We start from the raw sequence: 144,179 nt of genomic DNA on the forward strand, positions 1-144,179 counted from the left end.
GCCCTCTTTGACCTCCTTCACCTCCATCTGGTGCATCGTCACTGGCCGCTTCATCGACCGGAGCAGCATCCTGACCTCCCGTCGGACCCTCGTCATGGCGTTCTTAGACAGCCGGCAGGTCTTCGGAGGGGTCTCGGCCAGGAAGTCCAAGAACTGGGCCACGTTCTTTAGGTAGTGGTTTACCGTCGTGGTCGTGATCTTGGACCTCCCCAGGTTGCCGACCCACCTGCGAACACACACAAAGAACTGGTTAATGGCGACACGCTCACATCGTACCGACGGCAGAGAGAGTGAGCGCGACGTACCTCCGGATCCTTTCGGGGTCGTCTAAGAACGCCAGAGTCTGGAGCCTTCCCTGGCCCTCCGCCATGTGGGCCACGAAGGATCGGATTCGGAACACCTTCCCGCTCACGTTCTCCTTCAACTTGCGTGACGGAGCCGGTCCCTCCTGGTGCCATCTGTAGGACTCCAGGAGCTCGTCTGGAGAGAGACAGAAAAAAAGAGACAAAGGTTAGCGTGACAGACGATCGACAGGAAGACGCCGGCTAAAGGCGAGACCTCTGAACTCACTCAGAACCGCCACGTGGTCCGGAAAGTGAGCGGGGCTTCTCTCTCCCAGTTGTTCCGCCTCCGTGGCCGGCGAGGTTGACGGCCTGGACTCGGGCGAGCGCGGCGGCGAGGTGACGGCCGGAGTTGCGGCGTCTTTCTCCGCCGGATCCTCCAGTGCCTTCAGAAGCTTCGTGGTGACGTCCTTCACCTGCTGGGTCTGATGGGCACTGGGCCGGCGGATGAGGCGCTTGCACCTCCGGGTCACCTCCTGCAAGGCAGAAGACAAGGCGTCGACCTGTTTGTTTAGGTCGCTGACCAGACCCTTCAGCCTCGTCTTCTGCCTCGTGCACCTCTCCGTGCAGTCGTGCTCGTCCTCCTCCCGTTCTTCCTCTCTCTCGGGGGTGGCCGCCCCTTCGTCCTCGAGATCAAAGGCAGACACCATAGGCACCACCGGGTTGCTGGCTCGCAGGACGGCCAGGTCCCGAATGACCTTTGCCTTCTTGCAGCCGGCAAAGGCCACGCGGCGAGCCTTGGCCGTCAGCTCGCTGTGCCCCCGGAGATGCCTATCCAGTCTGGAGGTTTCCTTGTTGCAGCCGGCGACAGGGCAACGTCCCTTACGGACGTTGACCCTGCCCGACTCTAAGGCCAGGAGTAGCCTCCGCTCGTCTACGTTCCTCACCTTGTGAGAGACCTTGAGATGCTGTGAAAGCTGTCTGTAAGACCTATTACATAAAGGGCACTGGCAAGACATTGTTGTTATTCTTAGCTGAAAGTTGAAACAGAAAGAATGGGGAGGGCTAAAGAGCAGGGGTTATATACCTGTGACAGATGGGGCGGAGCTCCGGCTGTCCGATTTAGACCAGAAAGCCAAGCCGCTTCACTTTCTGGTCTATTTTTGTTCACTTTAGACCGGAAAGTCAAGCGCTTCACTTTCGGGTCTATTTCTAAAGTTTTAGACCAGAAAGCCAAGCCGCTTCGCTTTCGGGTCTATTTTGGCCTTTTTAGACAGGAAAGTCAAACGGCTTCCGTTCTCGGTCCGGGAAGGTCGCGCGCACCGGAGCCTCGGCTCATCGGAACGCGCTCACCGCGCCCGTTAAGGCGATCCTACCCGCGAGCCGACCGGACCTTCCCTGGCCGTTATTGGCCAAGGAAGGTCGGAGGGCCTCGAGCTCGGGCTCGTCGTAAAGGTCTGGAATAGACCTTTCCGACGAACCCACGCACGACTCTCTCCGACCTTCCCAGGTCGAGAAAACGAGCTCCGAATACAAGCCTTTTTCATTAATTTTCAAAAAAGGAACGACAATATCTCGACATAGGAAAGCCCTCTCCGCTGCCTTCAAAACGACGCCACCCTCGTGTCTCTAGGACCTTCCCTGCCGGAGATATAAAAAACGAGCTTTTAAATTCGAAAGCCCTAGCTCCGCCCTAAAGAGTGCCACGCCCTCGACCTTGGGCTCGTTGGAAAGGCCTGGTCCGGGCCTTTCCAACGAACCCTCACTCGAGTCTCTACGTTCTTCCTGGGCCGAGAAACAGAGCCCTAAACTTGAGCTTTTTCACACTTTTCTGATTTTTAAATGCCTCTAGCTCCGCCCTTGAATGGGCCACACCCTCGACTCTGGGCTCTTTGTAAAGGTCGTGTCCGGGCGTTTCCAGCGAACCCTCATTCGAGTCCCTAAGACCTTCTTGGGCTGAGCAATGAAGCCCCAAATTGAGCTTTTTTCACCCTTTTTCACACAAAAAACACACAAGTCCAAACTCAAAAATCCTTCTCACAGAAATTTTACCAGGTTAATCAGCGTCGTCTGAAACACCGCAAAGGGCGACCGCCGCGCGAGATACGGCCCTACAACTCCTCTTCCAAATGTCGCTCGAGTCTGCGCTACAGGGTTCCGTCGTTTGGGACCCCGGAGTGCGCGCGTGCCGAGTTTCGGCACGAACGGAAGCCGACACGAACCCGCGTGCCGAAACGCGGGAAACTGTCGGGTCTCCCGCGAGGACGGGAAAAGTCGTAAGCTCACCAAATGTTACGACGGGCGTATCGGGGGTCGCGACACTTTTCCATTAAACCAATGTTATTTTCCGTAATGGGTTTGCGGACGCGCTCCTCGTGACCCCGCGCGGTGTCATATGACCTCTGGGGGGCCCCCGATCAACATATCCGAATCTGGAGAACGTAGCTCCAAAATAAGACAAGGTTGTCCGAATGTTCTCAAAATCACTCATCATGATCCTCTTGATGGCCTAGACCACCACACCATGTTGTTTGCCATTCGAGCTCCGTTTCGCTAATTTTGTTTCTGAAGGTCCCAGGGGTCTGCGCACGCGGGTGCCGAATTTCGACCCGATCGGACACCGTCCGCGAACCCGCAGTTTTAGCGGGAAACTGTCAGTGCTCCCGCGAGGCCGGGAAAAGGACTAGGTGCCCGAAATTCGGCGTGCGGTCCAGCAGAGGGCCCGCGCACGACGTCTCCGAAGCACGCGCGCATTCAGCGTACGCCCTGCCCACAGCGCCCTCGCTGTGCCTCCCGGTGCGATCGCAAAACGCCTAGGGCTAGGGTTGGCAAGTAGGGTCAAGAAAGGTTCTCGGGGGGCAAGCCGCCGGATTCCTCAGCTGGGCCGTCGTCAATGGGATACCACGTGCGTTTCGAAGCCGCGCGCCCTTACGAGGCAGCGTGACGGCACTGACACGTCTCCATTAAAGCAATGTTATTTTTCGTACCTGGTTCGTGTCACTACGTCCCCAGGACCCCGAGACGGGCCGGATCTCGAAACGGACAACTGGCAAGCTTACAGCCAATGGAGGAGGAGGGGGTAGGGGTGGTTATGGTAGAGCTAGGGTCCAAATTGAGCAAAAACGGACAGGAACGACATTTTCGCGTCGAACTCTGCGCTACAGGGCGCGTGAGGGGACGTAAGCCGGGTCCGTGACGTCCGTTTGGGGTTTGGACCGTTTCCCAAAAAAGTAGTCTGCAAATGTACAAATAGTGGGTCTGTGTCATGGGGGGGGTCGGGGGTGCGGTCCGGTGGAGTCAGTTGGTCAACTCGCGCAACTAACAGGCAAATGGACAAATAGTGGGTCCGTGTCATGGGGGGGTCGGGGGGGTGGTTAGGAGGGGTCAGGGGGGGTCTGGGGGCGTGCCGGAGCGTCGAAAGGGGTGGTACATGACATCCGGACAAATAGTGGTCCCGTGGACGGGGGGGTCGTGGGGGGCACCCCCGTGACTCAAGGGCGCCCCTGGAGGTGTCCGTACGGCCATGTCCCCCTCTGACCCCCATTACTGCCGGAAAAACGGGATCATCCATTTGCCTGTTATCTAAATGGGCTGGGGCGTCCAATAGAGGCGTACGGTCCCTCGCCCATACTATGTGTACGATGGCAAATTATTTGAATGGACTTTTGTCCACGAACCCTCTAATAGTGCTTACTAAAAACATTACCTGTGTGCATTTTGAGGCAAAACAAAGGGCACTGATGTATTTTAAGTTATGTCAGTTCAAGTTGTTTTCAGTTTGGACAGCTCTAAAAAATGTTTTAGTCTAGAACTAGTCTAATCCCTTTCCGAGAAACCGTCCCAATATTTATCCCCAAAGGGGCAATTCACAGAGCCACATAGAGTCACGCAAACAATACAAACTACATAAAAAACATCATACATCAATAAATAACACAATATACATGGAATACCTATGAATCATAGTCCACTAAGAGTGGAAGCCTAAAAAAACAACGACAAGTCCATACCATAGATAAGAATAAATATTTAAATAGTTGAGAATTTTATCTTACAGATTTTATTAGGAAAGAGGTAGAAAAGGGGAATTATTGTGGCATGGTGTTAATAGACCTTCAAAAGGCGTTTGATACAGTTCAGTATGACGTCCTTTTAAATAAACTAAAAGCCCTAGGATTTTCTCCTGCATCTCTGCAGTGGGTAGGGTCATACCTGGTGAATAGAGAACCGGTGGTAGATGTGGAAGGGTCTTTGTCCTCACCACTCAAATCCCCAGGGGAGTATTTTGGGTCCTCTCTTTTTTTATTATATGTCAACGATATGTCATCAGCTATAAATTGTAATTTGTTTTTATTTGCAGATGACTCCGCTATCTTAGTCTCTCATAAAGACAAATCAGAGGTGGAAAGGCTGCTTAGTTCAGAACTCCTTAACCTCAGTGTTTGGCTAGCAGACAACACGTTATCTATCCACCTTGGCAAAACGGATTCAATTCTTTTTGGGTCCAGAGACAAATTGAAAAAGGCTATGGAGTGTAAGGTAGTTGTAGGTAATGTTGAAATTATAGCCAGGGAAGCTGCTACTTACTTGGGCTGTATATTAGATAATAAACTATCAGGGGAGCTTAAGGTTCGAAAAATAATCTCAAAAGTAAGCCAAAGGACTAAGTTCCTGGCAAGAATATCCAGCATCCTAGACAGTAAAACCTGGCTGATGTCAATGTCATTTTGACTATGCCTGTACATCTTGGTATACAGGCACTGCTAAAGGTCTTAAAGACAAGCTACAGATCTGTCAAAATAAACTAATCAGAGTGATTCTTAAATTACATCCTAGAATTCATCTTCTTCCTGACCATTTCTTAAGTCTTGGATGGCTCAGAGTGGAGGAGAGGGATTCTCAACTTAAACTGTGTTTAGTCTATAAGATAAGAAATAATCTGGCATCAAAGTATTTATGTGATTACTTTTTAAAAATTAGTGATATGCACAATTACGACACCAGGGGGAGTTCCACAGACTACAGGCTTTATCGTTTTAAGAGCTGTGTGGGAAAGTATTCTTTCCTATACTCCGCAGCTGTCTTGGGGAATGGTTTACCTTTAAACCTTAAACTGTTGAGGTCTTCCTATTATCACTTTAATTTTTTAATAAAAATATTGTTATTAAACTTATAACTATAAAACGTATTACTTTAAATTTTTTATAAAAAAAATGGTTATTAAACTTATAAATAGAAAAAGGAAAAAGTAAGGAAAAAAAATCCTTGAAGTAGTAGGAATACTGTATTGTCTGCTGGTGTGTTTGCTTGTCTTTTAGGATTTGTTTTGTATGTGTTTTATGGTGTTCTTTTGTTTATTTATCTTTATTTTTATTAGGGGTGTGCAAAAAAATCGATTCACATTTGAATCGCGATTCAAGCTTTGCCGATTCAGAATCGATTCATAGCATTCAAAAAATAGATTCATAATATTTTTTTTTATGCCGTGTTACTATTGTCCTGAAATGAGTTTATCTCAGTATTCCCATAGATGGCGCTGCGTCGTATTCACTCTGACGCCTGCACACTCTTGTCACAGTGTTTCCCACACATTGACTTTACTTGAGCGCGCTGCCCAGTTATATTAACAAGTGCCCAAGTATATCTGACATCAAATTTTGTCTTTTTTGTCTTTCCGTGATGATGACACTCTTTAATAATGACATTTTGTGTGCGACATGATGAGTTCGGTATGCGTTCACGTGCTCTCTGTTTCTCAATGAATTGGGATGCGACGCGAACAAGCTCGTGTCACATTGTATCCTTCATGTTTCTAAACTTGAGCAGAGTTTTAACATTAGAGGACTTCACGGAGCACCCCGGGCTGTATGGTTCCGGGTTTGTATTTGAAATGGTCAGTCGGGTCCGGGTCAGTCATAGTTAAATAACTTCGGGTCCCAAAGTCTGATTAATATTGTGTGTAAAACCTGAGTCGAACGGAGAATGGCCGTGAGCGCTACCGCGCTAAAGCTCGCGTGCAGTTTCAGCGTGCCTGCGGTTTCCATGGCGATAACAACTGGCTCTTTTCTATTATTATTAATAAACCATATATTTTCTAAAATCTATTGCACTGAATGAGCAAAGCTCAAGCTGACTCAAGATTTACAAAACGCAAAGCTGTAATGTAAAGTCCCCTGTCACTGGGACAGCAAGTAGACTTTTGAATCTGAAATAATGAGTGGATTTAGCTTTTTTTTGTCGACAAGAGAGAAATAGAAAGAGAGGCACTTTTCCTGCTTCTGCTCTATCTAATAGAAATAATAACCATTATAACACCAGTCACATTTATAATCTATAGACCTGCACTGTCTATCATTAATATACTATTGTATTTAATAGAGTTTGATAAAAGGGATCATCTAATTGCTTCATAACAGTTTTTATTTTTGCATAAAGACATAAAATAATATCAAACTACATTTAATTTGTTGTGTTTCTTTTCTTTAAAATTGTATATCTACTACAATCAGTCACATAGGAAAAGTAAACTATATATACATTTTATACATACGTTTTATACATTTACATACTGTGAATCGTTTTTTTTTTTTTTTAAATCGAGAATCGTTTTTGAATCATAAATCGATTTTGAATCGAATCTTGAGCCAAAAAATCGGAACCGAATCGAATTGTGAAATTTTCTGAATCGTGCAACCCTAATTTTTATGCTCTCTTCCTTTATTGTTCTTAGTACATGTCTTGTTAGTCGTCTTCCATCTAAAGGACCACAATGGAAATAAGCCTATGGGCTTTTTTGTGTTTTTATCCTTTTGAACTTGTTGTTGTTCAATAAAGTATTCATTCAATCAATCAATCAATCAATCAATCAATCAATCAATGGTCATGCCTTTGGTGGCTGGAGAGCCTAAATCTTGCACTGGAAGCATTTCATCCTGCAGCTGAATTACCTTTATGGTGCCACGATGTTGTATTTCAGAAATGGCAGTTACATCAACAAATTTACCAAAATCAGCATCCAAGTACTGCAGCCTTATGTTTCCTCTCAAATTAAAGCTCGTCTTCACTTTCTCAACCATATCATCTAGGGATGCAGGCAAGCCATTATGAGGGAACATCATCTTTTCCCAAAAGTACTCTAAGCCCCATGTTCTTTGTGCAAGCCATGGTGACTGTCTAAAGAGAGAAAAGACATAACATTCATAGTAGTGTGGCATGTGAGAGTGTTAAACCAATACCAAATATGGCAGTAAATTGACTACGCCACCCTGGAAATGGCCAGAGACCCACAAGTACTAAAAGCAAATACGTATAGTGGCCGAGACAGTGGCTGAGACAGATATCAGACAACGTGAAATCACACAATTTATTCAGAACACATTGAAAACACATGATTCCTTTTTTATATGCAAAATTTAAAAGAGTACAATAAATCACAACATCACTCATCCATCCACACTCTTCTTGTACCACTTCAGAACTGGGGAATTCGTCCTGCCTTTTCAACTAAACACAGCAAGCACTCGTGTTCTCTCACAACACCACACCACAAACCCAATTGTGATCACTGAAACCCTTACGAAAAAGAAGTATACTTCAAGTTCATTTTATTAGGTATACTTAAGTAATGTTGGAGTATAGTTTTAAGTATACTTTATGTAATAAGTGTACTAACATTTATGTTCTAGTAGTATACTTGTAACTGTACTGATTGAATACCGCTTGGGACTAAATTGGCCCACTTTTAGTATATAAAAGTATACTTCTAAGTGTACTATAAGCAGGGCTTAAAGTGAAAAAAAATCCTGAGCCTGAACTTTCTGTGGCTCAACCAGGACTTTTACCAAGCCCATTTTTTCTATAAACTAATTCTATGAGCAACAGCACAGTCATATTTTCAACACATTAACAACTTATTATGCCAAAAAAACTATGCAAAAACAAGCCTCAGGTTTCGGAAGTTTACTGCACCAAGTGCCTAAAGCAGGGGGCTCAAACTGGCTTTGGGCCATTTCTGAGATGGACATCTTGTTGGAGGGACATAGAGCTATTTTAACATAAAAACACAATATTTCTGTGTATGTACTGCATTTAAATTCTATTATTTAACATATAATAATACATACAAATATAAACAGTGCTTTCAATCTATTTTATAATTTATTTTTAAGAGTAAGTAAATCTTTTCTAAACCTTATCTTAAATTAATAATAATAATAATAAATACAAACTTTTTCTATTAAAACCTTGCACTAAATTAACAAATTAAATTCCTGAATACATTTATGAACTATTTTAGCATATGCATTTATTTTGGACTTGAATATGTTCGATCTCTGTAAAAATTAATATTAATGCTTCATGTGTAACTGCATAGCAAGCAACATAATGATACATATACTTTATTATTCACTTATATTGAGTTGAGTCAGCTGCATACATAGACTACTGTAGTCTACTTTTATCTTTTGCACGTTTCTCCTAATCTTTCCTCTTTTCAAAACCTGGGCACTTGGCTTTTTCCGCATCCGTAGTTTAATATGCGTTGCATTACATCTCCCGCTTGCACTGCTTATGACGTGTCGCCAATGAAAGCTGTGACTTGAACAAACAAACCCCATGCAGCTTTTCTCTGAGTACAGTTGGGTAACCCCGAGTTACAGTACAGCTCTTCTCTGGATGAACACTCCAAAGTCCCGACCAGATTAACTGATCGCATGGAGACAATGATATGATTAACGTGAGGTTCAGATGAGCAATAAAATCTGATCACGTATTCTGTTATGCTCGCTGAAGTGAGAGCCGCTCATGGTTGCGTAGCAACGGAGGACGCCCAGCCTCTCACGTGCTTAGGAATGAAAAAAAATCGCATTGACCTCGCGTTTAACACGCGTTTTAGACGCGACATGTGAACGGCCCCTAAAAAGTTTACATCAATAATTTAAAAAATATAAAACGAAGTAAATGAAAATCTTTCTGCGGGGCAGATTATATTATATTTTTTAAAGCAGAACCGGCCCGCATAGAGGGGGAGAGACGGCCGCGGGCCGGGAGTTTGAGACCACTGGCCTAAAGCCTTACCGTGTGTTGTCCTCTTTATTCAAGGCATGCCAAGCGTCACTTGTTTTTTACTTTCTCCTCCGAAGCAGATGTGTTTTCTTCTGGCTTGATAAACTTCATTCTCCACAGCGTGTGTAGCCTGCAAGCTAACTGCGAACTGGTTCACTTTCTGCACAAGACCCACCCTCCTCTCTAGCAATTGGCTAAGACAACCTAATATCATGCTCCCATTGGCTGTGACCGCTGACTCGTGAATCAAGGTGGTAGGTTGAAGGGGACCGGTTATTATTGCCAGTTCGTTCATTCAAATTTAGCCGCGTGGTATGCGCGCTCATAATTAAAGTGACACGCTCGTTTTTTCCAAGCGCGTCCGTGCCGAAAGTGACTCATTTGCATTTTTTGCCTGCGCCGGAGTCCGGACCTGCCCTCAAGCCGGAAATCCGGCCCCCGGCCGGAGTACTTTAAGCCCTGTATAAGTGTAAGAGTAGTCAACTTTAAGTGCACAACTAGTGCACAATTAGTTTTTTATTTGTACTACAAGTGAACTCATGAGTATACTAGTAGTTTGCTAGACTTAGGCAAGGCAAGGCAAGTTTATTTGTATAGCACATTTCATACACAGAGGTCATTCAAAGTGCTTTACACAGAAATGAGAAAACAATATATAAAAAAGAAAATGTAAAAATAAGAGATACACGATAAAATCACAATAAAAACAAAGATATATGAGAATTTAAAATAACAATTAAAGAAGATAAATGTGATTTTAATAAAAACAGTTTAAAATGTTTAAAAGAATAAAACAGGAGTAAAAGTGACTTGAGTTAAAGATAATTCACTTCAAAATGAAAAACCATCCACCCATCCCCACGCTGCTCCAAACCTGCACACACACACCCCCCTCCGACGAACACAAAAGAAGATACCCCGAGAAATGATGGCAAACACACAGCAGCAAGCAATCATAGACCTCCATAGTAGGAAAAAAAATATTTTGTAAGTATTTGGATAAATGACTAAGAAAATATTTTGTTAAATGATGGTAAAAAGTTCCATCATATTTTTTTTATTCCCACCATGGAAGCCCACGGCCACCCACCGCTGCGTGCCCACCACCACCCCCCAAAATATCCTCCCCCATGCCCACCAGAAAAAAAAGAAACCCACACAGGTCCAGAACAACACGAGGACGAGAAAACGATGACAGAGCCCCCGTTCCAAAGTGAACCATCCCTTCAAAGTGCAGTCAGTGTGAAGCAGCACAGTGCTCATTCAGTAAATGCAGAGTTAAACAGATGTGTTTTTAATCTAGATTTAAAAGTGTTTACGGTTGAAGCACATCTGATCTCTTCTGGAAGCTGATTGCAGCTAGAGGTGGCATAATAACTAAAGGCTGACGCACCTTGTTTTGAGTGAACCCTTGGTATTTCTAACTGACCGGATCCTAATGATCTGAGTAATCTTTTAGGTTTATATTCAGTTAGCATATATGTCATGTATTTGGGTCCTAAGCCATGAAGTGATTTATAAACGAGTAACAATACTTTAAAATCTATTCTAAATGTGACAGGAAGCCAGTGTAAAGACCTGAGGACTGGAGTGATGTGCTCAGATTTTTTGGTTCTGGTCAGAATTCTGGCAGCAGCGTTCTGTATGAGCTGCAGCTGTCTAATGGTCTTTTTGGGGATCCCAGTACGGAGTCCATTGCAGTAATCCACCCTGCTTGTGATGAAAGCATGAACAAGTTTCTCTAAGTCCTGTCTTGAGACAAAACAACTAATTCTGGCAATATTTCTGAGATGATAGTAAGCTGATTTGCTTATCGCTTTCACGTGACTACTGAAATTGAGGTCAGACTCTAAAATTACACCAACATTTCTGACTTTATTTTGTGTCTTTAGACCCCTAGAGTCAAGGTAAGTATTAACCTTGAGAGTTTCATCTTTATTTCCAAATACAATGACTTCAGTTTTGTCTTTGTTTAACTGGAGGAAGTTTTGACGCATCCAACAGTTAATTTCCTCAATGCATTTACATAGAGAGTCAATGGGGCTGTAGTCATTGGGTGACAGGGCTAAGTATATCCAGTGTTCGAATTGAAGGGGCTCTGGGGGGGTCCCGGACCTCCTATAAGCCTTAAGGGACCCCCCATAAAGCACAAAAATATAAATTAGGGGGGTCCCCTGGTTTTTATTAAAATTAAAATACAACAACATAAATTTAAAATCCTCATTTTGCGTGTCACAAAGCGATACTGTCCGTTATTTGTCCCAATTTCGCAATAAAATAATTCAAATGACTTCTGTCTGAAATATAGAAACTCGCAAGTGCGCCTCATGCTGTTTTCTGGAGGAATTGACAGACAAGTTAATGTCTCTATCTGCGTGTGGAGTATTTTTTACCTCAGTTGCGGTAAGAATCTTTAGTAATCTTTAGGTTTAAGGTTTTTTTTTAAAATCTTCTCAAACAATTATTTCATAACAGTGGCAAAGCTATCCACTCAGACTGACGGCTGGTCAACCCAGTCACACAAAATATTTTATTGGGAAAGCAGAAGAAATCACGCTTAAATGATAATAAATGATAGTCTCTTTAATACTTAGCCTATCGCTCAACTACGCATCTTTCAGAAATAAATAATTATTTGTAGAAAGTATCTTTTGCATGTGTTTTTTTAAACCTTTGAAAAATGTCACATGCATGGCCGAAGTGGGACTCATTTTCAGCCCTGGAGTTTCATGTCTTAGACCGGCCCACTTTAGTTCACCACTGACTATATTAAAATAATATAATTAAATCCTCAGTGCACTATTCTTTGCAGCCTTGCAATTAATATATTTTCCAAAAATATAATTTCCAATTCAATGCAAATAGTCTAAAACAGTTATGATTTTGCCATAATCGTGCAGCCCTACCATAAGGTATTTTAATATTATTCAATTAACCTTATTCAAAAACTGCTGAAAGGGAACAAATGTTTTCCCCTATATTTTTTCCCCTAGAGTTTTGCATGAAATAGATGAAGAATAACTATTAATAGATTAATCATTGTTACATATATAACTTCCCGGTAGATATAAAAAATACGACATTTACCTTTTAGAGGCCGTTCGTATCAAGTTGCGCTCAAGTTTATTTTAAATCTAAACGTGCGGCAAGTGCACTCAAATATAGACGCGTCTAAAACAAAACTTGTGTTCACAGGCGACCGCTTTGAAAAGCAGAAGGCGGCGGCGCGTCATGCGTTGTCCATGGGTTTTAAATGAATAAACCCTAATTATGATTATTAACGCAAAAATTACTCCGTGGTCGGAAGTTGGGGCACAATCAACTTGGTCATAAAGCGGTGGGGACGTATACCACCCGCAAATTACGCGAATGGGGCTGCTGTGAGTGCTGGGGACAGCAACCTTGAACCTGGTGGCATGATAACTATCTTTAAAATTATGTATCTTTAAAATTAATTATATTTAATTTATACAGTGAAGAAAACAGTGTTATTATTCATTTGATTCTATTTATGTACCTAAATACTACTGTTAGATCTTGCTTTATTTGTAACATTGTTCTTCCTATTTTTATATGCTCATAATTTCCAGTTTTGCTGATCCGAAAATTATTCAATCTATGACTCAAAAAACGCAATGTAATCATCCATTTAACCACTACTATATAGTAAAATTATGTAATTTAAGATTGAGTCCACCCTATTTCACCCCTATTCTGTTTAAAAGTTCTTCCCTTGCCAGTGTTTCACACTAATTTGAGGGGTAAACTTTTTTTAGAGTTTGAGTTAAGGGTAATTTGGGGTTTCTTTGATTAAAACCAGGATCAGATGATTGTTGATCAAGGACGATCACATCTTACGTTGTGAAATCACAGCGACCCTATAATGAGGGGGGTGGAGCTTGGCCGGGGGGTGGGGCTTAGCTAGGGGACCCCCCATAAGCTTTACATAATTCGAACACTGAGTATATCTGGGTGTCATCTGCATAGCTGTGGTAAGCAATTTGGTTCTTTTTCATTATATGACCAAGTGGGAGCATATACAAATTAAACAGAAGCGGTGCAAGAATTGAACCCTGTGGGACTCCACATGTCATGGATGTCCACTCAGATTTATGGTTACCCATGTTCACATAGTAACCTCTCCCTTTTAGGTATGATTTAAACCATTTGAGGACCATCCCAGAGAGCCCTACCCAGTTTTCCAGTCTATGTATGAGTATGGTGTGATCTACTGTGTCAAAGGCAGCACTAAGATCTAGTAGCACCAGCACTGATATTTTACCTGAATCAGAGTTTAAGCGAATATCATTTATTAGCTTTATGAGCACTGTCTCTGTGCTGTGATGCTGACGGAAACCAGATTGAAAATTGTCCAGATAGCCATTTGAGTTTAAGAATTTGTTCAGCTGATTGAAAACAACCTTTTCAATGATCTTGCTTATAAACGGAAGATTTGAGATTGGTCTGTAGTTGCTAAGTATGGTTTTGTCTAGGTTACTCTTTTTTAGGAGAGGGTTAACAACTGCTGTTTTTAATGACTCTGGAAAAGTGCCTGTGATCAGAGAGGTATTTACTATTTTTAAGAGGTCAGTTTCTAAACAGTTAAATACCTTTTTGAGAAAAGATGTGGGGAGCGTGTCAAGGCTGCAAGTTGATACTTATACTTCAAGTGTCCATGCAAGTGTTCAGTTAGTGTACTCTTAGTAAACTAGTAAGTTACTAATTGTGTGCTGCAGGTATACTTGCAAGTGTTCTTTTACTATACTTTTAGTCAACTAGTACTTTACTAGTCATATATTGAAAGTGAACATGCTAGTGTTCTGTTAGTGTACTCTAAGAAAACTAGTAAGTTACTAATTGTGTGCTGCAGTTATACTTGCAAGTGTTCTTTTAAAACACTCTCAGTAAACTACTTTTATACTACAACTTTAAGTGACCTTAACATCATACTAATAATAGTTTCCAATAAGTTGCACGTAAATATCTGTGCTGCCACCAGTACTCCGTCCGAGCGCGTCTTCAGCACCGCAGCCAGAACTCCAATGCGCAGCTTATTAATACCAAACAAAGTGAACAAGTTGGTATTTCTGTGCAGAAACATTTAAATTTAAACATGGTCTGTGTAACATTATGTAAATTCCGCATCTCTGTCTGATTGTTGTTTCCGTTTTTATGTTCTTGACGTTCGCTGAATTCTGGGTTTATATTTTAAACTGCCGCTTCAGTGCAGTATAGCCACAGAGCTATTTAACAAGCACGATCTTCCGAGATACTATGCTAAGATACAATTAATACAAAACGAAATTCACTTCAAACGGAGTAGGTAGACATGATTTTGACCAATTTATTAACTTTGTTTTCGTAGAAACCTTTCTCTAAAGTGAATTTCGTTTTGTATTAATTGTATCTTAATTTCAATCAATGTTTTATCAACCAATTGCTTGAATTTAATAAATAAGAAATAAATAAAAGAAAACGATTTAGTTTTATATTAATGTTTAAAAAAATTATTTCATTTAAACATAAATATGAAGCTGTATCGTTTTCTTTAATTTATTTCTTATTTATTAAAATCAGGCAATTGGTTGATAAAACATTGATTAAAATTAAGATGCCTCCATCCCTCAAAAGTTAGCGTCAGCTGCTTCTTGCTTGCCATGATTTCTTTGCAGACTGATACGAGCCTCTGTCATGTGTGTGGACCTTGTGACTATTGCGCAAGCGCGCAGATGGCAGTGTCGCTGTCAAATCTAACCAAAAGTAACGTTGCGCTGAATTGGAAAATGAACTACGTTACGTTACCAAATTTTCAGTAGTAACGCGTTACACTCAGAGCCGGCGCCAGACCATAACTAACAGGGGGGCACTTGGCTTCCAACAGGGGGGCACGCAATAGAAACAATAACTTGCAAAAACAAGACATTAAAGCAACAAATACACACTCATACAACTGGTACAGACTGTCAGCTCATTTCCCGTATAAAGTGCAAAAGACCACAAACTATGCGCAAAACTACTGAACTTCGACCGCGGCGTGAGCGCAAGCTGAGCTCCGCTGCGCTCGCTCTTTGCTTGACGCAACAAACCGCCCTCGCGCGGCGCAAGCCATTGAAATGAATGGGTTTCATAGCACAGCGCAATGAGCGCATCCTAGCTTTAAAAAAGCCGCTTTACCATAATCACGTCGTAATGATGTTAACGGTCTATAGCCACACTTCACATTTAAGCTTATGTAATTTAAAACAACGCTAACTTACCTTTAAAATAGCTAAAGACAGCATGTACAAACATTAAACTTCCTTAAAACAGTGTCCTGTAGATTTGTAAATTCCACCTCGACCTCTAATGTCTGAGTTTGAGCCAGTCTGTGTTTGCATGAAGATGAAGCAGGCGGTGCTGGTTCGTTCTAAATGTTCTAATATCCTTATTTTACACGATCCATAAAATGCCGCGAAAAAACACGTTGCTAGTATCAAGTCACAAATATGCTTAAGCCTGATGATGCATGAGACCCGGCAATACAACCAATCAGAGAAACTGGTCTATTTTAATAAAAGAAAACCTATATCAACTATTTTTTCCTCATTTGATTACATTAAAAGTCATGAAACATTCAATGTTTAATTTATTTTAATTATTCTTGATATGTATTAAATTTATAAAAAACTTTGTAGGGGGGGCACAACAACCTGTTTGGCCCCCTTGACGCCGGCCCTGGTTACACTACTTTTTTCACTACTTTGTAACGCGTTACACACAACACTGCTAATAAGGTGTGTTACAAAACAACCGATTGCAAAATAAAATTGACTTACCAAAATGTGTCTAGAGAGCAACAAAATATGTAAAACAGGATTAAGGGGGAAAAGAAAAGAGTAGAAATTAGCAATTCGTCAGGAACCATGTACAGTCTAATCACAATAACTTATAAGGTTGATTCATATGTGTTATTATTTGTTCATTTCACTAAAACACTAAATTCCATTGCAGTTCAATTGTCTCCTTGTAGTCTGTGTATGACTCAACAGTGAATATCTACATATATTTTAATATTTGGTGCGGATCATTACACTGTTTATCTTATATCGTGTCGATCCAAAACTTGCTCTGATCTGATGATGTGAACTCACTGCACACCGTACTGGACGCACCAGGAACAACAGAAACAGGGGCGTAAAGCTGCCTGGGCCGTATATCTGCCTTGCTCCAGGTCTGCAGCCTCCCCCTACTCGTACTTGTCAGTTTTCGTACATTTTGCAAGTGGTCATGGTTAAAGTATATAGTTTTCGTTTACTTTTAAACTTTTATTTGTTTTATTTCAGTTAACAACGGATTTTTAACTAACATCAATGGTGTCAGTTCTCAGTCGTGATAGCTTTCGTTTACGATAATAACCCTGGAATCACAATTAAACTAAAACTCATATTAACAGCATAAATGGACGTTACTACAATTTATTAAGCAGGTTTCAACTTAAAATTACCTCACAAAACAACGGCAATGTCATTGACCAAACGTACGGTAAAGAGCTCAGTCTGCCATTAAACAATATCAATAAAACACTTAACTTATATTAGGAAAAAATACCGTCGGAATACACTATTTATATGGAAAATTACCCCAGATAAACCTCCGAAAATTACCTCACAAAACAACGGCAATGTCATTGAACGAAAGTATGGCAAAGAGCCCAGTCTGCCGTTAATCAATATCAATAAAACACTTAACTTATATTAGGAAAAAATACCATTGGAATATACTATTTATATTGAAAATTACCCCAGATAAACCTCCGATAAAGTTTTAAGGCACCTTACCTGAGGGAATACCAGTTCAATCCGGATTTTAGTATTAGTTTTTTATCCGCTTATTAAGTCTGACGTCACGAACCGCTTCCGGCTCACATATGCCACAGGGAAGAAATAACAAAATATGTAAAACTATTTCAAACTCCCGATCTTAATTTTTATCCTTATAACAATGAACCATGAACTCATGAACATTGTTTTTTTTATACCAATTATTAATATACGTTAATGATTAATATAAATTAATATATTGCTGTCTGCGATTCCGTGAGCCTGACTGATGCGTACTGCGTAAACTGTGAGTTTATGAAAATTTAAGACATTTGACAGTTAGGTGTGTGTTTTACAGAAAAATAATCAACGCCAATGGAACATTTCTCAACCAATCAGAATAAAGCATTCAACAGCCCTGTGGTATTAGGCATGACTTCATGCAGCGCTGAAAGAACCGACAGGCGGATGTCGTCAACGTACCACGAGAGTGAGTCGAGAAATTACACGTAGAAGTCTAATTTTGAATAGCTCTCGCGGTACATTGACGTAATTATTGTGTCCGTTCTTGCAGCGCCACAAAAAGTCGAACACACCTAATAGCTGTGTCCCAATTCAAGGGCTGCAACCTTATAAGCATAAGACCTTAAAAGGTAAGCACTCAGTCTTTCAAGGTGGAAGCCTCAGAAGTTCGCGAAGAGAACTGAATTGAGACGGTCTAACCTTCGGAGGACCCATAATTAGCGTCACCTGCTGCACGCGCCCACCTGCACGTTACTGACTTATTAAAATAAATATGACATCAGAAAAAGTATTAATTTATTTTAGAAATATGACACGTTGATGTATATTAAACTATTCAACAGTATACCAAATTAATCAACCTTATAAATATACGCAACATAAAAAGAATATTATTAACACAAAACATTAACTTATAATACTAAAACAGTGACAAGAAATTTTTTTTCTGATAAATACACTTTTATTTAATAAAGGTTTTAATTGTTAATTTTAGAATATCCACCCATTATATGCAGCCGTTGCAGACGCGCAATGACTCTTGGGATATCCTCGGCTGTTAACACTCTGGGGTCGACGGTGGCGCGGGCGCCGCAAACTCTTTGTTTTTCAATCACTCCGCAAAGAGACTTAAATTACTCTGCTGATTTTTGACATACAGATATGATTTATACATCATTTAAAACGTTAAAGTGTCTAGTTTTTTTTCTGTCCACTCCCAATAAAAACAGAATGTTGTGCTTTTCGCAAAATTAAGAAAATAAACATGATGCGCATTTTGTTCTCTCTCCCTCAGTGAAGTCATTTCAGAAACGCGTCAGAAAAATAAACTGTAACTTAACGAATACTTGTCGTAGAAACAAAAGATAAATGTCTTCATAATGCTTGGAATGTCTCCTTTTAAATGATGTAAGTGAAATTGAAAACAGATATTGTCATTCGGTGTAAACTGTATGAGAAGGAGGAGAAGTACCGTATTTCACCAGTTACCTCATTATCTGTAATGAGATCGGATCGCCACACCCCCGCGCCATTGAAGTGAACGAGCAGAAACATCCATATGCATGACTCGTGCCTCCTGCAGTCAATGGATATGCAATCCACAATCCAGTCTCTCCATTCCTTGTTGTTCCATCCGATTGCACCAGACATGACATCTAAATCCTTATTTACTTGCGTATGTGTGTCAGTATCTCCAGACGCGAGTGTTTTCTTTGTCTTCCGTCAAACAGTTCACGCGATTGGAACGCACATACACAAACACGCGAGTCAGGAAACTCAACGCGCTTTTTGGTATTCTTATAAAATACCCGATTGCAAACAGTACAATCCTTTAAAAGTTAAAAGTTAAAAGTTGCGTCTAAGCGCATATCTCCGCACAGCAAGTTTATTAAACACAGTATCACTCGGGTGTGCACACATTCACTGCTTTCATGATCAACACGTGAGGTAATGGCGGCGGCTGTAAACAAACATTGATAGGTTTATCACGCGTGTCCCTTGTTGTGTTTCTACTATAATGATTACAAAAACACAAATAAGAGTCCAGACAACAATAGGCAGTTGTGTTTCTACTATAATGATTACAAAAACACAAATAAGAGTCCAGACAACAATAGGCAGTTGTTCTTTTGAGCTTTTTACTGCACAAAAGTAAACATCTCGCTGGCCAACCAAAAACTAACCCTGTGTTGAAGTGTGTTCATTTTACGATGGCCAAACAGTATGTTTACCATGATTAGGCTACTATGGTTTTTAAAAGGTAACTTATACTTGTGAAATTAATAGAAAATATTTCAATAGAAATATATATAAAGATATATAATGTGTGTGTGTATTTACATTATATTGAAAAGTAAACCTTATCATGGTTTTACTACAGAGAAAGTTACATATCTGTTGAACATCCCCACAAGGCTCATTATGTGGCTCATTATTCAACTCTTTTGTCTCTCAGCTGTCAATCACTGATTATTCAGGAGCTTTCCCGCCTCCACGCATACAGCCTTTCCCAAGCAAAAGTGTCTTAGAAATTGTAAATCAATATCTTGCTTTATGTGATTGAGTAGGCCATATGATTTTCACATCATTTTGAAGAAAAAACTCTAGACTACTAGATCCAGTTTGGAAAGTCTTGGGAAAACATGTTTAGAATGAGTTTTGTGGAGTTATATCAGTGACTTAAAAATTTAGCTTTTTCAAAAACCACGCATAAACATTTTTCTCTCAAAAATACAAACATGTACATACATGTTGATTATATGATATTGTAGCCCAGTTTGTAATGAATACAGTGTTATGAGACTTTTGCCATTAATATGTTTTTAAGCAACTGAAAAAAGCACAAATGTCAGTGCATGTCAAAACTTCCCCAGGCCCCTAAAAACCCCTTAGACCCCAGAGGGTTAAGGATCCATTCGTTCTATCCTTAACAGCGCGGAGAAATGAGGACGCATTTTTAGGCTTCATTGTTAGCGTCCTTTGAATTGGGACAGCCTTACTGGCCTTAAGTCGCGCTGCTGTGACGCAATCGGTCTTAAAATATGTCCTTAGAAGGTCGCAGCCTTTGAATTGGGACACAGCTAATGTAACATCCGTCAGATGGAGTGCCATCATTCTTCATCAGAGGGCACCCCCTCCTGGAAATTCTACCCATTCAACAAAACATCTCCCATAAACCTTTGCATGGACTCCTTTACTCTGATCATTCACACCTGTTACTCATTTACCTTATTAGCTCTGCCATCATTCTACCATTGCTCGCTATTCCCTGGAGTCTGTCTGGTTTTTGTTTTTGTAACTACCCAAGGATACAAGGTTATTTCTTTTTTCTTGTTTATGGATGGATTACGTGTTTTGACCTTCACCTATAATATGGTTTATGGATTACCTCAGATTTTGTAGATTATACCTTCGACATTGCGTTTTGGATCCGCCATCGTGTCTTGACTGCCTCACGGTAACAGGAAAAAATAAATAATTTATTTTTATCTATTTTATTTAATAAGCAGATACTTTTATCTAATACCATTTGCATATTAAATCAACATTACTAGCATTGTAAGGTTTATTTCTACGAGAGAGATATTAGGGAGACAATGATGAAAATATTCAGTACATTAATTTAATAGAGCAGGTTACGAATAGTCATATGGTGTGTGCATGTGTGTGTGTGTGTGTGTTTTATTAACATAGGGAACAGCATTAAACAAATGTCAAAATGCATTAATAACTTTTTGGATAGAACAAATTATAATCAAAGCATTTCATAAAATGTAAGTATAATGATGTTTTAAAAAAATTAAAAATAATTCATTCAACTATTTACAATCATTCAGGCGGGGAACTCCTCTGTGCTGATTATGTTGCGCACGTGCTGTATCTGCAACTTAAAAGGAGCCATTTCGGACAAGGTGTCACATTCACATGTGCGGACCTCTGATGGGAGAAAAAACTCCTGGAAATCCTCCGCTACCAACTGGAGGCCATCCTGCACCTCAGAGACACCAATGACCTGGATCTCTTCAGAGACTGGTTTGGCATCAAGAACCTATATTTAATGGAACAACATAAATGGAATAGATTACACTAACTGTTACAAACATCCAAAAATAAAATTACAGTTGATCTTGTTTCATTGGCTTATTAATTAAATTCTAGAGAAAACTGAGTGATGCATGATAATTATCATGAATATAAATAGTAGTGTGCCCTATAAAATGTGTACATGTATACCTTTATAGTTGTGTAGGTCGACAAATTTAGTTTCTCCTCCCCTTTTTTGGCAGGTCTGAGGTGTGTGATGGTCACATCCGTTTCTATTTGAAGATCGGCTAAAGCCTCGTCCCGCCACAAGGACATGGGAATGCTCTTGCTACCACATTTGAGGGTAAGGTCAAGGACAGGAGCGTTTCCGGAAAGCATTCTCACCACGTGCAACTGTAAGAAAATAAATACATTTTGATTACCTGTATAGTATTGCAACAGTAACAATGTTATGCTTCATTGTGTTCTATAAAGATTAAGTGTCTTTGCTAGCCAAGGCACACACTCAATTTACTTTACAAGTGGTGCTTGTAGGTAGGTAGGTAGGTACTAAACAAAAAACACCATACTAGTAATTCAACTTGTGTGCTACAATTCAATTCTTCTGAGTAAAAAAACCGCATGAAATTTCATTGTATGGATACATTTTGGTGTACACTTTTGCTAAGTGTTCTTACCTTTTCAATAACCCCTGTCAAGGTTACGTATTCTCCAGATGAATACATCTTTGGTTCGGTCCCAGTGAAAACCTTTGATGGTGGAACCAGGGCTTCATCACCGAGCTTTTGGAGCTCTTCAAAAAATGTTTTGGATGACCCCTTGAATAATTTGGTGTTTGTATTTTACAAACAGACGTTTTCGGCCAGGAATGGAAGAGATGGCGTGGTTTTTCAAAACGTAATGACAGCCCTCCTGAAACTCGTACTTGTTTGCACTTTGGGGGCTTTACATGCTACTGCCATCCCAAACTGCATACATGGTGGTAATGGTTTCTGCTGAAACTTTAATTATTCCGTCTGCCACTTCAAAAGCAGTGCCCCGGCGAGATGTTCTCGTGGAGATGCACTGAACTCTAATTCCTTGAGGTGTGTGTGTGTGTGTGTGTGTGTGTGTGTGTGTGTGTGTGCGTGTGTGCGTGTGTGTGTGTGAACACAATATATGCGAAGATTATGAATATGATTCTATCATGGCGGCTTTGTCTGTCCCAAAGTGGATGAAGGGGGAGTACATCTCCATACGTTCCTTTGGGTTGTAAACCCTTATCTTGATGCACTGCAATTGATTGCTATGGTAAGCAGAGCCCTGATTTGGCATCTGGTTGCTAATTGCAGTTTCAAGTAGTTTCACGGCTATCCTGGTACCTGGCTTTCTTATTTGTAGTTATAAAAAAATGAAATGTAGTCATGTGTTTGATCTGTGTTAGTCACGTCACTAGTTTAACCCCTTAGTCATCATAAATTAGTGTCATAAGTAAGTAATTGATTATTGTGATCATCCAGGTGGTAGCAAAGCTAATTGGTCTCTTGTTGTGTTTTACAGTACATTGAACACCTATGCAAGCCGATGCATCATTATGAATTTTATTTCTACCTCTTTTTTTTTGCAAGTTCAGTTAATTAATGTTCATAAGGTGAACTTGGAAAAAGTGCCTAAAGTGATATTTCTTTCCCCCACACCTGCTTAATGCATTTTTGCATGGATGTTTTGCACTTATGAGCTTTGTTGAAAGTTTTCTGGAAAATTTCCAGCAGCTTTTTGTCACAATCATAAATGTATAGAATTGTCAGTTTAAAAAAAGGTTGTGCTTATCATTTTGCTTGTGATTTTTATTTTAGCAACACAAAATCTCTCAAACTGGATTAAGATACAGTAATAGATGATCAAAACATATAAAAGAAATATATATATATATATATATATATATATATATATATATATATATATATATATATATATATACGCACGCACACACACACACACACACACACACATACAGGTTAACCTGAATTATAAGGACAGTTTCTTCAAACCAGAAAAATAGGTGGTTTAGGGGTACTATGGTTTTCCTTAATGCTAGAGCTTTCAAATTAAAATGTAAATGCTTAAAAAAATCATGGCTTTAAAACTCAAAATAAATTTTTTATTTATCATTTATAAAACCGGATACATGGCATCCTGATTTTTTGCCTAATTACAAGGACATATGTCCTGAAGGACAGAAACCAGGATTATGAGGACAAATGGTTTACAAAGACTGAGTGATGTCACAATGACATCACAGTTAATTATAATATACAAAAAAATATGATTACACGCTGCACTGCAAAGACATTTGATTTACTAGGACTAGAAGATGTCTCCGATGTTAAAGTTCATCATCACTGGACAAAAAGGTTTATTAGTGGAGATCTCTCCACCATAAAGCTTTTAGTTTAAACAAAACGGGCTTTATGAAAATTCTTTGAATAGTTTAGTGCTACACTTAAACTACTGGTTGGGAATGAATAAAAGTGAGTATTTCACTTCATACTTACATTTAACCCAAATATTGTGTACCAATTTTATTGTGTAGTACGGAAGCCGAGAGAGGCCATGCACTATTATTTTTGCTTGCTTTCTCATGATCACGACTTAATTTCTCGTTATCTCGAGATAAAAGTTGTTTCTCAATGTCAACATTAAGTTGTATTCTTGAGATGTGATTAAAGCTTACGTGTACTCGATAGAACGTGCTGTATTGTTTGTAAACAGCAAAAGCATAATTTACTAAATTAGCATGGATAAACAAATTAGATTTTACTTTGATCAGAAATTTGCTCAAGCTAAAATAGATGTCGTCAATATTTACAATTTTACAGTGGTGAATTTAGGGACAGTCTTCAAGTTACTCAATAATATACACGTTTCTACTTTTAACAGCATTTAAATGGAATGACTTGGTCAACAAACAGTCACACAACCAACATGTTTATATGGTTGTCAGCTAGAATGCACATTTTTTTTTAGATTTTTGTTATTTATTTAAATAAACTTAACGAGAAAACAACTTTTGTTATTTTAAGATTGAGAACACAAACAAGCAAAAATAATAATAGTGCATGTCCTCTCTTGGCCTCTGTAGTGTAGTGATTTTTCAGGAGTAACTTTTACTGCTCACACAGTACTTTGGATTAAGAACTGGATCGCAAGAACACAGATGGTTGGGCACAAGAACTATTGATTATAAAATTAATATAAAACAGATAATTTTGTAAAGGGAAGATTTCTAGTTTTTGTTAAGTTCAACTTGAAGTACCAAAGTAAGAAGAAAATCACACAGAACGTGTTTATGGCAGCGCTTGAGTGCACTTTCTGTGCCTCTCAAGTTCTCAAGCTCGTGAACGAGTCTGTGAATCCCAATTGCAAGTGATTAACCCCATGGCATAATCCCTTCAAAAATAAGAGCTCCTGGATGTAAACTTTCGAGGGAGTAGCACAATATTACAGTTGTCCACAAAATGTGATACTGTAGCTGTTACAACCAAAATGACAAAGAATATGCAGGTTTACCATATTGATTTAGAGGAGTACACAATTTGATGCTCTTCGCAGCCAAAGTCTGTTCTGATTACACACACCAATGCAAAATTTTGAAGTCGAATAAATATGCAGACTTTACCAAGACAACACTTTGGTATTTTTAAGACATGACAAATAATTGGCAAGATTAGTCTTAACGCCTGAAAACTGTCAATCAAAAGGGAATCAAAAAGAATCCGAATAAGCAGAATTGTAATGATAATCTGAACTGATACAATTAAAGTGATACCCAACACTATATTGGACAATTACCGGTTTCACGATAAACCATGATAAAATGTCCTGACGGTTAGTATTATCGTTTTAAATTAAATTATCATCACAACCGTGTTTGATTACTGCGATTTTAAAAAAGGCGCCGTAAATCCTGTCAGAATCAGCTTGACGCAGGCACGCACATGTAACATTGTTTTTTGCACAAGGCGGCATGGCGGAAGGCAGTAACAGGTGCACTGTGTTTTAATGCAATGTTTGTGTGTGCATTTGATGTTCTTATTTAAGGTACTGTTCATTAAAACAGGTGCATACATCTCAGGGCTCCATGTTAATGTTCATTTTATGCAGGGGTGTCCAATATGACGATTGCGATCGAGGCAATGCCGGTAGATCGCACATAAGTTAATAACCGTTTATGCTGCTCCACGCCTCCACAAGCTTCGGAAAACAAAGGGCGAAATTGGCATTATGGTCTTAGAAATGAGAGCAAGAGAGCGAGAGCTGCTTCTGATACCGTTATCATTTTCTAGTTTGTTTCATCAAAACCGCCTCTCTGCTATTTTAAGGAGTACTCGGCATGTACTTAAGGATTTTTTTTAATTCCTCAAAAAGAATGGAGTAATGATGACAGCCCTAAATTCAATGTAGAGATATATGCAGTATAGTCCTAACAAACATTTAAAGTGTTATAAAAAGTAGGGATGCACCGAAATGAAAATTCTTGGCCGAAACCGAAAACCCAAAAAAAGGAAACCAAGGCCAAAAACCAAATTGCATTTATGGCTATCACTGTGTACTAACTTTACTAGGCGTGTGTGACTGATCACAAATCTCACAGTTCGGATCACATTACAGTTTTTGAGGCAAAGATCAGATTATTTTTCAGATCAGCAAAAAGCGGGTGGCAAAAATCTAATAACAAATAAAGAGGGTGAATCCCAAACAGCGCAACAGTCGCTCCACATAAAAACGTTACTTTGTTTTTCATTGCTTTATTCGCCAAATTTATGTTAATGGATTACAGTATGAGACACATTAGTGCAACTCTCTCTTAAAGTTTAGTAACTGTGACTGTGTTTTTAAGCAGGTAGGTCTTGTCTGCTTTATCCTTTTAAAAGTAGATTGCCACACAAAAAAGTCTGGACACCCCGGATTTAATGTTTCTGCTCAAAAAAAGTGCATATAGCTGCTAATTATATTTGTTGTTTGATGATTTTCAAAATAAAACTTGTTCAAATGTTTTCAGTGTTGTGTATCAGTTCTTTTTGAACACTTCCATCTCATTTTATGAAAACAGTGATAATAATGATATCTATGATAACTTTGGTCACTAAAATCATGATATGAAATTTTCACACCATCCCATACCTACCCAACCCTATACAGTAGTAGTACAAGTTATTAATTGGATTAAAACTAGTCTCAGAAGCATGTAACCAACTCCTCATCTTCTTTAAAAGTTTACTATACTAGGAATTGAAAACTTGCAATGAAACACAATCTTTGGTAATAAAGAAACAATACCTCCCTTTTATTAAAGAGGCAAAACATCTCAGTCAGAGATGGCAACAACAGTTGACTAAATATAGTCACAAGTGTTAAACTTGGTTATTTTTCAAATTAACAACAGCAGCGTTAAAACAGTCATTGTGAACGTCAATACATTTGTTTATATTTAATCAATTACTATAGTAGGGCTGGGCGATACATTGGATGAGAATGTTATGCGCATCTCATCAGTAGTAGTGAATCATAATTACCTGCTTTCAGATGGAGCTGCATTTACTACACAGAGCTGTAGTTCACGGACAAGCTAGGCAATATCGCAGTCATTATCGCAGGAGTTTTGTCCACAATAATGAATGCAACATTGCAGAGTTTGTCTGTGAATTAAGGCTCTGTGCAGTAAATGCGGCTCCATCTGAAAGCAGGTGATTATGATAAGATACTGATAAGATGTGCATAACAATCTCATCCGATATATCGCCCAGCCCTACTATAGTTCAAGTATGTCAGACATGAACACTTCACTGCAGACAAGACACAATCAAAAATATTCAATAAGGTAGTCAATCAGTTAAAAACTATTTTCTTAATTTCATGACCATCATCTCATTTGAAACCAGTCACTTAAAAGTGTATATAAACCAGTTAACAGCAAGAGGCAACATTTACTTGCAACATTATAAAAAACAGTTAACGGCCATCAATCTTCAAAAATCTTTACAACAACAGTTGTAAAATCGTCATATAAACTCCAACATTCTTCAGAAAAGTAGGCTGGAAAGAAACCAACACCAATTCAAAATGTATAGAACTACATTTCATGAACACTGAAGGCTTGGTGATTAGGGGCTAACAGCACTTTCATACTGACTTCTCCTTTTGGCAGTTATACCTCTGTTTCTCACAAAGTCTCGTATGTTTTGTACTGACCGGTTTTGAAGCACAGGCTCTTCAGCGGATTTGCACTGAAGACATTCAGATTTTGTGGCTAAATTTCCTTTTACTATGTGGACTTTAAAATGTCTCATCACGGCAGCAACTTCTGCTTTTGACCACATTCTTTTCTTCTTATCAGCAGTCCCACGATGTTCAACACTTCCAATTACTAAAAAGAAAGCAGCATTGCATTGTGAAATGTTTAATACTGTAAAAAAATTGACAAGCATAAACAAGCACAAATTTGACAATTCTTGTAACTACTACTGAGCATTTCTATGACATTTAATGAAACGAACATAATCTTGTTGATTATTAAATTTATCATTTTAGGATTTTCCCTAAAAAGAGACAAATCTGAAAGTTTAATGAAGTCCAAGGTTAAGTGACACAGAAGGATTATCAAGTAGAAAAGTGGTTACTAAAATAATTACCTGCTTCAGCCGCATAAACGTTTTGGTCACTAATGAACATAAATCAACAACACTGCCTTCAAATTGTTCTCGCAGCACACTAAGGCTATAAGCTGATCAACTATGTGCAGCGCACATGTAGTAGAACGTAACAAATCCCTGTTTGTAACAACTTGATTCTGATTGGCCAGTGCGCTGTGCACAAGCAATGTGTTCGAGAGTGAGTAAGTGAAATTTATGGATCACATAATCCTTTTTTATTTTAGGGTCGCTCTTTAAAAGGTTAAAAAACCACTGAAGTAGAGGGATGCGTTAATGGTTTCCGAGTGAAGTAAAGCACTGTGGTTATTTACACACCTGCAGCTCATGATAGAGCGTCTCAAGGGGCCGTTTACTCTTTGTATTAAAGGGACACAAGGCAGCATTTTTATGATAATAAATCATCTTCGTAAGTCGGTATATGGTTAAATGACTCATTACCGGACGAATGAAGTCGCTCTCGCCCGCCCCTACCGTCTGTAGGAAGAATATCCCACTTGCAAGTTCGCTGTATCCGACCCGGTGTCCTTCAGTCTCGCAAAGTCTCAGATATCGCGAGAAGCAGGATCACTTTACGGCAAACAACACAGATGCAGGCGAGCCAAACACAGCTAGCGATGGTTGCAAATGGCAGAGCCGGGAAAGAAGCATTGAAAACCCTTGACGGAAGGAAAACATAACTGGATTGGAAATAAGCTGATAAACTTGGTTCCGATGGGCGAGGGACAACAGTTTGTTTTTACGACAGTGTGTTTGAAAGCGTTTACTTTCAGACACTAGGGGGAGCTTGTAGAGAAATATTACGCAGACTTGCATGGTTTCCCTTTAATTTGAGACACACATTCTGTTTACACCTGGTATTTAAATCCGTCTCTTTCCCCACTTTCCACTGCTTCTGTCCCGATTACTCTTAGGTGATGGTCTGTGGAGACTGTGGGCAAGTCTCTCTGCTGTCATTTAAACTAGGGATGCACCGAATCCAGATTTTTTAGGTTCGGCCGAATCCCGAATCCACCGTTTAAGATTCGGCCGAATCCGAAACCGAATACCGAATCCTACTCGCATCCTTATTCCATTAACACAGTAAAACACATTAATGAAGTAAACAACGTCCACAGCAGTGTATTTTTCATTTTATTTAATTTTAACTGTACATTATGCCAGGATGCCAAGTTGGAAAAACTATTTTGACAATTACCATAAGCCTATGCATAATGAAAGCGATGCGTTGCGACACGCTCGTTTTTACAATAAGCAAGCAGCTCCGCGCTGAAATCTATATTTAACTTTGAGTGAGAAGCTCCGCTCGTCAATGTCAGGTTTCACACGGCGTCCAATTACAGTGGAGGAGGGGCGGGAGATTACCACAGCAACCAACCGGCTCACAGCTGAAGCATCACAGCTACCAAGCGCTCGGCTGAAAAACAGCTGGAATTTGGCGTCCTCAAGGCGTTTTCAGCCGTGTTTAAAAGTTTTGGTGTGTCCAGCCCCTAAGGCTCACCGAAAGAAAAAGCTCATCTCCACGTCAGCACCCGATGTGTGTAATCAACGGCCGCGTTACGTCGACCAGCGTAGCGCAAGCGTAGGGTTCGGTTCGGTGGAAAAAAAATCTAGGATTCGGCCGAATCCGAACACCGTCAAAAAGCCCAGTATTCGGCCGAATCCGAATCCTGGATTCGGTGCATCCCTAATTTAAACACGAGGGGGAGTAATGATGGGTTTAAATGGACACAAACTAATATTATGTCAGAGTCCACTGCTTGTGTTGCAAGTAAACATGCTGCACAGTATTTTGTACATGAATATGTAAGAGCTTTCTCTGATATTTCAGCACAATTGATAAAATAAGCTAGTGCAACTTTCACATGTTCGCAAAATGAAACAAATGAAAGACGCAGAGATCAGCTGTTTTAGTTTTATCAATGAAAGCCTAAAGATAGCGCTGTACACCGTGTGCTCGTGCTAGAAGTCAGTAAAGACGTAAAACATTGATCTCAGTACCTCAGATTACCTGCGCGTCTACATCACGAAAGCAATCCGATCAAAAGTGTTTTCGACTACCTCTGAATGTGGTCGAAAGTGGACAAGCTCAAAAAGTTTTGAACACAGTTTACAAGTGTCTTTAGCGTTGTCCACTTGTGATCAGTTCGACGAAAACCCATCTTAAACGTTATTTTGTGTATTTGGTATTATACAATGTGTTTGTTTGGTTTATGGTTAAAACACATTTTCCACATACCGTACATTTTTATAGCTCCAGATTAGGGGTGGGCGATATCTCGATATTCAACCTATATCGATATAGTTTTGAAACTCGAATATATATATATATATATATATATATATATATATATATATATATATATATCTCAATATAATGTTTATATTAAATTCTGATTTCACCACTTTGCTTCTTTGCCTTCTCTGTGTGCTGTGCTCGCCTCAGCCTCCTCACTTTTGTTCCCCCTCCCCTTGCATGTTGCTTATTTAACATGGCGGCGCTCGTCGCGGAATCAACACTGGCCACCACGAATAGATCTTCCATGATTCCCGTTTACATGTATATTTTACGGTTTAAAATGGCTTAAATTCATTGTTGCGAGCGCTCAGCGCTCTCTCTCGTTGCGCGAAGCACTTCAACAGCGCGCGTCTCTCTCTGGTGACAGTGAAAAGGTGGCAAGTGCTTTAATGTCCGTTTCTCTGTATACTTTCTTTTCCGCGCAAATGTCATCAGTCACAGATGTTACTGACAGAGAAGATGACTGATCTAGTTTATCATGACTAGGGCTGTCAATCTTCCTCTATTATCCCATTCGAATTTCAGTCATTATTTTTTTAATATTCGATTTATAATCGATTATTTAATTCTCAAATTTGACTCATTAATATTTACTATGTATCTATCTACACACGTTGTAAAAACGGGCTTATGGATTGCCAATGCCACTATGAGCTCGTATAGTTGACTTGTTTTAAGTTATGTCCACTAGAAGACATTGCAGTATTACTAATAAGCATGTAATTATTTAATAACAGGTGATAGCTTTCTTGCTAATTAATGATTAAGCTTAGACACAAAGTTGTCAACTTTAATGAAAAATTTCATTATCAACGCAGTTCTCTTTGTTCACGTATTAGGGCTGCGTAGATCGCATCATTAGTTATACAATACTTACACACAGCACACACATCCCCTGGCCTCCAATTTTACTATTCTTTTTTCATTTAAACACACCTTAGAGGAAGTGTGATCTTGAACAAGTATTTTGTCACTGGTCGAAAAGACAAACTTATCCAAACAAATTAGCATAAAAGACATTCCCCAAACGGTCGTCCATAGAACTGAGAGCGGTTTTCTCCTGACAATGTCCTCTTCACCTTGGCTGCTCCGTTCTCGTCTTCCTCATAACCTTTCTCCGCAATCGCTATCAGCTCCGCTTTCTCTTTCTCACGTACCTCCTGCTGCTGGTCTTGTTTCAAATTAATTAGCCGATGGAAATGCGGGTCGAGATAGTTAGCGGTATTTAACAGCATAAATGCGTTAGATAGTGAACACATAAAAAAATATTTTTAAATCTATTTTTTTAAATCCCATTCGAATAGTAGTTTTAACATTCGATTAGTATTATTCTTTTTAATATTCGAATTATATTCGATTACTGAAATTCGTTTCAACAGCCCTAATCATGACTAAACAAAGGTTATTAGTAGTGCTTCACACACACAGACACACACACGTTTTCTTGATGTGAGAGCTTTCTCTCTCCCTATGATGCGGACATGCGGTGTGCAAGCGCACGTGTTCTGTAGTTTTCTGTGTAACAACAACAGTGTTTTCTCTCATATTTAACCCATTTACTCCTAAAACACCTAAAACCTATGTTATTCCAGGATAAATACCCTTATCTCCTGAGGGTTTTCAGAAAAAAAATACTAAGAATTGTCAACATCTACCAAAAACTTAATATCTGAAGTTGAGACAATTTATTTTTGAATAAAAAGAAAACAATATGCAGGGCTCGAAATTAAAGCTTGTCCGCTTGTCCGGGACAAGTGGATTTTTTGTAGGACAAGTGTAAGAAAAAATTAGTTGTCCGACTGGACAAGTTAAATTTCAAACAATGTTACTTAACGATATGTGCCGCTAACGACAGAGTAGAACGCGCAGCGCAAACACAGAGCGGAATATTGAACAGAGTGTAGCGCGCCGACACCCACACACACGTTTACATGTTACTGTTATTGTTACTAAACAAGCTGCGCGCGCATTAAACCTGATCAATGAACACGGAGGGGCGGGACGCATGGAGTGGAGAGTGATGTTTCTTCTAGCTCCGGCGTGACCTTATGACAGGCACTTCAACTGCATTTTCATCACTGTGTGTCAAAAAAGCAGATTTAAGTTTTTTCTCTTCTAAAGTTCGGTAAAAACACATAATGGGCTTAAAATCTTGTTTAAGAATCCGTTTTATAATGAGAATCTCTCTTCAGCTATGTGTGTGTGTGTGTGTGTGCGCCACGCGACAGCCGATTTGAATCTGACACAAACATTACAGCGTAAATGCTAGTATTAAGATTGATTTTATATATAACAAATAATCTATATACATTTATCCTGATACGTTTTTTTTTAAAACATGTTAATGTTTTTATGTTTTGCTTTAGTGTTTTAATGTCAGACAATTATTGAAATGTGGGGAAAATAAAGAGAAAAGCAGCAGATATAGCATCCTTCTTTAGAAAGAGTAGCAAGAAGCAGCTAAATGAATCTTAGTAAAATACATTTCAGTGGCCTACATGATTTTCTGGTCTCTATAGTTTTTTTCAGCAATGGGAGATATAAATCCTGGTTTCAAAGTACATTTCAAAAGTTTTATTTGATTAAATAGTTTAAAAAAACATGAGGTTGAATTATGACTATAAATTGTATGTTAATCTCAATTCATTTTAATTAAAATTCAAGTATTTTAGCAATTGTATGTTATACATTATTCTGATTAAACCACCTATAATACTTAAAAGTATTTTAAGGTTGGATGATAGAGATTTTATATGCCACCCCAGAGTTACTGCTGGCCCCTGCCTGGTCACCCCTATGAAAAATCCCTGGCTCCGCCACTGATTAGCAAAACACAAAAATACATTATATTATAAATCTTTACCCGGAAAAGTGACTTGTGCATGGACAACAGAAACCAGGGCTTAAAGTGAAAAAAAATCCTGAGCCTGAACTTTCTGTGGCTCAATCAGGACTTTTACCAAGCCCATTTTTTCTATAAACTAATTCTATGAGCAACAGCACAGTCATATTTTCAACTCATTAACAACTTATTATGCCAAAAAAACTATGCAAAAACAAGCCTCAGGTTTCGGAAGTTTACTGCACCAAGTGCCTAAAGCAGGGGGCTCAAACTGGCTTTGGGCCATTTCTGAGATGGACATCTTGTTGGAGGGACATAGAGCTATTTTAACATAAAAACACAATATTTCTGTATATGTACTGCATTTAAATTCTATTATTTAACATATAATAATACATACAAATATAAACAGTGCTTTCAATCTATTTTATAATTTATTTTTAAGAGTAAGTAAATCTTTTCTAAACCTTATCTTAAATTAATAATAATAATAATAATAATAATAATAAATACAAACTTTTTCTATTAAAACCTTGCACTAAATTAACAAATTAAATTCCTGAATACATTTATGAACTATTTTAGCATATGCATTTATTTTGGACTTGAATATGTTCGATCTCTGTAAAAATTAATATTAATGCTTCATGTGTGACTGCATAGCAAGCAACATAATGATACATATACTTTATTATTCACTTTTATTGAGTTGAGTGAGCTGCATACATAGACTACTGTAGTCTACTTTTATCTTTTGCACGTTTCTCATAATCTTTCCTCTTTTCAAAACCTGGGCACTTGGCTTTTTCCGCATCCGTAGTTTAATATGTGTTGCATTACAGCTCTCGCTTGCACTGCTTATGACGTGTCGCCAATGAAAGCTGTGACTTGAACAAACAAACCCCATGCAGCTTTTCTCTGAGTACAGTTGGGTAACCCCGAGTTACAGTATAGCTCTTCTCTGGACGAACACTCCAAAGTCCCGACCAGATGAACTGATCGCATGGAGATAATGATATGATTAACGTGAGGTTCAGATGAGCAATAAAATCTGATCACGTATTCTGTTATGCTCGCTGGAGTGAGAGCCGCTCATGGTTGCGTAGCAACGGAGGACGCCCAGCCTCTCACGCGCTTAGGAATGAAAAAAAAATCGCATTGACTCGCGTTTTAGATGCGACATGTGAACGGCCCCAAAAAGTTTACTTCAATCATTTAAAAAATATAAAACAAAGTAAATGAAAATCTTTCTGCGGGGCAGATTATATTATATTTTTGAAAGCAGAACCGGCCCGCATAGAGGGGGAGAGACGGCCGCGGGCCGGGAGTTTGAGACCACTGGCCTAAAGCCTTACCGTGTCTTGTCCTCTTTATTCAAGGCATGCCAAGCGTCACTTGTTTTTTACTTTCTACTCCGAAGCAGATGTATTTTCTTCTGGTTTGATAAACTTCATTCTCCACAGCGTGTGTAGCCTGCAAGCTAACTGCGAACTGGTTCACTTTCTGCACAAGACCCACCCTCCTCTCTAGCAATTGGCTAAGACAACCTAATATCATGCTCCCATTGGCTGTGACCGCTGACTCGTGAATCAAGGTGGTAGGTTGAAGGGGACCGGTTATTATTGCCAGTTCGTTAATTCAAATTTACCCGCGTGGTATGCGTGCTCATAATTAAAGTGACACGCTCTTTTTTCCAAGCGCGTCCGTGCCGAAAGTGACTCATTTGCATGTTTTGCCTCCCCTGATATGTATTTTCTTATTTTATAGTTAAAGTATAATTTTTGTATATATTTTTTAAATGTTGCAGAAGCACTTTGTTCCTACGTGAACTACCTCTTTGCACTTCAATAAAAAAGCCCTTGTGGATTTTGACATTTGTTTTGCAGTAGTTTTTTGGGGAGGGTATTTTCCTCACAAAGCCATCGAGATATATCGGCAACCGATATAGCAAAATATACCGAGATATAATTTTCGCTGCATATCGCACAGCCCTTCTCCAGATTTCACTCTTCCTGAAACTCATCGATTTGAAAAGCTCTGTGTCCCTGATTGGCCAGCTAATCTGTACATTGTGATTGGTCTGAATACCTCTGAAGTCAGCAGGAAATGTGACGCTCCTTACCATGTTTGAGAGATTCGGTCACAATGCAATGCTAACAGGAGTTAACTTACAGGCTGAGTCTGAAGCGGGAGGAATTATGATAATGTCGTTATTTACTAAATCACCAATCCCAGGAAGTAAACTGTTGCCTACAATCTGTGTGTTTATTGAAATCCAAGAAAATAGATTTATGTTTGAGATAACTCGCGCCATCATTTACTTTGGGGTTTGTAAACAGCCCCTTATAACAGGTACATTTTCTGTGAATCCAGCTATTCTGATATACCGAAAAAACCTTCCCTCATGAAAAACAATAGACATGCACAGAGCTGTAGTTCAGTGACAATCGGGGCAATTTGCATTAATGATCGCGGACGTATCGCCTGCGATATATATATACGATATGACCCAGCTTGTCAGGGAACTACGGCTCTGTGCAGTTAATGCCACTCCATCTGAAAGCAGCTGATGGCGATTTAATACTAATCAAGGAACCGGCATTACTGACGAGATGCGCATGATATCGAATGTGATTTATTGTGCAGCCCTAATATTCAAAGTAGTGGTCAACCAATATGGGTTTTTAAATGGCCCATGCCGATATTTAAAATGTAACATAGTGAGAATATATGAATTAAGTGAGAAACATACAAACATTATTTAAAGACGGAGTGCACAATGTTTGAAAGCCAGTGTTGACATTTGAAATCACCCAAACACGCCCCTACCCCAATAGAATCTGGACCTTTTTTTGATTGACCTGCCCCACACATACACTACCCCAGCAAGGATGTCGGTTAGAAGACATGCCCCTTGGTGCTGATTGGCTACTTTACAAGGTTACTTTAAAAAAGAAAAAACAACCTTGTACTGAGTAAAGTTAAAAATATATGTCTAGACCCCAAAAGATTTGTCTGTTTTACAGTTTTGTCTCTGTAAAAACATTACATTACAACAACACCACAAAATGAAACTCAAGCGAAAATTTTGCATGACACTAAGTTAAATCCCGCCAGTAATCTAGAGCGAGTAAACGCGACGTCCCCGTGTTTGGTGTGTACGTTATATATTTGCACACACGACACTAGTGTCACTGGATGACCAGCGTGAAAGTAGTTATTGAGTGTGGTGGGAAACAGCGTCTTGTAAGTTACTAACAGCAATGTACATATCTGAGGAAAAGCCGGTCGTGGGATTTGTCACTGTTTGTGAAGTAATATATCAGTCCACCACTTATCAAGACATTTTTTCTCCACAGGCATTTAATGCACAAAGCCGTAGTTCACTGACAAGCTGGGCCATATTGCATTAATTATCGAGGACGTATTGCTTGCGATAATTAATGCGATATGGCCCAGCTTTTCAGTCAACTACGGCTCTGTGTAGTAAATGCCGCTCCATCTGAAAGCAGCTGATGGCGATTCAGATATTCTACTTTGATGGATCATTGTGTTGCTTATGTAGTTTGTGTTTAGGCCTGGAGCAGTAACCGGATTACTGCCATACCGCAGTCACGTGACCCATGCCGCGGGTCTAAGCTCCTCACCGTCATGACCGCAAAAAAAAAAAACACTTACAACATTGACCTGCACTTGTGTATATGTGGGGACCCCAAAACAGTGGGAATTTGATGATTACCGACCGCGGTAAAAAAAAACCAAACTGGCCCAGTACTATTTGTGTTCCTTTATGAATTAGCGTGACAACATTTATGTTTTCAAAATTTAAAGCAAACTACTATGTTCTTGCAACCGAAAATGTACTGCATCTAATTCAGATTTAAAACAGTTGTATATGTTGGTTATTTTGGTAATGTTATTCACTTTGTAGTGCAAAGTTTTCTCACTGGAGAATGAGACATGAATGGGCTTCTGGTCTGTCCGTGTTCATGTGTTTTGGAGGCGTGGCATTGGATGGCGATTTGAATGGAAGGTGGGATTGTGATTTCAGTGCTAGTAGGCTAAAGGTAGCATTTTTCAAAATCAGATACCCTACTTTTCAAAGTCACAAGAAAATTGCCCCAACCCTACTGAAACAAGCCACAACACAAGTTACTGTACATCTTGAATGAGTGTGGACCCAGTTGCTTTCATACTCTTGCCAACCATGCCTAGTTCCAGAGAAATCAAACTTGCACATGTAGTCCAAACACAGCTTATTTTAGTCCGAACACAGTAGTCCGAACACAGCTTATTTTAGGGCTAAAAGAAAACCCAATACATTACCTTCATTCTGGCAGGCCTCTTGTGGTGATGTTGATACTTCTTTGTCTAATGAACTGGTGCCAGCCGGTTCGTCTCCTGCATCATCTTCAGTATCAGTCAACTGGATTTGATCTGAAACCATAAAATGCTTATTTAAGTGCAGTACTTTTATATGGACATTTTGAGACTGGAATTGGAAGAACAGAGCACATACACATTTTCCACTAAATATGCAAAATACCTTCAATTTGAATCTCATCAAGTGACTTTCCCTGGATGCTTCCAAGACAACCTTTGTCCATTGCTAATAGCAGTTTGGAGATTTTTGCAAGCTGAATTGTCGCCTCAGGCAGTCTGTAGTGTTCACGGTGGACACGTATATCGTGTCCTAGAAAGTCAGCGACCTGGTCCAACTCATTCTCTTTGAGGTTTAAAATTTGGGAAAGGGTCGCAACATGTTTCCTGAGCTGAGTTGAGCGCAGGTATTCGGGTTTTTTTGCTCCACACTTTTCTGCATGAAGTCTCAAGCAGTCTTGACCTCTGTAGTAAGTTGAACATTGTGGTCTAGCAAAGAGAAAGATATTGGTATCAGGCACACCACATTCCATTCTTTTGCTGACCAAGAGATTTAGGGATTCCACCATGAATGGTGTTAGGAGGACTGCAACTTTTCGTCCACGTTTGCCCCTGATTTCCACCCGGCTAAAGTGCTCACAGAGCTTCTTTTCAAACTTGGTTAATCCCAAGGATACATCAGCATGGAGGGGGCTTTTGTCTCTTTCAATGAAGTTTTTCAAGCGCATTTTGGACACCTCCCCAGCACGCCTTCGATTAAAAATTATAATCTGAGCAAGAGTGGATTTTGCAAGGTCAGCATAACTTTGGGGAGATACTGTTTTCTTTAATTTGTCAAAGGCAGACTCTGAAGTCTTTTCTAGGTGAGTGTGAAGAAGTTGCACATCCTGGGTAAAAGGTAAGGTCGATGGTTTGTTGAATTTCTTCTCACTGAGTGTGTTCAGGGCAGAGTGTGATACAAGCTCACACCATTTTGCAGCATACAGTGACTTGAAAGCTTCAGTTGATTTGATTAAATTGTCATTTTCCGTCATCAAAGCCCTACTGTAAATGATGTCGGCTATTTTCTGCAGAGAATGCCCTATTTTTAGAGCAAGACTTGGTGCCGTGTAGGTGTGGTTTTCCTCATCAAAACCAGATACTTTTTTCACAGCGTTGACAACTTTGTAAAAATTTCCAGGTTTGACAGCATCTTCGATGGTGTATATCGAATCACCACGCAAAACCAACAAGACACGTGCAAGTTCCCTTAACTTCTGACGAACATACTCATGTTTCGTAGGGTCATTGCCATGCTTGTTGTACAGGGTTTGAGCCAGCTGCAAAATGCCAAAGTCATTGCGAACAACTGCTGTTATATCATCTTGCCTCATAGGGTCCAGAAGCTTCCAGACCCCTTTGGAGATACTTTCAGAGAACACCGACTGAGCTGTTGTTGCCAAGCCCAAAACTTTGGCCTTTGTAGACTCATGAGAAGCCCGCTCTGGCATGAAGTGGCATCTGCGAGTGTGTCGCCACAATTCTTTGCGGGAAAACATTCCTTTGCAATAGAGACAGTGAATGAATTTAGACTGCTTCGAAAATCTTTTTAATTTGATTTGTCCAGTTCCATTTTTGAGAACTTCTAAATTGTGCTGGAAGTTGCCCCGATTACGTAGCTTCTCCAGAAGTCTTCGTCTGTTTACCGAACGTTTTGGATAACTAAGAGCTTCCATTACTTCTGCTTCGGTCTTGTGCATCTCTAGATGTCTGGCAAGTTTAGACTGAGGTTTTTGACAAACGTAACAGTAGTTTATACCATTAACACGTGCTTCTGTTGCTTCATCTGTTGTTTCATCAGTATTTTCACATGTATTTTTTGTTGTAGTATGAAATTCTTCAATATTCCTTGAAAGGGGAACCTGAGACACACTAGAGCCAACCACAGTACTTGTATCCGAATCAGATTCCGAGTCAGTATCTGGTACATAATCATCATCTTTATGCATGTCATCTTCATGCATGTCCTCATCTGATTGATTATCTTCTGAGCTAAAATCATGTTTATCCTAAAAATATAAAACATACTTAATTTTAGTACCATTTCAATTGTTAATATACAGATTACTAGGGTATATCTGACAAACCTCAGGCACTGTTTTCTGGAGACAATCCTTATGCCATACACCAGAACAAACTGCAAGACATAAATCATTATACATCTAAAGTAAAACACCTTTTGCCTATTTACAGTACCAGACAAATTAAATGTACAGCCAAACTAAATTATTCAGACACCAGATATAATTTTTGCAATTTCTTTTACAAATGGGTGCAGGACACTAATCAATTGAGGATAGCAAAATAAAATAAACTGTGACATTACACCCAAAATTCTTCAGACAGTGGACTACCAGTAAAAATGTAATAATTCTTGGTTCCAAATTTTTAGACAGTTTTACCTGGCCAAGTTTTGCAGGTAAAAAATAAGTGTTTTTCCTTAGTGGCTAATTCAAACTTTTTACACCACAAAATGCACTAAAATGAGCATTGTTTGGTAATTGGTTCATCCGAATTGGTATTATCTAATGGCGCTTTTCCATTGCAGAGTACACCACGGTTTGGTTTAGTCTGGGTCAGCTTACTTTTGGGAGCTTTTCCATTGGGTGCAGTACGTAGTACCCAATACTTTTTTAGTACCACCTCGGTTGGGGTTCCAAGTGACCCGAGCTGATACCAAACGTGACGCGAAAACACAGTAGATCACTAATTGGTCTGAGAAAATCGTCACTACAGCGTCATCGCTATAATGTAGATTAGCTTTACCTGTGCTAGCTCGCGCTCGAGCAAACATGTTGTCATTTGTGCTCTGCTATAAGTTCCCAAACTCCCTTTTAGCGGTGAAAAACATCCACAGGTTGAGAATCAGGAACACCATAACAGTTTTTTCCAGTTTTTTTGCAGTTTGTGGATGAACATTCGCGACGAGCACGTCAGTATTATATGCTTAAATGCAACTTCAATGAGGCTCAGCGGAGTGCGTCAACTACTAACGCCAAGGGTGTTTAAACCAAAACAGTCAAGAGAGATAGAGGTAACCTTAGTGATAAGGTGTGGTGGCCAATTTTAATTTTGTGGCAGACTGATAAATAAATAAATGGGAATGTACAAGGACGCTCTCACTTGTATGATGTCACAGCAATAGGCAGTGCAAATATAACGACACGCCTATAATCCCTCCCACGACGAAGTGATACCAAACTCGATGGAAAATCTAACCACGCCAAAGTGAGATCTGGAAACACTTTTGCCACGGTCATCTCGGTTTCACGCCACACACGTGAGCAATGTGTAGGCGTAGGGCAAGCGGTGTGTGAGTAGGGCTGTGCAAAAATATTGATACAGCTAACTATCGTAAGAGTTAGCTGTATTGATAGTGTATCGATATTTCGATCTCTACTATCGATATTTAAAAAAACCATCAAATCCCTCTGTGTGCGTCAAACGACCTCCTCCGCCGCTGCTGTAGTTGTCATTGTCCAGTTGTCTGCCATATACGCCCATTCGCCCAATGTCTCAGAAGTTAGAGGAAGGGAGAAAATGGCAGAAAATGTAAAAACACCTGCAGCTTTCAAAGAGCTGCAGGCGTTCAGATAAATGTTTTTACATTTTTGAAAAATTATTGCAATGTATCACAACATGCAACGTATTGTGTTGTATCGTGATCCATTGTATCATGACACATGTATCGTGATACGTATCGGGAGGCCCTTGCCAATACCCAGCTCTAGTGAGGAGAGCGTTTGCCGCACACGGCCATTGTGCTTTCACATTGACTGCATTTGCAGTGTATGCTGTGCAGTTTACCCACAGTACAAAAATCTCAAGTTCACATTACTTTATTTTACATACATTTGAGCAAAACCTCTTTAAGATGCTTTTTGACTATTAGTGTAATTTAACTGTGATTTGTTTAATCCACAGTAAAAAAAAGTTAGTCTGGAACCCTGTAAATTGATTCACTGACCTTTACAACTGAAACCAATCCACTTGAAAGCAGACAGCCCTGATCCCAAGCATATTTTGCATTTGTCCAGGGATGACACGGTAGCATGAACAAAGTCATGTTTGTGACACTGTTTAGTAGCAAAAAAAGAGAAGTTGGGATAGCACTAATTTAGCAACAACAGATTTCTTACAAGAGCATGTACAAATAAGAAACATTATATCAAAATTACTAGGCATTTTCAATGTAGCAGATTTATACTAACTGCTTCCCAGATAGCAAGAAATATTTGTGCAACTATTTAACCCTCAAAAACACATTAAGCTATTTTGTATTGATGGCAACAGTTGCTACTAGTGTGTTTCCACTAGTGTCCTGGCAAACCATTCTGTCCTTACAATGCAGTGTGTTGTCAGTTGAACACAATGCTTGACTCTACATCTAGACTCAACTAGATTGAACATACATTTATAAACACTAATGTATCTTGGGTGTTTCCTTTTAAAATGCCTTAATTGTTCATCTCTGCAAGAGGTACATGACAAGAATGTTGTTCTACGCAAGTTTTGATTCCTGCTCACAATAATGAAGTAATAACCAGGGATGCACATAACTTTTTTGTACTGGTTTTCAAAGGAGCACCTGGAGATGTTGCTTGGTACTCACACTATTCATAGCACCGACATCCTACATGCTGTAATCACCAATCTCGTGTCTACTCTCTACGTCATCTCTCTTTGGTTTAAACATGGTAGACCATGTTAAATATAAAATATGCCTTATTGTTTTTAACCCATATAACCTTTATAAATAACTACTAGCCTAACTCATACATTTCAAATGTTGTTAAAGACAAGTAAACAGTCAGAAATAAAAAATTATGAGCAATAGCACAAATAAATATAGTGCTGTTCATGTTTTCAGGTTGGTAGTTTTAAGGTAGAGAACAGAAACTGAATAAAGTAATCAAATAATACTGCATAATCTTTAACTTTTGTAACTTTAACAAGGATTAACCCTTGTGCATTGTTCAAATTTACTACCCTTTCGTGTTGTTAGTGGATGAAAACATCCACTAAATTCAACGGCTATAAAAATGTATCGGATGAATATTTTTTCCAAATTTTTTTACATAAATCTGTTAATCAACCTCAGTACTGATCAAAACTACCAAATCTTCACAAAAATTCAATGATTTTAACTCTTTAATTGCCAAGTTTATAAGTGGTGTCACTGATTTGGTGAAAAAACACACACAAAATGACCGATTTTCAATATAAAATGTGATTGTAAACTGGATTTTCTTAAACCTTTTTCACAGTCTTGGGCATGCCAAAGATTGGTAAAAACATTGGCTTTGAAGCATTTTTAGTTTTTGTGTAGCATCAGTTTAAAAAATTTTCTCCCTCATTTATTGTTATTGGCTGTTTTTGCCCCATTGACTTCCATTATAACCACATTTTTTGATTGCAGAGCTATGACACCTTTTTATCATGCATTTTTGAATGTTGGTGTTTTTTCCTTTTGCTAAGAGGTCAAATTAGTCATTTTTACTGTTGATCACCATGTGGCACTATTAACCCTTTAGTAGCCCTGTGCAAAAACAAAGCTTAATTTCTGGCTTGTACATTGTGTTTTATGGAGTATAACTCCATAATAAAAGCATATTTGTGTGTGTGTGTGTGTGTGTGCGCGCGTATGTGTGCGTGTGTGCGTGCGTGCGCGTGTGCGTGCGCGTGTGTGTGTGTGTGCGTGCGTGCGTGCGTATGTGTGTGTATGTGCATGAAAAAAAGATATTCTATATAAAAATCTTCTCTGCATTAGACATTAGATTTATGAACATCATTATTATGAACACATAAGTGTTTAGTCATTCCAACAGGACTTGCAGCATATCACTTGGTGATCTCTGCAAGTTTGTCTGGAGGGACAGCAACTCATGCACGAGGGAGGTGAAAAGCTGTTTAGGAGAAGGCTTTCCTAGAAGACCTGGGAAAATCTCTGCAGCAATATTGAGGAGAGAGCATCACCCTCGCACACCAGTTGCTACTGCACTGGTGAGAGAGATTCAGTCTCCTGCAGCTGTCTCTCCAGAGTCCAGACACAAATCCACAGACACCAGCAGCTCAGGAGTGAAGAGGGGAACATGCAATTGGTGCAAAGAACAAACATGTCAGCACTTGCATCTGTTGTGGTGGACACACTTGCAGAGAGCACCAAGTGAAATGCTGCAAGTCCTGCTGGAAATACTGAACACACCCCCGGCACACATACACACTAAAAGTTAGTTTGATTGTTTAGTTCTCCATCCATCCTCTACTCTTGCTTCATTGTTCAATTTATTTGAAGTTGTTTTTGTGTTCATAATAAATGATGTTCATAAATCCGATGCAGAGAAGATTTTTACAGAAAATTTCCCTAACCCCAACCATCACAAAAACCCTTCTCCTACTTCACATTTTCAGGAAACATCATTTTGTTTGATTTATAAACTTGTTTCCTCATGGGGACCTCAAAATGTCCCCACAAGGTCACAAAGACACTGGTATTCCTATCTTTGTGGGGACAATTGGTCCCCACAACGTGATAATTACCAGGTACACACACACACACACACACACACACACAATAATATGCTTTTATTATGGAGTTATACTCCATATAACTCAATGTACAAGTCAGAAATTAAGCTTTGTTTTTGCACAGGGCTACTAAAGGGTTAATAGTGCCACATGGTGATAAACTGTAAAAATTACAAATTTGACCTCTTAGCAAAAGGAAAAAACACCAACATTCAAAAATGCATGATAAAAAGGTGTCATAGCTCTGCAATCAAAAAATGTGGTTATAATGGAAGTCAATGGGGCAAAAACAGCCAATAACAATAAATGAGGGAGAAAAAAATTAAAACTGATGCTACACAAAAACTAAAAATGTTTCAAAGCCAATGTTTTTACCAATCTTAGACATGTTCAAGACTCTGAAAAAGGTAAACAAAAATCCAGTTTACAATCACTTTTTATATTGAAAATCTGTCATTTTGTGTGTGTTTTTTCCCCAAATCAGTGACACACCTTATAAACTTGGCAATTAAAGGGTTAAAATCATGGAATTTTTGTGAAGATTTGGTAGTTTTGATCAGTACTGAGGTTGATTAACAGATTTATGAAAAAAAATTGGAAAAAATATTCATCTGATAAATTTTTACAGTGGTTGAATTTAGTGGATGTTTTCATCCACTAACAACACGAAAGGGTAGTAAATTTGCCCACGGTATATCGTTGAGTTTTTAAAAAATTTCAAAGCATTTTCTTAAAATATATGTAAATATAAGATTTGTCACCAAAAATCATTCAATTTGCTAAAACAGAGAGAAAGTTACGGCCAAATTAAGAGTAAAAAAAACTCTGTAGTGGATGAAAACATCCCCAACAACACATGAGGGTTAATCCAAATTACACAGTATTCATTCAAGACAAGGAAACTATGATCTATGACTATAAACCTCTGTTTGTGGTTTGATTAACATAAAAAAGCATCAGGTTTATACGCTCTAATGCTGGATTGTTTTTAACCCATGGCTGGGTCAGTACTGGACAGAGCAAACGGTAAGGTAACAAGAACCCAGCAATTTTTAGAGTGTACCGTTAATTTAAGTGCACACATCTAATATATTGTTACACACACATTTTTTCCTCAAACTGTTAAAATTCATTTAATGTGTAAAAGTCTGTGTACCACATCACGGGATTTTGAGATCATTTTGTGTTAAAATGTCCGCTCAAGTGCAAGAAAACAAACTCAGTTGGCATTTGTGTGCAGTCTTTTCTATTTGCTTGTACTTGTGTGCTGTCTGAAGCCTTGAGGTGCAGATCACGCTCATGCTTAGGAGGTGCATGCAAACAAAACTTATCAAACAAGTTAAAGGGCGTGTTGCAGATTACATTTTTCAACGAATTTGTGCAATGCTTGTTGATAATAGACATTTAAACTGTTATTCATTGTATTTTATGTTGTTGGGTATCATAAAACGGAATATAATACGAAAAAGTACAGCGGTTTGCAATGATTCTCCTTTCCCCCACAACGCACTGCTGGGGAGAGAATTTACCAAAGCCGCCTTGAGAGCATTGAAAGTGACGACGACCGACCGACCGACAGCCTGAAACGGGTGTATGCGATCTTCAGCACAAACGGATTTAGGCAGCATGTCTCAAATCCTAGAAGCTGAGTGAAGCACGTCACATCTGTTCGCGGGGAAAGCTTCTCGACCAGTGACCAAAACGCACTCACTTCCAGCCAGTAGTGGAGTGGCAATCGGGAGAGTCGGGACTTTCCCGGTGGGCTGGTCTTATAATAGTTATACATCGAGTTATATTAGCAACACCGTCTGGCGGCGTGATGTACGGCCGGTTCCCGCAGCCTGCAGGTCAAACTGTGCAGCCTCTCTGATCAGCAAAGTATATAGTGCTCAACCCATTCGGCAGGTCCAATCATGTACAGGATTTATAAAAAAAAACAGTGATTAATGAGCGGTCCCTCCTCAAATGGCATAGCCTGTCGTGATGTAAAAAGCCGCCGAACGCCTGTTTATTACAGTGTATGCGGTCGGATCGGAGTGTGCTGCAGCTGCTGACTGCTGCTTCTGCGTATAAAATGATCGTGTGATTCTTTATGATCGCATAAACAATATAACAAAGCGTCCTTTTATTTCACAAACCAATATATTTTAGATATTATTCAATAGACTAGAAGTGTGGATTAAGGATGTTTAAAAATCTCTAGCCTGGTGGTCAGGACATGAATGGATCAAATCAGCAGATTTGCGAAGTTTTATTTATCTCCACATATATCATAAATAATAATTAGCATGGTAACTTTGCAGTATACCACATTATATATTTCCTACGATGTATATATGATTTCCAAATGATATATGCAAGTATTAAACGGCAATAAATGTCTCATCTCTCTCTATGGTTTTGGCTGAGGCTTTCTCCACTTCTCCCCAATGTGACGTCATCGCCGAATTGCGTAAAAAAACGTTAATACCAAAACGTTAAAAAAGTGGTCTTTAAGACCATTTTTGAGACATTTTAAAAATGATATACATATCTTGAGTGATTTATGTACCCATTAACCGACAGTGGTGGTTAACCTGCAACACGCCCTTTAAGTATTAAGACCTCTTTAAGCTTGATCTTAAGGTCTTTTTGAGCTTGAATATTTAAATTGGCCAATCAGGCCAGTGATTGTTGCATCGCTGCTAACAAATTCATTTTAACAGGTTTTTAATAATTTAACTTACCAATGATGCACAAAGGAATGCATTATATTGCAGTTAATTAAGTAATTATGTAACAAAATTCCAGCAACATTGGTACTATGGATGTCCGATCAGTATCGGCCGATAATGGCATTAAATGACTCGATCGTTGCTCGCTAAATCTGCCAATCTCATAAGCCGATCTTTTTGTTTACTTTTGTCATCATAGGGATCCTGAATGCGACTGCAATTAGAGACATTTTTTTACGTAGCGCAATAATTTTTACAACCCGTTGCTCATGTGCGACGTACAGATTTGTATTTCTCTCTCTGCCTTTACAGAGATATGTGCATTTTCTATAAGGACGTGATCCAGTTAAGAGCGCGACGCATCTTCACATCCCCATCAAACGGTGTATACAACACATCTATTGCAGACAATTGCATCCTCATGCCAAAAGTTTATTATTTGCATGCGTTTTAAAGTTTTGAGTGTTTAAACATCATTTTCCTCACAGCTGCTCTTGTCTGCAATCAGTTGCCGCACGCACACACACACAGCAGCCAGTTATCAGTGCACGTGAACAGAGCGATCTCCCTCACGTCTTAAAGCGGCAGTATCCCAATTCATCTTTCAATAAAATCACTCTCTGCTCTTGACTAAGGAACTGTTATACTTCATACGAATGCGTGTATATTTAATTCATACAGTAAAGATTGTGAAGTGTTTTTTATTACTTTTAGGAGACAAACCTTTTTAAAAACATTAAATATCTCTTTGCAGAAGAAAAATTTGTTGTGCTTATTTATTTGAGTCTCTATTAAAACAGTTATATACCTTATTACTGCAAGTAATATAACAAAGGCTGTGGCGTTACTTTATCTAGAAAAGATGTTAACAGTTAGAGTCATCAAAGAGCTTGCATATCAGCTTAAAAAAATATTGGAATCGGCCAATCTCGAAGATCACAAACCGGTAATCGGTATCGTCTGCAAAAATCCTGATCGGAGCATCCCTAGTTGGTACGCATAAACTCATTTTAGAGTGTGTCTGGTGCACATTTTATTTTAATTGCGCATGCACACCAGTTATGTGCACCCCTGAATATAACAGCAGTTACCAACAAAGCACGCAATAATCTTGTAAAGCTGCTGTCTATCCATCCTGAGGACAACTTTGAGTGGAATCATGGAAAATAAACAGATGCACTCTGGCCAATTAAAGGAGAGTTTACTCGCATATGACTTGTATTCACAAAGTCTGGTCCATTTGGAAATACTGTCTATAAATGCAAATCTAACCTAGATGAAATTGCAACATTGTAGCCATTTAACCCCCAGTTTCAGCAATCAATCTACAGCAGTGGTTCTCAAACTTTTTCGGATTGCAGCCCCCCTTGTGTACAGTGACCCCCACTTGTGCCCTTCGAGGCCCCCCAAAGAAAATATATGACAAAACATAAAATTTGAATTAACCAAAACGTATTAAAATATACAATATAGTGCTGTTAGTTACTAGCCTTATTTTTCTGAAGTTTCATTACACAGAATTCCTGATAACTTAATGCATTTTATAAAATGTCATAAAACTGGGGCCCCCCTGGCACCATCTCAGGGCCCCCAGTTTGAGAACCACTGATCTACAGGTCTGAAAACACCCTTACAAAAGTAGGTAATACCTGTTGTGAACTTGCTTCAGGCACACAAGGTGTAAATGTCTCAGTGGTGGCAACATCTGTAATCATCTGTAAAAACAATAAAAATAAACACTACTGTAAGAAGTTTACTGAAGATAAAGGTGCAAAATAAGAAAAGGGCTAGACATATATTAACAGCTTGCATCAGCGCAAAACTAATGTCAGGATTTACAAGACACACAGTGAAAAAAATGTAATGAAAATGTGTGGACAGTTATCTTTGCAGTTGACCTTACTGCATATGTTGGAGTTTCAAATGCAAAATATACAAGAGAAGAGTATTTAAATGAATCACACAACAGGATTTATTGAGGTATTAAACACTAGCTGGCCTTTACATTGATGTATTTTACAAAACTATGTAATACCTGATGTGAACTTGCTTCAGGGACACACGGTGTAAATGTCTCAGTGGTGGCAACATCTGTAATCATCTGTAAAAACAATGAAAATAAAATCTACTGTAAAACATTTACTAAAGGTAAAGGTTCAAAATAATAAAAAAGGACCAGACATGTATTAAAAGCTTGCATCAGCACAAAAACCCTTTCTGTTTTAAATCTACTATCAGGATTTACTAAAGACACAGTGGAAAAAATAGCCCATTGAAATTTGCCTTAAAAAATGGCCATGTTTTATTTTGTGCCACCATACTTACTGGTGTAACCACTCATGTTACAGTCTTTAAATAGGGAAAACATGGAAGTGTTTGGTGGCTTCTCAATTCATCCCTATTTGGATCCTAAGGAATGAATGGGGCTAGGCTAAATGCTAACACATTCACAAACCGCTGTGCAAAGATGAAGTGCATGCAGGGAACTACACCAACCTTTTCCACTGGTGGCACTTGCGCTACCAACTTTTTCAGTTACTGGCGCAAAATATGATTTGGTCGCACATATTTTTTTCAAGTTATATTAAGGCGCTCTGGATAATAATGAACAATAATGAAACTGTATTGCATACAGATATGCTTTTTATTTTACTTGCCATCTTTTAAACCACATGCCGCCTTGTTTTCTTAAACGTTGCAGTGTTTCCCACAGATCTGAAATTTACTTGGTGGTGGTAGCCGGTGAAAAGGGCAATTATTACCCACTGACAAATAATGGTCTACTATACATGTGACGTAAAACTAATAATGTGTGACACAACACAACACTTTGATTTATTGAAAATTAATATTAATTTCACATTATATTTCATTAATCTAACCACCCCAAACATTCTTTGCCATTAACAAAGCTGACACTGTTTGTCAAAGCACCACGAAAACACTTACTGTTTTTGCACTGATATATGAAGCAATTAGACCCCTTTTATCAAACTCAATATAATACAATACTATGTATAGTATATTAATAGACAGTGCAGGTCTATAGATTATAAATGTGACTGATGTTATGACTGATGTTATAATGGTAATAATTTCTATTATTATTATTATGGCGTAATAGCACTTTTGGGAGTACTTCGACTCGCCCAAAAAGTCCGCTCCCCTTCTCCCTCTCATAATGGGAGAGGGAGGGTGTTACTGCGCCGAGTCGAAGTACTCCAAAAAGTGCTATTACGCCATAAAATATAGTTCCTCTTTTAAATCCGCTTAGAAAAGCGCTACGTTCTATTTTGTACCATCAAACTTACTCGTATAACTACTCGTCTTAAATAGGAAAAACGTTGATGTGTTTGGTCACTTCTAACTTTATCTCTAAATGGTACCATTGAATGAATGGGGCTAAGCTAAATGCTATCGAAGCGTCGCAGCGCGCTCCAGCGCTTACCTGCACGCACACAGATGATAGAGGGATGTATCAACTCTTCTTAGTTAAGGTAATAACATTTTAATATTGAAAATGAGTAGACTATTCCTTTAAATTCTTGTGAAAAATGTCCCTTTTAAGAAAGTGGAGTAATCTTAATAAAGCAGACTCTCTGTAATAATGTAGAGGACGTACTGAAACAGTTTGAGTCGGCACATGATCATCGTGTTTATGTTTTTCCCAGATTTTGTTGATAAGGAGCTAGCATATCTAAATGCCTGGGTGAAATCAAGCGTTCAGTCTGTTAACAATACTGCCACCGCCATTACATTGGCTGCAACTCGCTCATTTGTGATGCCAAAGCTGCAGATAGGCTATACAAAAATAAAACATTTAAAGTTTTTTTTTATCAAAAAGCGGTTTAAATGTTGCCAAACAATCAATTACATTAGGGTGCTTTGTAGTGTTGATCAATTTGATTAAATGCAGTTTAAAAGTTTAAAATAGGCCTAATTAAGATGTAAGTGAAGCTAATTGTCATCTCAGTTTTACTTTGCGTGCTTAAGGCTTTTCACATATTCATTGCGTGATTTAACATTATGAATAGCCTGGTATTTTTTTACATTATAATAATTTACGAAAAACAAGTTACTCTTAACGCTCGATTTCATTGACAATCTATTTGGCCTTTATTATACATGTATAAAGTGTAAAACTAGAAGGGCATAGTTTCATCAATTAAACATGAACATCGCGTTTGTTGTGGTTGCTTGTAATCCTATGCGGTTGGCTTGTTAGTAGAACACCAAAACGAGATTGAGGTTACATCAACAGCCATACTCGAAAGCAACAGTTGCTGCTAGCGTTTTCAGCAACAAAATTCACAAGTGACGCAGACCACTGTTTAACTACAGTGTCCTGACAAACCATTCTGTCCTCATAGTGCAGTGTGTTATGAAATTGTTATTGACACCCACAGTTTGCAGAAGTGGTGTAGACTAATGTCCCACTACAGCATCCTGCCAAATTGTTGTCCTTACAATGCAGTGTGTTGTCAGATTCACAAATGTGTAGACTAACATCCCCCTACAGTGTCCTGACAAACCATTCTGTCCTTATAGTGCAGTGTGTTGTCAGGTTAACACAGTGCTTGAATATTCACTTGTTAAGTCTGACGTCAACTTCCAGGTCAAAATGCTCCATCAAGAGCTGGTTGCACCAGCTGGATGTAAAAAGTTGGGTGAAAGAAGCCCTACATCGGAATTAGCTACTTCCAGCTTTGTGAAAAATATTTAAGCTTGAGCACAATCTGAAACTACGACCAGGAATAGCTATGGTGTGCATAGACCCTTTTACTGTTGGTACACATTGATGATGTGGAAACATATGCGCGCACAGTTTTGCAAAGGAAGTATGGCAAGAATCAGCAGTAAAGCAACACTGACAGAGAAAGTTATTTTAAAAAGTTAACTTATCAACTTTTTCAACACAGCTACCAGATCCGTGTACTATGGCGGAGTAGATAAAAGGCGTTAGCAGATGGCCAAAAATGATGTGGCCATATACATATATACGTATATTATATTTGTGCAACCAAATGCAACAACCAGACATTTTGATGCTGGGAAACCGTTATAATAAACTTTGAGTTGCTAACACGTTAGAACCAATGGGGAATAACAACAATTCAGTTGCCTAAATGGGCGCACAGGCTATTTGATCACGTGGGCTGTAAAAGGGTCTATAGACGATGCACGTCCCCACGTAGGCATTTAACCACAGTGATAGCAGAAACGCCATTAATGTTACTATGGTTCCAAACTAACATTTAATGTCACCAGCTAATAGATGACAAATGAGAGCTTTCCCTTCTCTCACACCTTTGCCTGCATCTTAAGGGAGACCGCACTGGTAATGTGTAAAAAAACAATATCATTCAGGCTCTAGCTTAAATGTGTGATATGAAGAAATAGCGCTCATAAACAGCTGTTGAGAATGTACACTCATATGAAGCGAGTAGAGGCTTGGACCTGGAAATGGTATTCTTTAGTCAGGCCTCAACAAGAGTATATAAAGTCTTTACATCAACTTTCTACTTTGCAGATATAAAATAAACCAACATGCATTCAAATTAAAACTCCATCTTGTATAAAGAATAATGCACCTATGCACTACCTGTTGTGAACTTGCTTCAGGCCCACACGGTGTAAATGTCTCAGTGGTGGCAACATCTGTAATCATCTGTAAAGAAGACAATGAAAATAAACACTACTGTAAGAATTTTACTGAAGATGAAGGTGCAAAATAAGAAAAGGGCTAGACATATATTTACAGCTTGCATCAGCGCAAAACTAATGTCAGGATTTACAAGACACACAGTGAAAAAAATGTAATGAAAATGTGTGGACAGTTATCTTTGCAGTTGACCTTACTGCATATGTTGGAGTTTCAGATGCAAAATATACAAGAGAAGAGTATTTAAATGAATCACACAACAGGATTTATTGAGGTATTAAACACTAGCTGGCCTTTACATTGATGTATTTTACAAAACTATGTAATACCTGATGTGAACTTGCTTCAGGGACACACGGTGTAAATGTCTCGGTGGTCACAACATCTGTAATCATCTGTAAAAACAATGAAAATAAAATCTACTGTAAAGCATTTACTAAAGATAAAGGTTCAAAATAATAAAAAAGGACCAGACATATATTAAAAGCTTGCATCAGCGCAAAAACCCTTTCCGTTTTAAATCTACTATCAGGATTTACTAAAGACACAGTGGACAAAAGTAATGAAAATGTGTGTACAGTTAACTTTGCAGATGACCTTACTGCATGAATTTTGTTTCAAAGTTTGATTTAATCACTTTACAGGTATTTGTGCAATAATTCACTACTCACCTGCCTAATAAAACATGTTTTAAGCCATTTTGTACTTCACAGTAGGGCTGTCGTATTGAAGGAATTCCCTTGTGATAATTAAATTTTGCGTGGCTCAGTAGCGCTGTATGCGGTTTTACCGCCTTCATTTTACCGAATTGATGAGGAGAGGCCATTTAATTATTCGAACATAATGCACACTTGCAGCATGCCGCAATAGCACCTTGGGTGTCAATTATTCACAAATAATGCACAGGTCTATCTCCAATTATTACACTTATACCACAGATATTGCTAAGACGTTCTAGTGGTTATTTTAAGACATTTAACAGGTTAAGTGTGCGTTTATCAAAAAATAATGCATACTCATGGAACATTTCTCAAACAATGAGAATAAAGCGTTTAACAGCCCGTTGAATAAGACAGGCTATACAGCAGCTAAATATAATTTTGAATGAAAATTATTTGAAGAACATTGTTTAGGCCTTTTAAGTGTAATTTTATTGAGCCTCGGACGTTACAGTGGTGTCTTAATGAAATGATAATGATGCAATATTTGTGCACCTGTAAATGTACGAAACAAAAATGCAATACAGAAGGCAATGCATTTTATTATAGGGCATTTAAAAAAAAATTGTAGATAAATTAAAGGTTCTCTAAGCGAATCTGCGAGACGTTAGTTATTGTTGACTTTCGAAACTGTTTTCAAACAGACGGAGCGTAGCTAACTCCTCCCCCTCCCCCTCCCCCTCCCTTCCGTGGTTTCATGAACGCGCCCAACCCCCACCCCCAAATCTTTTTTGTCGTTTATTGGCTGGAATACTTTGTTTTGATTTGTGATGCTAGGTTTGGCCATTTGTTGATATTGCCGTTTGTGAAGCCTGGGCTGTCTACAAAGATCGCGTTTTTTTACAGTTTGATCAGCGGACAGGCAGCAAGCAGATAGTGAGGAGATGTTTCCGGTATGTAACAAAAAATGTTTTATGGTCTAAAACGCTTCAATTCGCTTAGAGCACCTTTAACATACATCTATAAAAATATAGTAAGAAAATAAATAAATGTTCTAAAATGACAAACTCTAAATAAAAAATATCTACAAGCTTAAAGGCCATCCATAACTTGAATTAATGCTATATTCATAACTTACAATATTCTGTGTTCCTTGATAGAAAATATGTAGGCAAGAGAGTATGTAGAGCGAAAGTCTGTTAAATGATTACTCCACTATCTAAAGAATCCAAATAATTTACTCACCCCTATGTCATCCAAAATGTTGTCTTCCTTTGTTTAGTCGAGAAGAAATTACATTTTTTGTGGAAAACATTCAATTTTTCTTGCTAAAAATGACAATCGTACTGGGGTCCAATAAAGTCTATTAAATGAAGAAAAATCATGGAATGTTTCGAAAAACAATTGAATTTCTTCTGAACTGAACAAAGACAGACATAAACATTTTGGGGGTGATTAAATTATTGGGATTTTTTTTAAAGGGGACATATCATGAAAATCGGACTTTTCCATTTTAAGTGCTATAATTGGGTTCCCGGTGCTTCCATAAACCTAGAAAATGTGAAAAAGATGAACCCTGGATTTTAGTTTTTATAATTCTTGCAAGCATGTAAAACAATAGCTCATTGAAAATTGCCTTAAAAAAATGGCCATGTTTTATATTGTGCCACCATACTTACTCGTGTAACTACTCATGTAACAGTCTTTAAATAGGGAAAACATGGAAGTGTTTGGTGGCTTCTAAATTCATCCCGGTTTGGATCCTAAGAAATGAATGGGGGTAGGCTAAATGCTAACATATTCATGACGCGCTGGACAAAGATGAAGTGCACTCATTGAAAAAAGATAGGGATGTATTAATTCATGCAAGTTGAAGTAAGAACATTTAAATATTGAAAAGCAGTGGTGTTAATAAATTATGTATATAGTATTTTGAGCTAAAACTTCACATACGTACTCTGGGGCCACCAAAGATTTATTTTACATCTTAAAAAAATTTCGTGAAATGTCCCCTTTAAGAAAGTGGCGTAATCCTTTAATAGAGCAGACTCTAATAATGAAGAGCAGTGGTTCTCAACTCCGTTCCTGGAGGTCCACTGCTCTACACATTTTGTATGTCTCTCTTATCTGACAGACTTAGTTCAGTTCATAGAGATCTCTACTAATGAGCTGATGATTTGAATCAGGTGTTAAATAAGGGAGACATACAAAATGTGCAGAGGAGTGGACCTCCAGGAATAACGTTGAGGACCACTGATGTAGAGGACATACTGAAACAGTTGAGTCGGCACATGATCATCGCGTTTATAATGTTTTTCGCAGATTTTGTTAATAAAAGCTAGTATATGTAAATGCCCAGGTGAAATTAAGCGTTCAGTCTGTTAACAATACTGCCACCGCCATTACATTAGCCTATCTGCAGCGTCGGCACCACGGATGAGCAAGTTGCAGCCATTTTCAGTAACAAAATTCACAAGTGATGCAGACCACTGTTTAACTACAGTGTCCTGACAAACCATTCTGTCCTCATAGTGCAGTGTGTTATGAAATTGTTATTGATGCCCACAGTTTGCAAAAGTGGTGTAGACTAATGTCATACTACAGCATCCTGCCAAATTGTTGTCCTTACAATGCAGTGTGTTGTCAGATTCACAAATGGTGTAGACTACCATCCCCCTACAATGTCCTGACAAACCATTCTGTCCTTATAGTGCAGAGTGTTATGAAATTGTTAATGAAGCCTACAGTTTGCAAAATTCACAAGTGGTGTAGACTACCATCCCCCTACAATGTCCTGACAAACCATTCTGTCCTTACAGTGCAGTGTGTTATGAAATTGTTAATGAAGCCTACAGTTTGCAAAATTCACAAGTGGTGTAGACTACCATCCCCCTACAGTGTCCTGACAAACCATTCTGTCCTTATAGTGCAGTGTGTTGTCAGGTTAACACAGTGCTTGAATATTCACTTATGTTGACGTCAGACATAAGTGAATATTCAAGCACTGTGTTAACCTGAGGTATTAAACACTAGCTGGCATTTACATTGATGTATTTTACAAAACTATGTAATACCTGTTGTGAACTTGCTTCAGGGACACACGGTGTAAATGTCTCAGTGGTGGCAACATCTGTAATCATCTGTAAAAACAAAGAAAATAAAAAATACTGTAAAACATTTACAGGGGATAAAAAGTGCTGGATAAAAACATTACCAAATTGAAATGTTTTAAGGAAATATAAATATTGTACAAATAATAATATTACTAGCTCAACGCAAATCATTTTTATACAGGTTTTCACTTGCCCTGCCAAAGTTTCACTGGCCCCAATAAAAAAATGTCAGTGTCACATATTTTAAAATAATAATTAAAAACTCAAATATAATTGTATACATATACAACAGACATGTTTCCAAGGCTCCAAACTTTTCTGCTTTACCTGTAAACTGACAGCAAACTGTGCAAAATATTGCATTGTTTCTTTAGTCGTGTTTTAACCAGGTAAATGTCTGCTTCAAAGATGTTAAATTTTATACATTGATGAAAATATATTTTAGTGACTGAGGGTGACGCACTGGCCCGATCGGACAAGGGACAAAACTTTCTAATTGCCCAAACGTCTCTCACGCTTGCCCCGGGACACCGGGCAGTCCTTTATGTTGAGCCCTGTAGTAGTAGTAATAAAACTTTTGATTAATTGATTGATCCGAAGCAGCAATACCTCTTCTGAACTTTTGTGTAAACGCGATTCTGACGTCTGAGATGTGACAGTAATGATCCTCTGTAATGAATATAAAAACAGAATAGAACAATAATTTATCATAAAATTTTACAGAAACTGTAAAATACTCTGTTTCATTGTATTAGAGGAGAAAATCTTTACCTGGGGTCTCCATGGCCAGTCTGATGGTCCATAATCATATGTCAATTCTCCTCCAGGTAAAATTTCATCAATTGAGAAAAGGCACAAGTGGGGGCGATTATTAACAGCAATGACCTTCATTTTGCAATTGGGTTTTCTGTGATCGTCATTGACTAGTCTGCCCAGCCTGCCGTCCTCCTCGGATGCATCCATGCTGCATTAAAACGTTCATTTCATTATAAATATGACGACAAATGGATTAACATGACAGTGGGTCTCAGTCACTATGCGAATGAGTGTGAATGTGCATGCTAATGCTGTTAAAAACAAATACTGAAACCCTTTCAAACTAAATGTTTTAATTTACAAAACACTCTGTGAACTGAATCCACACATACAAAAAAGGCATTTACTAACTTATAAAAGTGTTAATATGTTAAGTTGTAATTTTTTTCAATAATACTAATTATGTTATATTAAATAACACTAATTTACATTGTAGCATTTTGTTAATCTTAAAAACATTTCATCATGTATACAGTAAAACCATTTACAACATTTACATTTTCTTGCTTCTGTAAAGCTCAAAGTTTTTCTAAATAACGCATATATATGAATATCTACATCTCAGTATAATGGGTGTGTGTAAAAAGTGTTTGTGTTTGAATTAGTTCTGAGACTGCCACAGTTGGGATTGTTTAAATAATCAACAATTATTAGTGGATGAGACCCAATGATGAGGAAACAAAAAAGTGCCCTAAATATGTTGACATAAAATGCATGTTTTGGCATTATTCTATACATGTATTAGAATATACTGCAAATGTATTACAATCAAGGATAAAAAGTAATTACCACCACATTTGTCCTCTCCACTCGAAATCAAAAAGAAAGACTCTGGATTCTGCACACTGTTTTCCTTTCAGATCTCCCTGTTCCTGTGTAAGCAGCTTCCCATTATATTCTACCACAAAATCCCCTTTCCAAATAAATTCTTTAGTGAACACTCCACGTCCTGACAAAAGAAAAAAAAAAATATGGTATTTAAAACTATCCATATTTTGATAAAAATAAATGCAGCCATATAAGAGTATCTATGAACCCAGTGTCTAATACTGTATACTGACATGTATGCAAACTGTTATGCACTTAAGTGTGATGGATCAAAAATTACAGTTTTTGAGGCATGGATTGGATCAGTAAAAAAAGAGGTGGAAAATCTAATAAGAGCAAATAAAGAAATTACAAAGATTTATAAAAAAATCCCAAATGGCACAGCATAAACAGTCACTCCACATAAAAACGTTACGTTGTTTTTTATTGCTCTATTCGCCAAATGTATTTTAATAGACTACAGTATGAGACACAGTAGCGCATCTCATCCTAGTTTATACATCAAGAGTTCTGATCTTTGAAGGGCATAGGGATGATCATGTCTGACTTGAGCTGGACTGGAAACGTTTAACCGCATGCCCGTCTGTGCAAACAGAAAACCGCTCACTTGAAAACATTTTTGAGTTTAATTGTTTAAAATAGTGGTAACAATAGCAAGCCTTTGAAACATGTGCAAATGATAAACTTCACCCATTTCAATTTGCATACTAATCCGCAAATCGCATGCAAGCCGAACCATGGGGTGTGATCCGTATGGATCAACTGCGATCCACCACACCACTAGTCTGATGTCAGATCAGAATAAATAAGTATAAAGTTTATTCGGCAGTGCTTAAAAAACCCAAGTATTCACGATGGTTACAATTTGCAATGTTACGTGGGGCACTTATGCAATTTTGGATACAATTTAATCATTCATAATCTAAAATTGTGATATCACACACCTCCTTCAGCAGTTAATCACTGAACATTCTAATCACAACAGTGTGATCACACATGTCTTCAAACGTAATGTTATATTGTACTCTGCAAAGCAGTACAACGCTTACGCTGGGTTCACACCGCAAGCGTGAGCAGCGCGTATGCTGCGCATGTCCATTTTGCTTTCACACCAGCTGTGTTTGCAGCGCATACTGTGCAGTTTAATAACAGTATAAAAATCTCAAGTTCACATTATTTTGTTTTACATGCATTAATGAGCAAAACCTCTTCAAGATGCTTTTTGACGGTCAGTGCAGGGCTCGAAAATTGCGACCATTTTGTTCGCATATGCGACCGAAATTTAATCTGTGCGACCTTAAAATATATTTGGGAGCATTTGTGCGACTGCCCATTTTGTTGTGACGCGAGTTGATTGTGATCCTGCATGCTGGCGCTGTCCCAGGTTCAGTGTTCTCTCCAACGATACATAACCAATCAAATTTCACCATTAAGTTCTTGCGTTTAATGAAGACCGCAGATAATGGCTAATATGAGCGTCAGTCATTCCTTGTTGCCGTGAAGCGCGTAAATGTGAAAAGACGAACGCGTAGCGAGCATGACGAGAGCGAGCCGATTACAGCCAAGGTTATTACTGTATTTTTTGACGACGATCCGGATTCAAATGTAACTCCACCACCGGAAAATACGAGTTGACGTTAAACCTTTCAGAGAGAGTGGCTTAAAGATTTCGAGTGTCTCCGCTATGAAAATGTAACTTACTGTGTTTACTGTAAATCCTGTAAAACGGCGTTAATGGCGGAATCAAAATATTTTAAGCGCCAGACGTACCTTGCTTAAACATGGCGAAAGTGCCAAAAACACAAGACGTGTCATGACAAATGTGTCTATTATTGATGGAGACACCGACCTGTCTGTCAAAGTGTGTTTGATGGTGTATGTGCGCATGCGCTGGTGAATGGACATTCGACAAACACCCTTGTGGTCCATGTTGCTGTGAAATACGACAATGCTGATGGTATGTTTTTGTTGTATTTTTTTAAAACATTGCCTATTTAGTAGTAAAAGCATCCTGGTAATGCAGTTATCAATACCAATATATATTAGCCTTCTATATTAGAGTCACTTTTGTAATGTCACAATTAATCAGTGTTTTACGTGTTTGCTAGATTTTCTATGTAATTTTAATCATGTTACCTGTAATTGTTAAATTATTATTGCTGCTATACTATTTCAACAGCTTTGGGTATTAATTTAGGAATATATGCAGCAAAAAAAATAAAATAAAATAGAAGACCAACTTTTAAATGCTGGCCATAGGATGTGTAAAGCCCGGTGGTGGTGTTTTATTTCTAATAAAATAAATCTATTAACATTTACATTGTGGTTGTGGTGCTTTTTAATTTTTGGATGGATGCGCCTAAATTTTTGCTGGTGCTCCTAACTCTTTAAAGTTGGGAGCACCAGTGCTACCAAATAAAAAAAGTTAATTTTGAGCCCTGCAGTGTAATTTATATAACTGATTTGTTTAACCCACATTGTTTTCGTGCTTTTCTGGTCAGTGTTATGACAGATATAGACACAATTATTAACATAAAAAGCCAATGGCACATTATTAAATCTGTTTCTCTAAAGTTTTACAATGAAATAAAAAAAATCACTCAGTGATTGACAGCATGAAGCAGTCGATCATGTTTCCCTTCAACAGTTTAAGCATAGATTTATAGATGTATCTATTTCTCTGAAGATAATAGATGACGACTCATTTAGTGCTGGACAAACAGTGAATGACAGCGCAGTCATCTGGTGTTTTTAAATATTCCGATGCTTGCTTTTAAATTGCTCAAAGTCAGGACTGTTTTAAACACACTTGGCGTCACATTTATGATTTTATGGTAAAATTACACTTTTTTCGAGCGCGAGCAGCACAGCAAAATAGAGCCGACGCAAAACGATCGCAGCACTGCTGCTTCAGCGACGCTCCTGCCACGCGAGCCTGCATTGCTCACGCGTGCGGTGTACATGCTTTAACTTGTTAACATGGGTGCCGAAAAAAACATGCACCGCGCGCTTACGCGTGCTACTTGCGATGTGAATCCGGCATTACACTGGCTACACACACCAAATATAAGCAGAATAGCAGAAGTAGTGCTGAAGCAGCAGTGCCGCAATCGTTTTGAAAGAGCAGCATGAAAACGATGTAGATTAAACAAATCAATTATGTAAATGACAGTGACGGTCAAATTTAGCATTTGAAGAGGTTTTGCTCATAAATGTATGTAAAAAGAAATGTGAACTTGAGATTTTTGTACTGGTGGTAAGCCGCACAGTGTGCTGTGCAAACGTAGCCAGTGTGAAAGCACAATAGCAACGCGTGGCAAACGCTCTTCTCACGTGTTGCTTAGGCGTGCAGTGTGCAACTGGTGTTAAGAGTATTTGGAATAGTATACCTTTAAATCTGTTAATATACTGCTGCTGAAGGTATGGCTTGTCAGTTCTCGAGTTGATGTGGTATTCTGCATCTCGAAGAGGCTTAAGTCTGCGGCGCCTTGAAGTTATGTCCATCATGTCATCTAGCTGCAGAATTAAAGGTATAACATATATAAACAAAACAAAAACACAGCAAATGCATTCATGTTAAAATGAGCAAATACATAAATGTTAAAAATTTAAACAATACCCATCCACCTTACTTTGCAATTCATTAGCACAACTGAGTAAAATATAATCCCATTTTCCATATTACTGTATTGTAAAGTAATGCTAACTGGAGATTAAAATACAATTAATTTTATGATGTTTCACATTACAAAATAATTTTACACAAACTTCTTCTGAACACTACATATAATGCCATAACAGCTTGAAGGTTTCATTTTAATCCTTATTTACTAAGCTTAGAACACAAAATATGTAAAGATACGATTCTTTTATTCCATTTCGTTTCTTTTTAATTCAGGTATTCAAGCAGTACACGGTTTTAATTAATATGTTAATCTAATATGCTAAATTATACAGCTCTATTGTATTGTAATTGTCATTATATTAATAATTAGCATTACCAATTCCAGGTTAAGTTACTGTTTAATCGACGTGTATAAAAGTCTGACATTAAAAGTTTAAAATACTACACGGTTTTACAATGCTGTTCAAAGATTGTTTTAGGGAGGATTTATATTACAACATCTAAACTCAATTTCATCAAAAGATGTCAAATTAACATTTGAAGACATTCAGAATACTTTACCTACGACTAACTCTGGAAATTTCTCGACGCACTGAATGCAATTTAAAACGTGCCAATGGAGCCGGATCGTGAGCAAACTATACCATACTTTAAAACCCAGTCATTATCATCACGTGTATCACATTCGATTACTTTCGTTTGGTTTTTACAAAATGCATCGTATTTTTTGATAGGGCTGCACGATTAAATGATCTCAATTATCATGCGCATCTTGTCAGTAAAGCCGCGTCGTGATAAGTAGTAACGTAAATCGCCATTAACTGCATTCAGACTTTACTAACTTAAACAGAACCGTAGTTCATTAACAAAATAGGTTATTGCGTTCATGATTGCGGACTAATCGCAGTCAATCGAAGTCGTAGTTGTTAATACATATGCCGTTTAATAATCCTAACTTTTCATTAACGTACATGCATTTTAGTTGAACACAATGTCTCGTACTTGACTGCATGTTTCTTTTAACTGCTGCCAACCGAAACTAAAGTGCAGAAATAAACATAAATATGACTAATTTCTATGAATCAATACATTAAACTTGTAATTATTTACTTACCTAATTGGGAGCTGCATCACATGGCCGCCATTCTGCTGCTGCTCAAACTCCAGCCAAATCTCTCTACTGCGCTTGAGCATGATTAACCAATCAAACAAAAGCGCGCGATTTCCGAACCGCCCACGCCCATTTGTGTGGAAATGTGTATAAATCGGCAGTGGCAAATCCTGCCAATAGGTGGCAGTAGCGGGATACACTCAAAACACTATAAAACTGGTTTACCTACTTAAAAGGACATTTAAAAAAAAAGCAGTAGTTTGCTCTTTAGCTTCAGACAGATGATTCTACAATGTTTGAATTACAAGGACATGTCCTTTGTCCTTATAATCCCAAATGTCCTTATAGTGTTGGTATGTAAACTGGTGGAAAGACCTTGTAATCCACCAAAACCAACACACACACACACACACACACACACAAAAACTACAACAGTGTGAGTTTAATTAAACTGTGTGTCAGCCTATAGATGTTTACAATTTTTTGCATAAATATTTTCTCAAAAGCTGATAAAGAGCTTCATGGTATTCAAAGCAATTGAACTTTGAAGCATTAAGGCCTTCATGTTTTCTTGCATGATTCTCTCACAGGTGATTTTGTTGCTGGGATTGAAGATTGGTTCATTTCTGAAAACACATAAAAATATATTATTTTATGTCCCATTACTATAGTGTAGTATATAAGTGTAGTCAGGGGTTAAATTGGGATTTGTTATGTGTGGGGGGGGGGGCTCTGCGGGAAGGGGTACTTCAAGGGGTAACATGTTTAATACTGATGATAGCAAAGCCACTGGTGTGTTTCAATGACATTCTGGACCTCTGATAGGATTCGATAAGTTTCAGAGAGCTTCTGAATTTTAAATGATGCAAATCTATGAGTTTGACACCCTATATCCATTTGTTGCATATGTCATTATGCACAACTGATCAAACTTTAAAGGAAGTTAAAAGAATCACCCTCCTTGAATAATTCTAGGCATAAGATAGGCTACCCCAAAAGACTAAATTAACAAGAAAAGAAAGGTACAACACACAGAAATGTATCAACAACATATAAATTAGCCATAGAGAGTCTTATAAATTAGCCATAGAGATTCCCTATGCTGGTCAGCATACAATCATATAGTTAGGTTTCATTTGTGTAATCAAAATACATTATTTTATTAAACTATACAATAGTTAAATCCAATGTTATCCTTAACATAATGTACTTAGATGAGTGACATACATACTTTAATCCTTTACACGTTTCTAGTCTTCTATGAAGTTTTCTCAACATGGGCACCATTCTTACCTCTCTCTCTCTCTCTCTCTCTCGTCAAATGATCCTGCGTGAGAGCGCGTTCTTGAAGTTCTGAGTTTTTTCTCTTGAGTTGCATAACTTGCGCGAAGATGCATTTAAAGGGAAAAGCGCGTGTTTTCGCTGCAATTGCGGTGCCCAATTCGTGTCATTTTCATCGCCCCGTGCGAGGACGCGCCTGGTTGCATCTTTGCATTGACTTTGTATGTAATCTGCTCGCGCAAATCGTTGAACTTGCGTTGGTGAGTATGCCCCATAATGAATGAGAACGCATTATTCCCTTCGCGTCAGTGCACATGCACCAGCGCAGCAAGTACACACGCACAAGCGCAGCGGGTACACTGGCAAGAGCAGAGCGCGACCTTTGGCCTATGTGCCGGGGCTTAGCCCCGGATGGCCCCGGCCCAATTTAAACCCTGAGTGTAGTACAAATGTGATCCTGGACCACAAAACCAGTCATAAGTTGCATGGTTATATTTGTAGAAAGTCAAAAATACATTGCATGGGTCAAAATGATTTTTCTTTTATGTCAAAATTACTATATTATGCAAAGATCATGTTTCATGAAGATGTTTTCTAAATCTCTTAACTGTAAAAATATTAAAACTTCAATTTTGTGAGTGCATGGAGCAGGAGCAAAATCACAATCACAATTGGCCAGAAACTTTCCTACAAAACTATCGTAGGCCTACCCATTCCGAGGGGATTTTCCATTTAAGTTGTGCTTCATACTATTTCCATTGTAACGGTGGCCACCCTTTGTTTAAATAATGTGTCTCAAATTACCGCCGGAGGCGAGTATCGAACCCGGGTCTCCCAGACAACAACGTTGTGTCCTAACCACTGAGCTATGGCGTCACGTATTTAAATGAGACTTTTACTCTTATTTCAAAGTATATAATAGTTTTAAGTTGGGCGCCAGGCAGATAACTATCTACCAATGTGAAATATTTAAAAAACTAGCTCATGCCACCAGTTACACAGATATGTGAAAATGAAAAAATAAACAGGTTCAATAGTAAATTTCACAGTTTACTCTTAGCTTGCCAGTATCACATAATACATGTTTACATATTTACGTAATTTTGTAACAATTAAACAAACACATCATGGCATCACATGTTGTAACTCAGGTTTCACATTTCATATCGTTTAAATCATAATTAAACCATGCAAACGTTTTAGAAGTCCAACACAGAACGAAATATCAACCCAAAATGCCACATCATAATCAAACACTTCACAGTAGCATCACATAACAAAGGTAATATAGCCGTTTGGCACACATATGCATATGAGAGAGTGTTTATGTATGTCTGTGGGTGTGTGTGACTGTGACTGTGTGTGCGTTCATGTATTCGGGTAGAGAGGCCTTTTAGGTTCTGGGGAGGCAAGTACTCACAAACTGGTCACAAACTGAGCTTTACCGGCTGCACCATGCTAGGGAAAGCAACTGTTGTCTCCGTTTATACATTGTCCGCCAGTGCATTTCTCGACCCCACACGACTTCATACACCACTTGGAACTTGGAAGATCCACGCCGGGAAACAATAACAGTACTCTCGCTCTCTCCGTTTGTGGAAACACTCCTTCAGGGTATCTCTTTCTCTCAACTCTTCAGGTAAGATAAGTTACTCTCTGTTGCTTATACTCATAATTGTTCACACTCATGTCCATAGCAGTCCTAAAGCTGTGACTCTCGCTACCATGTCCTGTTTGCCACCATTGTCAAGTCAACACCTGCAGACTCACGCACACAATGGTTTTACGCACACACTAATCTCGCGCACCTGCCGATGCTCTCACTCTAATTTTAAGTTCACCAGTGACGTACTAAAAATAGGTGGCGTTTACCGCTTTCGTCACATTCCCCCCCCCAGAGAAAAACAACCCCATGGTTGGAAGGTATTTAAACTTCTCAGAAGCCCAAAAACGCTTAGGTTACTCACGTAACCCCGGTTCCCTGAAATAACGGGAACGAAGCATTGCGTCAGTTAGCTGACGCTATGGGGGAAACTCCTGTTTACTCCGTGACTGAAGCCTATTGGTTAACGTCTGTACAAAGTACAGACCAATGACGTTTGAACCCGCGCGCGGGAGGAACGCGTCCCTATATAAGCGCGGTTCAATCGTCAGGAGCTCATTATTATTCGACTGAAGCGCGCAGCCGAATAACACTCGCTGCGTAGACGTTTGTAGCACGGCAAGAGACGCAATGCTTCGTTCCCGTTATTTCAGGGAACCGGGGTTACGTGAGTAACCTAAGCGTTCCCTTTCAATACGGTTCACTTCGCATTGCGTCAGTTAGCTGACGCTATGGGGGAACGTAATCCCATCACGCCGTGCATACACAACGTACTGAAGTGCCTTACCGGAGAGACACTGCGTGTGGCCCTATACCCGGCATATTCACAGCTTTAAAAGCAAATGTGTAAGCACCATATAAATTGTTGACGCGCACACGGTGGGGTTTTAAACGCACCGGGGGCACATAACATAGCACAAGACGGCGAGGTACCGAGCGCGCCGCGGCTGTGCGAGATAAGTAAATTCAGAGTCACGTTGGTGAGCTCGCTGAGCGCACCGTGGTGTACACATAAAACGCATGAGCGTGCATGATTGAGCCGAGAGAACCTGCGCTCGTAGGGCAGGGACGTCTAAGCTGTACAATCTGACAACGTAGACGGCGAAGACCAGCCGGCCGCGTAGCAGATATCAAATATAGATATAGATACCCCTGTAGACCAAGTTCATGAAGAAGCCAAACTCGCACAGAGTGGGCTCTATATAGGACATAGCTCATAGAGGGGCGTGCGCCAGTGCGATGGTTTCAACGATCCATCTAAATAACCACTGTTAGCAACAGACATACGTAGTGAGTGATCTGCGCAGCTCACGAACGGCCGATCTGACTATAATATGCGGCAGAACGGTTCGTAGCGTGGGATTATACAGATACCACAATAGTGTGAACCCAGGTGCACCCTCGAGCGTCTGAGAGATGACAGGCTTGTGAATTAAATGAATGGTCGGTCGTAAAAGCGTGGTTCGCTGTTATCACGGCCACATAGATATAGGTAGGGGAGAGAGCCGCCGTGCCTCTGTAGTGAGGAGAAAAGTGTTCCACCGGCGATTCGCGGGGGGTTTTGACTTTCAAATGTCACTAGACAGAATGGATCAGACTTTGCATAAGGACGCCTCGTGAAAGGGGTCCTAGCAGCTTGTGTCAATGTGTCATAAGGCACGTAGTGTAGGTCGTGTCCCACGGATGCCATCTCCGCACGCCCATCGTAATGGGTTAATATTGGTAGTTAAGCATGAGATGCGTATCACTCTGATTGAACATAGCTTATAAAGCGATGCAATGAGTTTATAAAGGAGATGACTCGTCAGCTTGTTCAGGGGGCGAGATCTCAGTCTGGTTCGGTAAATAATGAAACCACCGTAGATTGCCCGACCGCATTATCACAATAACACGGTCGAGAGTGCTGCAGTGCTAAATCATCCTCTTAATGTACCGTATTCACAGTACAAGGTGATTTATATGAGACAAACGGCGTTCCACGCGCCGAAGGCTGATTGCCGTCGTAAAGCGTGTTCAACCCACAGCAAATGCTGGGCTAGCTCGTAATGACAGCACTTCATGCAGCCGTGTGTAACTTAAGCAAGCTTCCCGGCCGTCAGCTCGGGGCGGGACCTTTGCTTAGTCAAACTGAAGTGGACTTATGAACAGAATGCCACGATATTCAGCTTTCTGAGGCTCGTTAGAGGGGTACGTGTGCCCGTCTTAAACGAGATGCCGCGCGCGTCTGACTGTGCGCGCGCTTTAAGCTTTGAAACTAATTGTGGCGGGTAGCAAGCTCACTTGAGGTTGATATTACCCTTAATATCTCCGAGTATTGGAGCGGAGGTGTGAGCGTCTTCGGATCCGCTAATATAAATCAGCTATATGGCCGAAAAACGTCATAAACCGCTTGGCTGTAAGCCTTTGAGTGGCCGTCCGGAGAGGGCGCGATTCAAACGCTTGGAGCCATGCAAAAGTCTGAGGCTGTCCTTCCTCTAGGAAGAGAGAATAACAGCCGTAAGACCGTGCTCGTTTGCGCCATCAGCATCGTAGCGGAGAAACTGAGGTGGGCTGCGAGCGAATTTGGCAGAAAGGTGTTAGAGACACCGTACAGTCGTGGGGTGTCAATACACAGTATATGGCCAAACCGGGTTTTTTTCGGCTAGCGTCGATAGAATTATGGACAGCGGGCCGTGTGTGCGTATTACTGATTGCTTGTCAGTAAGGTGATAAAGTGTTTAGAGACACCGTACAACCGTGGGTGTCAAAACACAGTATAGTAAGCACGGAAATTACTCTTTTTAGAGGAATTAAATACCGTTCGCCACTATAGTGAGGTCGCATAGCCGACAGTATTACACAGTATGTTTGGATAAACAGCACACAGAAAACATTTCAGGGCAGTCCAGCCGAGGCGCGACATAACCCCTTTTCTCCCAGACAGTTTCGTTCTCTGTTGATGCAGCTGTGCTGCGGAGACCAGAGCTCAGCCGTTCAGGTGCACAAGTCTCAGTAGTGACGGTGACCGAACGGCTCACGGAGCAGGGTAGTATGTCTAGGTGGTTTAATGTCAGACTGAACCCATCGCAGAGAGGAAGTCTGCCGTGAGGCCCGCGGTTTTGCCGTTTATTAAAAGGGCAGAAAAACCGGGTATATATATAAGAATGTACCAATATTCAGCGCACTGATATAGGACGGGACTGAATAAAGGGAGGTATTCGGGCCTCAGTATATTATAAACAAATTCGTTCTACCTCTGATTCCGTCTAAACCAGAGAGAAATTACCAGGCAGACGAAGAATGAGCTATCTGAAGTGAGATCGGCTCAGGCCAGTAAAGCTCTATAATAAGTGTTTTAGCGCTCCAATAGAGGCGTGTCCGCCTTATCGAGCAGACGAATGAGATCGTGCCGCTCCAGGAGGGGAGGGGCATGAAGCTCTCTTATAATGAGTGTTCTTGGTGCTCCAATAGCGGCGAATCGGCCCTATCGAGCAGACGAATGAGATCGCGCCGCTCCAGGAGGGGAGGGGCATGAAGCTCTGTAATCGTTGAACACTGGACAGCTGCATTTAGAGGCAGCGAGCCGTAATACCGCGTGCTAGCTAAGCCGTTAAGAGACCTCACCACTGTGGGGAAAGGAGCGAGGGACTCCGCGAGCGTGGAGCACGAGTGGCTGTGCTATGACAGAGACAGGGGCAGACCGCCCGTGTTTGCTTGTCGTATGCATCTATCCAGGTCTACGGTTCCCCGCTTGTTCATCTCAACAAGAGAGGAACGGCAGAGGGGAGCAGCAACACAGACAGAACAGCCATGCGTCGTGACGGTATCACCCGATGCACTCGGGGGATTAATATATGTGCCAGAGATCTCGCCACTGAATGTGAGAGGAGCGAAGGGACTCTGTAAGCATGAACGGTTGCGGTGTGACAGAACACAGGGGGGGTTAGTCCGTGTGTGCTTGTCTATGCATCCATCTAGTCTCATGGCTCGCCGTGTGTTCATCCCGGCGAGAGAGGAACAGCAGGGGGAGCACGAAACATGGATAAGACAACCAAAGCATAAGCGCGGTCCCGGCGTGGGAGGTGCCAGACCGGTAACGCGCTCGGAGGAAATTCATAGCAGAGAGGCTCACCGAGCCGCTGTGCTGGACGCTATTACAACAGCGCCTGCTCTTTTAGCTTATAGCTTTATATTAAAAATATTGATCTTACCGGGCGGCCGCAGGGGAGACCTCGTCAGGCGTGTGTCCGCTGCACAGGGCTCGTACCACGGCAAGCGAAGGCTATCTTCGGTTCTCGGCCGGAAAGCGGCAGGGGAAGACGCTAGACCTGGACTCTGCTATCTTCGGTTCTCAGCCGGAAAACGGCAGGGGAAGACGCTAGGCCTGGACTCCGCTGCAGGGCTTTTGTCAACGGCGAGGTAAGGCTTCTTCTTTTTCTTCGGAGCAGCGAGAGGTTCGCGCTGAAGGAGAAAATAATGAGCTCCTGACGATTGAACCGCGCTTATATAGGGACGCGTTCCTCCCGCGCGCGGGTTCAAACGTCATTGGTCTGTACTTTGTACAGACGTTAACCAATAGGCTTCAGTCACGGAGAAAACAGGAGTTTCCCCCATAGCGTCAGCTAACTGACACAATGCGAAGTGAACCGTATTGAAAGGGAACTCTGTATCATCTTCTGGGGAATCTTGGAAGATTTCTCTGAGTCTTTGTTTTTCATATGCCTCCATATCGGCGGCTGTAGGATAACAAGCTTTTAGGTTTGTGACATGTGTCGTTCTGACATCTTCACCATTTGATTCCAGTGCTATTTCATAGTTTAATGGTCCCAATTGTTTGATGACTCTATATGGTCCTTTCCATTTGGGGGCAAGCTTAGCGCTGAAGTGTTGTAGAGCGCTGGACTGAGGAAAGTTTCTTAGCCAGACACGGTCTTGGTTTTTGAAAGAGAGTTCACGTCGGCCCTTATTGTAATTTCGGAGTTGGCGTTTCTTTGCTTGTGTACAGTTTTCCTTTGCCTGCTCTTGCAATTGGACAATATGGCTCACTACATTATAAGGTGGGTCACATGGTAAAAGATCAACTTTCTGCTTTTGGAGCAGTATGTCTAATGGTCCTTGAAGCTTTCTACCCAGTTGGAGTTCCGCCGGGGTCATCCCAATACTTTCCTGTAGTGCTGAATTGATGGCGAAGCGGAACTCTGGTAGAAACTGGTCCCATTTCTTATGGTTTCCATCAAGGTAAGAAGCGATCATACACTTGAGGGTGCGATTTATTCTTTCGGTCATGTTTGCTTGTGGGTGGTAGGCAGTTGTCAGTTTGTGTGTGATGTTCCATTGTGCACATAGTTCTTTGAAAAGTGAAGAAACAAATTGGGTTCCTCGATCCGACAGAAGACAGTTTGGTACACCCCAACGGGTAAAAACCTCTTTTCGTAGGATCAAAGCAATGGTTTCTGCATTTGCTTTACGCATAGGGAACAATTCAACCCAACGTGTGAAATAGTCTACACAGACTAGTAGATATTCATGGCGGTGAGGACTGCTACTGGGTAATGGGCCCATGATATCCACTCCCAACATTTCATTAGGTCTGGTAGTCGTTATGGGTTGTAACTTTCTAGCAGGTTTTCGATTTTCATACTTGTGTTTTTGACACTTTGTGCAGCACTTGACATAGTTATTGACATCGGTCCACATTTTTGGCCAATAGACTACATTCTGAAGACGTTTGTATGTCTTGAAGATACCTCCATGACCGCTCAAAGGGTGTGAATGGTAGTGCTGTAAAATGGTTGGAATGAAGACTTCAGGTAAGTATATTCGGTACAGAACTTGACCCTTTGACAGTTGAGTCTTAACATACAACTTGTCTTCCATGATCTCGTATTGTTCTGGAGTGTCTTGTATGTTTTCTGCCATGCTTTTGAAAATCATTTCAATTTTTGGGTCCTTGTGCTGTTGTTCCCATAGGTCTACAACAGTGATGGGAAAATCGACTTCACTCTCCTGGGTGGTGAAAATGTTACATGTAGGTAGGTGAGGTATTCTAGAAAGGGCATCTGGTGCTGCATTTAATTTGCCTTTCCTGTATTCAATATTAAAATCAAATTTCTGTAACCTCAAAGCCCATCGGATGAGTCGACTTGTGGTTTTGTTAGATGACATTACCCATTGAAGAGCAGAGTGATCAGTCACTACGGTGAATAGTCTGTACTCCAGGTAATATTGCCATTTTTCGAGTGCCCAGATAACTGCCAGACATTCCTTCTCAGTAACAGAAAAATTCATCTCAGCCTTGGTTAGGGTTCTGCTTGTGTAACCCCTTTTCTCAAATTAGTGTAATTAATAACTAATTTAAGTATTGGTAAATGAGATCTGGGCTAGTATCAGAAGCTCTAGATACGACTACGGAGCCTAAAAGAGTAAAAGGTTAGCAGAAAACAGACAACACAAAATAGGTAAATATAAAAATGTATTATAAAATGTATTATAAAAAATAATTAAATTATTTACATTCCCTGCCTACCTAAGCCGGCTTCCTAAGTGCACAGTAAACTCAAAATAAATAACTCAAATGAAGAATGAGTCCATGGAAGTTCTCAGTGTGTGTGTGTGTGTTTCTTGAAGTATTGGTTCTCTTCACTACCCGGGTAGGTTTACGTGTTCTTATCTGTATTTAAAATGGAGGCAAATGATGATGATCATAGGTCCAAAGATGCCACAGCTGGCCACACCAGGCTCTTGGTCCGTTCAGTTCTGCGGTTGGCTCGCCACTGACCGCTAGGGTCAGAATCAGATCTATCCCTTTCTATAAAACCAATCTATACATACAGTACAGAATGCATTAATCACAATTGCTTCATTTCTATTCAAATCTAATCAACTTTTCTCCATTCAAATGTCAAATCAAATATAACCAATTGTAAAGGATATAAATACTCTAATCATTATGCAAATGAATAGTTACACATCACACCACATAAGTCAGTTCCAATAAACAACAATTAATTAATCAATAAATCATGTACTTCCATCTCACAATACAAAAATAAATCATAGGATTTCTGAAACCCATTTCAGAAAATAGATATTGATATTTGAAACTTTTAAATCTATTTGTGTATCTTAATAACATTTTAAATGTTACATTTTAACATATTTATTCTTTTTAACAATTAATATCCTCATATAAATATAAACATATATATTGACAATTAAATGTACTAAATCACCCTTATAAAACAAGACAAAACAAATACTCAATCAATCAAGTGACTTTTTAAGTCAATAAAACAGTATTAAGGCACCTTTAACGGTGTACAGCATAACAGATCAAATCAACATGCATTTAAATGTAAACAATTAGATTAACGATCTTTTATGGGCATCTATATAACAAAAAACAATATGAATCTGTATTTATATGGTGTTAAACAGCAAAAATCATGTTCACAACTCCGATTGGTTTTAAAAGAACAATATTTTGCGCTATAATGGAGCTTGCGCAATCATCATAACACTCGTTTTAGTATACACATCCTTACCGGAGGTATCTTGAAAACTCAATATCAGCAGCTTAACTTTCTCTCTGTCTCACTGCTTTCAACCTAATAAATACACAATATTTCAATAAATGGTATAAGATTTTTCTTTGAATTTCTATCCTTTAGAGGATATTATTCATACCAGATCTTGATACTTTCTAACAGCGTCTTCACCGGAGGAAAGTCATCAAGTGTTTGTTTTACCGGTAGGTTGCCTGGCAACTTGCAGGCAGAGTGATCTCTTTGCGCCACTCGCAGGCGATAAAGAGAACTGCACTCAGTAACCTTGTGTGGGTTACACTCTCCCCTCCTAAATTATGCACGTCCCTGTGCATAGCAATCTTTAAACAGTTATCATTGGGAGGGACAGGACAGGAGGATGAGCTGATGCATCACTCTCACTTATGAGATCGTCCCACACAGTGGTCAGCCCTTGAAAGAATGACTTCACCACTGTGACTAGGGGGTTTCCTAGTTCATTGTAACCCAGCCGCATAGGTGGCTGACGATTTCTCAGGGACCTCCTGACTAGGTCATCAGTTACTACTTGTTCCTCCATCCCCTTAATCTCATTTTCTCCTTCATTTTCAGGAACATTTGTCTCATCACATTCTGGCATGTCGGAAGGGACTGGAAGTTGTTTAGTGAAGTCCTCATCCGAGCCTTTAACAAGGTTTTCACTGTCAGATAGGTTTGTCTCTCTTTCCACAGGTTCACTTTCAGGTAGGTCTTCTATTTCCACAGGTTCATTTCCAGGTAAGTTTGGATTCAGGGTTAGTCTGTTGACTGGAGCAACATCAGGTAGGCTACTCTCATTAGCTGGGACATCATCAATCACCTTGTTGTGGTTTGTCGTCAGATTTTTATTAGAATGGCTTAGACCACGGTGTCTTGGAACATTTCGTGAGACAATATATCTGGTCACTTCTGGAACTGGTTCTTTTAGGGACCAAGTAACAGGAGTGATTTCATCTTCATCTGAGGACTGATCAACTTCTCTGGTGTTACTGTGAATGTTCTGGCGTGTCTTGCGATGCTCAAGTGGTTTAGGTTGTTCTTCTGGTGTTACATGGAGAAACCCACATGGGAGCAAGAGGTCTCGATGCAGTGTGCGCCAGGGGCCTTCTCCAGTCTCTGGCTTTACTGTATAAACGGGGAGGTCTCCAGCTTTCCTCACTACCACATGGACAGTAGACTCCCATTTATCTGCAAGCTTGTGCTTTCCACGAAGGCGTACATTCCTGACAAGTACTCTGTCTCCAATTTCCAGAGCCGAAGGAGCAACACGCTTGTCAAACCTTGTTTTGTTCTTTTTAGCCACCTTGGCAGCACTCCTTGTAGCTATTTTGTAGCTCTCCTCGAGGCGGGATTTGAGGTGTTTTACATATTGGGAGTGTGACTTTTGTTGCTCTTCTTTGACAGGTAAGCCAAATGCAAGGTCGACTGGCAGGCGTGGCTGGCGTCCAAACATTAACTCATAGGGTGTGAACCCAGTCACTTCATTTCTGGTACAATTATACGCATGGACCAAAGGCTTTACAAAGTCCTTCCAGTGTGACTTATCTTGGTTTTCCAGAGTGCCAAGCATGTCCAACAGAGTGCGGTTAAAACGTTCCACCGGGTTGCCCCTTGGGTGGTACGGAGTTGTTCGAATTTTCTTTATGCCTGCAACTTCACACAGTTGTTTGATTAACCGTGACTCAAAATCAGGACCTTGGTCGCTATGCAGTTTCTCTGGAATGCCATAATGGATGATGAAATTGTCCCATAAGCACTTTGCAACTGTTTGGGCCTTTTGGTTTGGTGTTGGGATAGCCACTGCGTATTTTGTAAAATGATCTGTGATCACAAGAATGTCTTTTGTGTTGCTTCTGTCGGGTTCTATTGACAAGAAGTCCATGCAGACCAATTCAAGCGGTCTTGTTGTCCTGATGTTCACTAATGGTGCAGCCCTCTGAGGTAAGGTTTTCCTGAGCACACACCTGTTACACATCTTAATTTTCTTCTCAATGTCAGAGGACATCCTCGGCCAGTAGAATCTGGCTCTGACCAAGTCCAGCAGGCGGTCTTTTCCCATATGACCCATGTTGTCATGCAGGCTCATTAAGACTGTCTCACGAAGTTCTTCAGGTAAGACTAGCTGGAACTGTGTTTGGCCTTCTTCTTGGCGTGTTCTATAGAGGATGCCATTCTGCAGTTCAAGTCTGGTTAACTCTCTCAACAACAGAGGTAGGTCTGGAAGCAAAGCTCTTACAATGGGTGGTGGTTTCTCGTCACGCTCAATCTGGGAGATGACATGTCTAATGCACTGGTCGGCTCTCTGTTTGTCTCTGAGATCTGCTTCTGATAGGTGTGGGACACTGGGGAGGCCTCCAAGCTCATCTTCCTTCTCAAAACTGTCAGGTACAGCATCTCCAGAGATGGCAAGGCTCTCGACGAGGGAGATGTTTCCATCTTTTCCCATTTCATCATTGGCACAATAGATCAGTTGTCTCTCACAGATGGCATGAACAACCCCCTGATCCACAGCTTCAATGTTATCTGGATCTGATAGATGATGTTGTGTGAACTGACAGATTCTGTCCCACTCTTTTTGAGATGAGGGGTCATCACGCAGATTGCCATGGGGACGTCGCGACAGTGCATCAGCATCTCCATTCTGCTTTCCCGGCCTGTACTGGAGTTTAAAGGAGAAAGTAGAGAGAGCAGCTAACCACCTGTAGCTGGTTGCATCAAGTTTGGCTGAGGTGAGTATGTAGGTAAGGGGATTGCTGTCAGTGACTACTGTAAACTGATTGCCATAAAGGTAGTCACTGAACTTCTCTGTTACAGACCATTTCAGCGCTAAGAACTCAAGCTTATGAGCTGGATAACTGGACTCGCTACGTGATAACCCTCGGCTTGCATATGCGATGACACGCAGCTGTCCCTCCTGCTCCTGATATAAAGCCGCTCCGAGGCCGGTGCAACTCGCATCTGTGTGAAGGATGTAAGGAAGTGCAGGATTTGCAAAGGCCAAAACTGGGGACATTGTCAACTTTCCAATGATCATCTCAAATGCCTGCTGGCAGGCGGGAGTCCAACGGTTCAGAAATGGTTCTTTGAAATGGTAGTATTGGCCACTTTTTTCCTTGGACTTTGAGTGCTTTCTTAGAGGTGGGTATCCAGATGTTAAGTCATTCAAAGGTTTCATTATACTTGAATAGTCTTTAATGAACTTTCTATAGTAGCCACAAAATCCAAGAAAGGCTTTCAACTCTTTCAGATGTTGAGGGACTGGCCAGGTCTTTAACGCTGAAATCTTTTCTGGGTCTGTCTCCACGCCATGCTCTGAGACCACATGGCCCAAGTACCGGACTGAAGACTGGAAGAATTTACACTTTTCTGGGGACAACTTGAGCCCATACTCCTTCAGGCGATTGAGAACCTTAGTGAGTCTGGCTTCATGATCTTCTAAAGTTTTCGAGAAAACTATCAAGTCATCCAGGAAAACGACAACTTCCTTCAAATTCATGTCTCCCATGCATTTTTCCATCAGTCTCTGGAAGGTACTTGGGGCATTTGTCACCCCCTGGGGCATCCGATTAAATTCCCAGAATCCAAGCGGGCATACAAAGGCGGTCTTTGGCCTGTCAGCCTCCTCGACTTCAATTTGATAGTAGCCAGATTTTAGATCGAGGACGCTGAACCACTTGGAACCAGAGAGTGCTGTAAAGGTGTCATCCATCCTCGGAAGTGCATAGGCATCTTTCACCGTCTGCAGGTTCAGTTTCCTGTAGTCAATACAGAGACGTACTTGGCCATTCTTCTTCCTGACTACAACGATTGGAGAGGAGAATGGAGATTCACTTTCACGAATCACCCCAGCGTCGAGAAGCTCTTGAAGATGTTGACGAACAGCTTCTACGTCATGTGGGTGTATCGGTCGAGCTCTTAGTTTGAATGGTGTTTCATCGGACAGTTTGATATGATGCTTGACTTTGTCTGTCCTTCCAAAGTCAGTATCATTCTGGGCGAAGACTTCAGGCATGCTATTTAATTTTTGAATAATTCTGTCTTTCCATTCTGGAGGGACTGGGGACTCGCCAAAGTCAAAGGCTAGGTTAGCTGCTTTGGAGGGTTCTGGTTTAGCTGGATTGGTCACGCTCTGCTTATGAGATAAGATGACTTGGATTGCACTGAGCTCAGCAATCACACTTTTAGCTGGGATAATAATGTCATGTTCAGACTCATTTGAGACCACAACTGGTAGTTTGCCTGGTAGATCAATGAGACATGGCTTTACTAGCAGCCCTCCAGGTAGAGAAGAGGATGAAGGGTACTCCATGATAGCAGACCTCTCAGTATGGAACTCTTTAACTGATGCCACTCCCTCCAAAACAACTGTTTCTCCAGCTGGAATTAGTTTTCTGTTTCTGCCTTGCATTCTCACTAGCCCGATGTTACTGTCATGACTTTGTTCTTGTCTCAGTTGAAGTATTTTCAGCACTGTTCTGTAGCCGTTTGGGACAGGGTGGTGACTTGCTGAACTTTTCTCTTTACACATGCCATACACTACATCGAGTGTGTTTGTACCCACAAGTATCTGGTAGCCTGAAGTGCCACTGTCTGGGACAACCAAGGCCAACGTTGGGACTTCATATTCAGCTCCAAGGAACTGTTTTGGGAAGGTGATTGTGACTGCAACATATCCAAGGTAGGGCACAGATTGACCATTGGCCCCTTCAACTTCCAGAAGGTTATAGAGTGGTTCGATCTGTTGCTCATGTAAGTATTGATCATAGAAAGACTTTGTGACTGTGGTCACTTGTGAGCCTGTGTCAAGGAGACAGGTGAACTGTTTGCCTTGGATGGTAACTTGACCTGTGCTTTTTGTGCCTATAAGTTTTTTTGGAACTCTAAAGGGGTGTTTCCTAACATTAGATTGATTCAGGGTAGCACTGAACTTGGATTTGGGTTTGGTATCACTTTTATCTTTAGCAGGGCGTTGGTGAACTGCTTCAGTCTCAGTTTGCCCTGCAACTGAGACTCCATCTAAAAATCCCTATTGTCTGGTGAGTGCTCTTTAGCCTCCCAGAGGCGCCGCTTTTCTTTCAGTTTATCTCTCTTCTCATTGACAAGAGTGGGGTTTGGATCATTACTGCAAGCTGAGGAAATGTGACCGTCTTCGCCGCAGTTGAAACAATACCAAGGTCTCGGCTGGGTGCTTGTCTTTGAGCTGGTAGGTTTCCAGCTTGGTGCTCTGGGGTCAAGTTTGGAAACTGGCCCACTTGATTGATGCTAAGTGTTCCCCTTGGTCTTTGGGGCTTTCTTGGCTTTTTTAGACATCAGCGTGGTCAGTTGGCTCTGCAGAGATGCCACCTGCCGTTTAAGCTCTGTCAGTGGGTCAGACTCAGGCTGGAATGTTGCTTGTTGACTGCAGATGCATGCACTCTGAGAATTTGCCATAACCCGCTGTCGGTGTGAGCCAAGGTGCTTTTTCATACGTGTGGCTTTAGCTGCCTGCCTATCTTCCTCAGTGCGGATTAATAATAGGAGCTCTGAAAATGCTGGTGGATGACTTTTCTTTCCTTCGAGGTTGAGGTCAGAGAGCAAAGGGTTGTCCCAACACCCACGACAAAACTGTTTCAGAATATGTCTATCTGCTTCTCCAGCAGCAGCTCCTCCTCTCTTAACAGCAAGGTTCAGGGCAGCTTGAAGGCGGCAGAGGTAAGTAGAGGCCTTTTCACCAGGATCCTGAAGAGTATTCATAAACTGGGCGAAAAGCTCCTCGCCGTCCTCAACGGTTCCAAAGGCTGCGTCCAGAAGTTGAAGGTAAGTTTCAGGAGTAGCTTCAGGGCTTAATCTCTTGACAATATCCGCTGCAGGGGAGAGCAGACTTTCAAAGATTTTTCGTGATTTCTGAAGATTAGACAAGGTGGGGTCTTTTCTGAGAAGCTCAACATGTGAACGCCATGTGTCATAATCTGTCTCACTATTGGGTCTGGGAAGCTTGCCTGAGAATGAACGAAGCTTGATTGGAAAGTGTGAATGTGTATTTAATTCATCTCTCCTCACAATGTGCTCAACAATGACCTTTTGAATTTCAGGTGGATTCAGGTCTCTCTCCGCTATGGACAGACTTCGCTTCACATCAGCTGATGAGCTTGGCTCAGCACCATTATGAATGAACCTTTCTCGAGAAGAATCAGAAAACAGCTGGGGGTCTGAGGGTTCAAATGCGTCAAGAGACGCGTTGAGCTGTCTGGCTCCAAACTCATTATCACCACTGCCATCAGTCTCGATTGTCTCACTGATTTCTGACATCATGTCTTTCAGCACCTCTTCAAAGCCTCTTCCACTCAGTTTTGCTAACTTCTTTATTTCATCGAGGTAGGCTTTGGTAACACTGCAGCCAATTTTAGTTGTGTACACACTTGCCAGAGCTTGAACATAGTATTTTACATCTGGATTGTGCTTAAGTTCATGTGTGTAGGGCAGAAGAGGGGCTAAGGCTTCAATAGCAGCACCATCTTGATACTCAATAATCAGGTTTTTATAAAACTCTGAGTTAATGTCAGTAACTGGGACAAGTCTCATGGAGCCGTACTTCTTAAGGAAGTCTACAATCTCCTCATCTTCTGGTGACTCAAGCAAACCACTCACTATTACTGCATTGGGGACTTTGATACCTGAGCTCGTAATAAACTCCATGTTTGGTAAAGAGTTATCTATAAACGTGACAAATAGCTTATAAATAAATAGTGTTAAATAGTATAAATAGCACACTTGAAAAAAACAAAATTTTGGTTCACTGCTAACACATAACTAGGTTCCTGGCTGGCTCGCCCCTTGTAACCCCTTTTCTCAAATTAGTGTAATTAATAACTAATTTAAGTATTGGTAAATGAGATCTGGGCTAGTATCAGAAGCTCTAGATACGACTACGGAGCCTAAAAGAGTAAAAGGTTAGCAGAAAACAGACAACACAAAATAGGTAAATATAAAAATGTATTATAAAATGTATTATAAAAAATAAATAAATTATTTACATTCCCTGCCTACCTAAGCCGGCTTCCTAAGTGCACAGTGCACAGTAAACTCAAAATAAATAACTCAAATGAAGAATGAGTCCATGGAAGTTCTCAGTGTGTGTGTGTGTGTTTCTTGAAGTATTGGTTCTCTTCACTACCCGGGTAGGTTTACGTGTTCTTATCTGTATTTAAAATGGAGGCAAATGATGATGATCATAGGTCCAAAGATGCCACAGCTGGCCACACCAGGCTCTTGGTCCGTTCAGTTCTGCGGTTGGCTCGCCACTGACCGCTAGGGTCAGAATCAGATCTATCCCTTTCTATAAAACCAATCTATACATACAGTACAGAATGCATTAATCACAATTGCTTCATTTCTATTCAAATCTAATCAACTTTTCTCCATTCAAATGTCAAATCAAATATAACCAATTGTAAAGGATATAAATACTCTAATCATTATGCAAATGAATAGTTACACATCACACCACATAAGTCAGTTCCAATAAACAACAATTCATTAATCAATAAATCATGTTCTTCCATCTCACAATACAAAAATAAATCATAGGATTTCTGAAACCCATTTCAGAAAATAGATATTGATATTTGAAACTTTTAAATCTATTTGTGTATCTTAATAACATTTTAAATGTTACATTTTAACATATTTATTCTTTTTAACAATTAATATCCTCATATAAATATAAACATATATATTGACAATTAAATGTACTAAATCACCCTTATAAAACAAGACAAAACAAATACTCAATCAATCAAGTGACTTTTTAAGTCAATAAAACAGTATTAAGGCACCTTTAACGGTGTACAGCATAACAGATCAAATCAACATGCATTTAAATGTAAACAATTAGATTAACGATCTTTTATGGGCATCTATATAACAAAAAACAATATGAATCTGTATTTATATGGTGTTAAACAGCAAAAATCATGTTCACAACTCCGATTGGTTTTAAAAGAACGATATTTTGCGCTATAATGGAGCTTGCGCAATCATCATAACACTCGTTTTAGTATACACATCCTTACCGGAGGTATCTTGAAAACTCAATATCAGCAGCTTAACTTTCTCTCTGTCTCACTGCTTTCAACCTAATAAATACACAATATTTCAATAAATGGTATAAGATTTTTCTTTGAATTTCTATCCTTTAGAGGATATTATTCATACCAGATCTTGATACTTTCTAACAGCGTCTTCACCGGAGGAAAGTCATCAAGTGTTTGTTTTACCGGTAGGTTGCCTGGCAACTTGCAGGCAGAGTGATCTCTTTGCGCCACTCGCAGGCGATAAAGAGAACTGCACTCAGTAACCTTGTGTGGGTTACACTTGCATAAGCGATGACAACTTCTCTGCCTTGCTCCTTTCTTTGCGCTAAAACAGCACCAAGGCCGATGTCACTGGCATCCGTGTAAACCGTAAAGGGAAGCTGCAAATCTGGATGACCAAGTATAGGTGGTGAGGTGAGACATGTTTTGAGCTTTTTAAAAGCTTCCTGGCATTGATCTGACCACTGAAATTTATTACCTTTCTTCTTCAGGGCATTCATGGGTTCGGCAATTTGTGAAAAATTCGGAACAAACCGGTGGTACCATCCGGCCAATCCAAGAAACCGTTGTACTTCTTTGAGGTTGGTGGGTACTGGGTAAGACCGGATGGCCTCGATTTTGCTCGGATCTGCCATGATTCCTTGGGTGCTGACCACATGGCCTAGGAATCCAATCTCTTGAAGGCAGAATTTACTCTTCTTAAGGTTAAAGGTCAATCCTGCGTTTTGCAGTCTTTGAAAGACAGTCCGGATATCATGTAAGTGCTGGGAGAAATTTTCAGAAAAAATGATGATGTCGTCAATGTAGACGAAACACAGTGTTCCTCGCAATTCTCCTAGTATAGTTTCCATCAAGCGTTTGAGAGTGGCTGGGGCATTTTTAAGTCCAAATGGCATTACATTAAACTGGAAAAGCCCAAAAGGAGTGATGAAAGCAGTCATTCTTTTACTTGAAGGTTCCATGGCTACCTGCCAATAGCCACTGTTGAGGTCTATAGTGGAAAAGATAGATGCTCCTGCAAGAGACTCCAGGATTTCTGCGATGTTTGGTAAAGGGTAAGCATCACTCTCAGTTATTGCATTCACCTTTCTGTAATCAACACAGAATCTCGTGCTTCCATCTTTTTTTGGAACCAAGACCACTGGAGAAGCCCAACTGGAGCTTGATGGCTCCACAATTCCTGCTTCTAACATTTCATCCAGTTGTTCCCTTACCAGAGTTTGCTTGACAGGAGACATACGGTAAGGCCTTTGCTTAATAGGTACTCGGTGGTTAGTGTATATGCAGTGTTGTAGGACATCTGTTCGTCCAAGTTGAAGTGTACATACTTGTGTGTTGGTCTCCAAGATGTTTTGTAATTGTTGTTTGTCTTCCAGTGTCAGATGAGCATTTTCTACAGCCTCATTAATCAAGGCCTTCTCGTGAGTGGTGTCAGTAGATGAGAGTGTAAGCTTTGGTTGTGGTGGTGGAACAATGCTTAATAAAGACAAGCTTTTATGCTTTTTGGCATGATGAATCAGGTTTTTACCTTGACTACCTGTAGGCACTGTAGCGTTTCCAGGTTGGAATAGGTAGTGTTCATCTGGTTTTGACTTAAAGGAATACTGTCCATCAATAACATTAAGCTGCATGCCACTGAAAAAAATGAAATTCAGTCCTAGAACTACTGAATAAGCAAGAGCATTAGATGCCAGGACAGCAATGGGCAATGTGAATGAATGTTCTTGAAGACAAATTTGTTGGTGTATCCATCCTATTGGAACTTCTTCTTCTCCATTTGCTAGATATAAGGGCCCCAAGGCCCAAGGCTGCAAGTTTTGAGAAGGGGTAAGTTTTTCCAACAACTTTTCATGAATCATTGAATAACTTGCCCCAGTGTCTACAATAGCTTTTCCTATCCAGCCACCAAGGGAGACTGGAACAACTAATTGTGATGGTACAATAGGAGGGGAAACAGTAGTTGGTAAATGGGTTGACTTTCTGTTTTTTGTCAATTTAGGTTTTACTGTAGCAGTGATGGCAGTGTTAGATGTCTGAGGTCCAGGTTTAGGGTTTGGAGAAAATTTATTACTGCCAGGGGGTTGGTGTGGTTTACCAGGCTGGTTAGCAGTAGATGCATAATGCGGACAATTCCCTGGTGAATGGTTTCCCTTACACCTCCAACATCGTGTAAAAGGAGTTTTGTGGTCTGGCTGATTTGGTGGCTTTGGGGAAACATTTGGAATTGACTTTCTGTTCATTGCAAAATCATACTGTATCTGCTGTTCATAGTCCTTTTCAATTTGCTGACCCAGTTTAACCAGGTCTTCAACAGTGTTAACTCGATAACGTAGTTGACTGGCGAGGTGTGGTTTTATGTTTTTGAGTATCAGTTTGATTATTTCAGCTTCTGTCAGTGTTGCCTTCCACCGTTTGCAGAGAGCTCTGTAAGTGAAAGCGAAATCTCGTATTGATTCCTTTTCTCCCTGTATTCGTGTACGGACTCGTTCTGCTAATTCGTCTTCGTAGTCTTCTGACAAAAATGCTGAACGAAATGCGGTCTGAAACTCTTCCCAGGTATTTATGGATGACTGAGCGATCTCCCACCAGTCTCTTGCTGTACCAAACAGAACTGTTCGGAAAGTTGCCAAAATGTCTGTATCAGTGAGTGGGTGCAATGCTAGGAAGTCTTGACATTTTGCCAAATACAGTAATGGATCAGGATCATCAGAAGTTTTTCCATAGGTAGGGAAAACTAGTTTCAAGTGATCACTTTTGCCAGCCGTTGGAGTGTGATGGGCGGTGTAAATGGTTATAGGTGTGGCAGACGTGGATACGTGGTGTGTAGCAGCAGTGGGTATACTTGTGGCCGAAGGGAGTACATGTGTAGCTATAGATGCTTGCAGATCTTTAATGACTTTGTCGTGAGCTTTAAAATTGTTCATCATCTCACATTGAAGGTCACCTATTGTGTTGGATAACTCCTCAACCTTTAGGTTGCCTCTGGCTATTTCCGCAGTGTGTCGTTCCAGTTCCTTTTGTTTTAGTTGTCGTGTGGTTTTAAGCTCTTGCCGTAACTCTTCTTGTGATTGTTCAACCATATATTGAAATACATCATTCAGGGAAGTTTCAGTGGTCTGCAGTGATTCAGTCAACATAACTTTCATGGCCTTTAGTAGTTGATCAGTCTCAGTTTCCTTTTGTTGCGCAGCTGCTGTTAAAGTGGTAAGAAGTTGCTCATAGTTGGACTGTGATTTTAAAGAAAGAATATCCATTTGTCCAGCTAGATTAGACTTCACTTGGTTTACCTCTTTAAGAAGATTGTTTATGGTATCCTCCTGTTGGGTTTGCCACTGAAATAAACGATCCCAATTTCCTTGTACTTGCGTTGTAAGAGTATACACTTCTCTCCCTGGTGTAGGTAACAGACTAGGTAGGTACCCAGGTAAATCATGTTGTGCTTCCAGAGGGGATGCTAGTGATTCTACTGATGTGCACAACTGCATATTGTCAGGATTAATTTCCTGCTCTCCAGCTTGGTTTTGAAAAGAAAAGCTGCCAACCGGTGACATAGAAGCAAACCTGACATGATATCCTTGTGGAGCTCTGGGTTGCAGTGTGGGCGTAGAAAAAACAGCTGAGGTACTTGAAAATGATCATCTTATACCTTGCAGAGTGGATTGTCCTGTTAATTGAGGAGTAGCAGTATCCACAGGAGGATCAATATCCACTAGTGTGGATGGGGACGGGGGCAGTGTGGCCATGTGAATATTTTTATGTATAATGTGTGTGTGTGTGTACAGTATATGTAGATCAAGGAAAAATAATAAATCAATATTATGAACATTCATAACAATTAACATTTCATGTATTTCATCCAAAATGTACAATAATTTCTTCCCTTCAAACACATAAAATACAAGAGGGAAAAAAAACAATCACTTCATTACTTCATTTAAATTGGAAAATCCAGTTTCATGATAGTTGGTAACACCACAAAAATCACATTTCAATCACCAAATTCCCACAAAATGACAAAATTAGAAACAGTGCCCTCCTGTGTCACTTAAAGGTATAGTATTAACTCACAAACAACAACATTTCCCTTTGTAAGCTGTTGAATAAAGTCTCTTGTTTTTGGAGGAAAAAAACTCAAGAGTTAAATCACTCACAAAAAAACAGTTTTCATTTAAACAACAAAAAAAAAAAATGAAAAGGAAACTGTATTTGTGTAAACTGGAGTACGGGTCAAGCCCCACATTGGGCGCCACTTATGTAACGGTGGCCGCCCTTTGTTTCAATAATGTGTCTCAAATTACCGCCGGAGGCGAGTATCGAACCCGGGTCTCCCGGAACAACGTTGTGTCCTAACCACTGAGCTATGGCGTCGCGTATTTAAATGAGACTTTCCTCTTATTTCAAAGTATATAATAGTTTTAAGTTGGGCGCCAGGCAGATAACTATCTACCAATGTGAAATATTTAAAAAACTAGCTCATGCCACCAGTTACACAGATATGTGAAAATGAAAAAATAAACAGGTTCAATAGTAAATTTCACAGTTTACTCTTAGCTTGCCAGTATCACATAATACATGTTTACATATTTACGTAATTTTGTAACAATTAAAAAAACACATCATGGCATCACATGTTGTAACTCAGGTTTCACATTTCATATCGTTTAAATCATAATTAAACCATGCAAACGTTTTAGAAGTCCAACACAGAACGAAATAACAACCCAAAGTGCCACATCATAATCAAACACTTCACAGTAGCATCACATAACAAAGGTAATATAGCCGTTTGGCACACATATGCATATGAGAGAGTGTTTATGTATGTCTGTGGGTGTGTGTGACTGTGACTGTGTGTGCGTTCATGTATTCGGGTAGAGAGGCCTTTTAGGTTCTGGGGAGGCAAGTACTCACAAACTGGTCACAAACTGAGCTTTACCGGCTGCACCATGCTAGGGAAAGCAACTGTTGTCTCCGTTTATACATTGTCCGCCAGTGCATTTCTCGACCCCACACGACTTCATACACCACTTGGAACTTGGAAGATCCACGCCGGGAGACAATAACAGTACTCTCGCTCTCTCCGTTTGTGGAAACACTCCTTCAGGGTATCTCTTTCTCTCAACTCTTCAGGTAAGATAAGTTACTCTCTGTTGCTTATACTCATAATTGTTCACACTCATGTCCATAGCAGTCCTAAAGCTGTGACTCTCGCTACCATGTCCTGTTTGCCACCATTGTCAAGTCAACACCTGCAGACTCACGCACACAATGGTTTTACGCACACACTAATCTCGCGCACCTGCCGATGCTCTCACTCTAATTTTAAGTTCACCAGTGACGTACTAAAAATAGGTGGCGTTTACCGCTTTCGTCACACCATGTTAAATCATGCTAGCTTTATTCTAGCTTCATTTTAAATCATGCTAGCTTCATGTTAGCTTCATGGTAAATCATGCCAGCTTTATGTTAAATTATGTTAGCTTCATGTTAAAAAGCTTCATACTTAAGCATACTTACAACCAAACTTCAGTCAAACTTCTGTCAAACTGTTTTAAACGTTCAGACCAACATGTTTGTCAAGCCAACATAAAGTTTGTCCTCAAACTTTAATATCTAGTTTCTATTGGTGTTTGGTATATATTCATTACTGCAGGATAAGATCAAGACTAGAAGCATCTTGTTGTCAGAACTGGCTCTTAAAAAATGTCATTGAATTTCAAAGAATTTATGGGAAAAACCACATAACTTTCAACATACATTTGCTTACACATGTTGCACAAAGTGTGAAACATTGGGGACCATTATGGGCTATGTCAGCCTTTCCATTTGAATCAAATATGGGCACTCTAATGAAGTATTTTAATGGAACACAGAATGTCTCTTCACAAATAACTAGAAAATTTCTGTTGTGGAGAGAATTGCCAAACAAGGCCAAACCTGTGAGTGCAAAGGTTCAGTCATTTGTTTAAGAACTTTATTTTAATAAGCAGTTAACAGATAAATTTGAAATATTAAATGACAATGTCAGGGTTTTTGGCCGTTCCCCAATGCAGGATAGCGTCACAAATGCATATAGGCTTGCCATTGTTAAGCTATGTGGAAATGTAAGTAACTGCTTCTGGTCCTACAAACGTTTCTTGGTTAATGGCGTTCTATATCACACTCAAAAATATGACCGACTTAAGAAGAGATACAACAGTGCTGTATACTTGAAGGATAGAACATTCTCTTTAATTAATGACTTAGTCATTTTTAAACAAATATGTGTGCATCAAAGCCCTGCATATTGTGAATGTACCAAACACTGCTGTGCTGTAGTTGAGGTACTTGTTAAATTTAGCAGCCCTTTATGTAAAGATACACAAATAAATGTACAGAATACTTTTGTGCATGAGGTTAGGAAGACTGGAGCCATCAGTGCCATCTGGCCTGATATGATAAGAATGAAATGTGTTGTTGTTGAAACAGTTGACAATTTGTACATTACACCTTTGCCAAATCCATATGAACGGGACTAAAAAAGTCATAAGTTATATTAACCAGTAATGTATTATGTATTTATGTTAGACTTGCTACTTTTCCTGTTTGGCTTGATGTTTTGTAATGAGATTTTTGTTTGGTAAATTTTATGTGCTTTTATGGCTTATTAAAGAAACCAGTATGAATCAAGTCTGTTACAATACTGTTACATCTTGAAAGATTGGCCAATAAAACCAGTTTCTGTGTGGGTTATTATTGCTTTGAACAAAGCAGATCAGCTTCAGTTTCATGTATTTCAATTACTCTAAGATCTATCCCACCCCAAAGTTTGTTACTAAAGTATATGAACTTAAACAGGTAAGTTTATAAGACGGAATGTAATATTATGACAAAAAAATATGTATTAGGCCACTCAATCAAAAGTGTAAAAACAAGTAAAAGCCAAGTATACATAATTATACTTTTAAGTATATAGCACTATTCGGACGGGATTAGTTTCCCAAACAACGTTTGAGTTTCAACGTGTCCCCCAGGACGTCTGTGATTTTATGTACCGATTTGGACGGGATTAAAATGATGCAGGCTTTTCCAGAGATGGGAGTGTCTGTTTCATGCATTTGGGCATTGTAGAAGAGCACGTGCTCTGGATACGTGTTTGTAATGTTTAAATTTTTGCTTTAAATGTAAAATTATGACAGAACATGTAATTTATAAATTTAATTTTAACAAATCAAAATAAAATATACAAATCCAACTAAAGTATCGTTAGCCTACGTGTTTTATATAACTGTCTGCCTATAATAAACCGAAAGAAATGAAGACATAATGATTAATAACAATTTATTATCTTTATTAATTAACATTACCATTCCGGAAATGAATAACTTTGAACGGAGTTTCTTATAACATTAATGATATTACAGTGGCCAGTCTTAACAGTGTTTGATATTCAGCTCGTCTTGATTTAATTATTTTATTTCACCGAATGGGAAAAAACATCCATATCTGAATGAATGGGACTCAGGAAATATAATATACGCGCATTAGTAAGACCTTACGGCAGATAACGTTGGCCAAAACACGAAATGAACCGCGTTTTCAAAAGATATTGCGGGCAAAGACATACATTTGCATCCGGACGGGATTAAATTTCTCAGAGGACCTCGGAGTTCGGCGAAAAACAGTAGGTAAATTGCTCTGGAATTCTTACGGAGGTCGTCAGAGAAAAACACAGACATGGCCGATTCGGACGAGATTAAAAACACAGAGGACCTCTGAGAAGCACGATTTTCTCAGAGGACCCCCTGTAAAACTAATCCCGTCCGAATAGGGCTTATGTCAGTAAAAAAGTATAGGCCAAATATACTTAGACATTTCTGTGAGTATAGGTCAAGTATACATCTTGCAATTTTAAGTATATTTCTGAGAAGTACCTAAAGTACATTCTAGAAAAGTACATAAAAGTAAACTTAAAGTATACTTTCTTATTTTTAGTTTAAAACAAGTATACTCATAGCACACTTGAATAAACTTCTTTTTCGTAAGGGAAGTCGACAGCTATACCACCACCACACACCGCAGACACTGGCTAGCACTGGTACCCCAATTCTGAAGGGAGAAGAACAACAAAATTAGACGAACACACAAACTACACGTATGCAAGCAGCACACTATGATTAATAAAAAAAGAACACCACTGCCAAAGGAGTTAGTATCACCTGGTAATAGCGTCTCTCCTTAACACATGCTCACTAATAGGCAGCACAAGATCGCAGAGGTGGAAGTAACGAATTACAACTACTTACGTCACTGTAATTAAGTAGTGTTTTCGTGTACTTGTACTTTTATGAGTAAATTTTTAAGTCTGTAATTTTCCTTGTACTTAAGTACAAATTAAGGGAAGTATTGTACTTCGCTACTTTGAAAATCACATTCGTTATTAAGTAATTGTAGAATTTGAATTAAATTAATATTCAAATCTTTGACAGCATTTGGATATCCAATAGAAATAATCGATCGTGGGCGGGCCAATAAAAACCCTTGTATTTGGAACGGGAAAAAAGCCCGGTCTCTGGAGAGCTATTCAATCGATCCTCGCGCGTGCTTCACTATGACGTTGTATTTAGTGTTTTAATGTCAAAAACTTTGGCGTTATGGACGCTGAATTAATTAAAACTTCGGAAGAAATACCAGGTGATGAGTGCCCATGGCCGCACCTGGGAGTTGTTCACAAACAGAGGCTTTTTAGGAGACAGCGTGCAAATGTAATGCAAACTTTGTTTGCCATCTGCAGTGATTTCGGCTTACAATACTTCAGACTCTAATCTCAAAAAGCACATTATGGAAAGAAGACTTACAACCATATTTATGTGATCGTTTTCGTTTTTAATGTTGGGTAGACCTCACGATAATTTGACTGAAAACATCACTTGAAACATGAGCTTCAGTTACCTAGGTGACGAGCACATAGACCGTAAAAAAATTAGTATTGTAAAGTGGTGCTCAAAGTTAAATTTAATGTCATTGTCAACATTGTATTATTCATATTGAATCAGTGTTTTAAGCTTATAATAATAAACAGTCTAATAAGGAATCTTTTATCAAATTTGTCTGTTGCCGCGTCCCACTGGCGTAGCAGTGTAACTGCACTGACAGCCTGTCTAAATTACACATATTTCAAAAGTTATCAGCATTTAGCACTGATATAAATGCTGATAACTTTTGAAATATTAGTAGGGTACTTTTCAAAGCTTTCTTGTACAATAATTTAACTATTTTTCCCCGCCATTGACGAGTTATCTTGTCAATTAAGAAAAAAACATTTGCATAAAAAACATGTTTCTGAAGAATTTATGTTAATGTGCAATACAGAGATTGTCCACTAGATAGCGGACTTACCCAATTTATGGATAAACTGAAGCCAAAACGTTATTTACTAATTTTATGTTTGATATTCGTTCTGAATCTGATCTCTAACTAAATTCCTTCACAAAAATGCAATTGTTTCAGCTTTTTGCTAAAAAAACATTGTATTTGTAAAGAAAAATACCAATATTTAAGAGTTTATTAGCAGGGAAAAAACAGGATGAAATGGGTTTTCACTTTTTTTTATTGTTTGTTTGAAAGTAGAGGGTCTGTTCTTTCATTTGATATATTTGTATGTTGATATATTTTTAGAAGAAAATTTTCCTGGAAGGTATTTTGTAAAACCATTTTTTGTGAAAATCATAAAAAATGCTGGCGGGCAACTTTCGAAAAATGGCTGGCGGGGAATGAGTTAATGTAAAACTTTTGCATAAAATGGGGGAGCTGCAAACTCTTTATTTTTCAATCACTCCGCAAAGAGACTTAAATTACTCTGCTGATTTTTGACATACAGATATGATTTATACATCATTTAAAACGTTAAAGTGTGTAGTTTTTTTATGTCCACTCCCAATAAAAACAGAATGTTGTGCTTTTCGCAAAATTAAGAAAATAAACATGATTCCCTCTCCCTCAGTGAAGTCCTTTCAGAAACGCGTCAGAAAAATAAACTGTAACTTAACGAATACTTGTCGTAGAAACAAAAGATAAATGTCTACATAATGCTTGGAATGTCTCCTTTTAAATGATGTAAGTGAGATTGAAAACAGATATTGTCATTCGGTGTAAACTGTATGAAAAGGAGAAGTACCACCGTATTTCTCCAGTTACCTCATTATCTGTAATGAGATCAGATCGCCACACCCCCGCGCCATTGAAGTGAACGAGCAGAAACATCCATATGCATGACTCCTGCCTCCTGCAGTCAATGGATATGCAATCCACAATCCAGTCTCTCTATTCCTTGTTGTTCCATCCGATTGCACCAAACATGACATCTAAATCCTTATTTACTTGAATATGTGTGTCAGTATCTCCAGACGCGAGTGTTTTCTTTGTCTTCCGTCAAACAGCTGACGCGAAGGGAACGCACATACACAAACACGCGAGTCAGGAAACTCGACGCGCTTTTTGGTATTCTTATAAAATACGCGATTGCAAACAGTACAATCATTATTTAGTTGCGTCTAAGCGCATATCTCCGCACAGCAAGTTTATTAAACACAGGATCACTCGCGTGTGCACACATTCACTGCTTTCATGATCAACACATGAGGTAATGGCGGCGGCTGTAAACAAACATTGATAGGTTTATCACGCGTGTCCCTTGTTGTGTTTCTAATCATTACAAAAACACAAATAAAAGTCCAGACAACGATAGGCAGTTGTTCTTTTGAGCTTTTTACTGCACAAAAGTAAACCTCTCGCTGGCCAACCAAACACTAACCCTGTGTTGAAGTGTGTTCACTTTACGATGGCCAAACAGTACCTTTACCATGATTAGGCTACTATGGTTTTTAAAAGGTAACTTATACTTGTGAAATTAATAGAAAATATATGTGTGTGTTTGTTTGTGTATTTACATTATATTGAAAAGTAAACCTTATCATGGTTTTACTACAGAGAAAGTTACATTCCTGTTGAACATCCCCACAAGGCTCATTATGTGGCTCATTATTCAACTCTTTTGTCTCTCAGCTGTCAATCACTGATTATTCAGGAGCTTTCCCGCCTCTACATACAGCCTGCATACAGTGACAAAAGTGTCTTAGAAATTGTAAATAAATATCTTGCTTTATGTGAATGATTAGGCCATATGATTTTCATATCATTTTGAAGAAAAAACTCTAGACTACTAGATCATGTTTGGAAAGTCTTGGGAAAACATGTTTAGAATGAGTTTTGTGGAGTTATATCAGTGACTTAAAAATTTTGCTTAACCAGGTGCAAAATACAGAGCAACCTAATTAGAGAAATGGCAAAGTTTGTTTTCCATCAGATGCATAAACCATGGCAAAAAAGTGTGGTTGGTTGGCGGAGAGACTAAGCAAACTTAGGGGTGCACCTATAAATTGGCTGATGATGCTTGCTTCTCAATGAATTACGGTGAAATGCCGTTTCATCCAAAAGCCAGGGGGCGCTCTCGTGCAGAAACTCAATATGCGCTGCAGACGAAGAACCAGACACACGCAGCTCCAGGAAATGTCTTAAGGATATATCTATATTGCTGTTTTTTCAGGTATTTTCATGATAATAAAGAATAGGTATAAAGATTATGTTTGACGAGTGTTGCTTTTTCAAATGCATGTTTTAAACGAGTCAAACCAACAGTGATTTCAGATCGATAAGGACTTACTGATCAAAAGCCGTAGTACATGAAGTAGCTGTGCATAATATCTGGGTGTGATGGCTACAGCGTCACACAGGACATTTTTAAATAACTTGTTTTATTTTCGGACCAGGAATACTCTTAAATCTAAAAAGAGAAAAACTAAACGAATGGTTTACAAGTTTAATATGCATTTGTAAAGTAGCAAATGCACACATTTAATCAATCACATAGAAATGAATGCACTTGTAATATGAAGTGGACTCGGGTCCGGATCAAGTTCCCGTCGGGTCCGGATCCGGACCGGAGTCCGGACTTTGAGAACCCCTGTTCTAGTCTATCTGAGGAGGTAACTTTTAGCATATGATAATGCATGCTTGTACAAAGTCAGACCACATATTATAATGTTTGTCTTCAATCAATCAATTTAAATAAAAGAGATGGGGACTTTATAATATAATAAGGGTCAATATATCACAGTGAAAAAAGACATACATGTATTTTTACTTTAACATGAACTAATGCTGAGTTAAGGCATATACTAATCATAAACTATTAAAGAGTCATCATTAACTACAACATGACGTTTATCATTGTTAGTTAATGCATTCATTTACAACAAATTAATTTGAGTTCATGTTGAAGTTAAGTAAGTTCAGTAAGTTAGGCTACATGTTTTAACTCAGTATTAGTTTATATTTACTTATATTTAAGTAAGAATTCATTTAGGAATACGTTAAATGTTTCTAATGGTTAGCAGTTAATCCACTAAACCCAGAGATAATTCCTGAGGAATGTTTACAGAGTTTTGTATTTCATCGATATAGTGCTGATTCACAAAGGTTTTATATTTAAGAAAATCTGAGCATCGTTCAAAATAACTGTTAACATGTTTGTCAACTAAACATGTTTTGTCAACGTAATAAACTTTATACATTTTATTTTTTATTAATGATCAAGTATAAAGAACAATGCATAGTGTGAAAACGCGGATTATAAAAAAGTATATAAAGTGTGAGCAGAGGATCAAACTTGGGTTGGAATGATGTAGTGCATCCAATGCATCTTGGAAATCGTAGTCATATTACATCTACAGCAGTAACAACGCCAAAGAAAAGGACTACATTTCCCAGAATGCACCTGCACCCACTCATCTGCCCCCACCCTTCAGGTGCAACCGCTTGACCTATGGGCTTGATGGGAAAATTCAAAGTAACATTTAAACCGGGCTGTTAAAAGAATAAATTCGATGTTTACTTTTTTAAAAACAAAACTTTAAAGAAGCCAAGATGAGACGTTATTTGCTTAAAACAAACAAAGCAACAGTAACTTGTGTGTTGGAAATGTAAGCAGGTAGCAAGTGTGTCTCTGCTATTTTAAATGATACAGACAATCTTTTGTTGTTTAAAAGCTCATTGCTTTAGTTCTGGTAGATGCTGCTTATTTTTCAAGACTGTTTTAATAGCTTTATATTGATTTGTAACAAAGCCAGTTTTACTTTGAGAGAACCTAGATGCTAGTTGTAAAGAAGCTTGGAGTCATAATATATTTTAACGTTATATGTTTGCTGTTCTTCATCTTTTTAAATATGAAGTCTATCCATGTTTGTGTTTACAGAGGTCATGTACACTGTGGTCAACTTTGTGGACGCTGAAGAGGTTTCTGGGTGAAGATGATCAAAAAAATGAAATAGTAAACAGATGTTATGATGTATGTGATTTTTAATTGTGTGTTTGACAGAGAAATATAATGAAGTAACAGTGGAAGCTAAAACATCAGACTAATCCTGTGTGTGTGTGTGTGTGTGTGTGTGTGTGTGTGTGTGTGTGTGTGTGTGTGTGTGTGTGTGTGTGTGTGTGTGTGTGTGTGTGTATATATATATATTGTCTAAAACTAGACTTATTATCTTAGGTCATTTTGTTCATCAAGAAAAAGCATTTTAATTTAAATAATATTTCTACTGAAAACAACACAAAATACTAAGTAAGAAAGTCATTTTTTGCAGTGTAGGACTGATTTCTTAAAGCAAGATCAATATAGTTGTTGTTCATTTTATTTAGATATTTACTCCATTACAGTGGCAGCTGGTGACTTCTTTTTTTGTGAGCACTCGATGCGAAGTTTGTCACAACATGTATATAGCCCGTCATTTGTGTGGTTCCCAATTTCAAAATATGTGTTCTGCGTGTCGAGTGCGTGTATGTGCATCATGTGTTTTGACTAAACACGTGATACATGTGGTTTACATGAAGCAACAAACACATATTTTAAAAACACAAGCAACACACATGACACTCCGAACACTTATTTTGAATTTGCAACCCTCGGATGAGCAGTCACGAGCCGCCACTGCTACGTTACATTGTACTGCTTTGAATGTAGTTTTCATTGTTGCTTTAATTTTGTATTATTTTACTCTAATATTGCTTTCTCTGTCTGTATATTTATGAGTTTAAATTGTATTGTTTATGTATGCAACTTTTAATATTTGTGTATAATATTATTTTGTGATTGTGACAATTCTGAATTGTTCAGTTTTTTAATAAATAAACATGTCAAACTCAATTCAAGTTTTTATTTTTTTAAGGGTTTTGGGGGTGTATAGTAGTATATAGTGGGGGGGGATTGTAGTCTATCTGCATAGCAGGCAAATAACCAATCAAGTCACTAAGCTATGAGGGCTTGGGTTGGGCTTAATACAAAGTGTAACCAATCAAATCATCTTAACTGGAAAGTTTCAAAGTTGTATCCCAATAGTTGTCAGAGTTTTGGGAGGGGTTTTTAAAAGCAACCAATCAGTGTTGAGATTAAACACCAATGGGGACACTAGAATTGTGCAAAGGTTTGAAATCCCAGTACCTTTGTAGGTGTGAAAATGTCCCCTGACAAAATCTTCAATGGGATTATTTGCCATGGCAACAAATGGCTGCATATACCACAGGAATATCCCCTCAGCAAGATACATCCGAATTGGTATCATTACGGGAGTTTCCTAACTTGGTGGAATTAGTAGTTTACCCTCAGTGGAACTAGTAGATACTTCTAACAGTGGTGTTTACAGGAGTTTCCTAGTACGGATACACCTCTTTCATGCAGTGTCAAGACTTCGCGAAGAAAGTCCATTAATGGCCAGAATTTCTCCTGTAGTAAATTAAGGGTGCCTGTAATACCTGGGTGACCTGTGCTGGGTGATGAGTGAATGAGTTCGATGAGCTTCTCACGGAGAAGTTCGCTTACGAAGGTCTTGTTGAGGGGGCACTGAGCTGGTGGTGGAGATTGACATTAGATTGGTTGATTTCTGTCATGATATCCCACTGGATGGGGGAAAGAATGAGGGTCTCAGAGTAAATGTTACTGGGAGGGTTGGGCGGGTCTGAGTCCTCATAGCAGCGAGACAACGCGTCAGCCTTAGTGTTCTTTGATCCCGGTATATACGTGACTGAAAAGTTGAAGCTGGTAAAAAACATCGACCATCTGGCTTGTGGGGTTCATTCTCTTAGCGATGCGAAGATATTCCAGATTTTTGTGATCCGTAAGAACTGTAAAAAGGATTTTGAGCCCCTTCTAGCCAGTGCCTCCACTCTTCGAAAGCGGCCTTCATGCCCAGTAATTCTCGGTCGCCCACGTCGTAATTGCGTTTTGCAGCTGAGAGTTTTACGTGAGAAGAAAGCACAAGGGTGCATTTTGGCAGGAGATCCGTGTCGTTGAGAGAGAATGGCACCAATGCCGATGTTGGAAGCATCTATCTTGACAATGAAGGGTAGGTTGGGATTGGGATGATGCAGAATGGGTGCTGACTAGGGCTAGGACAACACGACGACGTAATCACCGCTGTCGACGCAAAAAAGGTTGCGCGTAAAATAGTAGCAACGCGAGTGGCTTCACACAGCAAGTGTGAGCAGTACGTGCGGCGCGTGTTTTTATCAGCACCCATGTTAACAAGCACGCACCCTGCCGCATGAGCAGCGTAGGCTAATGGCTCTGTAGCAACAGTGCTGCAATCGTTTTTGCGTCGGTTCTGCTGCGCTGCTCATGCTCAATTAAAATGAAAGTGCTTTGTTTATGGTTTAAATGCTCGTGGATTGACGCGAAAAATTGTCATTTAACCATAAAATCATGAATGTGAAGTGTGTTTTAAACAGTCATGACTTTGAGCAATTTAACAGAAAGCAATGAAATGTGTCACTGTTGCCAGAAGACTGCACTTTCATTCACTCTCTGTCCAGCAGTAAATGAGTCCAAATCTATCTTAACAAAGTTAAGAGAAAGAGATTCAATAATATATGTGCTTCTTAAGTCTATAATTGTGTTTATATCTGTCATTAAATGGACTAGAACAGCACGAAAACAATGTGGATTAAACAAATCAAGTTAAAAAAGTTACACTGGCCATTAAAAGGCACATTGAAGAGGTTTTGCTCATAAATGCATGTAAAATAAAGTAATTTGAACTTGAGATTTTTATACTGTTACTAAGCTGCACAGTATGAGCTGCAAATGCTTTATTGAATGCTACCTATTGCATTATTTTGCACTTGTATATTTTGAAATTTTAAGAGCAATGAACATATATTGAAATGTTTACATTCAGATATGTAAATCAACATGTTTAAATTGCTATTAGTTAATTAATGGGGAGATAATCGAATCGAAGTCGATTGGACTGATAAAATGAATCGTTAGATTAATCGTTGCAGCGAAAAATAATCAATAGATTAATCGTAAAAAAAAAAATAATCGTTTATCCCAGCCCTACTGCTGACGTGAATCTGGGCATCTAGAGCTTGAGGAGACCAAGAGAGGCGGGAGGTGGAGCGTTTGGTCATGGCGGTGAGAGGAGCTGCTACAGTACTGAAATTACGAATTAAGCATCTGTAGAAGTTGGCAAATCCCAGGAAGCGTTGTAGTTCCTTAAGGGTTTGAGGTCTGGGCCAATCGAGTACAGCTTTGACTTTGGATTCATCTATTGCGACTCCATCCGATGATATGATATATCCTAGATATGACGTTTGACGTCTGATGAAACTCACACTTCTCCGCTTTGGCATACAGTTGGTATTGAATGAGACGTTTTAATACTGCTCTTACATGTTCAATGTGTTCTTCAAGATTACTGGAGTAGATTAAGATGTCATCGATGTAGGTAATGACCCATCGGTCCAACATGTCTCGAAACACATCATTGATGAACGACTGGAAGACAGATGGACTGACAGAAAGGCCGAAGGGCCAACTCCTAACCAACTCCTCGGTTACGGTGCTAAGGTGTCCGAGTTGTTGTTGTTGTTGTGCAGCTAGCTGGTGAGCTTGAACCGACTAATCGGTGGTGATTTGAGAGACAGTCGCTGGATCGCTTTGCGGCGAAGTCTTCTGTAATGAAGCACCAGTAGGCTGAGGATCAATTTGCAAACTTTATTTCACTCGTTGTCGTACAGGCAGGGACAAACACCAGCAAACACATATATTGGGACAAGGCAATCTCGTAGTCGAATAAACAGGCAGATGTCAAGGCAGGCAGCAGACAATCAGAACAGTCGAAATACAGGCAGATGTCGGGGCAGGCGGCAAGCAATCAGAATAATCAGTAAACACTCCAAAATAAGCTAGGGATGGCTGACGCGAAACAGTCGTTCCGAAGCTTTGCGAGATCCCGAAGCGCAGATGTGTCGAAACACTGATCCGAAGCGTGATTCAAAACACCCATGTCACGTGACTATGACCAAACGAAGCCTCGAAGTGTTTCACTAGTGTTTCATCAGGTGTGGTCTGCCGAATCATTGTTTGATTGGCACGGTCGGGAACAGACAACACAATCGCACATCTTTATAAAAGTGAAATAAACGTATATTGACCTTGTGGGTTTTTGTGAGAGGAGTTTTTCAAAGGCTGGAGAAACTATCTGTAAAAAAGAAGTAGGCTAAGTCCTTCCACACACAGCAGATATTTATATGTGACATGGTGGCTTGATATATTTTATTAATTTCTTATTGTTTATGTGGTATTTATCTCTATTCAATTTATTTATTAAATAGACCAGCTTATAGTTATTGACAATGATGAGCCTAAAAGCTCATGTAGTTGTCAGACAGATGTTAAAACAACAACAAAAAAATATGTAACTTAATTGTGACGACGGTAATAACAATACGTTTCCCGGGGTTCGATCCAAAGGGCTTTTGCACGAAAGTCGAGGACACTATCCACTCTCCCACCTGATCACTTATATCAATTACACAACATGTGGGATACAATTTGTCAGCGCTCGTCTAAAACCTTGTCAAGGCTGCTCTATGGCAATACGTGCAAATGACCATTAGGTGTCACTATGGAGGCTGTTTCGATCCATGTTTCGAAGCCTCGACACAATTGATTCAACTGTTTCAGTGTTTCACAAAGCCTCGCTCTGCCCATCACTAAAATAAGCACGGTATAATCAAAAAAATTAACCGCTTAGAAATGATGCCGGGGCCAATCAAGACTTCGGGAAGAGAGTCCATTCTGAGAGTCTTAAATAGGCATAGTGATGAGAATCAGGTGCAAGAGAAATCAGTTCAGGTATGTGGGTTTATGGGAAATGTAGTCCGAATTACATCAATACCCAGGGGATGGCTCCCTCTGGTGGTGATCGAGGAGCGTGAACACCGACCATAATATTAAATCACAAGAAAGACAGTCGTGTCAGGCATAAATATAGGTTTGGTGCAGATATTTTCCGTTTCATCACCGAAATTTAAAGAAACGGCCTACCTGTTTTGTAGTTTAACTTTTGACAAGATAACCACTATGTTTTAAATACATTTTAAAAACGTATACCATGAGAAAAACATCAGTTTTTTAATGTTTAGTTCAATTAACTCCTAAATATGAGATGCAGAGCACCTAGCGCGTTCGCCTAAATTGCATGCGCAAGCAAGATATTGACATTACTTATACATTACTTATAAAAAAAATATGACTTCGATGTTGCGCTATTGCCAGCACGCAATAGCGCAACATCGAAACAACGAAAAGCAATCCAAAATGTACAGACTTAAATTAGATCAGAATATACGTTTATAATAAAAAAAAATTTTTTTTATAAATAAGGTCAGAAGTAAAAGGTGCAGAACAAATGTGCAAAATGCCTCAAGTGCACGGAAAACAAAACACAAGCCAAATAGATAAATCAGATAACCCAGAGTGGTTTATAAATATAATAAAAGAAAGAAATTATTAAAAGAACGAAACAATAGCCAGAATTGCCTGCTTTGTCTTTTAAATGAAGAAACAAAGAGGCTTAAACATAAAAACCTCTTATGGACGTGTAGCCCGGTCTTATTAACGCATTTTAAAAATATTTATTGAAAGCTGCTACTTCACTTATTATTTGCAGAATTATCATAATAGGCTGTATATTAATATATTGGGAGAAGTTGTTATATGTGAAATCAGATAATGTGTGCACCCATATATGGCCAAAATTGAATGATCCTCATTTCATAACACATCTGCGACGATTCGACTGTGAGATTGGTAGTCGAATCAGGCTTCTCCTATCGATGCATCTAATCTTTGACTATTTGGGGTCACCCCTAAAACATACAGTTAGTTCACATTACATGTCACACATGCATTCGTTAACTCTTTCGCCGCCATTGACGAGATATCTCGTCAATCAAGAGAAAACGCTTCTCTGCCAATGACGAGTATTTCCGGCTTTCCGCAATACCACTATTATCCACCAGGTGGCGCCCTTCTGCAACTTTTTAAACCCGGAAGTTTTAAAGATAGCTCTGAATGGGATCTCTATGAAAAGTCCGTCACAAAAAAGGAATTATCTCTGCTTTTTGCTAAAAGTGTGGTGTTTTTGCAGAAACCTACCCATATTCAAAAGCTGATTACAAAAGAACTACTGAAGGTTGAATTAAACAGGTTTTTTTTTTTTTTTGAAAGCCGAGGGTCTGTTCTTTCATTTGGTATATTGTATGTTTATATATTTAAAGAAGAAAATTTTCTGGAAGGCATTAAACTTTTGAGAAAATCATGAAAAACCCTGGCGCTGGCTGGCAACTTTAAAAAAAAATTTGGTGGCGAAAGAGTTAAGAGGCGGTGAAGAGCGGGTCAAGCCTGGACCAACATGGAGAGATAAACGACCCAATCTTTACAAGGCAAGGCAATTCCCCCTTTGCAGAGATATGATACTCAGTTAGTTCACATTTCATGTCACACATGCATCAGTTAAGAGGCAGTGAGAGCTGGTCAAGCCTGGACCAACATGGAGAGATAAACAACCCAATCTTTACAATTGTGCTCCTGTTCACGCATTTATTACTGCAGCCACTCAGTAGTCAGTATTGATTATGAGGAAAAGGACGCAAAGCTTAACTGTGCCCGAAAAGCTTACTGCAACAACTCTGTGACACTAATAAAACATACAAGACTTTAGAAAATAAGGGACGCGCCTCGCTTCACATAAATGAAACTGATCACATACCTGCCAATTGGACTCATGCCGCTCGTGTACAAGTGAAAGCTCACAAAGTGTCACTCGACACATCCGCAAATTTAAACGATTCTCAAATTACCCTGTTTGACAGAAAAGGTTCACAATGCAACTGCCGGTGATATTGCTTACCTCATAGACATAAACACGAGGCACAGGAAGTTACGTCACTTCCAATACGCCAGATGACGCGCTTTGTGACGTGCGCTTGGTTGCATGTCGATCTCATCCCCTTTTATACCCGTGGAACATACCATTTCCACACAAATATTAAAACTGGTTGATCGCATCACCACAATCGTCACTAAATAAATAGTAATATATCTGTACATTTCCTAATATACCTTACCATGTATTCATCTCTTTACTGTTGTAAGATGTATCCCTGAGACACATTAATCTGCAAGTGGGTACACATCTCTTAATTCAGGAGGCTCAACAAGCAATTATTCTGAATTCAAATACTTTCCCAAGACAAATAATCTGTAGTGTTCAAAGTACCATGCCTTCAGCTTCGTAACAACAAAACAATCTGTCTAGCACAACAAACATTTGGACAATTTCACAAAACTCTGGGAGTCCTGCTAGGGAACTATGTGCCAGAATCATTCAAGTCTTGTAATTTAGGCCATTACAGTAAATGTAACATTTTTCGAAAAAACATGCATCCTCAATACGCACATATTTTTGCTTCAGTGCTTGTGCAATGTTTTCATTTTTAAAACATCAAGTGGGAGCTACAGAAACATCTGTAACTTCAAAAGATGGTTTGGGGACAGAGCTCACATGCAAATAAATGTGCTCTCTGAAATTAATGTTTCATTGACAATGACTGGAGCACATTCTTAAAGCAGCTTGTGTGTCTGACAACTCTCTTAAAGAAGCTATGTTTGGATTCAAAACGCATCGTCCACACTGCCACCAGTGGACCAAACTGATGAATAAGTTGGAGATAGTGCTCCAAGTAATAGTGCTTTGGACCAGTGGGGAACCTTCATGGCCTTCTACGCCTTCAGAGAAGGCCTAAAATAATTTATAAAAATATTTTTATAATAATAATACAAATAAATAATATAGTATTCAATAAAAATATGTTTTTACATTTTTAAATTTCTATTTAATTCAATTTAATACAATACATGTAATATATTTTCTCTCATCTATGTTCTAATGTTAAGCTTACTGTCAGGTTCATGTCATGAAAACATCTAATCCAATCAGAATCGTCTGTCTCTATTAAGGCCCGGTTATCTGGCTCATTCATTTGTTAGGACTTCATGAATCCCAGGGAAGGCCAAGCTATGTGTTTTGGTGTGGAGAGTGACGGGCAAATCGACCAATCACGTTTTGATTTCAAGTGGGCAGGTAAAAAATAAAACATTGTAAGCCTTCATGAAGTCCTAAGCATGCAACAAACTGGATGCGAGCAGCCGTAGAACACCAAAGACGAAGATCATAGACCGTTAATATTAATACAGTCTAGTGGCCCGAATCTCTGTGGTGAGAGTGGTTGAGGTAAATGGCGGAAAACGTGATTGACGTTGTGGCTAGCTTGATAGGGCTGATGTAAAAACAAAATAACTTAAGCGCGTACTCGTGAAGAGCACAGCCGGGAGAAGCGCGTGCAGAGGAGCCTGTGCATATGACGCGAACACGAGCGAGAAAAAGAATGGGTTTAATTATACTTTTACTTCCTGACAGTTTCACTTGTTACGTGAGGATAGTAATGACTGACAGACGACGCCGAATTACATACAATATAATTTCCTAACTAAATCTGAGAGAGTGCGAAAACATTCAAATATTTTTTCCTCCGCTATACCCGATGGGCAGGGCGGAGATACATTTTGGTAGCCCTCGGGGCTCGGGCTGGAGATTTTGCGAGCCCTGGATATCTTATAACAACAGTTATAAGCCACAAGGAGGTGCACTGAGAACGCAGGGTGCTATATTTCCCCTTATGAAAAAGACTAACAAGGTATCCTACAGATAAATATATATTTCCAAAAAATAAAAAATAAATTAAAGAACATAATTTAAGCTTGTTAAATGCAAATTTACAGAGCCCCTGTCATTACAGAGCAGCAGAGTCTGTATTTGTGTTTATCAGTTAGATTAAAGTAATTTTAAACTTTAAAACTGCATTTAAAGGCAGACAATGCCCGTTCTGTAATTTAACTTTGCGTGCTCAGAATTTTTACAAGTTCACTGTATGATTTAACGAAATACGAATAGCCTAGTATTATGGATGGAGAGGCATTTGCACTTCATTGCATATTTTGAAGGGCCAGCTGAAGTACCCACGGTTCGCCACTGCTTTGGACAAAGTGATGAATCTGGAAACACCTCTTGAAATCTCACTCTGTGTTCTGAGATCTTAAAGGGTCATATTATGTGATTTTTTTAAGATGTAAAAGAAATCTTTGGTGTCCCCAGAGTGCGTATGTGAAGTTTTAGCTCAAAATACTCCACAGCTAATTTATTATAGCATTTTCAAATTGCTAATTTGTAGGCCTGAACAAAAGTGTACCATTTTTGGGTGTGTAGTTTAAAATGCAAATGAGCGGATGAAATTCAAACACTGATCACAATGATGGTGGTTTTATGTAATTGAAACTCAATTGTGTTTTCAAGTACTTTTTTATTTCTCACTTTCTCTCTGCACTATACTACACAGTGTATTCTTGTAATTTGCCTTGCTACCTACCTCACAAAACAGGCAAAATCTGAACAACCTAATTTTTCACACGCTTGCAGAAAATGGCTTACCGAAACAAAGTTACTGGGTTGATATTTATCACATTTTCTAGGTTAATAGAAGCACTGGGGACCCAATTATAGCACTTAAACATGGAAAAAGTCAGATTTTCATGCCATGACTCCTTTAAAATCAAGATATGCACTTGAGTTACAACAAGGTCTACAATATCTTTCCAGTCTGTCAAGATCTGCTATTCTTGTTCATCACAGGGAACCTTACTGCCAATCAACAGAGACAAAAACCTTATCAAAGCCTGATTTTCATGAGCATTTCCACCCACAATTTTTTTTGTTGATGCAAAATTGAGAGGGATAAAATGAGGTTGATTTGTTTTGTCAAGCCACTTAAAAGGAAACTTGTGTATTGACTGATTTAGATCATCCAAAGTGAAATACTTTTTGAAAATAAGTACAGACAGGCACAGGGCAATTTCAAATGGCTCAATTCCTTCAATGTCATGGACAATATCATGTGGAAATTCAGAGATTACATTGAAAAATTACAGTTTTTCAATATGCAACTTATCTTCACACCACAGTTACAAGGCAAAGACTTTGGTCTGCATGTTTTAAGGTGCTTTGCATGAATTTCCTTTGTTCTGAAACAAAATGTACAACTTCTAACTTCTTGTGACAGTATGTCTAACTTTTCAGCAGTAAAATACCTGTACACATAAGTTCAAGAAAAGTTCTCAACAAATCCTCCAATACCATGTGCAGCAAGATTATCAGCAACAAAAATTTGAACAGTACCTTTTAGAACTCTGCCCAACTTGCTAATGGAAATACCATGTTGCTCCAAGTTTATAAGAAAATGTATCAGTGGCTTCAGCACCTTCTCGTACCCATAACTCTTAACATCTTCAGATTTGATTAAAACAGCCAAATAAATTGATTACAACGATGACTAACAATATGAGCTTAAGCTACCTAGGACCCATTAAACTCCACAAAGTTTATGTTTTTTCTTTGATGTACCAAGAGGATTGCAGATTTTAAAATCATCAACATATTATCAAAGAAATAATTAAGGCTTCTGAAAGTAAAAAATTATCTTTAAAATGTAATTATTTATACACTGGTGTTTCAGTGTGTACTTCTGATTTTCCTTCTGTAAAGTTTATTGCTTTACCCAAGATGGGTTGACAATTTAACATCTGCTGTAAAGATTTAAATAATGGTACAAACCAGAATATTATTTTTTATGTGGGTCTAACACATAATCAGTTGGCTCAACCACATTAAAATGACTCTTATAGTAAGCCTTTTGTCTCCATGAAGTGGTCTTCATTAGAAAAGTTCCTTACTGGTTGATTCCTCAAATTCTGATGTATTAGCAGTTTCTTATGACAAGCCTGAAATTGCCCTTTGTTCAACAACTCTAAGCTTGAAGTCTTCACATTAGTGATGTTACGTTCGTGAACGAATCGTTCTTTTTGAACGAATCTTTTATGTGAACGAATCGTTCTCGTTCACGCCATCCATTGACTCATATTTCTCGTTCACTGAAATTTCCCTCCCTTCTTGAGGAGCACGGACAAATGATGCGCGGCTTTCTTTCCGCCTTCAAAGAGTGACAAAACTACGAGCCAATGGCAATCGAGTATAAGCTGTGGCCGAGCATATGATTGGCTCAACGTACTGAATGAATACGCCCTTCACTGACCGAGCAGCTGTTTTGAGTCTGAACGAACGTGAGAGAGATAGAGAGATCGCGTTCTTAAACAAACTGAATGACTGGTACAGGTTACAACCTAATGAATGAGAGAGATCGTATAGATAGCGAGTGCAACGTAAACAATCTTGTGAAAGAATCATGTGGTTTTATTTTAATAAAAGTTATAGTAACCATGTTTAGGCGGACTATTTACCTTAATACAAATGATAAGCAAGGTAATTACTGTTGAAAAAAATTGGTATTTCTGTTTAATATAGTTTTATATGTCTAGTTTAATCCACCCTTTCACCGAACTTAAATCAGTCATCTGCGTCTGAACGAAGTCTTGAACGACATGACCGAAATTATATGATTCGTGAACGAGGATCTGATGACTGACGAACCAGAGGAGGCATGCACGGGAGTCTTTATTTACAACAAATCCAGATTAGATGTACTATAGAATGTACGTGTGTCTTAATATATTCGGTAACTTGATAAAATTATGCTTAGTATTTCACAATTTGAGCTTTATTAAAAACTAATGAGTTTTTGCAAAAAGTCATTCATTGTCTTAAAACACATAATGACACACATCTTCGCCACCTATTGGCGTATTTTTGTAAAATTAAGAAATGGTCACTGAACGAATCAGTGAACGAGTCTGAACAAATCATTTTGGTGAACGAACTGAAAATGAACGAGTCACCTAAATGAACGAAAATTTCCATCACTACTTCACATCAGAGAAATGTCTTTGTTTTCTGTATTTGTGGCTTTTAAAATTGTTATAAATGTTGGTTTCATAAGAGCAACCTAAAAACATACAATTGATTGTCTGTTTTTAAGATGCAAACTAATGTGTTGATAGTACTCTCTGTCTGATGAAAGCTGATTGCAGCCACAAACATGACATGTTTATATTAGGCCTGGCAAACTCGATTCCTTTTAAGGATCCAGGTTATTGTGAGTCACTCACTAAAGTGATCCGGGTTCACTTGAGTCATTTGAGTCAGTATTGCTAAATCGTCAAGGAACCTGAGTACAGACCCACTTGTAATCAGCTGATCCACACGACTCGAGATTCTCAGAGCCGGAAACATTGCAGACTCGCAGACCATGGGACTCATGAGACTTCATTCGCTCTACAGATCCACTAACCGGTTAGTGGATCTATAGAGCGACTGAAATCTCCCCAAAAGCAAATTCACAACAAAAGCCTTTCACTTCTGAAATAAGATGCTTATAGGTTTTAGGTTTGGTGTGTATGGTCGATCATTTAAAAAAAATAGGCCTAATAATAATAGCATAATAATATAGAGAAAATATAGAAAAAAACTGTGTCCTGATTATGTAGCCCACCGAGCCGGAGAGTCTTGGATGTTACCGGCAGATCTGCGAATCTGCAGTGTTTCCAGCTCTGACTCGAGAGACAGTTCGCGCAGATCAGCTGGTTACGACTTGAGATATTCTCGAGTCAGAGCAGATTCACATGTCTCTCGAGTTTGCCATCTTTCCAGCTCTGAGTGAGAATCTCGGGTCAGTTCTCGCGCAGTTCAGCCGGATACGAGTGGATCTGTAGAGCGAGCAAAGTCTCATTAATAATGTTGAAAGAGGTTTGTGTGTGTGGTGGCGCTGTTTATGGTTTTACATTAAATTGTAGTAGGACTCAACTGAACCGGGTTAATGATACTAGAGACTCGCGGCTCGTGAGTTAATTTAAAGATTCGGGTGAAAGATCCGAGTGAGTCACGACTCAAACAGGTCTAGTTTGTGAAACTTTTGTAAAAATCACAAAAAATGCTGGTGGGCAACCTAAAAAAAAAATGGCTGACGGGGAATAAGTTAAATATCCCTGTTTGGATCCTAAAGAATGAATGTGGCTAGGCTAAATGCAAAAACAATTTTTTATTTTTATTTATTGCTTTAGAGGAAAACACAGTTTTTCAATATTTTACCATGTTCTTACCTCAACTTAATCTTTGTACAGTGTCCTTATGAAATGAGAACAGAAAGAACATTTTAAAAGTTAAACTAAAAAGAAAGTAAGTAATAACAGGTAAATAGGTAAAATTAAATAAATAATAATACCAATGTGGTATACATTTGGTATAGAAGACATACAAATTTTTTTTTGTATATACAGCAGGATGAATAGAATATATAAAAATGTTCTTATGCCTAAATGTTCTAGTGCACAGCGATCTGTATCTGTAACCCACGGCCTCCACAGTGCTGTTCATGAAGCTGAGTGGGGGAGTGCAGGGGGGTTTCTCCTAAAGTCCACTCTAATCTCTACTGTTTTGAGCATGTTCAGCTTCTGGTTGTTAAGACTGCACCAAACAGCATGCTATTCAACCTCCAGTCTATAAGCAGACTCGTCTCAGTCTCAGATGAGGCTGATGACTGTGGTGTCATCTGCAAACTTCAGGAGCTTGACAGAGGGATGTTTAGAGATGCATTCATTTGTGTAAAGGGAAAAGAGCAGTGGGGAGAGAACACAGCCCTGAGGAGCTCCAGTGCTGATGGTGAGGGTTCTGGATGTGAGTTTTCCCAACCTCACTAGCTGCTGCCTGTTGGTCAGAAGAAGAATAGAATAGAATCTTTATTGCCCATAGGGATATTCTTTTTCACACATCATCACATTCCAAGAAGACATACAGCAGCATCTGATGTTAACATCTCTCGCCTAGCCTTATACATATAACATAACATATAATAATATAAAACTATAATACACACCACACCATACCTCCCCCCTCTAGTTTCCCTCCCTCTTTCACACAGTGCAAGCAAAAAGGTGAACAGTGCAGACAAACATTACCCAAAAGATGGATGAATAATGATCACAGGGATTTATTTAAAGCAATTAAATGGCTGATGGAACAAAGCTTTTCTCAAAGTGCGCTTTTTTCCAGTCCAGGGTTCTGTATCTGCGGCCAGATGGGAGTAGAATAAAGAACCGGTTCAGGGGATGGTCAGGGCTACTTACTATGGTGCGGGCAAGACATGTGATGGCTGTGTCATTTGCCTCAGTGAGGCTGGGAGTGGGAAGCTGTATTATCTTAGATGCTAAGTGTGAGATTTTAAAGGCGCTCTAAGCGAATTGAAGCGTTTTAGACCATAAAACATTTTTTGTTACATACCGGAAACATCTCCTCAGTATCTGCTTGCTGCCTGTCCGCTGATCAAACTGTAAAAAAACGCGATCTCTGTAGACAGCCCAGGCTTCACAAACGGCAATATCAACAAGTGGCCAAACCTAGCATCACAAAACAAAACAAATTATTCCAGCCAATAAACGACAAAAAGGATTTGGGGGTGGGGGTTGGGCGCGTTCATGAAAGCACGGAAGGGAGGGGGAGGAGTAAGCTACGCTCCGTCTGTTTGAAAACAGTTTCAAACTTCCTTATCTCCTGTTTCCTGAAGAATGAGAAGGGTCTGGCTGCAGACTACAGGCGAGTGGAGCTCCACTCTCAAACAGGAAACACGTGACCTCCACTAGCGGGGAGCAAAATGCGTCACCTAATCTTCACGCATAATAAAAGCAGTTACAATAATCGTTTTTTTTTTTTTATTAAATGCTTGAAAGAACAGAAAAAGATACTAACACAAATTGTAATTATTTGTCGTATAGCAATAAAACAATATGAGAGAGTCCAACAGTCTTTCAGTCCAGATTAAGTGCCAAGTCCTTAAATACAGCCATTGTTCTAATATCTTTCAGGTTTTTAGAAAGTCAATAGTGTCAAAATACATCTCATGTTTAAATCTTAAAAAAAAGGGTTTGCACTTTGAAAATTTACATTTATGAATGTGATATTTGGCTAACAGAAACATAAGGTTTATAAAATATAATTTTTCCTTTCATATTCATGAAAGCCAAAAATTATTTTCCGTATGTACATTTAAAATTATGATAAACATAACATTTAATATAGTCACAAAAGTCACACCAAAATGTCAGTGTGGGATAGTTAAAATAATTGTACCGAAGCGGAATACTAAGCTTTTATGGTTTTTATGACACGAAGGGGCTGAATGCTTTTAAAGCTAAATAACAACATGAGTCATCTCGGAGTTATGGATGTGACATTTGCAGTGAAAACTCAATAGAATGCCAATACATTTAACAACCTTTTTAAAGTTTTCTAAACATCTAGGGGCAATGTCCCGGATAGGGATTAGACTAGTCCTAGACTAAAATAAATGTAAGAGCTGTCCAAACTGAAAAGAACTTGCACTGGCATATCTTAACCCTCTTGGATTCGACCATTTTAGGACACTGGCAGAGGTTCTGACATGCTCTTACATTTGGTCTTTTTCATTTGCTTTAAAACATAATAATGGCAAGCGTCTCATACCACTGCATTCAGCACAAACTGGGTAAAATATTATATGAGCTACATGTATGTACAATTTTGTATTTTTGAGAGAAAAATGTTTATGCATGGTTTTTGAAAAAGCAAAATTTTTAAATCACTGATATAATTCCACAAAACACATACTAAACATGTTTTAACAAAAGTTTTCTAAACAGAATCTAGTAGTCCAGAGGTTTTTCTTTAAAATTATGTGAAAATCATTCTGCCTACTCATTCACATAAAACAATGTATTGATTTAGAAATTGTAAGACACTTTTTGTTTACAGGGGCCGTATGCGAGAAGGATTGATTGACCGCTAGCAAACAAAGGCTCGCGTAATGAGCTGCATGATGAGGCAGGAGGGAACTACAGTAAAGAATGTGAGGATAAATAAATGTTTACATGTTTATTTGAGGTTTATTAATAAGTTAACAATATAATAAAAATAGAAATGAAGGTCAGTAGGACATTTTCTGTTTATTTGGAAACAAACCCTATTAAAAAACTTAACTTGTATAAACTAAGAAACTGATAAACAACAGAGCTGCTCATGTTACCGCACTGTATAATGTTTTTTCCACTGTTATTATTTTAACGTGTTTGGCGCATTTACCTCAGAGATTATTTCAGTAATATTGCTGTTTTTCCGCTAATAATAATACAATTTACATGCCAATCCTGCTTCCTTGTCTGTTTATTCATTTCATTATTAAGTTATATGTGGATATTTATTGTCATATGAGACGTTCATTGCCGTTATATATTCTCGTCTAATATTCAATCATATGCAGAATAATGTGTGCATCTTTGAATAACTGTAAGAATACAGTTCCTTTGAAAATAGTTTTTGTCAAAGTTTTGAGAAAAATAATGTTGTGAGGATATTTATATATTGCAGTTGAATACTCTGTCTATTATTAATCCGACCGCATATGTACTGCAATAAACAGGCATTCGGCCACGCAGCTTTTAACATCAAAGGCCGACAGGCTATGCAATTTGGAGTGGGGCTGTTCAATGGTCCACCTATATTTAAAAAAATCCTAAACATGGTTGGACCTGCCGAACAGGTTGAGCACTTTTATATAGCCTACTGTGTTGACAAAAAAAGAGGCTGCACAGTTTGACCAGAGGGAAGCGGCCGCACATCAGGCCGCCAGACAGGGTTGCTATATAACTTGCAATACCTATTATCAGACTGGCCCGCAGCCTCAAAACACTACTCTCCCGATGGTCACTCCGCTACTGTTTATATTTATAAAACCTTTAATAATACCTTTCTTGCACATATAGGCAGTCAGTGTTATGATTTTTTTAATCCTTTCTGCTGTAATTCATAACTGTAAAAATATTTAGTGGCTTTGTAAATATCACTAAAATAATGGATTAAAGAAACTTTTGTAAAATCTTTAATGTCACTTATGTATTTTTTAGTTGGTCAAACCAAAATAAATGACTAGAAGTAGAACAGACATTTTTATTTAGAATTTACTTTATATGTAGGCTATACTACATCTAATAAAATTGAGAGAAACTGAACCTTTTACGGACAAAAAACACCTCCGAAGCGTTGAGCTTATGATTTACACTAACAATATGTACTTTGTGAAATGTGTATGTAAAATAATTAATTTAATAACATGTGGGTATATAGACAAACACGCCGCGTCTTCTTCCAGATATCTTATCTCAGACATTCGCATTCAACACTTTTCAAAACTTATTTATATAAAATCGAATTTATAAATTAAAAACCAAATTTTAAGTTAAGACAATAATAAATATGTTTATTTTTATTGAAAGAAACACGTAGAAAATTTTATTATAGGTATAGTTGATGCAAATAAAGTGTGCAGTATACAAAAATGCAAACAATTTTTTTCTAAAAGTAGTAATATTTTAAAGAGATAAAGGTGGTATAAAGAAAGCCATGAGAAAAGTAGAGGTATGCAAAAGAGCAGACAGTGTTGCCAACTTGGCGACTTTGTCGCTAGATTAAGCAACTTTTCAGACCCTGTTAGCGACTTATTTTTTAAAAAGCGACTAGCGACAAATCTAGCGACTTTTTCTGGCACTGAAGGAGACTTTTGACGTGAAAGCGCGTGTCGTTTACTCTTCTCAACGAGCAGCTGCCGCCGCTTCGGAAGGCTCCACCCCCATCCCAAAGCATTCAGGCGGGGTAGTCCTAGCGCAGCAGACCAGTTCTCTCCCAGCTGCATACAATCAGGGCAGGAGATGTGGTTAATCTCTCTGCGTTCAGACGGCATAATCATGCATGCGGGAAGCAGGAATTGGCTGATCCCGCAATGACTTATATTTATGGCAGGGTGTAAATGTAAAATGATCTTTGAATAAAAAAAATCACTGTACCAAAAAAATAAATGTATTTGAGTGAGCTCAGCAGCAGCATATTCAGAACAGACAAACTGTTATGGAGCTGATCAACGTGTTAATGAGTTATGTACCTAGAAAACAAAGTTTTCCATCATTTATCAGCGTATCCTCATATGTTTTGAAACTGGACTGTTTGGACATTTAAATATAAACATACCTACGTTTCGTTTTATAAGAACAGAAGCAGATAAACGAACGAGAAAACATTTTAAGGCATTTAGGTGTATTAAAATTAAATTTTTGAAAGTTCAAAGAGAAAGAGAAACGTGAAACAGCCAATGTAGTAAGAATGCAAATACGACGTGACGACGTCACTGGTATGCTAATGAGGCAATGACGTAATCTAGCGACATTTAGCGACTTTCCAAGCAAGCTTTAGCTACTTTCCATTGAAAATAGTTGGCAACACTGAGAGCAGAGTTCAGATATTGTTAATTAAAGCGGTTTTGTACACCTTTCTTTTGTGATTGATTTACTGAATTATTACAGAAACTTGTTGTCAGAAGCAAAGTTATTGTACTAAGCATCTTTATATGTATGTTTTAAAGTTAAAAGTGTTGTAAAAATATATTAGTATTGTTTTATATTAACAATAACAATATGATACATTTATATTTTTTGCTAAAATGCTATATAAATTATTCTGCAATATAAATTATTCTCAACCACCACCAATAAAGTTTAAATATTATTCTTAAGAAAAAAACGGCGTTTAAACTTGTGGAGCGAACAAGAAAACATATGCTTACATGCTCATTCAGCATATAATATGATATCTTTTTTATTTAGTTTTACAGTTTTAAAAGTGGCAAAAAAGTTCTTATAATCTAATGAAAACTGGTCTCTGTAAAATGTATATAACTGCAGATGACAGCAGATTTGATTCAGTTCACCTACTAAGAAATAGGAGAAGCGATTATTTGTGATTGATTGGGGCTGTTATGACTGCCACACTCAAAATACACCAAACCAAATGAGCACTTTATATTAAACTAAAGCAGGGGTTCTCAAAGTTTACATTCAAAGGTCCAAATCTGAATTCCCATAATTTTCATAGGTCCGGGAAAACTTTATGTAAATCATTTGTTTATATAACAAATCAAAACAAATACTTTGGGAAAAACATAAGTATATTTTGCATTTAAAGTAAAACATTTTTTTTTTAAATAAACACAAGAAATATGCCAAAAGTAACCAGGTGCAAAATACAGAGCAACCTAATTAGAGAAATGGCACAGTTTGTTCTCCATCAGATGCATAAACCATGGCAAAAAAAGTGCGGTTGGTATGCAGAGACACTGACCTAAATTAGGGGTGTGCACCTATAAATTGGCTTATGATTCTTGCTATGCTTCTCAATGAATTACGGTGAAATGCCGCTACATCCAAAAGCCAGGGGGCGCTCTTGGGCAGAAACTTAATATGCGCTGCAGACGAAGAACCAGACACCTTTTCAGGTATTTTCATGATAATAAAGAATATGTATAAGATTATGTTTGACGAGTGTTGCTTTTTTAAATACATGTTTTAAACGACTCAAACCAACAGTGATTGGTAAGGACTGATCAAAAGCCGTAGTACATGAAGTAGCTGTGCATAATATCTGGGTGTGATGGCTACAGCTTCACACAGGAAATGTTTAAATAACTCGTTTTATTTTCGGACCAGGAATACGCTTAAATCTAAAAATAACTGAACGAATTGTTTACAAGTTTAATATGCATTTGTAAAAAAGCAAATGCACACATTTAATCAATCACATAGAAATTAATGCACTTGTAATATGAAGTGGACGCGGGTCCGGATCAAGTTGCCGTCGGGTCCGGATCTGGACCGGAGTCCGGACTTTGAGAACCCCTGAACTAAAGCAACACACAATGTGCAAGTCATGACCATATAACTTTATTGTGTATATAAATATATTATTGTTAATAGACGTCAAATATCAATAGATTTTTTATATTTTTATTATAAACTGTCACAGCAAACATCACGCTGGCTTCTACTTACAAACATGCACACGCGGGTGAGGGTTAATAAATCTGCCGTTTTCTGAGGGTATCTATGTGCGTGGGAACCGGGCAGGTATGCTTTTCCTCCAGACCTTGACGCTTTGTGTGTTCGACTTTAAATGGTGCGGCGCTGACTGGTCGGCGTATGACATCAGAGTACCGCGAGAGCAAAGGTAATGTCGGACCATTTGTAACATTTCGACCTGCTCTCGCGGTAGTTTGATGTCTTCGTTGCCGAACTGTCTGCACAGTGCCACATAGAAACGCCCTTTGACTCTTTACAGCAAAGTACCAGCAACATGAGAACTGGTGGCACGCAAAAGAAAGTGAAGGTACGCTAAAATATAAAGTGTCCTCTGTACTGTGAGCACTGGTTTAGTTATTTACATTGTGTGTTGCTCTTTCACCATTGTGCACCCGCGCACTCGCTCTGTAGTTTGTAGCTCGCGCTCTGGCTTCTGTAAACAATGGCTGTTTCTCAATACCAAGTAGGGAAGAGTGGGGCAAAGTGAGCCAGTGGGTAAGTTGACCCACCCCCTTTATCACTCTTAAATATCAGAGACTCTATCAAGGTTTTTCAAACACTGATTTGAGACTTCCACACTCAAGAAACCCACCCCCACCTTTTCGGAGGATTGTTCCGGCTTAACAAAGCTGGCTACCGTGGAGTTTTCATGGAAGAAAGCGCCGCAAAAGTAGAGGAATACGAGGGGGGTTTGCGGTTAAATTAAAGCGGAGCCTATCACGTTCATCGCTATCACGAGATGATTTGGATTACTTTCAAACTTCAACTAGACTTGGCCACTATGTCTCATGGCGTTCGCTTGAGGTGGCATACCAATGGATCGTACCTGTGACTCAGGATTTTTTTCTCCAACCCCTCCTGTCGTCGGACACCACATCTTCGCCGCAGGGGTGTAAATCCCTGCAATCTTCACTCGCTGTGCCGTGTAGCACAGTCGAACTGCGATCCAGCACACGTCAGGTTCGGGTTGGTTAATGCAAGATCACTTGTAAACAAGACTTTCATTCTGCAAGATTTCTTTCTGTCAAATAAACTGGATTTTCTGTCAGTCACAGAGACGTGGCTGAACGCAGGGGATACAAGCCCTTTCTCTGAACTTCTGCCCGCAAACTGTTCTTTTTTGAACTGCCCTAGACTTTGCGGCAGGGGTGGTGGACTTGCATCTATATTTAAAAGCGGTTTTTGTTGTAGAGCTCGGAAGACAGAATCATTCTTAAGTTTTGAAGTACTTTTATTTCAGCTAAATGAATATCAACTAATGATCGCTGTTGTTTATCGGCCCCCAAAACCAAATAAGGACTTTTTAAATGAATTTTCTAATTTCTTGAGTGACATTGTTCTAAGTGGGGATAGAGTTTTGATTATGGGGGATTTTAATATTCATATTTGTTGTGACTCAAACTCCCTGGCTAAGGATTTTATTAATTTGATTAACTCTTATGATTTTATTCAAGCAGTAAATGGTGCAACGCACAAACAAGGGCATACTTTAGATCTTGTTCTATTGCATGGTATTTCACTGTGTGAACTTGAAATCTGTGAACTAAGTTTCTCTGATCATATGCCTGTTATATTAACTTGCTTGCTTCCAAATGATGTTCCAAAGATTAAGAGCTTACCACAGCGGGCTCGCTCTTTTAGCCCTTCATCGAGGGATGATTTTTCTGTGCTTTTTAAGGAGTCATGTCCTATGTATAATTTAGATTCCACCTTAAATATCTTAAATGTCGATGAACAACTCTTAATGTTAAACTCAATTTGTTATGACATTTTAAATGCTGTGGCTCCAATGAGAATAAAATACCAAAAACTTAAATCTTGAACCATGGTTAAATAGCAACACAAAAGAACTTAGGCGTGCATGTCGGAGAGCTGAACGGAAATGGAAGAAAAATAAATTACAAGTCTCTTTCGAAATACTACGAGAGTCATTAATCACGTATCAAAAATCTGTTAAAGCTGCTAAATGTCAATACTTTTCAAATATTATAACAAAAAACTGTCACAAACCCAAAATTATTTTTTCACCTGCAGTATGTGAGAGTTTTCTTAAGTTTTTTGTAGACAAAATAGTTAATATAAGACAGCATATCATACCCCCAACTTGTGATTGGCTTTCTCCCTCTCTCTGTTCTGCTACTCTAAATGAATTTCAGATAATTTCTTTAGACTTTCAAGATATCATCAAGCAGTTAAAACCCACCACATGCCCGCAAGATATCATACCTACACGGTTCTTGCTTCAGGTTTTTGGTGTTGTTGGGCCAAGTCTTCTGGCTATTATAAACAAGTCTCTTCTTACAGCAACTGTTCCGAAATACCTAAAGCATGCAACAGTTAAACCGTTGCTTAAAAAATCAAATCTTGACCCTACTGTGATATCAAATTATAGACCTATGTCAAATCTACCTTACCTTGCAAAAGCTCTAGAAAAGGCTGTCTTACTTCAACTGCAGAATTTCTTAGAGATAAATAATATTGGTGATAAATTTCAGTCTGGTTTTAGGAAATACCATAGCACTGAGACTGCTCTTTGAAAAGTTTTAAATGATATTTTATTAACTGTAGATTCAGGGGACTGTGATACTTTTGCTATTAGATCTAAGTGCTGCATTCGATACCGTTGATCATAAAATTCTTATATCCCGCCTTAAAGAATGTGTTGGCATTACTGGCTGCGCGCTTGATTGGTTTAAATCCTATCTTGAAGACAGAACGTTTTCGGTTCATCTTGATGGTTTCTCTTCATCCAGCTCCAGCTTGCATTTTGGGGTTCCTCAGGGCTCCATTTTGGCTCCTGTTTTGTTCTCATTGTATATGCTTCCTCTGGGATCAATTCTTAACAAACATGGGGTGTCATTTCATTTTTATGCTGATGACACCCAAATCTATCTGCCCCTGAGTAAAAATGATAAAAGAGGCTTGGAATCCCTAAATAAGTGTCTGCTTGACATTAAATCATGGTTATCCTCAAATTTTTTACATCTAAATGAGAACAAAACGGAGGTCATTGTGTTTGGGTCTTTGAGAGTCCCCGAATGTGATTTGGGAAATCTGAACTCCAGCAAAAAACTGTCGGTGAGAAATGTAGCATTATTTTTGACTCTTCTTCCAATTAAGATTACTAGCAAAGGTTAAGAGTTTTCTGTCATTTCAAGACTTAGAAAGAGTGATACATGCTTTGGTGTCCTCACGGCTCGATTACTGTAACTCCCTCTATATAGGAATAAATCAATCAAATTTAAATCGCCTCCAAATGGTTCAAAATGCAGCTGCCAGACTACTGACAGGCACCCGCAAATTTGATCATATTTCCCCTGTATTATGCTCTCTGCATTGGTTGCCGGTATGCTACAGAATCGAATTTAAAATCTTAATGCTAGTTTTTAAAGTTTTTACTGAAACGGCTCCAAAATATCTGAGTGATCTTTTAAGTCATAATATATGTGCTAGACCAGGGGTGTCAAACTCAATTTCATCCCGGGCCACATTAGCATTATGGTTGCTCTCAAAGGGCCGGTTGTATTTGAACGACTATATGAATTTATTACTGCACATTGCATAATTTTCTCTGCATTTGATTACTATTGGTTTTGTTAATAACTCAATTAATACCTGGCTTTGAAAGTAGAAGCCCAGGCAAATAATGACAAAGTGTATAGAGTACAACTATTCTACAGATTATTTTAAAAATAATTGTGGTGACAAAAACACATGTTGTATGTGAGTACACTCAAAATATTCTGTTATTCTTCATTGTGCAGGTAAGAAAATGAGAGGCATTTTCAGATACTAATAAAGAGTTTTACAATCTCCACCATAATATGCATTTATTAGACACATATACTCTGGCTCTTCTTTTCTTGCCCTCTTTACAAAAAAGCTGTGATTTTTTTACCTGGCTTTGAGTGTCTGACTGATTGACTGACGTCTCATGAGTTCAGTGTTGTATGCTACAGATCAATAGTTTCAATCGTTTATTAAAAGTAATCGGTTCAGATGAGTCATTAGTTCGCGTATTTAGTGGGAATAAACGCGTTGTAAACTAATCCCAGCTAGACATCGCGAAACATTTCTGCAAACAAGACGGAAAACATTTTCTCGCTGGATGCGCGTGCGCGAGAGAGGGAGAGAAAGAACGAGCAGATTCTGTCCGTTTCCAGAGGCTGCAACCTGCGGAGGTCGCATATGCAGCGTCATCAAGCCTGGTTTATTTAAGTTAACTGACCATTACATTCGCAAGTCATGCGCATATTACAACTATTTACTATAAACAAAGAATAATATTTAACTTTATAATTGTTAATATTCTGAAACAAGACAGTCTTGATTACGTATGCAGCCTGGAAATGCGACCTCCGGACGCTGCAGCCTTTGCACGGCCAGTAGTGCGGAGCACTGCTCGGTCTCTCATGCAATCATCAACATTATCACTATAATTACAATACAAAAAGACTTTGGCGGGACAAAAATGAGTGTTGGTGGCTTCTAAAAAAATCGATGTTGGAAATAACCTGCAAAAAATAAAACTTATAATAACAAAATAATCTGTAAACTCTTGCGGGCCACATAATTAACATAATTTATAAGCTCTCGCGGTCCAGATGAAATAAGGGGGCGGGCCGGATTTGGCCCGCGGGCCTTGAGTTTGACACACCTGTGCTAGACCTTTGAGGTCCTCTGAGAAAAGGATGCTGATGGTTCCTAGATCTAGATTGAAGTTGAGAGGCGATCGTGCCTTTTCAATCATCGGGCCAAAACTGTGGAATAGTCTCCCAGTGTCCCTCCGACTAGTTCCATCAGAAGATGAGTTTAAATCGAAGTTAAAAACTTACCTTTTCTCCAAGGCTTATGATTGTCCTTTGTAAAATGGATCTCTTATTTTCAGTGGTTTTATACATCCTCGATAGTGCATTTGTGGTTGAAACTTTTTATTTTTCATTTTGTGTGACTTTTTAGTATGGCTGTACAGCACAGTGGTCAACTACTGTTGTTTTTATTGTGCTTTATAAATACATTTTGATTTGATTTGATTTGATGTATAAAACCATGTGAATGATTTAGCTAAAGATTAGCCTGAATAACTAAGCTAGGCAGTTTTCCCAAAATGGTGGCTGTGGGGCAAAGTGAACCAGATGGGGTAAACTGAACCAGCGGTTCAATCCCACCATGAGGCACTGAAACCACTGAATATGTTTCATTAAAAAAATATATATTTCTGTGTAGTTTCGCACAACTGATTTGTTCATTCTTAAACATTTTAGAAAACATATCATGCCAAGACATTACAATATTAATTAATTTTTATTTTATGCATTTGCCGTTTTGCAGTTCCATACTGAAAAAACAAATTTACTCAGAAACGTCCACTGACAATCTCCAAACAATAAGTTGTTCCTTAAAATCTGTATTTTCATCTGATACAGACTCCAACATGAGTGGATGAAATCAGAGTACCGCGAGAGCGATTTAAAACCAACCTCCTCCGCTTTATTTCTCGCGGTACTCTGATGTCATCTGCTTGTCGGCTCTTGCTGCGCTGCTTAAAGTTGACCACACCTAAAAAAACGTACTGCTAAACTCGACAGAAATGCTCTGTGTATACCAGCACCTCCTTTATTAATTGTATAGCAGGAAAAGTTATATTTTACTTATCAGTAGTGATGGGATTTATGGCTCTTTGAGGGGATCCGGATCTTGGCGATCCGTTCTTTTGGGTCTTTTTAAATATTTAGTAAATTTTAAGAAGCCAGCTTGGGGGCATCTCAGTTTATCCTGGAAATAATCATTGGGAGGAATGATGAGGTGAGATTTGTCAAATAATTAAACTTCAGATATCACACACCAATATCTGAGTTTGGATTATTCTGAAATATTGATTATTACCTCATTTGTTATGTGTTGACTTGTTTCCATAAGGGTTTCACAACATCCCTCTGCTTAGACAGTGACATCACTATTTTGGATTTACCTTCAGTACAAAGTGTGTATGTGTAAAGCTACGTTGACTTAGGTTATTCATACAATACCTACTCACAAAAATCAAAAACAAAGCCGGCTGCAATTACTTTCTGTGCAAAACAGCTTTTACTATAAACACTTCCACAAATTAGAATAAATAAAATGGAAATGTCTACATACAGTCCACTATTACTACTATTACTACTGTAAACTTTGCAAATAGGACATCAGCCCCTTCAAGTCTTAAATGAACAACCCCTGCGCTGGGTGCGCCCCTCCCCCTATAACTGTTCTGTCTCGCTTAGGAGCTAATTTGTATGCAAATGTGTAAAATATGCATAGGAAAAAAGAACGACAGAAAGAACGGCTCCCCTCCAGCCGGGACTCAGCTCCCATCGTTCATGTTTAAGAGCCGTTCAAAGGAATCGGTTCGTTCGCGAACGTCACAACTCTACTTCTCAGCGTGAGAAATAGCTTACACGATTTGGCGTGTGAGCATGTGCACTGACAGAAATGCGTGCGAATGCGTGGGACTTGAGAGCCCAGGTTATATCAACATATGTCAAATTAAGTTACCGGATTTTCATTCCCTGAGAGGTGATCGATTAGCATTGGGGGTTGGCAAAGAATTGGCAGACCTGGGGGTGGGTGTTTTTTAGTTTCTTGACTCTGTGTCACTGGTAGCTGCTAAAACTAGCAGCTAAACCATGTGCAATTAATTACATTTTGGAACTAACTTCCTTCATGTCGTTTTATTTATACACTGTAAAAAATATTTTCTGAATTTGTAAGTAAAGTTAGTATTAAATATGTTTAACAAACAATTGGTTTACAAACTCTGGGATGTTTGTGATTATCATCATTCAGAAAAGTGGTGCTTGTGTTTAGACTTGTGTTTTACGTGATTAAATCAGGAAGATTACATTGGTTTCTTTTCAGTGTAGAACAGTTTGTCATCAAAATGCAAAAATATAGTATATTTATAAACATTGCTAAAACAAAGAGTGAATTAAAATAAAAAAAGTAATAAAGTTAAAGCTGCTGATAATTTTGTTTACATTTACTAGCATTTTTTGAGTGAAAAATGTTTCCTAGATTTTTTTAAGTAGCCTAAATCCTACTCCAATATATTTCAGTGTAGGTTTCTAATTTTTATCAGCTTTCTTTTGCTATTCAAAGGGCCGTCTACCTTTGCTACCGCCACTTCCAAATATAGCTCTTGATCGTACCACCACCTCTCTGTGTGCCCAGAACGTGCTTTTAGCGTACCGGAACGCTCATTTGCACATCTGTTTAAATCAGAGACTTAATTTAATCCTTTGGCTGCGCTGCCGCTTTTCAAAGCGCCCCCTTCACAATGCACGCTTCCTAATTCGTCCCACCGAAAGCAGAGACTACATTACCCATACACCTTTGAGTTTTACAAGTTAAAAGCGCATGCGTAGCTTTTGCTGCTGTCAATAGGCTTGTTTGACTTCATGCGGCACTGCAAGAATCGATAGCCGGATAACGTCACAGTATCGCGAGAGCAAGGCGAAATATGATTTCTTAAATCATTCTCGCAGTACGCTGACGTCATCCGGCTGTCGTTTCTTGCGGCGCGGCATGAACAATGTTGCCAACTTGCCGACTTTGTAGCTAGATTTAGCGACTTTTCAGACCCCTTTAGCGACTTATTTTAAAAAAAGCGACTAGCGACAAATCTAGCGACTTTTTCTGGCGTTGTTGGAGACTTTTGGAGACTTTGTGACTTGAAAGCACGCATCATTCGCTCTTCTCAACGAGCAGCTACCGCTGCTTCTGTGGGCTCCACTCCCATCCCAAAGCACTCACAGGCTAGTCCTTGTGCAGCAGAGTTTGTGAATAAAACAATGCATGGTGCTTATATTCAGGAAATTATTATATATTGGTCCCTTAGAATGGTCCATCAGTTTCCTGTCTGTCATAAGAATTTTGTTTTGGCTAATATTCACATGTTTATTATCTAGGTCAGGTGTAACAAATAATCATCTTTGATCTTACCTGCTGTAAGGTACAATGCAAGGCTGCATTTTAAACTTCTCACATTTGATTTACTGTCTGTTAATGAAGATGTCATTTTAGGAAAAGTTGTTCAGGAAATCTAAATTCCATAATAAACCTTAAACTTACTTCAATAGAAAGCTCAAGTTTTTTTGCAAAAAAGTAATTTATTTAAAATTAAATATGGATTAATCCCTTTTTTACAAAGCTACAGACAAGACAAGTGAGTGATTTTCTCTTCTTTTGTTTAACTTAAATGACTTCAAAATGGATAGTGTTTTATTAGGCAGGTTAGACAGAATGCGAGAAAATGTTTACATGCTGTTAAGACATAATCAGTTGTTTACCATGATACTCATTAAAGCTCACGTAACACATGCTGTTTCTGCATTTCTGATATTAATCTGGAGTACCTATAGAGTAGTATTACATCCTTTATATCTCCTAAGAGTCTTTAGTTTAATCAGATTTATAAAAGAAAGATTAGCTTTACCAAATCTTTCCGATAACGTACGAAAAAATGAAGGAGGAGTTACTACCGCGTGGAGCGAGTACGAGTCATGCAACACCATACAACACTTATAACTTATGATTTATTACGTTTGTGTCATTTATATAATATGCACCTGCCTATTTCCAAAATAAGACAGAAGTCTTACTTACCACATACAACTCATGACCCGGTTGGGAAAATCCAGCGCATGAAACACACAAGCAAAACTCCGCTGCTACCCCGGAAAATAAACTATATCCATTGTTTTCATAAGGCTGGCTTTCTTCTCCTTACATCCAAAAACACACTTCTTCATTCGTGCCATTGTTGAGTTGTGAAATTAAAGAAAGCTGTATCGCGTGATAAGATGTTTGCAAGTTGTAGCGTCTCCCGCTGATTGATGGGTGGGTGGGGATTTCCGGGGGAAGTGCCCATATAAAGAAGTGATACGTATAGAAAACCCCTGAAACTTCAGTTGGACCTGTAATCGAAAAAAACTTTCCGAAACTTGTACAAACCCTGGCGAAGTGCATTCGGCACAGAAATACTCTGTAACACGCCCAAATGCTTTTTTGACATATTGCCTACGTTTAGCATGAGGAAACAACTCTATAACTGTGTTAATAAGTCAGAATGCTTGAAATACCATTGAACCCCCCCCCCTTTAAGACAGCTACATGTGAATTTGTTCGTTTAAGCCAAAAGACGAACATGGGCTTATTTAAGCGCTGTGCTGCGCACGATGTGTCGGGTTTTCAAGTTCAAGGCTGTGAATCTAATACAGCTGTATAATAGTCAGCGTTTTATTACTTACATCTTTCTTGCACTTCCACTCTGAGGAATCGCGCAGCTGTCCTCCTTTGAGTTGCACCTCTGTTTGTGATTTGATTCGTCATTTGGGAGTCAATTTGACTAATGGGGCGCGGCGCAGCGCAGGCCTGTTGGCTTGTGACATCACACGGCCGCGAGATCGATTTAAATGCATACTGAGTCATTTATTGTTGAATCTGTCTTGCGGTGCTAAAACGTCACATGCAGATTGGTCTGCGTGGCGGTGCAAGAAGCTAAACGAGCGCTGAGCGTTGGGTTAAATAAGACAAAGACGAAGACCTCAATGGTGGGTACGGCCATACACATGAGTGAAAAAATACAGCAGAGAATGTCTATTTTAGCGTGAGATTTCTTTTTTGAGCGTGAGATTCAGGCTGAATGCGTGAGCCTCATGCCACATGCGTGAGAGTAGGCAACCCTGACATACTTGCTAAACTACAAGTGAACGAAATTTCAGTGAATTTAAACGACGCGCACAAGATTTTTACCACCCGCAAAATGGAAAACAATGGGACAAAATAAAGTGATGACTTTCGAGGTACAAATGGCCAATATTTTGTTATTCTTGAACCGATAGACATGGTCTTGGTGTCCAGAGATTGTCTTTGCCCGACAGCTACAATATGTTATTAAAAAACAAATTACATCATTATAAAGAAATGAGTGCTTGCAGAGTACATTATATTCAAAATTTTCAGCTCATAAAAAAAGATTCTTCGCTTATTTAAATGACTTTTTTTATGTTTTTATGCACGTTTAGTTTTGGTGCAATTTCCCAAAAGCTTATAATTAGGATACACACAACACGCTTAACTTATATTTTCTATATGTTAAAAATGTTGTAAAAATACATATTGTTATATAATAAGAATAACAATATGATACATTTATATTGCGCTCAAAATGATTTAGATATGGAAAGAGGAATTCTTCTCAACTACCACCAATAAAGTTTTAAAATTCTTCTTTAGAAAAACGGCATTTAAACCCATGTGGACCGAACAAGAAAACGTATGCTTACATACAGTCCGTGTATGATATCTTTTTTATATAGTTTTACATATTTTTATTTATATGCATTTAATAATAGGCTGCCGTAAGATCATAATGTACACACTGTTAAAAATGATTCAGTGGCTTTGTAAATATGAAGAGTTCCAAATAAATGCCATTTTTGAAAAAAATGAGTTACTGCCAGAATCAGTATTATATCAGGTCAGTAAATTCTTAATTTTACACAAAATCCAATATCCGCCGTGTTATTCTGTCATCTTTTCTCCATTTTTTCCCAAAACGCAATAAACGCCACTCGTCCTTTTTTACAGAACGCAATAAATTCGTTCCAGAAATTACAGTGCACCATTCACGCAATGTAAACAAACAATGGCGGCGCGCTGAGTACACTGAGTCCTAGTTTTTCTCATCTGCTTTTAACTGCGTGATCAACAAACAAACAAAAACAAAATAATACTTTTAATAGCATTGATAAACCTGTGATGCTTTTCTGTGACGGGAAAGAAACGTAAGCCATCAACATCTAATAATTTACGCAATATAGGCACTCGGGAGACGGGTGCTTGTTTGCCAGTTTCTGTCATGCTAACACATTGACCCCAGGGGATCTTATGAAAAACTTTCCATAATTTTACTCAAAGTCAATGAAAATCGAGCAGGACCAAAACATTTTATAGCTGATCGCTGTGAAAAACGTTAAGCGATGACGTCAAGTATAAACGCAGCAATGACAGTGTTCTTAATATGACAAAGTAAGTGTTTGACATTAATGTTTATATTTTTAATTAGTGTGTGCAATTAGTTAACTAAATGAATATAACATGGCAAAGATGAATGCACATTTACATAGGCACATTTACATAGAAATTCAATAGATTTCTAGCATTTTGAATAAAAACTTGTCATGGATTTATTGCATTTTGTGGAAAAAATAATCCGTTTTTATAATAAATCTTTGAAAATCAAGTTATGGATTTGAATTTATGTTTTTATAACCTAAAGATGCTATGTGAAAGTTTATAACAGAAAATAGTGGTTTTCATCTTGACATTTTCTTGGTATAGAAAACACGTTTTTACCGAAATTTGTCAAAATGGATTTATTGTGTTTTGGAACCAAACTCTTCATATCTCTAAAATAAAGATTAAAGTAACTTAATAAAATCTCTTAATGCAGTTATGCGATTTTTTTTTGTTGGAGAATAAATTACTAAAAATAGAACAGACGCCTAACTTGAAGTATGATTTACTTATATTTTCACATTGATATTATTTGAGTAAATGTAGGCAAAAAATAAATTAATAATAAGTAGAACAAATGTCAATTTTAAACAATCACATAGCCAACGGTTTTTAATCAGCAACAAAGAAACTGCACCTTTTGCCGATGACAAACACCTCAGAAACTCCTCGATTTTATGATTATTAACACTCACAATATGATTTTATTTTTCTTACTACAAAAGTATAACATCGTACAAATTTTCAGTGAAATTTATTAAACACCATTGCATAGCCTACTTTTTATCGTGTTTCATACCATGTAAAGGGAAACATGGTAATATAAAAAGTAGCCTACTGTACAGCAGAGTATGTGAGCGGTGCGGAGTGGGAGTGGAGCGAGGAGTGGTGTAATTTTGCCAGGAGCGAGGAGCGGTTTTTTTATGTCGGAGCGTTGTGATTTTCTCTTGCTCCGAAAACGCTCCACTATCGCTCAATTACGAGTCAGGACTCGTCAGACAACGGACCAAACCACTGTGAAAAAAAACGGAGGGGGCTTAAAATGTTTCTTAACTCTTTCCCCGCCATTGACGAGATATCTCGTCAATTAAGAGAAAACGCTTCCCCGCCAATGACGAGATTTTCCGTCTTTCCGCAATACCGCTATTATCCACCAGGTGGCGCCCTTCCGCAACTTTTTAAAACCGGAAGTATTGCCCTATGGCAAGCTGCTGCATGTCCGTGTCTGTTTTAAAGATCGCTCTGAATGGATCTCTATGAAAAATCCGTCACAAAAATGGAATTATCTCTGCTTTTTGCTCAAAATATGGTGTTTTTGCAAAAACCTACCCATATTTAAAAGCTGATTGCAAAAGAACCACTAAAGGTAGGATGAAACGGTTTTTTTTGTTTGAAAGCAGAGGGTCTGTTCTTTCATTTGGTATATTGTATGTTTATATATTTAAAGAAGAACATTTTCTGGAAGGCATTAAACTTTGGTGAAAATCATGAAAAACGCTGGCGCTGGCTGGCAACTTTTTTTAAAAATGCTGGCGGTGAAAGAGTTAACATATTTAGCATATAATCATATAATTTTTGAATTGTAGTTTTCTTAAAAGTTATGCGAAATGATAAACAATGCGCAATGCGACACTGGGAAACTACAACTCCCATGAGCACTCTGCACCAAGCGCAACACACAGAGACCGTTTGTTGAGACCAGAGTATGTGAGCGGTGCGGAGTGGGAGCGGAGCGGTGTAATTTGCCAGGAGCGAGGAGCGTTTTTTTTATGTCGGAGCGTTGTGATTGTTGTGGCAAAAAATACTCAGGAGACAAAGGTTCCAGGTGCCAAACAAAAATTACTTTATTTGCTCGAGCCAACAAAGTGAGACAATCAATACCCCTCATAGAGGTGCTCAAAGATCATCTGCCCTCTCAACATCTGACTCCATTTTTATACAGTAAGATCAAACACTTCTTATCTGAGATGACGTATACTCTTCTCATTGGTCTCGGTCTGCCACAATTAATTTTATTTGTTTGATGTAGCAAAAGTGCAGCTGAATCATTCCTCATATCTAAAATGATATATTCAGCTTATTGGTTCTCATGGCCTTGGCTTTCCCTGACACAACCAACTTATTGTTAATGTGGCGAAGTACAGCTGGACGAATTCTCTAATCTAAAATGACGTACTCTCGTTTATCGGTTGTTTCCACCTTGTTTCTCAAAATAATCGTGGTGAGAACAATCGGGGTATAGTTGCAGGATTGCACCTGGCCTCTTTTAATTAGGAAATTGAGAAAACGAGAGTTAACTTAATCTAAAATGACGTCCTTTTGTTTATCGGTTATTTCGACATGTTCTCATAATAATCGTGGCAAGAACAATCGTGATATAGTCGCAGGATCGAACGTGGCTCTTTTAATTAGGAAACTGAGAAAACGAAAGTTTACTAATCTAAAATGACGTCCTCTTGTTTATCGGTCGTTTAGACCTTTTCTCATAAAATGAAAGTTTAACTGGGTGTCTTATAGCCTTGTGTAGAAACAATAGGCCTTAGGCCTAATATAATATTAATACAGTATATGATCAGTAATATACCCAACAAAAACTAATATATGATTTTCTCTCGCTCCGAAAACGCTCCACTATCGCTCAATTACGAGTCAGGACTCGTCAGACTCCGGACCAAACCACTGTGAAAAAAAACGGAGGGGGACTTAACTCATTCCCCGCCATTGACGAGTTATCTCGTCAATTATGAGTTAATATTTAACTAATAATATGCTTTTCTGAACGAATTTCAAAGTGAAAGTGTAATACCGCTTTTATCCACTGGATGGCGCCAAAACCGAATTTATCAAAAACGGAAGTTAAAAAGAAGTAATGGTTTATTTTAACTGCCTTTATGTTTGATAGTCATTCTGAGTCTGATATCTAACATAAATTCCTTTACAAAAACGCAATTTTTTAAGCTTTTTCCTCAAAATGTTGTATTTTTGAAGAGAAATATCCATATTTCAGTGGTTAAATTAAGTGGAAAAAGTAAATATATAATGAAAGTTTTTTCCCCATTTTGTTTGTTTGTTTGTTTATTTATTGTTTGTTTGAAAGCAAAGGGTGTGTTCTTTAATTTGATATAATTTGTATGTTTATATATTTATAGAAGATAATTTTTCCTGCAAGGAATTTTGTGAAACTTTTGTTAAAATCACAAAAATGCAGGTGGGCAACTTTTCTCAAAAAGGCTGGCGGTGAATGAGTTAAAATGTTTCTTAACATATTTTGCATATAATCATATAATTTTTGAATCGTAGTTTTCTTAAAAGTTATGCGAAATGATAAACAATGCGCAATGCGACACTGGGAAACTACAACTCCCATGAGCACTCTGCACCAAGCGCAATGCACAGAGACCATTTGTTGAGACGCGCGCGCGATCAGCGGAGCGTTGCGGACCAAAGCGCCACCTTCCAGAGAGTGCGCGAGAGCTGATGGATTTGCGAATGCACAAGAGGACGCAGTCTGAGCGCATCCACACTTCTGGAAATATAGAACAATTGCATGGAAGTGATTGAAGAGATATAAATTGCATGCACACTCTCAGGGCAAGAGCGGATAGAAATTCAGCGCAAGTGCTTGGCACCTGCGACTCGGCAAAAGCTCGTTTTTCTTAAAGTGAATACAGCATTGGAGATATAGCTTTAATAAAAAATGTGTTCAACCAGCCAGCATTTGTTTTGTTCAGATTCAGAATAGTTCTGGTATTAATATAAAAGTTGGCTTAAAGTGAAGGCAGTAGACTATCTATATTTTTTCGTTTGGCTATTTGTCTAAATTAATATTTTAGTTTGTGATTTATTTCTTTTATTTAATGTAATGTTTTTCGTTAGATAATTTATTTTATATGAGGTTTTTCATTTAATCATATATTTAATTTCAACACATTTTTTTGTTTTGCTTTGTTTAAAAGTGAGCTAAATGATAGCTTAATTTGGGCTAATATTAGCTATTTCAGTATGTGATGTTCTTCAGTTAATGTGCTGGAGTAGTTTTCTCTCCCTCCAGTAGGAGGCGTTGTAGTTGTTACAAGTGTTGTGTTTAACCTTTACTAGCATGAGAGTTAGAAAAACAGCACATGTTGAAATATGGCTGATAGCAAACTCCACTTCTGATGTGATCTGCATTCATCCTTCTTTGTCGTCTTTCAGAAAGCATTGCTTGTGAGTATTTTATGTTTAATATGAGCCTTGAATACAATATTTGTGAACATTTATGTTAAACAAGATTATATTTGATAGTTTTTAGTTTTGATGAATGTTAGCCAGGATTTGCATAGATACATGTGAACATACATTAGAATACAGTCTACATGCTGTTTATTTGTTTCTTTTTGTAGTTTCACTCTGTCAGTAATTGAAGGATACATGAATAAAAGGACATCACACCTGTCAATTGTTGAGGAGTTTATCTATCTGCATAGCTGTGTCTGAGTCTAACAGTGAGGGCAGAATAGTGAAAAAGCAGCCTATCTATGCGACAAGCAGTGGATGTTACATCAGCCTCAGCATAATCAATAATGTCTGAAGAAGGGATAAAAAGCGCAGCATCCGGCTGCTCCAAGAAATCCCGGCACTCCAAGAGCTCTAAAGGTTCAGTCAATTCAGCTGCCTGTATAGTCGCTCTCAATGCTCGAGCTAAAGCTGAAGCAGCTCGTACAAGAGCAGAATTTGCAAAAATGGAAATCGAAATGAAAGTTAAGAAAGCAGAGCTCAAAGTAAAAGAGGTGCGCCTGGATGCTACACTACAAGCACTACAACAGCAGTGCGATGCAGAAGCCACACAAGCTGAGGCGTATGTCTTTGAGAAAGCGGCCACTGATCTTGAAGAAAAGTCTGCATTGGGGTCAGTGAAAGTAGATTCCACGGAACGTACTCTGGATTATGTAAAACACCAATTAATCTTAAAGGCAGATTCAAGTCCATTTGGCAACACAGAGCACAATGATACTCTAGCAACAAATGTCTCATACGAGCCACCAAAACAAGAACCAGGCCAGTCTACGGACACAGGGTACATTCATCTACCCCCAAATGCAAACAAACGTAAAGGTGTTCCCCAACTTTCCCAAAGCGTTCCTTTGCAGAAACTTTTGTTCGGAGCATTACCGACACGTCAAAGTACGGGATTAACTCCACAAGATGGCAACATGACTGATATAGCCAGGTTTCTAGCACGACGTGATTTGCTCACTGGTGGCCTCAGAAAGTTCAGCGACAAGCCAGGTGACTATTGGGGATGGAAATCTTCATTTAACAATGTTATTGATGATTTGAACCTGTCTGCTAGCGAAGAATTTGACTTGTTGATCAAATGGCTCGGAACAGAGTCCGTTCAATATGCAAAGCGTCTGAGAGCAGTGTATATTAACAGACCCTCCGAAGGATTAGGCAAAGTATGGGAAAGACTGGACGAGTGTTATGGCTTCCCTGAAGCCCTGGAGAAGGCGCTACTCGACAGACTTGAGCGTTTTCCGAGAATCTCTAATAAAGACCCATACCTCTTGAGAGAACTTCAGGATCTTCTTCTAGAGATGGAGGCTGCAAAGGATGAAGGCTATATCCCAGGCCTACTGTACCTCGACACTGCAAGGGGCATTCATCCTGTTGTGGACAAGTTACCCTTCGGTTTGCAAGAAAAGTGGATGACGTATGGATCTAAATACAAGGAAGAGGCATTCTGTGTCGTTTCCACCATTCTCAGCATTTGTCGCCTTCATTTGCAGGGAATCAAAAATGCGCAACGACCCAAGCTTTAAGCATTCAGCACGGCCCGGTCTTGTACCCACTAAGATGAGGTTTCAGGACCAGCAGAGTAATGCTGAGTTTACACCAAACGCGGTTTGGGCGTCAAAATCGCGTCTACCGCGCCAGGTTTGCCGCTTGAACAATTTGGATGCATTTGCGCGTGTAGAGCGGAGTAGACGCGCGGAAAAAGCAAGCATTTGACGCGCGTCAGAGGCAAACTCCGCTTCTTGTGGGAGGGGCAACTGCTGTGCGAGTGTCTGTTAGCAAGATGACTGATGTTGATTGTGCATTTATCAAAAGAGTTACCAGTTTGTATTGGGTAACCTTACTATAGGGAAAAAATAAACGGCGCGGGACGATAAATGTCAAGTGACTCAAAAGTGAAGTGTGTATTACAACTTACCAGGTTGCCCAAAGTCCTTACTGACACTCTTCAAAGCGAGGTCCTTTTTATTCCTGTATCCTATAGAAATAAGAACTTGTGTCATATAGCTTCGAGTGACTGCTTGAATGAGTGACTCCGGGCGGGGCTGCCACCACAGCAGCAGGCAGGCTCCTGATTGGTTAACGCGGCGCGAAATTCCGCCAAAGTTCAAATTTTTCAACTCGGGTGTCAGCCGCAAATTCGCGTGAACTGCAAAATGCACAAAAGCAGCATTCGCGCATACCGCGCACAACGCTCAATTCGCGACTTTCGCGCGAGCTTCACGCGCGAATGAGGCGGAAATGCGTCTTCCGCTGTGCGCCGAACGGCTCTTCCGCGCCGCAGGACCTCCTGACGCGCGTTAACGCGTCTGCACATTGACTTAACATTGAAATCACTCGCGCTTTACGCCTCTACCGCGGTTGGTGTAAACGTACCATAAGAGAGAAGCAATCTCAGTCATCTTGACCGAAGTGGTCAGCACTGAGCCAAATCCTACAGCAGGAACAAACATCCACGACCCAAATAAAGAATGCCCAATTCACAAGAAACCTCACGCACTTAAAAAATGCAGAGCTTTCAGAGAAATGCCTTTGGAAGAGCGTAAGTTCTATTTGAAGAGGAATCTGATATGTTTCCGATGTTGCGCATCTACTAATCATCAGGCAAAAATATGTAAAGCTGAGACCTTTTGTGCAGAGTGTAGCTCCAACTCACACATTACTGCTCTTCATCCTGGTCCTGCACCTTGGGCAACTACCACAGAGCCTGCTTCCGACAACGGCGGGGAGTGCAATATAGCTTTACCTATGGCCACGTCTACATGTACACAAATCTGTGGAAGTGAAGTTGAAAGTCACTCATGCGGCAAGATCAGTCCTGTATTCATTTATCCACAGGGCTTCCCTGAGAAGAAACTCAAAACCTACGCTATTTTGGACGACCAAAGCAACAGGTCACTTGCCAGATCTTTAATCTTCGATACGTTTGGCATCACCAAAGGCTGTTTCCCGTACAAGCTGAGAACCTGTGCAGGCCTGGAGGAAGCTACGGGGAGGAGAGCATATAACTTCATCGTCGAATCAGTCGATTGCAAGTCATGCTTAAAGCTCCAAACACTTATCGAATGTGACATGCTGCCGGACAATCGCAATGAGATTCCTACACCTGAAGCTGCTCGTAACCATTCCCACCTCCAAGACATTGCATCCAACATTCCAGAAGTTGATCCTGAAGCTAAGATCCTGCTTCTCATTGGTAGGGATGTTATTCAAGCACACAAAGTTCTTGACCAATGCAATGGACCCCCAAATGCACCCTTTGCTCAGAAGCTAGCTCTAGGATGGGTGATTATTGGAAACATTTGCTTAGGCGGAGCTCACAAACCCGTACAGGCCAGCGTTTTCAAGACAAACATCTTGGACAATGGTCGCCCGAGTCACTTCCTTCCATGCAAGAACTTTATCCAAGTAAAGGAACGCATCATCCCACGAAGCCACAACAAGTTCAGTCTCCCAAACCATACTAAGAACACGTCTATTGTAGAAACCGTGTTCCAACAAACAAGTTTGGATGAGAGACCTGGTTACTCTCAAGAAGAAATGGCCTTCATGCAGATAATGAATAAGGAAGTCTATCAGGCCAACACAAATAGCTGGGTTGCTCCGCTGCCCTTTCGTTCACCTAGGCGATGCCTTCCCAACAACAAGCAGCAGGCCGTGCAGCGCCTAGCTTCAGTTCGTCATATGCTGAACAAACGTCCTCACATGAGAAGTCACTTCAAGGAATTTATGCAAACCCTTTTCGACAATGGCCATGCGGAAATAGCGCCACCCCTTACTGGACAAGAAGAGTGTTGGTACCTTCCATTCTTCGGAGTGTATCACCCACGCAAGCTGGACCAAATAAGGGTTGTCTTCGACTCTAGCGCGCGACATGAAGGAGTGTCCCTCAATGATGTCCTTCTTACCGGTCCGAATCTCAACAACAGCCTGCTGGGAGTGCTCATGCGGCTCCGTGAAGAGAAGGTAGCTGTAACAGCTGATATAAAGCAAATGTTCCATTCCTTTGAGGTCAGGGAGGACCATCGGAACTTTTTGCGTTTTCTCTGGCACCAGAATAACGACATGGAAAAACCAATAGTGGAGTACAGAATGACGGTACACGTCTTCGGCAACAGCCCATCGCCTGCAGTAGCGACCCATGGACTTAGGAGGGCATCAGAAGATCAAGAGAAAAGAGACAATACAACAAAACATCTTGTGGAACGTCATTTTTATGTTGATGACGGGCTCGTCTCCCTGCAATCGAGTACTGAGGCCATCTCTGTCATTCAGAAGGCTCAAGAAACCCTGGCCTCATCTAACTTAAGGCTGCATAAGATTGCCTCTATTGACATCACTGTAATGAAAGCATTCTCCAAGGAGGATCTTGCAAAGGGTCTGAAAGATCTCGACCTAGGAGCAGAGAGTCCACCAATGCAAAGGAGTCTTGGGATAAGCTGGAACATTGCAACAGATGAGTTCACATTCCAAGTGTCTACTGCTGAAAAGCCCTACACTCGTAGAGGGGTACTTTCCATCATTAACAGTTTGTATGACCCTCTAGGTTTTGCAGCTCCGGTCAGCATCAAAGGCAGAGCCTTTTTGAGAGAGCTTTCAACGGATGCAGGTAAATGGGATGACCCACTTCCAGAACGAATGCGAGATGAATGGAGTACATGGAAGGAATCCCTGAAGCATCTTGAACAAGTGCGAATACCAAAAATGTATACATCTATATCATTCTGTGGTGCAGCCAAAAGGGAGCTCTGTATATTCTGTGACGCCTCCACCAAAGCTATTGCTGCCGTAGCTTATGCAAAGTTCACAGATACAGAAGGCAAGAGCGAGCTTGGCTTTGTGTTTGGCAAAGCTAAACTTGCCCCACAACAAGAGATAACTATTCCGAGGCTGGAATTATGTGCAGCTGTTCTTGCCATCGAGATTGCAGACTTGATTTCAGAGGAGATCGATGTTCCATTCCATTGTACAAGGTTCTTCACAGACAGCAAGGTAGTACTTGGATACATACAAAATGAATCCAGAAGATTCTATGTCTACGTGTGTAATCGAGTTCAAAGGATTAGAAAATCATCCAGCCCAGCACAATGGAACTACGTGCAGACAGATTTAAACCCAGCCGATGTAGCTTCCAGGTCCATTCCAGCAAACACTTTGATGTCCAGCATGTGGCTCAAAGGACCAGATTTCCTGCTACAGAACAAGCGCACGCAAAAGAGACCAAGTCCTGTTTTGAGTTACTTAGTCCAGACTCTGACCCTGAGATTCGCCCTACGGTGACAGCCTTTGCAGCTCGTCTCACAGACTCTTTCCTAGATCCAAGTCGCTTTGAGTCCTTCTCAACTTGGACATCACTGCTTAGAGCAATAGCAAGACTCGTTCATATCACCAGATGCTACAAGGGAAATACTTATGGAAGCAAGTGTCAAGGAAGGCATATTTGCAAAAGTATCACCCCAGGAGACTATGGGAAAGCAAAAAGTGTTATTCTGAGTGTTCAACACAAGACTTATCCTGAAGTCTTTGCATGCATCGAAGCCCAGAAAGAGATGCCAAAGCAAAATTCACTCAGAAACCTATCGCCCTTCAAAGATGACGCTGACTGCCTTAGAGTTGGAGGTCGCCTTTCACAAGCCGACATGCAAAATGATGAAGCACATCCTTTCATCATCCCAGGAAAGCATCATGTGAGTACACTACTGATACAGCATTATCACCAACAAGTACAGCATCAGGGGCGGCATTTCACAGAGGGCGCTGTAAGAACAACCGGATTATGGATTGTTGGCGTAAAACACTGCATCAGCTCCATCATCCACCGTTGTGTCAAATGTCGCAAACTGAGATGGAACACAGAAACTCAAAAGATGTCCGACCTACCAATTGATCGCGTAACTGTCAACCCACCATTTACTTATGTTGGCGTTGATGTCTTCGGACCCTGGGCTATCAGTTCTCGTCGAACACGTGGAGGTCTTGCCAATAGTAAGCGTTGGGCCGTCATTTTTACCTGCTTGGGTACCAGGGCCATCCATATCGAGGTAATCGAGTCAATGGAGTCATCCAGTTTCATCAACGCCTTACGACGTTTCATCTCTATTTGTGGACCAGTAAAGCAACTCAGGTCTGATTGCGGAACCAACTTCCTGGGTGCATGCAAGGAGCTTGGTATAACCTCAAACCAGTGTAATAACCCGGAGATACGAGATTTCTTGGACAAGAATGAATGCACATGGGTCTTTAATCCACCTCATGCCCCTTCCATGGGAGGAAGTTGGGAGCGCATGATTGGGATTGTGAAGCGTATTCTTGACTCAATGTTAACTACCAACTCAGTTCAGCTGCTGACCCATGAAGTTCTCGTTACCCTTCTTGCAGAAGTAACCGCCATCGTAAACTCTCGACCTCTCATTCCTGTCTCATCTGATCCCGACTGTCCCTTCATTCTTACACCTGCTACACTCCTCACTCAGAAGACTGGATCTCCACCTATCCCTCCTGGAAGCTTTGACAAGTCAGACTTGAATGGACGCCAATGGAGACAAGTGCAGCATCTTTCTAATGTCTTTTGGCACAGATGGAGAACTCAATACTTGCCAACATTGCAAGATCGAAGAAAATGGCAGACAAACAGGTCAAATCTACAAGTAGGAGATCTTGTACTTCTAAAAGACAACCAAGCCAAGAGATGCCAATGGCCCATGGGAGTTGTGATCAATACCTTCCCCAGTCAAGATGGAAAAGTCAGGAAGGTAGAGATAAAAGTTGCTTCTGGGGGAACGTGCAAAACTTTCTTGAGACCAGTTACAGAGACTGTACTTCTGCTGCGCAACTCCAACGAATGAAGCCAACTTTGCTAAAAATTAAGGGTGACATCCTATGGACGTCAGGCGGGGAGTGTGCTGGAGTAGTTTTCTCTCCCTCCAGTAGGAGGTGTTGTAGTTGTTACAAGTGTTGTGTTTAACCTTTACTAGCATGAGGGTTAGAAAAACAGCACATGTTGAAATATGGCTGATAGCAAACTCCACTTCTGATGTGATCTGCATTCATCCTTCTTTGTCGTCTTTCAGAAAGCATTGCTTGTGAGTATTTTATGTTTAATATGAGCCTTGAATACAATATTTGTGAACATTTATGTTAATCAAGATTATATTTGATAGTTTTTAGTTTTGATGAATGTTAGCCAGGATTTGCATATATACATGTGAACATACATTAGAACAGTGGTTTTCAAACTTTTTTAGGAGCGACCCTAATTTAAAAAAATAAAAATTATGCGACCCACACTCAACCCCCCCCCCCCCTTAGTAGCATGAAGCAGGGCAGGGCCGAAAGCCGTCAGAGTGGAGTGAGCCCGGTGAAACGTGCACGCGCGCATCTGTATGTATATAACTTACCTAATGAGCAGACCCGACGCCAGACACAAATTTACGGACAGGCATTTCATTTTTTTCAGGGGGCACAAATGAGATCAACCTAACTGCAATTCATTATATCAACAAAAAACGAGGAAGAACTGACATACGCAACACAACGGAGGAGTTGTAAAGATTGGACCTAGCCTATACTGAAGCAGTCTAAAAACACGTCGCAGGGCTCTACATCAACACTTGTCTGCTTATCAGGGACAAGATTAAAACTCCAATAACAATCACCAAAACACGGTAATGATTCTGCATCCTTTAGTCTCAATGGCAACCGAAAGTGCATAATGTAATAACGCTAAGTTAAACAAATAAGCGCAGCAAACACAAAGTGAGCTAACCGTGGGTTAAACATACTGCGGTAAAAATGAAGTTTTTAATAACATGATACAGTGAAGCAGCATCACATCACGGTTGAAAATGTATAGATTTCATATGACAGTTCACTAAACAAGTCATTTATGTTTAGTCACTTACATTTTAAACGCAATGTTGACTGTTTTTGTTGTTTCAGCAGCGAAAATAGTTCAAAGATAACAGCAGAACCATAACGTGTCAGTCTCCCTGCAACACTCAACCGTGTCTTAACGGTTGAGCTATGCTTAGCAAACAACTAAACATTTCCGCGCTCACTCGACAAACCAACCAAATATATATATTTTTTTAAATCAGACCAAACACATTTTTATTTTTATTTAGGAGTTTTTATTTCCCCTTGCACAATTAAAAAATTGCTGTGACCCCGCGCGCAATTTAATCTACTGTATGAATTTAATACAGTAAGCTGCGCACGCACATGGGTCATGTGACACAGTGGTGGAGAATTTTTTTATTTCGTGTATTTAAAAGATATTTTTACTGTGCTTTTATTCAAGTGTGTTGTAATTATTATAGTTTTTGTAATAAAATTGAATAAATTATTTTAGTAAAAAAATGTTTAAATCTTTCTGGCGACCCAGTTTTTAATTTCCGCGACCCACCAGAGGGTCGCGACCCAGGGTTTGAAAACCACTGCATTAGAATACAGTCTACATGCTGTTTATTTGTTTCTTTTTGTAGTTTCACTCTGTCAGTAATTGAAGGATACATGAATACAAGGACATCACACCTGTCAATTGTTGAGGAGTTTATCTATCTGCATAGCTGTGTCTGAGTCTAACAGTGAGGGCAGAATAGTTAATAACTGCGTATAAAATAAAAAATTATTTCAACCAGCCAGCATTTGTTCAGATTCAGAATAGTTCTAGTATTAATATAAAAGTTGGCATAAAGTGAAGGCAGTAGCCCTATATTTTTTCGTTTGGCTATTTGTTTAAATTAATATTTCAGTTTGTGATTTCTTTTTTTGATTTAATGTAATTTTTTTCGTTTGATTATTTATTTTATATGAGGTTTTTCATTTAATAATTAATTTAATTTCAACACATTTTTTGTTTTGCTTTGTTTTAAAAGTGAGCTAAATAATAGCCTAATTTCGGCTAATATAAGCTACTGTTTCAAATTCCAATAAAGTATATGAATTCTTCTCTTAGTACTGCATATTCGTTGTTGTTTTTTTTTAAATAAAAATTTGCCGTAGAGCGTAGAGGACGGCGAGGGGAGTGAGCGAGGAGCGGAAAATTGTATACCCAGAGCGGAGCTTGAGTGGAGTAGTTATGAAATGCTTTGAGCGCGGAGCGCAAATTCTTTCCACTCCACTCCGCTCACATACTCTGCTGTACAGTAATGCAGAAAAGCACATCACAACCATGTTAAAGCTATTAAAACGTTCAGATGCAAAAATGAAATAAATGTAAAATAAGATAAACTAGTTAATGATATTGCGTCTCTTCAAAGGTCTTCGCAAATTATTTTGTTATAAGACTCAGTTATCATACAGTGTTAGACACAGTTATTCACTTTCGTTTCCTTCATGGCAACTTTGAGTAAGGCTGGACTGCGCAATCTTTTATGTGTGTGCTGTAATATGATTCCATTTATTGTTTACATGCAATGTAATTCCATACATTGCGCTTTACACGCGACACCGTTTTTTATGAGCGCCACATTGTTTACACAGAGACGCAAGCTCGCGCACATGGACGCCATATGCGATGTGTTTTTAAAGTTCATACGCACTTACAGAAACGCGTTTAATACAGAAGCTAGACGATAAGGGGATGAGCATCCGAAAACAGTCATCTGGAAACAGCTTTTTATATAACTAATCACTGCAGATGTTTATCTGAGATGTTCTGAATGTCGTTTATGTACATGATAGTTTATCTGAATGTAGTGCTATTTACCCATCAGTTATGTATGTAAGGGTATTTCTGTGGACAATTTATGCTAAAAGCTGTTTATAACTCTCTTACAGGTCTGCATCCCTCTCATCAGTACAAAACTATGAAGTGGAAAAACATATTAACACTTTTTGGACACAAAGTTATATGGTAACATGAGCAACATGAAGTGAATGTTGTTTTTCAGTGCTCTATTTCTCAAATGTATGTTAATGGACTACAGTATGTCAATGCACGCGAGGTATCTATATTGAATAATTGATGATTAATTGATTGTAAGGATCGAAATAAAAACACATTTCATAATTTTGAACTTTAGTTGGACAAAAATCAAGAAGTAGCAACATAAGACAAGGGGGCAGATTTGGCTAACTTTTCCAAAAACACCAGCAATGCAGTCACTAAAACGGTCTCTGAAACTTTTTTTCAATAACATTCTCAAGATTTTCATAGATAATGCAAATGGCTATTAAAAGCTAAACTTTTAGGGAATACGTTTTTTTCATCCTTGTGTAAACATAGCTAGCTATTGTTAGACCGTTTCAAATGTAGTTTCAAACAAAAGCAAAAATAACAAGCATTGTCATTATTTTCTTTTAATTCATTTCTGATGTTGCAATACATCATACTTTCATAACATCATGCAACATACTCCACCTTGTCACTGGACATGGTTATTTCCAAAGCCGGTTCTAGATATAAACAAATAACATGCATGCGACATATAGCCTGACGTCATACTCATACTAGTTAGAATTTGAAACTGCTCCATTGGCCTGTAATTTTAGGGCGTGTTTCAACCAAAGCAGGAAAAATTCCGCTCCACGCAATTGGATAGACCTACAATCCAATCAGAGCCAACTTTGCTGCAGTAGGCTTAATTATTTATGACAGTGGTAATTGACAATTGTTGGACTTTAAGGCGTCCATTGCATGTTCATAATTTAGAGGAAAGGCACAAGATACAAATATCTAAGTTCAAATATTTATTGATCAGATATGAAAAAGTTTAACAGCGCGCTGGACCACATCTGGTAAGCGAAGACACACAGCCTCTTTTTTGACAATTATTTATATATTATGTGACGTCAATCTTTCTTCAGAAAATCTCCACCCACAAAGGCCGTTCCCCTCGTCCATCTGACTCCATCACCACACCCAGTTTCTATCTGTTAGGGAAGGAATGACACACACACACACACACACACACACACACACGAAGAACAAACACAGGAGATTCTGTTTCTTCAAGGTTGAGCTGCCCTGCCCCCATTAGGTTATTCTGTATGCAACCTTCATTACATTGGTTAATACAAATTTATCAAAGACAACATCTTATATTTATTACATCAATTATTCAATGATTAATACTGATTAAGTAAGAAATACATTGCATATTTTATCCTGTGAATATTAAAGCATTGGTTCATAACATGGTTCCCTGTTTACTTTTCTCCCTCAGGCCTCTCTCTTATCTTAACAATTTCCAGACGTACATTCCTCAGCATATGCTGTTTCTCCCCCAACCGAAACCACAGCCTCTCAACTTTACACACAGACAGTCTCTCACATATCTCAGCACAGAAAGCATAATGGCACATATCAATTATAACATGACATACTGATTAATAAAACAACATAAAAATCCCACACAATTCCGCTTCCAACCTGTATGGGGAGCAAAACTCTTTGGTGTTGCTTTAAGTTAGTGGGCTTATGCTGTTGACATTTCTCAACAGTTTTTGCAGTCGATGGCCAATAAGCAAATTCTAAAAGCCGCATCAGAGTTTTGAATCTACCCAAGTGACCGCTCAGGGGGCTGTCATGTGCATAAGTTTTGCAGGGACTACAATTTGAATCCTTTTGCCTTCTTTAGAGTCTGGGAGACTCCTACATAAAACCTTATTTTTAAAAATGTAGTGCTGGGCTTTAAACATGATCTCTTGGCCCTCTGTGTCATTTTTCTGTTCATCAGTGATTTCTGACAAGTCCAATGGCAGATCACAAGTAACAGAATTAAAACCACACTTAGCTAAAGTTAGCAACAACCCAGCCGGTGATTCGGACTCATCTTTCGTGGATAACATATCCAGCACAACAATACATTGTCCTTTTCGATACCTTACAGTAAAGTGATATCCTTGTAGTCTGATCGTCCATCTTTCCAGTGTGGATGAGGGTTTTGGATGTTGAAAAAGCCAGACTAAGGATGCATGATCAGTGATCACCTCAAAAGCTCTGCCTTCCAGTTAATGGTGCCACTTCTCTACAGCCCATACTACTGCTAGACATTCTTTTTCTGATGTCGAATAGGATTTCTCAGCACCTCTGAGCAAACGGGATGCATAAGCAATAACTCGCTCTTGTCCATCCACTTCTAGGGTCAAAACAGCTCCTTCATCGGTCTGTACTTTAAAAGAAGAATCAAAGTTAGGTGTAATTAAAACAGGTGCTCTAGTGAATTCATCTTTGATGAGGTCAAATGAACGTTGACACTCATCTGTCCACTTCCACTGCGCTTCTTTCTTTTTCAGTGCGTGTAAAGAATTCACCTTTAATTCACCTTGACACCGTCTGCTGTGATGGTATGGCCTTAGTAGTCAAGTGAAGAACAGACAAACTTACACTTCTTGAGGTTCAGAGTGAGACCGGCCTCATGCAGACTACAAAACACTTGTTTGAGATGGTGCAGGTGCGTTTGGATGTCTGGAGAGTAGACAATAATCAAATTAATCTGCTAATTTGGATAATTGTGCATGTGACGGACGCTGTACTGAAGTTGCCAACTTCAAAAATAGAAAGTAAGAAACAACTGTGATTCTTCATAAGAAAAAAAGGAACAGAATATATGTACTGTGCCATATGTCTGCCTGCATTTAAAAGATCAGAAAGTCTTTCATTGATAGAGTCAAATATGCAATGTTGCTTTACATTTGATTACTTTATTCCATATCTGTTCCTAAAGACTAATGTTGGTCATACCTAAAAAACTTATTATTAACTTATTTTAGCTGTTGCTTGTAGTCAGATTTTTTGTTCTTATTTTCTTTATTTTTATTTCACAGTAGAGCTCTGCTTTTTGTCGTACTTTTGTGGTTCCTGACACTTTTCAGCCCAAGCCCGCAGGGGCCCGACCTTTTTACTCCCAGATTAACTGAAAAGTTAAACACAAAAACCCTAGACAAACACTTTAAATATTTATTAACAACAGCAGTAAACACCATGAACTAGCCTTAAAAGTTTGTATTTAAAATAGGCAGGTAGTATAATTAGTGCTGCACAATTAATCGCATCGCAATCGCGATGTCAGCCTGTGCGATTATATGACAGCAAAATGTTGCAATTATATTAAATAAATAAATGTGTGGACTTGTTAACACAAACCTTCTGATAACAGTTTGATGATTTTTCTTGCTGTTTAAAAAAAGAAAGAAAAATGAACAAAAAAGGCAGTGCACGTGTGGCATGAACGTGTGTGGCGTGCGTTGTCACTTGTGTGTGCGCAGTGCAGAAATACCAAAGCGAAGATGGATGCAGAGGAGATTGACAGTGATCTGATAGCTGAAAAAAAAACTACGTCTGTTGTATGGCGGTATTTTGGATTTAGGATTACTGACACTGAGCAGTTGCTACATCACGTGGCAATACGAAAACATTTCTAGTTTTACAAATACACATTTAAGCATTATCCCTAAACTGTGTGTGGATTTTCCTTAAAACCCATCAAGTTGACTCATGATACCATTTATCATAATCGCACATCGCAATGTTAGCATCAATAACCGCAATGGGAAAAATTACCCAAATCGTGCAGCCCTAAGTATAATAGATAACTTAATCCAAACAGCACCGTCAAAAATGTGACGTCCTTTAGAGATGTTACCAATAGCTCACTCGTTCCTCCATCAGCCAATGCCTTCATGGAAAATATTGATAGACAAATCATGTAGCCAATTATATAAAGAGTTCAACAATCTCTGTGTAACTAATATCTGTTTGACTTTATGCTGCTTTGATAATGTTTTTATTACCTTTCTGAACATGGAAACCGTACATAGATTTTAAATGGAGGAGACATAAAGCTCTCGGACTAAATCTAACGTTAAAACATCTTAAACTGTTTATGCGTGGTTTTAAAAAAAGCAAACATTTTATGTCACTGATATAAGTCCACAAAACCCATACTAAACATGTTTTAACAAGACTTTCCTAAACAGAATCTAGTAGTCTAGAGTTTTTTCTTTAAAATGATGTGAAAATCATCCTGCCTACTTATTCACATAAACCAATATATTGATTTAGAAATTGTAAGACACTTTTTGTTTAGAGGGGCCGTATGCGAGAAGGATTGATTGACAGCTAGCAAACAAAGCCTCGCATAATGAGCTGCATAATGAGGCAGGAGGGAACTACAGTAATGAATGTGAGGACAAATGTATACATGTTTGTTTGAGGTTTATTAAGAAGTTAACAATATAATCAAAATAGAAATTAAGGTCAGTAGGACATTTTCATTTTATTTGGAAACACACCCTATTCAAAAACTTAACTTGTATAAGAAACTGATAAACAACAGAGCTGTAAACTTCATGTGGCTCATGTTACCATATAACTATGTCCAAAAAGTGTGAATATGTTTTTCCACTTCATAGTTTTGTACTGATGAGAGGGATGCAGACCTGTAATAGAGTTATGAACAGCTGTTAGCATAAATTGTCCACAGAAATACCCTTACATACATAACTGATGGG

General features: G+C 39.1%; 1 protein-coding gene and 2 long non-coding RNA genes across 6 annotated transcripts; all 3 read right to left on the reverse strand.

The window, feature by feature from the left end:
- Positions 1-26,920: 26,920 nt before the first annotated feature.
- LOC135739977 (uncharacterized) lies at positions 26,921-62,575 on the reverse strand. Of its 4 annotated transcripts, XM_073811895.1 has the most exons (15): positions 62,523-62,575; positions 61,173-61,299; positions 57,745-57,904; positions 56,911-57,103; positions 56,749-56,808; positions 56,101-56,166; positions 52,697-52,762; positions 52,308-52,373; positions 48,741-48,806; positions 48,355-48,420; positions 41,431-41,539; positions 39,551-39,600; positions 37,591-39,472; positions 37,371-37,481; positions 26,921-27,620 (listed from the first exon to the last, which is right to left on the reverse strand). In XM_073811895.1, the coding sequence occupies exons 2-15, from the start codon at positions 61,288-61,290 to the stop codon at positions 27,358-27,360; spliced, it is 3,276 nt and encodes a 1,091-aa protein (XP_073667996.1). In that variant the 5' UTR covers positions 61,291-61,299; positions 62,523-62,575; the 3' UTR covers positions 26,921-27,357. The 4 variants fall into 4 exon arrangements, with proteins under 4 accessions (XP_073667996.1, XP_073667997.1, XP_065114090.2 ...); XM_073811896.1 differs by lacking the exon at positions 48,741-48,806; XM_065258018.2 differs by lacking the exons at positions 48,741-48,806; positions 52,308-52,373.
- Positions 62,576-71,896: 9,321 nt separating this feature from the next.
- On the reverse strand, positions 71,897-73,105 carry LOC135783753 (uncharacterized). Its single transcript, XR_010545763.2, has 3 exons — positions 73,069-73,105; positions 72,927-72,989; positions 71,897-72,203 (listed from the first exon to the last, which is right to left on the reverse strand). It is a non-coding gene; the product is annotated as an uncharacterized lncRNA (long non-coding RNA).
- A 6,798-nt stretch (positions 73,106-79,903) lies between these two features.
- On the reverse strand, positions 79,904-81,179 carry LOC135783754 (uncharacterized). Its single transcript, XR_010545764.2, has 3 exons — positions 81,138-81,179; positions 80,996-81,058; positions 79,904-80,272 (listed from the first exon to the last, which is right to left on the reverse strand). It is a non-coding gene; the product is annotated as an uncharacterized lncRNA (long non-coding RNA).
- Between the last annotated feature and the right edge of the window lie 63,000 nt (positions 81,180-144,179).

Source organism: Paramisgurnus dabryanus, chromosome 2 (genome assembly GCF_030506205.2).
Source record: "Paramisgurnus dabryanus chromosome 2, PD_genome_1.1, whole genome shotgun sequence".
NCBI classification, from domain to species: Eukaryota; Metazoa; Chordata; class Actinopteri; order Cypriniformes; family Cobitidae; genus Paramisgurnus; species Paramisgurnus dabryanus.

What these genes read in the sequence shown, in the direction of transcription:
- LOC135739977 (XM_073811895.1), bottom strand. Translation starts at nt 61,290, where the DNA reads ATGATGGACATAACTTCAAGGCGCCGCAGACTTAAGCCTCTTCGAGAT. An exon ending in CTGAAGCAAGTTCACATCAG is followed by an intron (nt 52,374 to 52,696) that starts GTATTACATAGT and finishes TCTTCTTTACAG; the next exon opens with ATGATTACAGATGTTGCCAC. An exon ending in CTGAAGCAAGTTCACAACAG is followed by an intron (nt 48,807 to 52,307) that starts GTAGTGCATAGG and finishes TTGTTTTTACAG; the next exon opens with ATGATTACAGATGTTGCCAC.